We start from the raw sequence: 144,179 nt of genomic DNA, 5'->3' as shown, positions 1-144,179 counted from the left end.
AAGCCCATGTGACAGCTAGCGCCTCACGTTCTGTTTGCGAGCAACTTTGCTCTGTTGGGATAAGTGATCGACTTGCAAACTGAATGACTGTTGGTGATTCATTTGCACATATTTGTGTGAGTACAGCACACAGTCCAACTAGACTAACGTCCACATACAATGCTATATCCAACTTTGGTTCAAAGTATGATAATGCTGTTGACTAAGAGCAGCATCTTGTTTGTCTGTCCACTCCCACTGTGTGCCTTTCTTTGTAAGCAGTCTAAGTTCATGAGTTAGTGTTGCATAGTTTGGCACATGTCAAGCACCACAGAAATTTGTTATCCCAAGTAGACTTCGGAATTCCAATGCATTCTTAGGTGGTGGCATGTCCAAGATAGAGGACAGCTTCTCTGGACTAGACTTCGTGCCTTCAGCACTGAACACATGACCTAGAAATTCAAGTGACGTTTTATTGAACACACACTTTTCTCGGTTAAGTGTTAGCCCCTCTTCCCGCAGACGTTCGAACACTGCTCTAAGATTTGAGACGTGATCTTTTTGGTCACGCCCAAAGACAAGAATGTCATCACTCCAGTTCGTCACACCGTTTAGACCATGTAGACCTTGACGAATTGCTTCTTGAAACACTTCAGCTGCACTGTTGATTCCATAGTTTAAACGTTTATACCGATACAAGCCAAGATGAGTCGAAAACGTTGTAATGTACTGCGAATCTTCTGTTAACTCCAGCTGGCTGTAACCTTGATTAAGGTCTAGTTTGCTCAACACTGTAGTATTTGATAAGAGTGTAGATAACTCAAAGAGTTGGAACTGCATGTCTCTCTCTTTCTGTGGATGGCTACATTTGGAGATCGCATGTCAACACATACACGTACATTGCCTGGAGAATTTTGTTTAAGAACTACATCTAGAAGTGATACCCATGGAGTAGGTCCTGTTGCTTTTACTATGACATCACGTTCCAAATCAATTTCAGTTAGTTTTTTAATGTCTTCCTGCGCATGAAACGGAACACGTCTATGTTGGTGAGCTACTGATGGCACATGTTTATCAATGTGTAATTGGACTTGAAAATCCTTCAATTTACCAACACCCGTGAACAGATAAGAATATTCTTCCATGATCTTCTTTGGTATTTGCTTTACATGCGGTACGGCTTTCAGTAAGTTTAGTTTTTGTGCGGTTTCCCAACTTAGCAAGCATTCTTCTTCATCTGTAATCACACATATCAGAATTGAACAGGAGCTGGTTTCCGATATGACTGTAGCATTGAACTTACACATACATTCAACTCGTCCACACTTACAGGTAATATATTTCAAGGTATGTGATTGCTGCTAGTCAGACGCTAGTCTGACAATCTGCCACCATGTTTGTTTAGCCATTGAACCTTTTGTTAATGTATAATGATTTCTTACCTTCAGCCTTTTGCGTGTCGTGCCTTAGTTAAATGGGTAACATAATGCGGTGAAAAGCAATCAAAGATAAATTACCTTTTCAAAAAGTGTGTAATAGAATGAGTTTCAACAAAACGTATTACATTGATGCTTTAAATAACATTTTTATGTAGTAAAGAGTTTGTCTCTCTCTCTCCATCCCCCTCTCCACCCTCCTCTCTCTCTCTCTCTCTCTCTCTCTCTCTCTCTCTCTCTCTCTCTCTCTCTCTCTCTCTCTCTCTCTCTCTCTCTCTCTCTCTCTCTCTCTCTGTCTCATTACATATTTTATAATGGCTGCTGATACTTTATACATTTCAGTTTAGTAGAGGGGTTTTTATAGTAAATTATTTTATCATATAAGTATGTGATATTTTTAAGATCACATATTTTAAGAATTTGATAACTTTGCACATTACATCAAGGTCACGGCACAAGGTTTATTGACATTTAAGCAAGCGTACTTGTGTGACACTCCATAATTGATGTATGTATTCATAGTCATCGAATAAAAACATTTCAATGGCAATTTGACACTGAAAGCTGTCCAACGTTCAGACCCCCCAAAAAAACAACAACAACAACAACAAAAACAAAAAAAACAACAAAAAACAACAACAAAAAAACAAGTTTTGATGTGAGGACATCCAAAATGACATCATTCGAGTTTGACGTCATTTCCATTCAAAAATACACCGCTCCACATATTCTTAAGTCATTTGAATATCTAGTAATGGCGGACTGGAATTAAAGTTGTATTAAGCTTGAGATTATATGATAAAGAGATTATTACCCTCGTGTATTTCGGTATCGTCAATATCATATATTAGGAATAAAAATAATGTATTATGCTCACCAGAGGCTCGCATAATACAATTTTTATTCCTAATATATGATATTGACGATACCGAAAAACACGAGGGTAATAAACCTCTCTTTATATGTGTTTTCCTTTATCTGTATATAACAGCCACCTGTCCATAACGGCCACTTTTGCCAGGTCCCTTGAGTGAACGTTATATTCAGGTTCGACTGGGAATAACGTGTCATGTGGTCGACTGTCTTAATGATTATGTCTAGCGGCATAATTCCAGATCATCGTCTGGAAACAACATCACACTTACATCAAAATAAACTAGTGCATAACGGTTTTTTTGTTGTTGTTGTTTGTTTTCTGAACGCTGGACATATTTCAGTGTAAAATTGCTATTGAAATGTTTTTATGTGATGACTATGAATGCACACCTCAATTATGGAGTGTCACCCTGGTACGTTTGCTTAAATGTCAATAAACCTAGTGCCGTGACCTCGATTAATTTACATCTAATTTGCAAACTTATAAAATTCTTAAAATGTGTGATCTGAAAAATATCATATACTTTGATTGCACTGAAAATGTAAGATATTATATCGTGTGTATGTATGTCTGTCTGTCTGTGTGTGTGTGTGTGTGTGTGTGTGTGTGTGTGTGTGTGTGTGTGTGTGTGTGTGTGTGTGTGTGTGTGTGTGTGTGATAATATAATATCTTACATTTTCAGTGCAATCAAAGTATTTTATAACTTTGCAAATTAAATGTAAATTAAGCTAGGTCACGGCACTAGGTTTATTGACATCTAAGCAAACGTACTAGAGTGACACTCCATAATTGACGTATGCATTCATAGTCATCAAATAAAAACATTTCAACAGCAATTTTTACACTGAAAGCAGTCAAGCGTTCAGAAAGCAAAAAAAGTTGTGCACTAGTTTATTTTGATGTAAGGACATCCAAAATGACACCATTCGTGTATGACGTCATTTCCATTCACAAAGATACCGCACCAAATATTCTTACGTCATTTGAATATCTAGTAATGGCGGACTGAAATTAAAGTTGCGTGTACAGTTTACAAAAACACGTTGTATTAAGCTTGAGATTATATGATAAAAAGATTATTACCGTCGTGTGTTTCGGTATCGTTAATATCACATATTAGGATTAAAAATAATGTATTATGCTCGCATAATACAATTTTTATTCCTAATATATATTATTGACGATACCGGAAAACACTCTTGTAATAACCTCTGTATATGTTTGTGTGCGTGTGTGCGTGTGTGCGTGTATGTGTGTGTGTGCGTGTGTGTAGGTATCTATGTATGTATGTATGTATGCATGTATTAATGTATTATGTATGTATTATGTATGTATGCATGTATGTATGTGTGTTTGTGTGAGGGGGGGGGGGTGTTACCAAAGTGTTTTTCGATATCGTCAATATCATATATTATGAATAAAAATTGTATTATGCGGGCCTCTTGCGATTTTTTTCATAATATATGATATTGACGAATACGAAACACACGAGGGTAATATTTTTATCATATAATCTCAAACTTCATACAACGCGTTTTTGTAAACTGTATAACCAACTTTAATTCCAGTCAGCCATTACGCGATATTCAAATGACGTACGAATATGTGACGGGGTGTCTTTTTTAATGGAAATGACGTCAAACCTGAATGACTGCATTATGGATATCCGTACATCGAAAATAAACTAGTGTTTTACATTATTTGTTTTCAGAACGCTCGACGAATTTCTGTGTAAACTTGCTATTGCTATTTGTTTGATGATTATGAATGCATACGCCAATTATAGAGTGTCACCTAAGTACGGTTGCTTAAATGTCAATAAACGTAGTGCTGTGACCTCGAATAATTTCAGTGGCGGATCCAGAAAATCCATTTTGGGAGCCACAATGACATGAGGCGGAATGCCAATGGAACTTTGGGGGAGGTGTGGAGGGGATCGTAAAGAAATGAAAATTAATATATAATAAAATTATAACTGTCGCAAAATTTAGGGCCCCATATCCGCATCTAAATTTACATCTAATTTGCAAAGTTATCAAATTCTCAAAGTATGTGATTTGAAAAATATCATATACTTTGATTACACTGGATATGCTAGCTAATATATGATAAATAAATAATTATATATAGAGAGACAGATATATATATATTTTCATGTTCTGAGTTTTGAGAATGCCATGTAATCGCAATCGTAATGGATTACATTGCTAATGTAATCGTAATTGCCGATTACTAATAATTCAAGATTCATGATTATTCATAATTTACCAAACCCATTATGTGTGTTTAGCATCAGCTGAAGCACTGGTCAATCAGTGTAGATAATAGAACTGATCTTCCACTGTCTTCTACTCTTATAGGTGACCTGTCCGTATATACTGATTAACCCAATTGAAATTTATCATCAGTATTGCATTTTAGAATAAACACATAATAAGTTATGTTTAACCTATAAGTTAGCACAACGTTCTTTTAAATATTTTAAAATTTCAAATGTTTGGAGTGTCTCGTGGGCTGTTTGGCCGGATGCTATACTTTTTAACCTTTGTATATATACATATATTTATATTCAATGATTTATGTACAACATGTGACACAACAATAAAATAACTAGACTTTTCCTTCTTCTACTACTATCATTTACCTTAGAAACAGGGGATCATCATGATTGGATTATCGAAATAATGAAACCCAGGGGATGAAGCCACACATTGAGATAATGGCATACATCTTGTTCACTTTTGCTATAAAGGCACCTGAATGAATGCATTGTTTTATTTAACGACACACTCAACACATTTTGTTTACGGTTATATGACGTCAGACATATGGTTACCAAGATCTTTCTGAGCTTAATATTTACCATGTTTGATATAATAATCTACAAAAGAAACGCTTTGCATTTTCACATATCCAGCAATATATCAGATGTTATCCCCTTTCTTGACCACCACTATGTTTAGAAAGGTATACTCAATGATAATATACTATAAAACATATGAAAGAACTGCTGATAAAATTAACGCCATGTATAATTTATTTTGTTACTATGGTAAATAAACAAGCATTAATACTACAGTGCATCTAACGGGTACATTTTACAATTGTAATGATTACAGGTGCTGTTATCGGCCATACAGGTGGGTAGCGAGATACCACTACGAAGCCTACTGCTGTCCTGGGTGGACCTATCTGTCCTATTATAGGAAAGACTGCGTCAAAGGTGAGAGGGAATGAATGAGTGGATGAATTAATGTTTAACGTCATCCTAGCATAAAAATATATAGGTGAGCTATCACGCATTCGTTTTTATCATATTAATGAATGAATGAATGCATAACGACACCCCAGCACAAAAATAGAGATGTCAAACATAGGTAAGTACATCAATATGATTATTTCCATCAAAATATAAATTGTATAATTATGTAAAACACAATGTAAAGAGCTGTGAGAAACTTACAGTAGAATACAATACAAATATCAAAGTAAGTATATTTTAAAATGTTGTAGAATACAAAAATCAGGTAAGTATATTTTAAAACTTAATAAAATTAAATGTTTTAAAAACTTTAAAATTTCTGGGTGGAATTTTGAAAGATTCCAAAACATTTCTATTGCCAAATATATTGGTTTTCGTCGGCTTTAGACGATTGCACTCAACAAATTATGGCACACAGTCAGTGTTCACTGCTAAAACGTTTCAATGAGTCATGAAACATTGGAACTGTTCCTACCACGTAGAAGAAAGGAAAAGATAAGAAGAACCCGAACAACTACAGACCTATAAGCCTTCTGAGTTGCCTGAGAAAACTACTGGAGAAAGTGATCAACAGAAGACTGTTGTCCTTCCTGGAAGACAGCAAAGCTCTGTCACAAACACAGACTGGATATAGAAGGCACGGAAGATCAATATGCTCTCATTGCCCAAGAGATAGAGAACGCATTTCAAGAAAAGAAGAATGTTGTCACCGTTTTCTTCGACCTGACAAAAGCTTTCGACAAGGTATGGTGAGAGGGCCTGCTACTGAAGGTGCTCCAGAGTCGCGTATCAGGGAGAATGTACAGATGGATCCGTTGCTTCCTGCATGACAGATCAGCAAGGGTCAAATTAGATGGATACGTCAGTGAGAGATGAAAATGCGAGGAGTTCCACAAGGAGGCGTCCTTTCACCCACACTCTTTCTCCTGTACATCAACAACATCACGGCCATACTCCCAAGACATGTGTCTAACACCCTGCACGCAGATGATCTTGCTGTATGGAGTGCAGCGGACCACACTGCACATGCTGCTTATAGGATTCAAGAAGCTGTCAGAAGTATACACCAGTGGACACATGATTGGGGTCTTCAGATTAGCGAAATGAAGACACAGGCGACAGTCTTCTCTCTCGCAATCGCCAAGGAAAAGATCACCCTCAAGCTAGGAGACAGAACACTACCCCAAGTAGAAACACCCATTTTTCTTGGAGTGAAACTTGACAGACGTCTATCATGGAAACCACAAATCGAACAAATGGTAGCAAAAGGAATCAGGAAGTTATGCCTGATGAAAAAAAACCTCCCAGGAACACACTGGGGAGCTAACTCTAAGATACTCAACATTGTGTACACAGGAGCAGTCAGACCAACATTGGAATATGGAGCCAGCGCACGTGCAACCACAGCCAAGACACACACCAACAAACTGGACCGTGTCCAAAATGTTGGTTTAAGAACAATCCTTGGAGCCATGAAAAGTACTCCCATAACCACGATGGAAAACACAACCGGAGTTGAGCCTCTTGAGAGCAGAAGACAGGCAAAGCTTGTCACCCATATCGAAAAGATGAAGAGGCAGCCAGGCCATCCTTTGCACAACAGGCTTCAGAACCTCACCAAAGCAGGCTCAAACAAAAAAGCCTGCACCACCTGGTCAAAGAGTACCAACGTAGACAAGCTGACATTTTGACAGTCAATCCAAAGCTATGCGAAGGACGGAACCAAAGCACCTGGCCCTAAAAAAACTCTGCTAGGAGAGGTCCGGATCACCATCCCTGGCATCACTGAAAAAAGACCAGAGTGACATTGTGCTGAAGGCTCTGACCATGGAGGAGATAGATGCTACCCTGCAACAATCCTGGACCCACATCTTCACTGATGGATCTGCAGAAAATGCCACACGAAATGGAGGATGTGATGTTTACATCAAGAGACCAGGATTGCCTCCCGTTTCTCTGTCAAAACCAGGTGGAAGTCTGTGCTCAAACTATAAAGCTGAACTCCTGGCACTCTACAACGCTACATAGATTCAGAAACTGTGGGGAAAATAAAACCCAAGAAAGTAATCATCTTCTCAGACTCCCTTTCAGCATTGCAGACCCTAACCTCTGAAAAAAACTGACGACTCACAGAAGAGACTAGTGGACAACATCAATGAACTGGCACAGGCATAACAGGCAATGAAATCGCCGATCTGCTGGCAAAGGAGGGAAGCAAAAAAGATCAGCCCCTGTCAGATCTATCTTAAATAGAAACCAAACCTCTGATCCGCAACAGGCAAAAATCCACCTTCCTTGTTTCAAATGGCGGATACAATCTACATCAAGATCCTCTCCACCAACTGTCTCGCCACGAGCAAACAACAATTTTTTGCCTGAGGACAGGTCACTGCGGACTGAAAGGACATCTTAAAAAGATTGGTATTCAGCCCTCGGATCTCTGTTATTGTGAAAAAGATGACCAAACACCACAACACTTCCTGCAGTCCTGTCCACTCTATAACAGAGAGTAAAGTAAATTTTGTTTTATTTAACGACGCCACTAGAGCACATTGATTTTTTTTTAATCTTATCATCGGCTGCTGGACGTCAAACATATGGTCATTCTGACACTGGTTTTTTTTTTTTTAGAGGAAACCCGCTGTCGCCACATATGTTACTGCTTTATGACAGGCAGCAAGGGATCTTTTATTTGCACTTCCCACAGGCAGGATAGCACAAACCATGGCCTTTGTTTAACCAGTTATGGATCACTGGTCGGTGCAAGTGGTTTACACCTACCCATTGAGCCTTGCAGAGCACCCACTCAGGGTTTGGAGTCGGTATCTGGATTTTAAAATCCCATGCCTCGACTGGGATCCGAACCCAGGTACCTACCAGCCTGTAGACCGATGGCCTAACCACGACGCCACCGAGGCCGGTCTATAACAGAGAGAGGCAACAAATCTGGCCTGTGAGTATTACGATGGATGCCAAGCTGTGGGGCTCTGCAAAAGATCTACGCGTGACAGTCCTTTTTGCAACTTTCACGGGACAAAGGATATAGTACAACCAATCGAACGCTGAAGAAAAAGAACTGACGAGAAATATCCTTCCTTACAATAAACAAATACGTCAAATGTGAGTGGTGGATGCGAGCACGGCTCAAGACTACGTCACCTTTCCTTCGCCGCATGTAGGATGACTGCCACCCATCTTGCCAAATATAAAGGATATAATGGTTAATATGATATTAAACATTACTGTAGGGAACACCAACACTGGCATAGGGGCAAATTCAAAGTAGACTTGGCAGTATAATCTTTCTTTTCATTGCCCATAATGCCAAACATGGCTGGGTATCCAATAAAAAATAGCATCTTTATTGACAATGGATGAAAATACACACTTTCGTATCACCATACGAAACAAGAGATGCTCCAACGTAATGTTCTTTAAAGCCCGGAGACACGAAAGTGAGTCTGTAAAGATAATATAGTTGGATGCATATGAACCCGTAATCTGTTCCAGGAGTTTTAATGATTGACCAAATTTGAGCAGTAAAGGTCGATGCTAAATCATGCAATTCCATTGTGTCTGATGGAAAGATTGTAGCAGAAGCCACATAATTCTCATCCCGTGATCAGTCGATGTAAACAGGAATGTAATCACGGTACCTGTCTTGGGTTTCCATGAAATGTTGTTTATAAATATCTGCATCTGTGCGATGTTTCTTCAGAGCCATAAGATCAAATACAATGTTGGGTGGTTTGATACACGTGATATATGTGGCAAAACGAAATATGGAAATGTTTCCAAAATGTCTGTTAAATCAATGTTGGAAACTGATAAAAAATGCTTAATGCGAAGAGCAAATGTTCGGATGGCACTCGGCCTCGCATCGAACAATTTCACATACTTGTTATTAAAAAACCCGCATTATGTGCAGGATGTTTTGGCAAAAACTTAATCTGGGTAGCATACTGCGGAGATAGCTTTGCACGTCAAGCACCCAAATTACGTTCGTGTGCATCAACGTACAAGCTCTCCATAGATGTTCTAAAAGCACCAAGATAGGGTAGAATCTAGCATCTGCAAGTAAGACATGCGTGCTGACCCATAAGCAATGCATTATTTGTCAGTTTATGATCTCACACGAGTTCTGTACAGGCAGAGCATAACCGTCTGGTCTACTCCCCATTCAGTCTTTCAAAGTATTGAGGACCTTTAATCCCTTCTTTCTAACATATTTTAAATGGGACACAAAAGGTAGCCTCCTGTCAAATATAACCCCCAGAAATGTGGTCTCCTCCACAACAAGAATCGGCTTTTTGTCCAGAAACAACTGTGGAAGACCTCTTTTCTGTCAGATATGGATACAGACTGTCTTTGAGTTTACGAATCTAAAGCCATTGTCAGTTGTCCACTGATGTTCAATGATAATCATATTGGATGATCTATAGGTAAATAGGGATCATACTAAAATGTTAACAGAACGAACGTCATGAAGAATGGTTCAAAACAATGAATCCAGATTGAAAGGGAAAGTCCGCACCTATCAGGAACCACGATAAGGAAGCTGGATGATGAATGTAATTTTACTTTCTGCTATATTGATAATCTTATATAATTCAATGACAACAGGATGACAGATTACCTTCTATTCGATCTGTGCATAGAGATTGTCACGGGGATCCTATAATACCCGTAACTGAATGAAACACACGATTATCCAAATATCTCTCCTAACTGTATATATATTAGATCTCTCTGTATCGGGCAGTATATACCCGCGTGGCTCGTCTCTAGGTATGAACAGAGATAAGATCTTATATAAAGTATATATAATATAGCACGTTTAGTTCACTAGAAAACACAACAAAAACACAATACACTTGGAATCTGTATTAATACTACGCTGACCAATGTACTGCCGCAGTAGTTAATTAACAACAACAAATTATAACAACCCAGAACTGATCACTTAATTAGTTAATCTCTAGGTGTCTAGTTTACACAATATTCTAATCACTTCACCGTGACACAACACTCACACGTGTGATAATTGAGAAACGCTTCCAGGGGAACTTAATTAATAAAGGAATTACAACTCTATTCCAAACTGGTTAATTTTTAATTAACCCTTAACTACTCATTCAGTAACCTTGTAATACAGAATTAATACTGGTACCTATCACAATAAAGACAATAACCTACAGTGTACCTTGGTCTTCTAGGATGACTGGTTAAGCTTTATATATATAGAACAGTGAGCCTACAGTTTACTGCGTCTGATTACCGGCAGCACCGTCTAAATAATATTGGTATAATACAGTATTAAAATATTTAAAGTCACATCAATCACATCAAGGTTATACAACAGAGCAGAAATAATATTTACCAAGTCCAAACGGACGTGTTCCCTGGAAGCCTTCCAATATGTTTCTCCCTGATATCTCTAAAACCCTAGCTATTTATTATAAAAACCGAATATCGCCTGGGGTTACAACGCGGTCCTCCCCCTATCAAGCGATATTTCCACAGAGACCAAGCCGGCATATTTCCTTAGATGGCCAGACTTGCTGATGCCTAGTCGCCAAAATCACGGTCGTAAAAACCGCACTCGCGGAGGTATTACGTAACTACTGGCCACATGGCCTCCGCACCTGGGCTGGGTGTGTATTAGGCACAGCTCGACCACGGTCGCGCGGAGGTATTACGTAACAAAGTGCCCACCTGGGCTTAAGTGCATATTGGAACTGCACACGGCCCTCTAAAACAATTAATATCGCCACAGGCGAAAAGAAATAAGAGCATGTTCCATCACAGAGATTCAAAACTGTATTCATGAAAAAAGCGATGACTTCAGATTTCATAAAGTGAATTGTCCATTTATACTAATCAGTATTCCTCGGAATCCAGCTATTGGTGTCTATAGTGTACATTGATGTTCATTGCATACTACTTTCAAACAATGTCGTATGATTCCGGCACAGAAGTTGACCCATTAGGGTTATGATATTCAAGGATTCCTGGACGCTTTCGAGAACGTTTTATGATAGACATGTAGAGTCCATTTACCGATATGACGCATTATTGATCCTGTTTATACTGAACATACTTTTTTATAATTTTGGTTAAAATAGTCTACATATTTTTATTGTTAAGATGACTTGACAACTATAGGCTGTACTCGTGATGGGTGCCACCTTTCTCGCACATCTGATGAAATCACTGTTTTCACATTGATTTGAATTAATTAATATTTATCGATATTCCAGCACATCGGCTAATGGGTGTCAAGCAAAGATAAGTATGAATATGAGTATTTACATTAAAAATTATATAAAAACGCAATGTAAATAGATGTGGGAAAAGTACATATAGTACACAATTTAGGTAAGTATATTTTAAAATATTCCATTTTGGGATCCTTAAAAATCTAAATGTTTTATAATCTTTAAAATTAATTTTTATGGAATTAAAGATTCCAACACACTTCTGTTTCTCGTCGGTTTCAAATGCTTACACTCCATAAAAATGTGGCGTACAGTCGGTGTGCACTGGTAATTTTCATACTGAGTAGGAGGGTCCTTTTTGAAATAATAAAATTAATTAAATGTGTATGATCGATGCCAGCACAAATGATTTTAGAAATTCAAATGTTTTTAAAATTTTAAAATAAAGTTTTGGTGAAATTTAAGATTCCACCAACTTTTTGTTACCAAATATATATATTTTCTCCCCGGCTTCAGATGATTACTCTCCACCAAAATGTGGCGCACAGTCAGTGTGCACAGGTAATGTCCGCACTGGTGAGAAGGATCCTTTCTAAAATAATATGACTTAAATCTGTGTGGCCGATGCCAGCACAAAGTAATACCAATCCACCTTTCCAGCAGCGATAGTGATTTATGCCCGAATGCCATCTCAATCATCTAATTGTCCAACGAGGTCTGTCTTGTGCAGGTTTCGTCAAAACAGACTTCAAGTCTTCCTATAGAATGTATTCTCCTGTAGACAACAATGACCTTGTCAAATCGATCCATTGAGTCGTTTTTGTACGGAGATACGAATTTTGATTATAGTAACGGTTTTGTCGTTCAAATAAGCTATATAAACAATTATATCTTTTCACCACAGCCATCTGTCGTCCAAACTGCAAAAACGGAGGACACTGTGACAGACCCGGTCACTGTAACTGCCGCTCTGGTTATGACGGATACAGATGTGATGGACGTAAGTATCTACACTAGAATGCAGTGAGACACAGAGGATAATAAATTAGTTGCCAGTTATAAACAAAGAATGTCCCGAATGAAAAAAAGAGGACAAATTATTTGCAAGAAAGCTAGAATCGTCACAATAATATTCTGTTGTTTTTGGAGTAGAATTTGCAAGCGAATTGAGATGGGTTGCAGTATCTATAAGCCTTGATGCACTCAATTTTTATGAGTTATTACCAGCCTTTGTGGTATAGTGGTTAAATCATCGGTCTTTAGACTGGCAAGTACTAGGTTCGCATCCTGGTGCCGTCTTCGACCGGAGCGAGTTTAACGACTACATGGGTAAGGCTTCTCTTTCACAAATTACTAACATCTAATCACTAACACAGACAGAAAGCTCAGGTAGCTTATAGGTTATTGTTGAATAAAGGAAATTAATATTTATGTAATGACACCTCAGCATCTTAGCGACAGCACACACTCTTACAAATGATGCATAAAATACACTAATGCATTTCATTTTCATTTTATTTTGTTTCAGGAGAGTCTACACTTGTCGTTAAACAGAACAAGAACACCAAGTTAATACGAATACGAGTATTGATCAAAATACTCCAGACATACCAGTCATTTCCATTTTGGTATTATGTGCAGTGGCGGATCCAGAAAATGCATTTGTGTGTGTGTGTGGGGGGGGGGGGCAGAGACATACGGTGGAATGCCAAGGGTACTTTGGGGGAGGTTTGGAGGGGGTCGTAAAAAATAAAAATTAATATATAATAAAATTATAACTATCGCAAAATATAGGGGGGGGGGGGGGCGGGCCCCTGCCCCCTCCTAAATCCGCCTCTGATATGTTTCTGGAACATAGCAGATAAATACCTAATTATGAAAGATATCTGTACTACAATAACAAAGCTATCTGAACTCATCTTTTTATGTCCACTAGTCGAACTTTTAATCACAATAGCCTTGATGCCGTCACGTTAATTCTGTTTCAGTGCAATGTTCACACCGGACAGCGTGTTACCCTGGCATGTGTGAACGGAATCCGGACAGAACCACCACTACCTGTACCTGTGAGGATGGATTCGGCGGACCTAAGTGTATCAACAGTGAGTTGTAACAAGCTTATTTAGTTTTTAATAATTATGCATGTTCAGTTGTCATTTTTCATTATTATTATTTCTGTTAACATTGTTGGTATTCTTATTTTAAGAGTTCTAACTATTATAATTATTACGAAATGAGAAACACAAGTACGGCCATTCCAGGAAAGTATTACAATTACTATGAAGGAAATGCGATAATGTCAAGACTATGATATGGCTAAGAAAACACAAACTTTTTAATTTTTATAAAGCTCATCAATCTAGAACTTAAATCGTAAAAATTACCCACCTAATTATCTTGGTTTACAAAAATACTATTTTGATAGCGTCACACACGTGACGTTAAACAAACCCTTATTAACAGAAATTTAGGTACTAAAATATAGAAAAACAAGTATTATACTTCAGAAAAGATTAAAAGGTGATAATTTAAAAGTAAGAATGTTCAACTGAACAGCGAGAAGCTACGTATGAATATGCATATTGACATGCATATTGAATTAAAGAACTGAACATATAATGATTTCATTCAATACATTTAATACATGTGTATACTCTGTCAAAAAAGAAACACATAGGCGAAATAATCATGTAATTGTCTCTTTAATACAAAGTGGCATAATTTCGTTATTTATGATTGTATCACAGTCAAATTTGTCATGAGTATGTGACAATGTTCGTGCTATGGACTAACGGCAGTGGAGGCGTTTTCGTCACCAAACAGCGTCGCACGAGGGCCCTGAAATCAGTACCTTGTGTGGCCACCAGCAGCAGCAATCACTGCGCGACATCTCCTTGGCATAGACTGAATGAGTCTCTGAATCCGGGCACTTGCAATCCTAGCCCATTATTCCTGCAGTGCATGTGACAGTTGCGGAAGCGTCTGAGTCTCTGGGTCACGCTGGCATACACGTCTGTCCAGTTCGTCCCATAGATATTCAATGGGGTTGAAATCTGGCGATCTTGATGGCCATGGCAGCACATTAATGTTCTCATTCTGTAGGAAATCCATTGTTACACGTGCCGTATGCTGCCTGGCATTGTCGTGCTGAAAGGGTTCTCTCTGTCGATCCAAAATGGGAAGCATGTGACGACGAAGAATTTCATCCCGGTAGCGTACAGCTGTCTTGTACGAACACAAGTTCACTTCTGCCGGTGTATGAGATGGCTCCCCACATCATGACACTCCCTCCACGGAATCTGTCAACTTGGGCGACGCAGTTGTTGGCAAAACATTCATTGCGGCGTCTGTAAACACGTTGTCGTCCATCACATCGCGGTAGAAGGAAACGTGACTCGTCGCTGAACCATACTCGCCACCAGTTTCCCAAGTTCCACCCCTGTACATTCGTGGAACACGTAATTATCGATGTTGACGTCGCAGGACGGGGCCAACATACGGTCTCCTAGCCCGTAAAGCAGCTTATCGAAGTCGGTTCCGGATGATTTGTGCAGACACCATTCTCAAACCAGGTATGCGCCCAGCAGTGTTCGTTGCTGTGCAGAACCCGGATGTAGCGATCTTGTGCTGCAGTTGTTATGCGAGGTCTTCCACTTCTGGGCCAGTCTTCATCTGATTGAAACTGCTGGTACCTGTCCCAGAGACGTGAAATGGTGCTTTGATGGACGTTCATGTGACGTGCAACTCCTGACTGCGATACACCTAACTGGAGGCGGCTTATTGAAATGTTTCGATTCGGCAGGCTTAGTCTTGGCATCTTGTAACTCGTCTACGTCGAAATGGAAATGAGGCATCATTGCGAGCATTGCAGCTTTAAATACCCATCACTACCCCAAACGTTTGCCCCAGTTTCACGTGCATTCGCCAAAATCTGACCATTTCACGCCGATTTCCTACAATTGTCGCACAACGTGCCCCAACGTGCGATAAATTTGTTTAGGGTGCATTTGAGCATGCTGTCCCATTCCAGGAACATTAACAAACATGGTGATTCAGCAAAATTGTAAAAAAAGCTATATATTATGTAAACTCAAACACTTTTCTTCTTTCCCTATCACCTATGCGTTTCGTTTTTGACAGAGTATATATATGTATATATACACACACACACACACACATATATATCATTTTGGTGGTATAATAAATTCAGTCCCAATCGATGCAAAACGCATACGTAATACCAATACTATTAATATAACAATCACACAATGATAACATTGTTTCTGATTTAAGGTAAACACTTTAACATTTCGATTGAGTACAATGTTGTTGTTTTTTTCACTAAAATTAAATTTGTTATAGAGTAATAAAATCCCAAATATGCAAAGTTAACAACAAAACAAACAAAGATTATTCAGTTCCAGTGGATTAAACTTAATTCACAATCATTAAAATACATTTGTATAAAGAAAAGAAAATCAGTGACAAAACTTCACCTTCAATTAAAGCTAACCCACTACAAAGGTAATCAGACTGGAAACCATTAACTGAAGCACATGCTTTAACATTCTAAATTTACCCAGTCTTGTGTAAATATATAAAAGTGTAAAAGTGGCGAACGTGCGTACATGTATAGTATATATTTTGGGATAGATGTTGATTTAAGCCATATTATTTACAACTTTATAAGATTAGGTGTATCTCGGCCATCTTGGAATTAAATATGGCGGTCATTTTGAATTTTCAAATATAACTTTTTAATCTTTGAAAATAATTTTATCTGGATGTATCAATTCGACAAGAACAAAACTTGATGCACCTGATCGTTTGGCTGGGCATAAAAAACCCCACAAACAAACAAATAAACAAATCTGCCCACTAGTGTTTCGCTGTCATCTAAGACTTGGGTAAATGTCAATTAAACAAGCTTATCCGGAAAAGCAACTAGCCAATTTTCTGAAAAATTCGAAACAAATGATAAGGCACGGATATACGTTAATATTAATTCCTGCCAATTTCGCATCCTTATTAGCAGCAAAACTATGGCCTGAAGTAATCAGGAAAGTGATTTTTTTTTATAGTTCTTTGGCGTGATGGATTCAAGTTATAACGTTCAATATTATTCTTTCGATAGCAACACATATGATGTTCGTTGCATTGATGCAGTTATGATAAACAGATACCTTTACAAAATCTCTTTATAGATTATTACATTTTCTTGATTGAAAATGCAAACGAAGATAGTCAAATTGTTTTTTGGCAATAAATTTGAGATGGTCAGATTGTATCTTGGCAATATATTTGGTGTTAGTAGTTTTATTTAAGCCAATAAATTATTATTATTATTATTATTATTATTATTATAGTGCCAGCAAAATCAGCACCTGATATCAACACCATTCAGGCTAGAATGTCATTTTGGATGAGAGGAATAACCAATCCGATGGAAAAATACTCCCTCTTGGTGGATTCGACCAATAAGAAGGAGACTGATTTCTTATGGACCAATCGAGCTCAGTTTAACTGGATCAACATCACAGCTGTCAGTCAGTACATGGGAGATGATCTCCCGCCAAAACCAGCTTGGATAAAAGAAGCCAAATTCGGCATAATAGACGCTGAAGTGAACATCCGGTTAACTAAACTGTCCTATCAAGGTATTCTTACATAACTTCCATTCAGTGTTAGATTAATTCTGATCGATATTTAATCTTAACGGCCAGTAAGATTTGTAACCTCTGTCAGTGGATGCAGTACATTATTATCGCCTGTCCAAATGAACTCTCAGTTGACCAATTAAAACACAACTGGCATACCTTCGACTGTAGCCTTAAATACCCCGTTTACAATTTACAAAGATACTTTTAAACAGACTAATTACTCATGACATTTTTACACCGGACAGTTTTGGGTTACAATAGGCATTCAGGCTCCTTTTTGGGGAGGGGGGGGGGGGGGGGGGGGGGGGGGCAGGCTGATTTTTATTGCCCGAATGAAACGAAAATATCCGAATCTGGAACACAACGTATATTTATATTCGCATTACTACCACGATGCTACATAGGATTCCAAACAAATCAGTTTGCATTTTTACATGGATTACAACTAATATTGTGAGTCGAATGACGGAAATACATGGTGAAGATTTCAAGCTAGCTCATTTTGCCCCTCCCCCCTCCCCCAGCACTGGGGGAATGACCGCCCCCTCCCCCGATCCCCACCTCCACCCAGTCTCGAACGCTTATGATGTTCCTGACGGCCAGGTATAATAATACCGAGACCCTTTCCCCAACTCGTCTCTTATGCTTATTTTAGGGATTTTCACGAATCATATATATGTAATAAGCAAAATATCGGAAATAAATTCCAGAGGACTAGGAATATTAGGATTGAAAGTCCCGTGGACTAGGAGTACCAGGAATAAAAGTCCCACGGACTTACATTCCTCGGAATGCACGTCCCACAGACTTACATTCCTAGGAATACAAGTCCCACAGACTAGGATTCCGAGGAATGGAGGTCCGATCGGACAAAGATTAAGAAAATCACAAGTAATCAGATTGTGACTTACCGTCAAAATATAAACTTATAAAACATATTATTAAAAATTATGTTGGTGTATATAGAAGTTGTCTTTTGCTGTTCGCCAAATGTTAAGTTTTTTGGAGTTACCAGTTTTCATATATGTGTGGCTGCATGACAAAAGGTGCCACATGGTCAAAAAAAAGAAGAAGGTGTTTTTGAAGGAATAAGATAAAGCACATTCTACAGAGCAAAATTCTGTTTTAATTATAAAAATCGGATGAAAACTTTCCGAAATATTGAACTTTTTGTACAGACAATTATGATTTTTTTCCAAAGGACCATCTTTGAGAAAATGAAGTCCGAAGTTTTACACTAAAAAAACTGATTCATTATTGCTTGAAATCTTCATTAATAATAATAATATATGCCAACCAAGCTATTCTGTACTCTGTAACCACGTAATATTTGTTTTAACAGTATATGCCATCGACAAGAATTTATATTGAACCTCCATTATACATCCCCCCCCCCCCCCTTAAAAAAAAAAAAAAATGCACAATAGTATCCACCATCAATAAAATGAGAAACTATCAGTGCTCACACCAAATATGAATGCTATGACTAGACAGGAATATTTAGTCAAATATAAGTCAATAGTTCTCCAGCTTTGAACATACAGTAAGTTCTCACATACCAGGTTGTAACACGGCCAGAGTAATGAGCCCGATGACCACCTCGATTTCAGTAAATAGATTCGTTTGATTCGAAATCCGATTCTGACTCACTCTGATCCCTACTTACAAAGTAGTCCATAATAATGTCTTGTATTATATATATTTTTTAAAAACAAATTTGGTCTACATATGTTTCTTTTCTTTGTGTTGAACACATGGACATATAGCCTACTTTATATCCGTAGTTACATTATATACTTTTGAAAAAAAGCAAGATATTCGTCCAACTTCAATATGCTAATAAAAATGTAAGACGATTACAAAAATTCACTCACATATCTGATCCACAAGTCTATGACCTAATTTTTTATATTTTGACATAGAGATTTCAGACAACAATAATCTTAACAGACTCGTACACTTATCCATCACACTTTCTCGTGTCTTTCTGGCAGCTCGTGTAAATTGCAGAGTATAAAAAACGGACATCTAATTTGTCGGACTAGTATTTCTGTCGAAGGAATTTAAGTCCAGTAGGAATACAAGTCCTCGGATAAAAACAACTTAAAAATAAACCAGGTATAAAAGTCCGGGTAGGACTATGGTTCCTAAGCTATGGAGGTCTGATAGGACTACTGTTCCTCGGAACCGAGGTCCAACGGACCTTGGTTCCCATGGACCTGCGTTCCTTTTACATTGGCTCCCACCCAACGCGCGTTTAATGACTCAGTGGGTAGATGTAAGGCCACTAACCGACTTCTCTCTTAATAACAACTAACTCACTGTCCTGGATAGACAGACCAGCCAGCATGCTTGAACCGTAATCGGATATAAGCACGAACATAAATATTAAGGAATGAATAAAGGTATCGAGTAACATACCTTTTCAGTTTCACATACAGTGCGCTCGGATCTACTGGAGTTGACAAGAAGCCAAAAGCACATTGGGTTTGCAAAAAGTGATGACTTAAGCAAGAGGTTGCAAGCAATGTGTCTGCTCACGATGGAAAACTATTTCCCCCACTTTTTGTAAAGTGCATTCACTGCTAATATACAACTTCCATTTGAGTAGTTGCATGTAGACCCCCCTCCATGTAAAATGGTATGGATGGTGATTCATATTTGAAAACGTTATTCAACCATTTATTTGTCACCCAAAATTCCTTTATTCCTAATCTATCTCAGTATATCTTGCACCCATTGCTACATATTCATTTCTGGAAAAAAAGAGAAGGAACATAGTATTTGTGTAACGGCACTTCAGAATATTTTAAAGTAAAGCTATTTATTGTTCATCCATACTTTGCCTAGAGAGAGTGAAATCAAACCCACTACCGTCACATAAAAGCGAATGCTGTAGTCCCCCTACTCACCATGCAGGAGGGATGATGATGTAGTCCCCCTACACGCCATGCAGGAGGGATGACGCTGTAGTCCCGCTACACGTCATATGGAGGGATGATGATGTAGTCTCCTACACGCCATGCAGGAGGGATGATGCTGTAGTCCCGCTACACGTCATGCAGGAGGGATGATGATGTAGTCTCCTACACGCCATGCAGGAGGGATGATGCTGTAGTCCCGCTACACGTCATGCAGGAGGGATGATGATGTAGTCTCCTACACGCCATGCAGGAGGGATGATGCTGTAGTCCCGCTACACGTCATGCAGGAGGGATGATGATGTAGTCTCCTACACGCCATGAAGGAGGGATGATGCTGTAGTCCCGCTACACGTCATGCAGGAGGGATGATGATGTAGTCTCCTACACGCCATGCAGGAGGGATGATGCTGTAGTCCCGCTACACGTCATGCAGGAAGGATGATGCTGTAGTCCCCCTACACGCCATGCAGGAGGGATGATGCTGTAGTCCCCCTTCACACCATGCAGGAGAGATGATGTTGTAGTCCCCCTACACGCCATGCAAGAGGGATACTGCTGTAGTCCTCCTACACGCCATGTAGGAGGGATGACGCTGTAGTCCGCCTACAAGCCATGAAGCAGGGATGATGCTGTAGTCCTGCTACACGTCATGCAGGAGGGATGATGATGTAGTCCCCCTACACGTCATGCAGGAGGGATGATGCTGTAGTCCCCCTACTCGTCATGCAGGAGGGATGATGATGTAGTTCTGCTACACGTCATGCAGAAGGGAAGATGCTGTAGTCCCCCACACGCCATGTAGGAGGGATGATGCTGTAGTCCCGCTACTCGCTATGAAGCAGGGATGATGCTGTAGTCCCCCTACACGTCATGCAGGAGGGATGATGCTGTAGTCTCCCTACACGCCATGAAGCAGGGATGATGATATAGTCCCGCTACACGTCATGCAGGAGGGATGATGCTATAGTCCCCCTACACGCCATGAAGCAGGGATGATGCTGTAGTCCCGCTACACGTCGTACAGGAGGGATGATGCTGTAGTCCCCCTACACGTCATGCAGGATGGATGATGCTGTAGTCCCGCCACACGTCATGTAACAGGGATGATGCTGTAGTCCCGCCACACGTCATGAAGCAGGGATGACGCTGTAGTCCCGCCACACGTCATGAAGCAGGGATGATGCTGTAGTCCCGCCACACGTCATGAAACAGGGATGATGCTGTAGTCCCGCTACTCGTCATGCAGGAGGGATGAAACATCATTTTACGGATCTCCTGTGGGAGTGGCGGTCCTTCTAAGGACCATGAAAACATCCACGACTGTCTAAAGCATCCTTTCGACTCTGCCTTGAGCAAAGATACGATTTTCATTACGGAATACGGTTTGGTCATTCCGATTTATAGAAATGTCCCACAGATACAACACATACCACAGCCTTTTGTTAGTCACTCAGAATATCTCGATCTGTCGAAAAAGTTCGTTCGATTCCATTTCCAATTACACCTCTGTCGAGCACTTTACCATTGAAGTACATCCCACCCTCACTGCGGTTCTGACGTTATTCTTAATACATATAGGCGTACGGGCTCCCATTTGTGTAGGGGGCAGTCTGGGTTTTGCCCGAATCTATATACCCGAATCTGGGTAACAACATTTATTTATATCTGCATTACTACAGCTATATAGGGTTGCAAACAAATCGCTACGCATTTTACATGGATTACAACTAATTTTGAGGGTAAAACGATGAAAGGTTTGAGGTTAGCACGTTTTGCCCGAATATCGCTATAATTTTTGCCCGAATTTGAAGATTTGCCCTCTCTGTCGTACGCTTATTTTAATTAACATCTACGTGTACGATCATGGTCTTATTTCTACTTTATGTACTTCAGTTGAAAAGCTAGACTCGGTCGCTAATCATTCATATTTTAAATTACCTTGTTTGTTTAAATTTATTATTATTATGATTTTTAGATACTAGCAAATTTGTTAGCAAAGATGAAACTCTGAAGTGTAACCGGACCTTTACATCTTTGAATATTGGTACACGATCACCTGCCCCGGATGTCGTAAACTGCAGTATCAGTCTTCCAAACTTTGACAGGCAGCTGGAAAATGGCGACAGGTAAAAACGCGTGTTGTTTGTTTTGCACCTTGATGCATCATTATATCATAATTCTAACGCATTAGTGCAGATATGACTGGCATTTAATTAAGCTGTATGATCATGATCGGCAAAAAATTTATTAGAAAGTTCATTAGAACGCTGATTAGAAGTTAATGCACATGATTGAACACAGGGGCAAACGATTACACAGACAGAAAAAATGCACGCACACGCACGCACACGCACGCACACACACACAAACACACACACACACACGTTCCAGATATTGGACATTTGGTCTGAATATGAAGAAAAAGCCAGTAGCCAGGATTTTATATTGGGGGTGGGGTGGGGGGGGGTGGGGGGGGGGGGGGCGCTATTAGGAGCCATCTATGTATGTATATATGTATGCATGCACAATTTTATAAAATTTAATATATTTAAAAAAACCTTCATTTGCTTGTTGATAAAGAAACCGATGTAAGTTTAATCGTGAGAAAGTGAACACTCAGCAGCGACTGGTTGTATCAACATTCATTTCTATCTATACAACTTGCAATTGTGTTAATTGTTTCAACGAACATATTTATATTCTGTTCATTTGTTAATTTGAACTTTCTAAAGGAATATATCATACTATTTTTAGACTGACCGTGACCTTCACAACTAAAAGTGGCGGATATCGTAGACTGGTGGATACAAAACATCCTTACTGGACATATGAGACACACGATTTTAACGGACATGTTAAAGTTAAGGATGTTGAGTTCCGGTTTGATACAGCTAAACCAAAACACTGTAGACTTAAAAATCCGTCCTGTACAGATGAAATATTTAGTGTGGATAATGACATACATGTCACAAACGTAAGTTACCTGTCATCAAATGAAAGTTTGAAAAATGTTCTTGTATACAAAGCGATTTTTATATAACAAAAAGCAAGACATAACACACTACAACCCCTCCCCAAATCTACAAAACAAACAACCCCTCCAAAAAAGAAAAATCCCAACACAATCTCCAATAAAAAAAAAAACCCCAAAAAAAAACCAATAACCAAGAACAAAGACCCCACCCAAACAAACAAAACAAGACTTCATTGGGCAATAGTTTGTTCAGATTATGTAACAGAAACCATGGTGAAGTGAAAGAAAAATTCATGGCCGAATTTTCGAAGACCGAAAACTGTTTTTCTTAGATGCAGATGTTTAAGAATTTTACAACACCAGTCTATGTAAATTCAAACCCAGAGTCTAGTCTAACTGGATCCCTGCTTATAAAACTTAAAACCAGACTCAATCTCTAATGACGTCGCACACATACAATTTGTATGGCATTCTCATGACATTAGTGTCTCAGACTCTATTAGCGTCTCGAGTCTAGACTCTAAAAGTTGTATAAGCACCAGGCCAGGATACTTGTACATGTATTTTTCCATAATCAAAACCAGACACTCTACTATTAAAGTAGTTCCTAAGTTTGATCAGGATACTTGTACATGTATTTTTCTAGAATCAAAACCAGACACTCTGCTATTAAAGTAGTTCCTAAGTTTGATCAGGATACTTGTACATGTACTTCTATAATCAAAACCAGACACTCTGCTATTAAAGTAGTTCCTAAGTTTGATCAGGATACTTGTACATGTATTTTTCTATAATCGAAACCAGACACTCTGCTATTAAAGTAGTTCCTAAGTTTGATCAGGATACTTGCACATGTACTTCTATAATCAAAACCAGACACTCTACTGTTAAAGTAGTTCCTAAGTTTAATCAGGATACTTGTACATGTACTTCTATAATCAAAACCAGACACTCTGCTATTAAAGTAGTTCCTAAGTTTGATCAGGATACTTGTACATGTATTTTTCTATAATCGAAACCAGACACTCTGCTATTAAAGTAGTTCCTAAGTTTGATCAGGATACTTGTACATGTATTTTTCTATAATCAAAACCAGACACTCTGCTATTAAAGTAGTTCGTAAGTTTGATCAGGATACTTGTACATGTATTTTTCTATAATCGAAACCAGACACTATAATATTAAAGTAGTTCCTAAGTTTGATCAGGCTACTTGTACATGTATTTTTCTATAATCGAAACCAGACACCATACTATTAAAGTAGTTCCTAAGTTTGATCAGGATACTTGTACATGTATTTTTCTATAATCGAAACCAGACACTCTGCTATTAAAGTAGTTCCTAAGTTTGATCAGGATACTTGTACATGTATTTTTCTATAATCAAAACCAGACACTCTGCTATTAAAGTAGTTCGTAAGTTTGATCAGGATACTTGTACATGTATTTTTCTATAATCGAAACCAGACACTATAATATTAAAGTAGTTCCTAAGTTTGATCAGGATACTTGTACATGTACTTCTATAATCAAAACCAGACACTCTGCTATTAAAGTAGTTCCTAAGTTTGATCAGGATACTTGTACATGTATTTTTCTATAATCGAAACCAGACACTATAATATTAAAGTAGTTCCTAAGTTTGATCAGGATACTTGTACATGTATTTTTCTATAATCGAAACCAGACACTGCTATTAAAGTAGTTCCTAAGTTTGATCAGGCTACATGTAGATGTATTTTTCTATAATCGAAACCAGACACCATACTATTAAAGTAGTTCCTAAGTTTGATCAGGATACTTGTACATGTACTTCTATAATCAAAACCAGACACTCTGCTATTAAAGTAGTTCGTAAGTTTGATCAGGATACTTGTACATGTATTTTTCTATAATCGAAACCAGACACTATAATATTAAAGTAGTTCCTAAGTTTGATCAGGCTACTTGTACATGTATTTTTCTATAATCGAAACCAGACACCATACTATTAAAGTAGTTCCTAAGTTTGATCAGGATACTTGTACATGTATTTTTCTATAATCGAAACCAGACACTCTGCTATTAAAGTAGTTCCTAAGTTTGATCAGGATACTTGTACATGTATTTTTTCTATAATCAAAACCAGACACTCTGCTATTAAAGTAGTTCGTAAGTTTGATCAGGATACTTGTACATGTATTTTTCTATAATCGAAACCAGACACTATAATATTAAAGTAGTTCCTAAGTTTGATCAGGATACTTGTACATGTACTTCTATAATCAAAACCAGACACTCTGCTATTAAAGTAGTTCCTAAGTTTGATCAGGATACTTGTACATGTATTTTTCTATAATCGAAACCAGACACTATAATATTAAAGTAGTTCCTAAGTTTGATCAGGATACTTGTACATGTATTTTTCTATAATCGAAACCAGACACTGCTATTAAAGTAGTTCCTAAGTTTGATCAGGCTACATGTAGATGTATTTTTCTATAATCGAAACCAGATACCATACTATTAAAGTAGTTCCTAAGTTTGATCAGGATACTTGTACATGTACTTCTATAATCAAAACCAGACACTCTGCTATTAAAGTAGTTCGTAAGTCTGATCAACTACGTTGAATCTGGATCAGAGAGAAATTTGCCAGTTATTTAATGATATAATATATGGCATATATTTATTACAGTCCGCGTTTAATAGCCTGCACTACGGAGCAATTTGTCATGACATGTTACGTACGGTATATATTTGATACAATCAATCTTTTTTAACTGCATAAGGTCCAGACATTTTGCAAGTCAATTTACATTACGTATACATTTTACTTGCACCGTCATCCACAACACTAACTTCATATGATCACAATGACTAGACAGGTAGCAAGATACATCATAGTACCTCAGCGCGTTAAAGTTTGAGGTGCATCCAGCGTTTCTTTCCACAGATACCAGTCCTGCTGTTGGTGATAAAAGTAGTAGGCGGGATACTCTGGCCCCATTTAAGCTTATCTCTGACCTACTTAATTTGTCCTAATTACTGACATTGTGCTGACGTGGCCAGAAAATTGTGACCTAGATTTTATGTTCTGTTTTTTTTTTTACGGTCTACTTACACCAACGGCTTACCAGTAAAAGGCCCTCATTTGGGCATGAGCACAATTTCAGTAATTAGGGCAAATTAAGTAGGTCAGAGAGAGAGAGAGAGAGAGAGAGAGAGAGAGAGAGAGAGAGAGAGAGAGAGAGAGAGAGAGAGAGAGAGAGAGAGTGTGTGAGTGAGTGAGTGAGTGTCTGGGGTGCATGAGAGGTGTACCATCAGAAGGCCATATTTGTTCACGTGACCTAGCGCTCATTTGCATAAATGGGGTAAGAGTAGCCAGCCTACTACAGATAAATGTGTCAGGGTTTGCTATCATACAATGTTGTTTTATGTGGCCAGTTAGTAAATCCCTGTAATGTAAACTTAACTAGTTTCAGTGTCGTTCGGTTGCTACTGTTTGGAACTAGGGTAGTCAAAGACGCTTCCCATTATGGCTGAAACGAAAAGGTTAACATACATTTGTTTTCTAAATATAAAGTATAAATGCAAAGCCTAATTTTAAAGCGTATATTCTATTCTATATGTGTACGATTAACTTACATTTGAGTGCAAAGAAGTTATCAACATTATGTTGTATCTTATAACATTAATTTAAGATAGTGATACCAGGGCCCCGAACCCTGACATTACCGTATTTCTTTTCTGGGAGTAATAAACTTTGAAAAACTAAAAAACAAAACAAAGAGACAACAACAACCAAACAACAAAAAATCAACATTATGTTAATTACCGACTGAAAGCTTTTACAGAAAGACCAATTACATTCCATTTGGTCATGGTGTTAGTATGTGATACATGGTACAAAACATCTCACCTTCTGCTTGCCATAATATTTAAGCGTATTAAATACTGTTTTTACTTTCCTCTCTAGTTAACATATTTTATTAATACAAAAGAGGATTATAATTTTACTAAGTTCGTATTTTTAGACTAAATAGGGAAACGTTAGCTATCTTCAGACAACTTAAGAAGCAACTAAAGTCTGATTTTTCTTTCTTGCAGACTCCAATTATTTTGAATTGGAATGGCTGGACTGACACTCTGTCTGGAATGTTCCGCTACGCTTGGGAAGTCTTCAAATTGGTGCCAGACATTAGCGGTAAACTGCACGAGCAATATCCACTGAAACCCTTGAAGATAACGGAAGTGATGCACGCAAACCTTAGTAGCGTGACGCCGTCTTTTCATCCTTCTGAACCCGGGATGTATTCTTTCATCCTAGAAGCATCAGATATGGCAAACAACTCTGTCTTTATCAGACGCTTATGTCTGTATGACCCATCATCTGAAATCACCTTCAATTCCATTGCGCTAAAAATAGATTCCGCTAGAGGATTCGACAAAGATGTCTGGAGTTCTGACGTAACCAATCCACTGGTCGTTAACTGGAAAGATCATTTTGTTAACAAGATTCACGAAGACAACAAACTTCTTAACCTTGTGAAAGTGTATCCACAGCAACTGGAAGATGGCCTGAAGAAAATTACGGATGATGACAATTATGGAGCAAGAACAGTAGCAGCCATCGACAACAGCCGCGGCATTGTCAAGTTCGAGATTGCCCACGCAAAGGACAGTAAAGGAGGACAAGGACAACACGAGCCGACGACTGGATGGAGAACTTTAAGTTCTTCAACTCTGAGCACAACTGTCAGTCCCAATAATCCAAGTCGAGGAGACACCGTCAGTATCTGGGTTCGAGCAACGGACATCACAGATCGAAGTAAGACAGACGTGATCCGGGTTCATTATGATGATTCACCACCAAGCGCATTAAAAACAGTAAAGTTTAAAAGAAATGTTCCAGGCACTTACCCATTTGGATCGAAGTAAGTATATAATTTGCATCACAGCCTAAAGTTCAAGGCTGAGTTTCACGTTAGAGAAGGTACACTCCACGTATGTTAAATTGGAAAATATGTTAATAAATTTGTTTTTAAAAACTATCGACAAGCACTCGGAAAAAAACAAACAAAATAAACACACAAAAAGCAGCTATAGTTTGCAAAATTAATTTTAACTTTTGTCCATACTTTTTTTCAATTGTAATAAAATAGAATTTTAGTTAATGATACAAAAAACCCAAAACAAACATAAACTAATTTTCATCAATCTGAGTTAATTACTTGCTATTATAATTGTATCTTAAATGAAAACATTTATATAATAATAATAATAAAATTAATAAAATTAATAATAATAATAATAATAATAATAAGTAGTAGTAGTAGTATTTGCTGATTTCTGAATAGTAATGTTATACATGATGTATCAGCTTCTATTATTTACATAGATTAGACTGACTGCTTTAATATGTGTGAATATTTGTTTTCATGAATATAATTATACATAACAATCCATTACAGAGTTAATTTGACCATGTTTGACATGGACAGTGGGATTTATCAAGTTAACATGACAACCGTGCGACTGAAGTCAGCTACTAATATGATGTCTCATTCCTACAAAATTCCGACAATACCAGTAAGCGATTGGTTTATTCCAACACTCTTTTAAACATGCATCATACACGCGCACGCATGGAGTCACATACACACATACATGCTCGCTTGTGTATACTGTTGCTGACCTTGGACAGGAAGAAAGTTATTAAGGACATATACTAGTGTTTTAGTTGAGAGCTCTGTCTTGTTCAGGGTTACGTTTTCGATGGTCTAGATCTCGGATAAAGGTTTTGTCGTTCAGACTGCACATCTCTTTCTGCAAAATCCCTTTCTGCTAATGAAAATGTATTTTGAGATTTATTTATGTTCAAGTTTGTTGTTGTTTGACGACACCACTAGAGCACACTGATTAATTAATCATCGGCTATTGGATGTCAAACATTTGATATTTCTGACATGTAGTCATCAGAGGAAACCCGCTACAGTTTTCTTAATGTAGCAAAGGATCTTTTATATGCACTTTCCCACAGGCAGTAAAGCACATACCATGGCCTTTGACCAGTTGTGATGCACTGGTTGGAATGAGAAAACCCCAATCATTTGAATGATCCATCGAGGTAGTTCGATCCTGCGACACAAGCACCTCAAGCGAGCACTCAACCGACTATTTATGTCGAAGACAGTATCACAATGATCGATTATTTTATATCCAGTGGCCGATAATTAATGTGCTGCAGTGATGTTATTAAACAAAAACTATAACTATCATCACTGGGAATGGAAGTCCTCCAATAGATTAGATACGTCTTTTCTAAATACAGTTATTTTAGTTCATAACGTATCTCACATTATTAACTATGGCAGTCCTCCAGTAGATTAGATACGTCTTTTCTAAATACACAGTTATTTTAGTTCATAACGTATCTCTCATTATTACTTATGGCAGTCCTCCAGTAGATTAGATACGTCTTTTCTAAATACAGTTATTTTAGTTCATAACGTATCTCACATTATTACGTATGGCAGTCCTTCAGTAGATTAGATACGTCTTTTCTAAATACACAGCTATTTTAGTTCATAACGTATCTCTCATTATTACTTATGGCAGTCCTCCAGTAGATTAGATACGTCTTTTCTAAATACACAGTTATTTTAGTTCATAACGTATCTCTCATTATTACTTATGGCAGTCCTCCAGTAGATTAGATACGTCTTTTCTAAATACAGTTATTTTAGTTCATAACGTATCTCACATTATTACCTATGGCAGTCTTCCAGTAGATTAGATACGTCTTTTCTAAATACACAGCTGTTTTAGTTCATAACGTATCTCAAATTATTACCTGTGTTAAGAGAAAAAAGTTATGAATATCCTCCTCATCGACCAAAGTAAGCAAATATGTATTGAAAACAATGTCTAGACAAATGTGTGCAACAATTCAGACGGCTTGATATATATTGTGTTGGTGACGTAGGGTGTTAGATTAAATAACGCATTCATGCAGTATAATAATTTTATTTTTGTAGAAGTCAGAATGTCAAGATTTTTTAGAAGACAACTGTTTCTGCTCGAGTGACCAGCCAGACATGTGTCAAAGGAAAACTCAAGTTCTAGATATCGACAACTGCTGGCTGATGGTTGATAAAGATGGACTCAAATCCGAGACCGTTGAATTGCACTTTACGATATTTAATAATGCGCTTCTCTCGGTCACTCGCAAAGTCCAGGTAAGTAATGATTTTCAAAACAAATTTAAAATGGGAACTTCAAGTCAAGACGAGCTGTCTCTTTACATTTGAATATAATAAAAGAGTTAAAAAGTCATTTTGGTATTTTTCAGGTTTCAAATCTGTTGAGCCTGAATGGCACAGAATCTTGTAAGTATTTACAACACTATATAACATTTAATGAAGATAACAAATGAACAATTCACCTCTAAATACATTTAAAAAATAAAAAGGTGATATTTAAACAAATATCATTAATAATAATAATAATAATAATAATAATAATAAATTATTATTATAATTATTATAATTATTATTATTATTATTACAGAAAACTTGAAATAGTTAAAATATAGTTCACTAGAGCTGCTGTGATATTCACAACCCATGTCTATAGTCTCGAAGGATGTCTACACACATTACTTGATTATAGCTGTGATATTCACAACCCATGTCTATAGTTGCGGAGAATGTCTACACACATTACTTGATTATAGCTGTGATATTCATAACCCATGTCTATAGTTGCGGAGGATTCCTACACACATTACTTGATTATAGCTGTGATATTCATAACCCATGTCTATAGTTGCGGAGGATGTCTACACACATTACTTGATTATAGCCGTGATATTCACAACCCATGTCTATAGTTGCGGAGGATGTCTACACACATTACTTGATTATAGCTGTGATATTCACAACCCATGTCTATAGTTGCGGAGGATGTCTACACACATTACTTGATTATAGCTGTGATATTCATAACCCATGTCTATAGTTGCGGAGGATGTCTACACACATTACTTGATTATAGCTGTGATATTCATAACCCATGTCTATAGTTGCGGAGGATGTCTACACACATTACTTGATTATAGCTGTGATATTCACAACCCATGTCTATAGTTGCGGAGGATGTCTACACACATTACTTGATTATAGCTGTGATATTCACAACCCATGTCTATAGTTGCGGAGGATGTCTACACACATTACTTGATTATAGCTGTGATATTCACAACCCATGTCTATAGTTGCGGAGGATGTCTACACACATTACTTGATTATAGCTGTGATATTCACAACCCATGTCTATAGTCGCGGAGGATGTCTACACACATTACTTGATTATAGCTGTGATATTCACAACCCATGTCTATAGTCGCGGAGGATGTCTACACACATTACTTGATTATAGCTGTGATATTCATAACCCATGTCTATAGTCGCGGAGGATGTCTACACACATTACTTGATTATAGCTGTGATATTCACAACCCATGTCTATAGTCGCGGAGGATGTCTACACACATTACTTGATTATAGCTGTGATTTGACTATATATTTCAGTCCTGGGTCCTATGCGTATTCGTAATGAAAGTGTCACCCAGACTGGAGCTAGGATCAGGTGGGACCACGCCCCCGCATGTTACAAACGGACTGAAATGTGGATCAACTACAAGAACAAAGATGGAAAGCTCATAAAGAAGAGTTTACATAAAAACGCAGTGTATGAAGATATTATCGGACTCGAACCCGGTACCAACTACACCATACAGCTGATAACTCAGTATGCAGAGGTGATGAGTGAACCAGTGAACTTTTTACTTGTAACTCGTAAGTATTATCAGTATTGAAAATGTTAGCTGGAGTACTCCGGCTTTCGAGGGCTAGATCATACGGTCTTGATTACGGATAACGTCAATTGCTACGATTCTCTCCTGGGTTGTCATGCCACGACCTGAACAGATCAGGCCATTTTAAGGACTCCTATGGGCAACCTAGGGAGACGTGTCAACACCAAGTAGGTCCACTTAACGAGCTACTCTCGCTATACTAATGTTCCAAAACTATAGGTAGCTTCCTATTTTCCTTTTTGGCGGAGTGTTCAAAATTGTGCCTAATTTCCTTCACAAAAACTGCGCACCCTTTCTTTTTGGCTTAATCCTTACGGGACATTCCAAATTCCATAGCACCATACCACCCTCCGCCTGTTACCAGCCCCAGTTGGACTGCTGGTGCTCCCTTGCACTTGTCAGTGCAGGCGGTCCCCCTCCAACCCACCCTACCCCTTTCCAGTGCTGGACAGGCGTGCGTTACAACAGCTTGCTCTTAATGTGCATGTTAAACACTCTGACCTGATCTGATGGATAACGGTTTTGTCATTCAGATGTGGACGGTTATAATCGCTCTCAGCCGTTGGAAATTACACAGGGCTTTGCCTATCGGCGAGTAGGGTCAATAAGCAAAAATGCCCTGCTCTAATATAACAATAATCCTATGCTTGACGTTAAATACCGTTACACTGATCATTTTCGAGTTCACATAATTATACTACAAGAAGAAAACCCATAGGGTTTCTTCCTGTAGTATGTGTATTAGTGATTAGTTTGTAAACTATTTATTAACGAAGAACTCGAAAATCAATGTATATAGCGTCAAACATAGGATTATTGTTGTATTAGAATGTGAATCTTTGCCTACTATGTGGCAGACAAAAGTCCTGCATTTTAATTATAGAGTTACGTATAACGGCAGAAGAGCGATTACAACCGACCAAATGTTCGGCTAGCTCTCGAACGGCAGAGTCCTCGGACTAAGAAAATCTTCCATTGACGGCTTCATACAGTATTTACTGAACTTAGTAGATCTGTGGCAATTTTTCATTTCATTTCAACTGATTTTCATGCTTATATCCAATTAAGATTCAATCACACTGTTCTGGGCACACCTCAGCTATCTGGGCTGTCTGTGCAGGACAGTGGTTAGTGAGCAAAAAGAGGATGTAATGGTCTTACAATTACACATTAAGTGGTTAAAACTCGCTCTGTGTGGGAGCCTGTACAGGACTGCGAACCCAGTACCTAGCAGCCTTATGGCCGATGGCTTAACCACGACACCACCGAGATTGGTCTCTAGCAATTATAAATCTAGTGTCTTTTATAACCCAATTTGTTGACTGTTATATCACGGCATTGAAGAGTTAGCAACTGGTTACATATCTCGTGCCGATTGGTGATGGGGTAGGTGTTCTATTCAGGTGCTCCCGTCAAACAAAATCGTCGTAGGCTGGCATTCGGACTTGCAAAGGAAAATCCGCTAGGGAACGAATATCATGATTAGAATAATATGATAATGTATTTAATTAAATACCACGTCAGTAGTGTTACAACATCCTAAGTTACAGCTGGCTTGCAATGTGGAACCTATTGTAGTACTATGCTTATACATTTTTTCAAGCTAGTCTTAATAGTGACCACCCTGCTAAAGACAAAACTAGAAGGATATGTTACCCCTGAAGACAAAGCAGAACAGTGGAATGGCAGTCCTACAGCAGAAATGGCAGACGGTAGTCGAATAGGAAGAATGTGTCGCCTTCAGTGGCAATTCTCCTATAGGCGAAGTACTGAGTGACAGTCCTATAAGCGAGGTATATCCATGTAGTGGCAGTCCTCACAGAGACGAAATAATCTTGGAATGAGTCATCTTATAAACTAAACTAGTCATGCAGTGGCAGTCCTCATAAAGGCGAAGTAATCACGGAATGACAGTAATCTTATAAATGAAGTAGGCTTGTGTGATGAGAATCCTCTATAGACGAAGTAATCTCGGTGTGGCAATCCTCTTGTAAAGTGAAGTAGGTGTATGTGGTGGCAGTCTTCATATAGGCGAAACATGATTCATGGCAGCAAAATATTCTCTAGACTTAGTTGTATACAATAGTGCACACGTGCATGTATATGCTTGTGCATGTTTATCACAGTGCATACCTTTTTATTTACAGTCTTTATATAATTTAATATATTTCCAGAAGCTGCATAATTATATATACATGTGTATATTATATATATTCGGAGTCTATATATTTTTTTATAATTACAGTCTGTATTAATTTATATAATTCCAGAGTGTGCATAATTTTGTACACTTCCAGAGTGTTTATAATTTTGTATAATTAGTCTATAATTTTGAATACTTCTAGAGTGTTTATAATTTTGTATAATTACAGTATCTAACGTTGCATACATCCAGAGTGTTTATAATTTTGTATAATTACAGTATCTAATTTTGCATACTTCCAGAGTGTTTATAATTTTATATAATTCCAGAGTCTGACCCAGTATCCAGTGGTCTTAGTGGCGGCTCAGCTGCTGGGGTCTCTTTTGGTAAGTTGCTAGAAATGTCTGATATTTTATACTGCTAATAGACAGTTTACAGTTTTTACAGACTTGCTTGCCGTTTATCTTATTATCAACTAACAACCTAAGAGAAACTGCTGTTCCTAAACTAAAGTCTGAAATAAAGAAAATAAAGATTAAACAAACACACTATAATATTTTACACACGATAACAGAACATTATTTAATATTGTCTTATATTATATTTAATTTAAAAAATAATAATACATTACTAATAATATATAATTCCATGATAGCTAGATTGATTTTCATATTTAAGGTCTGTTAAAACAAGGTCATAACGAGTCAATTACTTTGTATACAAAATATTTTGTCCTATATAGTTTTAAGTAATTACTTGCAATCGATTCGCGAGTGCATGCCATCGCTGCTGTCATACGCGAAATTCGATTTGACCACCCAGTCTTGAGAGTGGCAGTTCTCCTACAGGCTGATAGGAAGCACGTATTGTCCCGGCCCCTGCGCGTGCTGTATCCGCACCGTAAGCAGGGGTGTAACATTCTCTTTGAGAATGGCCAATACAGCACAAATCCCCTTGTTTGTTTTCGAGATATGACTGAAATTTTGAGTAAAAGTCAGTATCTATCTGTGATATTTGTATTTTTGCAGTTCTTTACACTGTTTTTATTTAAATTTTGAATTTTTATATTGATGTTGATCATCACTTTATTTATTTGCATGACCATAGTTTGACACCCAATAGCCGATGTATTTTTCGTGCTGGGGTGCCGTTAAACATTCATTCATTCGTATTGTCCCGGAGAGTGGCAATCCTCCTATAGACGAAGCATATGATAGAGCTTCATGGCAGCAGTCGTGTCTTAGTCAAAACGTCCCTTTTTCTCTACTCTTTTAAACAGTAATTTGTATTAAGCTTTATTGACATTTTTGTTTCCGTAACACCCTTATAATAAGATTGAAGAAAAATATACGAAGTTCTTTCTCATTCCTAATATACTGTTCTTGGAATAACACTGACCTGTTTGTACGTTTAGACACATCGACGGGTTCTTGTTTTGGCAATTGCTTCTTTTATACAATTGTTTGGCTTGAAAACATTAAATATATTAGCCTTAGGTGTACTAATTAATCATTTTAATGAACCACTTTATAAACTATGACATTCTTACCATCATTACTATCATAATAGTGTTCACAAAACGGTTTTGTTCCAGGAGTATTACTCTTAATTGCCTTTGTCCTACTGATTGTCGGATTTCTAATGTGGCGACAAGGGCGAATCCAAACGGTGGGACAGGTCCTGCGGTTCGATAGGTTGGATCATTTGATACAGGTCGTGACACATAATGAAGGGGAGGCTTCTACTCCAGCAGCGGGCAGCAAGGTTAAGAGACAGCCAACAGTCTCCCTTGCTGTTGGTGTGAGTATTCTTATTTCATGTTTACCAAGGTCAATTAGAGACATTCTTTTAGTGCAATATATTGACCTGGTCCTTTATAAAACATACATGCTTGATGGATATTTTGTCTGACTTTTTCATGCCATCCATACGGAAGATAGATAATCTTAAATAATTATAATCAGAGTTTTTCATTTATTTGAATGAGTACTATTCTTAAGACAATAAAACCAACAACACAAAAAACCCACACAAAACCCCCACAAAAACAAACAAACTCAAGAGCAACAACAACAAAAGAAAACATGACAGACTTGCATGATTGTATCTAGAAGAGGGCAGGAAGGAGGCAGTTGCATCTCCAGATGAATACAACTAAGAACCATTTTTGTCAACCAGGAGAAGACTCTGTTAATGCGCCTTGATTTGTTTTGTACTGTAACCTAGTCTAGGTTCGATCCAGTCTTGGTACGGATGTGTATTTTCTAATACTAGATTCAGGATGTTTATACTTAAGGTTAAGGCGTGTAAGGTTAAAACAGATTTTAGCCTTTACCATCCATCCCCCAATCTCATATAGGTGACATATGTTGTCAGCAAAAATACTTGACCTATACATTATACATGATTTATGTTTTGCCACACAGAATAGCACATACTCTCCGGATGATGAAATCTATCTGTACGGAAGCATGGCCTTCGAAGCGAAACAGTCGTGGTATGTCTACCATGACGATCTGACGTTGGTAAAACTCATCCACACAGGACGATTTGCTAAAATATACACGGCCACGTGGAAGGGCGCTCCTAAAGACCACAATGAGGTCATTGCTAAGATGGTCAAAGGTTTGTCTTTCTTTACAACTTTTCGTTCCACCACAATTTTAGGATGCTTTTAAGCGTGTTTTGAAGATAGTTCATGAATAAATGTAATTATGCCATTGCACCATATATTCACAGTTAGATGATAATATTTTACAACATGAAATATTAAAGTGGTACCAGGATAAAACGTTAATTAGGTGACCGTCTCGTAAATCTTCAATACCTATTTCTGAGCTTGTAAATGTTTTAATAAGTATTGAAATAGTTGTTTGATAATAGAAACAGTAAGTGATATGAATGACAAAACCGCAATCCGTGATCAGGGCCGTATCTCTGTAAAATGCAGATTGTGATTCTTGGTGATTCTATAGTTACGAAAGAGTGTATAATCGTAGTTTATTAACTTACATTTATCATTACTGTGTTTCAGATGATCACACAGAAGAAGACGCTCTTATCATGATGGCAAAGATCAACTTTCAAGCCACCGAAGTTGGAGAGCATCCAAACATCTTGCGATTCTTCGGAGCTGTTGTGGACAATGATGAATGTAGGTAGGCGTCGCTATGACACTCTACTTCTAATTTATAATAAATATCAACACAGTAATTCATACACATTTGGCGGATCATTATACACCTTTCCTTTCAGATCTGTACTTCTATTTTTTGTTTAAAAGAGAGATATGAGGTTGATAATATTAATTGTTTATTTTTCTCAATTTGATTCACATGGTATGCAGTAAAACACGGATATTTTTATTTCCATTTCCTTCAGTTTATTTTATAAATCAAATTTGATCGATGCATACCCGGACCACCAACGCATACTGACACTTTAACAAATGAAAAACACGTAATTTTAGAGTTAATAAAAAAACCATGATTATTCCTGCTAACTGGGGGCAGCCATTTTGTTTCGTTTTTGTGACGTCCGGTGGTATAGCTTGGGGCGAAGTGACGTCAGCTCCGTCCATCTGCTCTATACACAGTGTAAACAAACGCTCTAATTTACGACAAGGCGCTTCGCTTTCATCAACCTGACTTGTAAAACAACATAAATGACTTGATTGCATAATAAACTATTTAACTAAATATATTTCAATTTGCATCAGTAGAACGAAATGAAGTTATAGTATTTTTTTTTTTTTTTTAATCCAAAGAAAAAATGCATATTATTAGGCCTATTGCTTAGCTCATTATTATATGGTATGTAGCTCATTATTATGTGGTATGTAGCTCATTATTATGTGGTATGTAGTTCATTATTATATGGTATCTAGCTCATTATATGGTATGTAGCTCATTATTATATGGTATGTAGCTCATTATTATATGGTATTTAGCTCATTATTATATGGTATGTAGCTCAATATTATATGGTATGTAGCTCATTATTATATGGTATGTAGCTCAATATTATATGGTATGTAGCTCATTATTATGTGGTATGTAGCTCATTATTATATGGTATATAGCTCTTTATTATGTGGTATGTAGCTCATTATTAAATGGTATCGAGTTCATTATTAAATGGTATGTAGCTCATTATTAAATGGTATGTAGTTCATTATTATATGGTATGTCGCTCATTATTATATGGTATATAGCTCATTATTAAATGGTATGTAGCTCATTATTATATGGTATGTAGCTCATTATTATATGGTATGTAGCTCATTATTATGTGGTATGTAGTTCATTATTATATGGTATCTAGCTCATTATATGGTATGTAGCTCATTATTATATGGTATGTAGCTCATTATTATATGGTATGTAGCTCATTATTATATGGTATGTAGCTCAATATTATATGGTATGTAGCTCATTATTATATGGTATGTAGCTCAATATTATCTGGTATGTAGCTCATTATTATGTGGTATGTAGCTCATTATTATATGGTATGTAGCTCGTTATTATGTGGTATGTAGCTCATTATTAAATGGTATCGAGTTCATTATTAAATGGTATGTAGCTCATTATTAAATGGTATGTAGTTCATTATTATACGGTATGTCGCTCATTATTAAATGGTATGTAGCTCATTATTATATGGTATGTAGCTCATTATTATATGGTATGTAGCTCATTATTATATGGTATGTAGCTCATTATTATATGGTATGTAGCTCATTAATATATGTAGCTCATATTATATGGTATGTAGCTCATTATATGGAATGTAGCTCAATATTATATGGTATGTAGCTCATTATTATATGGTATGTAGTTCATTATTATATGGTATGTAGCTCATTATTAAATGGTATGTAGCTCATTATTATATGGTATGTAGCTCATTATTATATGGTATGTAGCTCATTATTATATGGTATGTAGCTCATTATTATATGTAGCTCATATTATATGGTATGTAGCTCATTATATGGAATGTAGCTCAATATTATATGGTATGTAGCTCATTATTATATGGTATGTAGTTCATTATTATATGGTATGTAGCTCAATATTATATGGTATGTAGCTCAATATTATATGGTATGTAGCTCACTAGTATGTGGTATGTAGCTCATTATTATGTGGTATGTAGCTCAATATTATGTGGTATGTAGCTATGTGGTATGTAGCTCATTATTATGTGGTATGTAGCTCATTATTATGTGGTATGTAGCTCATTATTATATGGTATGTAGCTCATTATTATATGGTATGTAGTTCATTATTATATGGTATGTCGCTCATTATTATATGGTATATAGCTCATTATTAAATGGTATGTAGCTCATTATTATATGGTATGTAGCTCATTATTATATGGTATGTAGCTCATTATTATGTGGTATGTAGTTCATTATTATATGGTATCTAGCTCATTATATGGTATGTAGCTCATTATTATATGGTATGTAGCTCATTATTATATGGTATGTAGCTCATTATTATATGGTATGTAGCTCAATATTATATGGTATGTAGCTCATTATTATATGGTATGTAGCTCAATATTATCTGGTATGTAGCTCATTATTATGTGGTATGTAGCTCATTATTATATGGTATGTAGCTCGTTATTATGTGGTATGTAGCTCATTATTAAATGGTATCGAGTTCATTATTAAATGGTATGTAGCTCATTATTAAATGGTATGTAGTTCATTATTATACGGTATGTCGCTCATTATTAAATGGTATGTAGCTCATTATTATATGGTATGTAGCTCATTATTATATGGTATGTAGCTCATTATTATATGGTATGTAGCTCATTATTATATGGTATGTAGCTCATTAATATATGTAGCTCATATTATATGGTATGTAGCTCATTATATGGAATGTAGCTCAATATTATATGGTATGTAGCTCATTATTATATGGTATGTAGTTCATTATTATATGGTATGTAGCTCATTATTATATGGTATGTAGCTCATTATTAAATGGTATGTAGCTCATTATTATATGGTATGTAGCTCATTATTATATGGTATGTAGCTCATTATTATATGGTATGTAGCTCATTATTATATGTAGCTCATATTATATGGTATGTAGCTCATTATATGGAATGTAGCTCAATATTATATGGTATGTAGCTCATTATTATATGGTATGTAGTTCATTATTATATGGTATGTAGCTCAATATTATATGGTATGTAGCTCAATATTATATGGTATGTAGCTCACTAGTATGTGGTATGTAGCTCATTATTATGTGGTATGTAGCTCAATATTATGTGGTATGTAGCTATGTGGTATGTAGCTCATTATTATGTGGTATGTAGCTCATTATTATGTGGTATGTAGCTCATTATTATATGGTATGTAGCTCATTATTATATGGTATGTAGCTCAATATTATATGGTATGTAGCTCATTATTATATGGTATGTAGCTCATTATTATATGGTATGTAGCTCATTATATGGTATGCAGCTCAATATTATATGGTATGTAGCTCATTATTAAATGGTATCGAGCTCATTCGGTGGAGTGTTTGCCTTACATTATTGGGACGTAGGATCGAACCCCTAGTCGTATTTCTAATTGGGGTTTTCTCGTTCCAAACAATAGCCCAATAATGGTATATCAAAAGCCGAAGTTGAAAGTGCAGATAAAGTATCTTTGTTACTTACTGAGAAGTTCTAACGGTTTTCCTGTGATGGCTCTAGTCATCAATAATCAACTGATAGTATTGTATTTTGCATATCTTCAAGAAAGTAAGACATAGATACGTAGCATTTCCTTAATAATAGATTGTGGTGAGCTAGATCAGATGGTAAGTCAGACAAGACACATATATTTTTGTCATTTCATTATCAAGATTTAGAGAAAATAAGTGTTCCATTTACATTACAGTGGGTCCCATAATTATTTTGGAGTACTGCGAGACTGGACAGCTTGACCAATGGTTGACCAAACAGCAAGGCAAGACAACAGATGACACCATCGAGAAGATGCAGAGGATTGCCATGGAGATCGCGCAGGCCATGGAGTACCTTACGTCACGAGGGGTAAGACATCAGTTTAATACAAGATTAATACAAGATTAACAATGTATAGATACAGAGGATTGCCATAGAGATTTCCCAGGACATGGCGTATCTGACGTCACGAGGGGTAAGATATCACTTTAATACACGACTATAATGATGTATAGATACAAAGGATTGTCATATAAATTGCCCAGACCATGATGTACATGACGTCACAAGAGGTAAAACACATGTGTAATACAAGGGGGACTAATGACGCATGGATACAGAGGATTGCCACAGAGATAGCTCATACCATGGCGTATTTGATCTTACGAGGGGTGAAACATCATTTGAATAGAAAAACAGACTAATAATCTATAATTACAGAGGTTAGACAGGGATATCGCCCAGTTCATAGCGTTCCTGACGTCATGAGGTGTAACAAGATACTAACAGTGAGCGGAACCTTTATTGATAGAGTCCACTTCCAATTGCTTTTCGTTTTACTTTTAACAGATCGTACACAAGAAGCTTGCAGCAAGAAATGTGCTTCTAACCTTCATTCTTCAAGCGAAGGTCACAGGATTTGGGCCTCAACGAGGAGATGACGCGGAAGAAGATGAAAACTCGAAAGGGGTAGGCAGACATTTACATCGTGGCTTGAATGAAGGCTACACTACTCTTAAAGCTGATTGAATTTTTCCAATTAAACATAGGTGTGAATTTATACATAAACGTTAAAGATCACTAATAAATAGATTATACTTTCATATTTTTCCTATTGAAAATTACTATATTATATTTATTAAAATATATTCATCACATTTACATTTTATCCTGCTAAATAAATTCTACAGAAGTCCCTTGTACATTATGTGTTACTTTTCAACCGTTTTTGTTTTCAGAGTCGTATTCCTATCAAATGGACTCCCCCAGAATGCCTCAAGTCTTTGAAACACGCCGATGAAAAGAGTGACGTGTGGTCTTATGGTATCGTCCTGTGGGAAATATTCAGCTTGGGTGAGTTATTATTTGTCTTTGGTAGCGCAACAAATGAGTTCTGCTGATAATAGGGAATATCTTGATAACTTAGCGACCACTACCACCACCACCAACATCAACCTTCTTTAGTGATGTGAACGTACTTTCAGTTTCAATTTTCTCAATCATCTTGGTATTGTCGACTGTCTAGCCATTTGTGTTACAGCAATATCCTTATTAGGCAGCTGTGTCACCAGAGCCCTACAACCCAGGGTCAAAACAATACCCTTGATGGAGAGAGATTTTATTACAAACATACGTTTTAGTTTAGTGCTTATGGAACTTGAGTATAGAATTGTACGATGTGTATACTTTTAGTAAGTAAAACACGAGAGTATTGTATCATTAGTACCACTTCAAAATATGTTTTATAGGCATTCGGTTGAGCATGTATGCTGTCATGATTTGGTACCGACATCTGTATAATTAATTTTCATCGTTTTATTTATTTTAATTTTAAATAGAGCCGTTTTAGTATGTATTAATATGTTTTATTTATTAATATGATATTTGCGTATTGTATTATTATAAAATAGGCTAATTGTTTTATTTTTTCTACAACTTCACAGGACAAACTCCGTATCCGAACATTCGAAGTCGTGACATCGCCGGCAAACTTAAGGGTGGCTACAGACTTGGACGACCTGAGTTCTCTGAAGATCTGTAAGTGGTCACGTACATTTAAATTTCAGTTATAGTAGGGGAGTATCTAAGAATATTTATTTATTAAAATAACAGAAATCTGAAAGACAAGGAAGGAGAGTGTGAACCACCTACCTGGTAGTAATCATGATAGCATAAGATCACGACCATGTCAAAGTGTCTTTGTGTGAAGATGATACGAATTTCAATGTATTACTGGATTGTTGTGGTTTCCTTCAAGCTATGTGTTTCATGTAGCCAAGTCGCAGTTTTTGGGCCCGATTTACGAAGCCTATTTTTCTTAAACGCAGATGTGTAAGCATTGTAAATGTAGCATTTGGATACATAAACTGAATACTGTTCACCCCAATGGCTCAATGAGTACAGCCCTACTGGCTTTAACAACTAAGACTTTTTATTACTCCTTTGTTCTTTAATTTTATTGTTATTCTATTGGTCAGCTCCTGCCTTGTTACCTTTAACTTCCAAGCTGACATTCTCTATTTTATACCTTACTGGTTATATGCCCAGCACTTTGTTTGTTTATTCCCCTGAGGATGTTGGTTTTTAGACTAACGGAACGTCGAATATTTTAAATATTTTTATGTAATTTAAAATTTTAAGGTGGTTTCAGTGGAAACATATATTTTTATATGTACTTTTTAAATATAAATGTAGCTATACGCGTATAAGACTGAAAAGGGCTTTTTAAAATTTCATTTGGCCGTTTGTCTTTTCTCTTTCCCTTTCTTATAACATTTATATGTCAACAATAAGCAAAACTATATGATTATTAAGTCAGTAGGCTAAATCAATAGCTTTACAATGTTAGCTTCCTACTTGTCATTCGTTCCAGGAAAAGAGCGAATTTGTCCCCATTATTATTCACATTAGGATGTATGAAGTTTTATTAGAACGATCAGTTTAGATTCAGTCAGTTTTTACATAAAAGATGATATCATTAGGCATCAAAAGCTAAGGAATGAACCAAAGTTATAAGGATTTAATTTATGTTACCAAAAATATATGGATTTACCTCATGTTTTATTACTTACCGTTTAGACACTACAAAATGATGCAAGACTGCTGGACAGAGAAACCCAAGAACAGACCAACCTTCAAGAAGCTGGTGGAGAACATGGAATCCATGTTTGGAATGCAGGCTGCTGCAGATGATGTTTATATGTACCAGCGGCCTTAATCTTCAGATGATACCAGCGGCCTTAAACCTCGTCAGATGAAGTTTATTTGTATCAGTGGCTTTAATCTTCAGATGATGTTTATTTGTACCAGCGGCCTTAAACCTCTTCAGATGATGTGTATTTTATCAGCGGCTTTAATCATCAGATGGTGAATATTTATACCAGAGGCCTTAATCTTCAGATGATGTTTATTGTACCAGCGGCCTTAATCTTCAGATTATGTTTATTTGTACCAGCGGCCTTAATCTTCAGATGGTGTTTATTAGTTCCAGCGGCCTTAATTTCTAGCAGCAAATGTCAATGGAAACTTTTGGACCATGTATACATTGAGTTTGAATATACTTATGTTTACACATATTATGGAAATTTTACAAACAGAATAACAAGACTGTTGTTATTTATTAGTTCGTTTTAGGTGCTGAATCATAATCCAATTCTACTGTCAAATGTTTTCAACAGGATTACGTATGATGCAGTAACAATACAAAGACTTGATAGAAATGTGTCAATTTACATTTTAATAGTAATGATTCAAGACAGTGTGTATGTATATTTGAAATGCATTTTGCTTGATAGATTTCAAAACAAACGTATTTTCAGTAGCACATGTGTGTATATATGTATTCCATATATGTTTTTAGAATAAACAACAAAAATACATGTTCAAACGAATGTGTATATATAGTGGATAACTGGTTACTGTCTTCAGATATCGGCTTTATCCTGTGATGGATAGAATGACAAGTACCGTGAGACTTTACTGAATAGCATTCGACCCAAGCAGAATAAAGCCGATATTATAAGAAAGTAACCGGTAATTTATTTATTTTGCAATCCAACATAAGACGAACTCATTAATAAAACGAAACGTTGTATTTCTCAACTTCACCGTTTTGTAGAGAACTAGGTCTACACGTAATGAATGCCTTGTCGCCTATAATATCCAAACCCCAAAACAAAACGGTTCCTAAACAACAACAATAAAACAGCAATTCAACTGGAAATCAAATAATAAATAACTTTGAACACAACCACATTCCGTTGTTCATCTTAACTACTTTATAAGTTGTTCTCCTCCCCCACCCTCCAAAAACGAAAGAATCTATATTTTTTATTAGTGACAGAAAATATAGAAATTTAAATAGTGATCATATCTTGCCACAATATAAAGTGATTGCGGGATAAATACCCACACGTGTATTCAGCACATGACATGTACATTTCAATAATGTTTTGAAGTTTTAGAAATTTTCCTTTTATCTACTAATGCTATATGTATGCTCTATTTTTGTTTTACTATTTTTTTTATCTAAGAGGAAGTACTGCTCAGTTATTTTATATAACTTGCATGCGCGAAATGCTCGTGTGGTAATAACTTAATGTAAATGCAGATGTCCCAATATGTACTATATTGTATAACGTGTGTAAGCATTCACTTGGATGGTTTTTATTCATATTGTTCTAATGCCTCACAACACCAGAAAAATTGATGTATAAACAATATACTGCTTTTATTATATTTTACGTTTTTATAGGGTAAATATAAAATATCTCTTAGTCTGTCGGTCTGTTTGTTTTTCAAATGCACCAAGTATATGTCTGAGATGCAGTGACTCGTAAGATCGAACCCCACTGCGGTTTTCCCCTGTTCGATTCACAGTCCACTGCTGGTATGTCATTGACTATGATATGTATTATTCGGAACATTGAATATGAAATATCCCGTGTTACTATTCCATAAAGGTAGCCTAAAGGTTTGAACGTGATCCAGTGTAACGATGTGTATACTGGTTAGTGATGGAGAGCAACGTTTCACACGGGGAAATGCCCTTAAAAGCTACACTAGAGCTCGTCGCCATAGCGGTTACATCTCAGAGGTATGTCAGTTGTTTTTACTTTTAAAGCTGCATTTCGAGGTATTAGAAACACCAGGATGGCGAGAAACACAAACAATCTGAATAACGTCTGATTCAATTATCAAAAAAAAACTAAATTACAAAAAACCCCGACTCTAATAGTGCAAACTACGCTGTAGTGTGTAAAAACTAAGGTCTGTCGCTTTAAAGTGGGAGGCAGACAGATTGTTGCCTTGAGTCCCATTCAGAGTGATGCAACATGGCCTTACCTAGCGTAAAATAGGTGGGGTGACAGTACACACAAACATAGAATCGGGGCACAGTAATGTTAGGTCTTGTTTAGATTGGCATAAAGTGGGAGGCAGACAGATTGTTGCCTTGAGCCCCATTCAGAGTGATGCAACATGGCCTTACCTAGCGTAAAATAGGTGGGGTGACAGTACACACAAACATAGAATCGGGGCACAGTAATGTTAGGTCTTGTTTAGATTGGCATAAAGGCTCTTCTTAAAACAAAGGTTGGAAAGTGCTTAATACCTAAGACTATTATCATGCTGTGAAAGTTTAAAATTTCCTACAAGAGATGTTTCAAATGACCTGAAATATCGAGGGATGACAAACAGAACCAGTTGTATCCAATCATTGGCGATAAAGACAGCAGACCACTGGAAAAATACTTTTAAAAATACTTGTTTGTGGGTTTTGTTTCGTCTTCGTTTTCTGTGGGTTTATTTTTGTTTTTGGGCGGGGGAGATGGTCCAGGCCTATTTTTTTTACATTTTGTGCATATTTCACCATTAATTATCACAGCTGATATGTAATGTCGAAGGCGTCATTGCACGAGACAACGACCCCTTCGAAGCACCAGTGTTTCAAGAATTTGTCTCTTCTATTAGGCCGTTCTAATGCGGCAACATATTGTTTCGACCCTTGAATATACTAAATGTTTGCTACCGACCTCGTAATCGTGGTTTAGGCCATCGGTCTACAAGGCGGTAGGTACAAAAGTGCCACTTCATTATATAGCTTATTTCCCTCTAATAGTTTTCGTGTGGTCCAAATTACGCTTATTGCTTTACTCCAGAGAAAAATTCCCAAGTTCGACGTTATGTTTGATTCCAAAAATCATTGTGTATGGATTTAATCTGAATTTGTTGCCAAAACGTTTTTGAAAATAGGTTCAATTTGTTTAATAAAAAGGCGTGCAAGACTGAGTACACTCCGTCTCACACACGGCACATAGAAGTGGACTCAATTTTTCAATCATAAAGGTGTTTCTAACTGCAATTACATTTCTAATCATTTTATAAATTAAGTCAAAATCGTGATTTTTAATTAATCCAGAATTTAGTGTTTGCCAAAAACAAAATCCAGTTTATGTTTTCATTAAAAATGGTTTTCTGTTTGGACTTAAACGATGCGTCTTTATAAGTTCGTAATAGCAGAACTACATATATGTCCCTAGTTTTCGCGACTGTCACGCCTTTATTCCTATCACCTACGTTGATACGAAAGATGGCGTCTAAGTCACCATCGTAGGGGTCTTCGTGTTTTAATCTCCACAATAGAGGTCGCGGAAAGTTGTCCTGTAGGTCTTTTATTTGGCGATAAAATGCCGCGCTAGTCGAGCAACCAGCGAAGTCAATAAAGTCGTTCGTCCCTAAGTCCCATAATATGTCTCTGACTAAATTTAGTCGTTCGCTACGTATACTTTTGTATTGTGTGTTACTTATCGTCGGGTTGTCATGGAGAGGTTCATACAGAATCTGTTGATAGCTCTCCGTGTCGCGTGTAATGTCGAGTTCGTCCCAGATTAATAATATGCCTTTGTAAATGTTCGGCATTAGGTTACAATTGCCTTTTTTGTTTATAATTTTACATTTTAAAATGTGTCTTTCAGTGTTTAAGTTTTTGTATTGGCCTAAAAAGTAATCTGCTAAGGATTTCCAATTTCCCTCTCCATCTAAAATCAAAAGTCTACTTACAAATTTAATTCTTTGTGCTTTAATTTTTAGCCGAATATTTACAACCCCCAACCCACCTTAGGTAGTTGAATTTGCTCTTTTGATATAAAATGTTTTCTATAACTCCAAATAAAATCAAAGATCATTGTGTCAATTTGTTTAGCATATTTTTCCGGAAGTTCCAAAACGTTTGATAAATACCAAGAGCAACTAGTGGCGAGTGAATTTACAGCAACTATATACTTGCCATGCAATGTTAATTTTCTGTTACTCCATATATTTAGAATTGTTTTAATTTTTTTAATTTTGGGTTCCCAATTATCTGCTGAGACGTCAATGTTGCCAAAATAAAATCCTAATATTTTAATTTTTTCATTATTCCATCTTATATCAAGAGGAGTGTCTTTCTCATACCTAAGTTTCCCCATTAGGAAACCGTTGGTTTTCTGAAGATTTACTTTAGCTCCAGATGCACGTTCTGTAGAATTTTGAAAAGTTGTTTGACTGAGTCTAAGTCTGATAGAGTTGCGTTACCGTCGTCCGAGTACCCTACCCACTTACTAACGAAGCCATCTGGTAAAGTTATCCCATTAATTTTGGAATCTTCCCGAACAGCTTCAGCCAAAGTTTCAGCTATCAAAATATACAGAACAGTGCTGATCGGGCACCCTTGCCTAATACCCCGAGAAAGATTAAACAAGTTTGAAACATACCCATTTACCGTAACAGCTGATTGAATATCAGTGTAATCATTTTAATAAAGTTTGGCCCAAAATTAAAGTTTTGTAAAACTTTAAACAGAACGTCCCATTCTACTCTATCATAAGCTTTTGTTTGATCTAAAGAAAGTATTAACCCAGGTAGATTATTACGATTAACATATTCTATTAAGTCCCTTATTAATGATGCTCCGTCATGAATTGATCTGCCTTTAACTGAACATTTCTGATTTGGGTGGATGATGTTTGGTAAACATTATCTAATTCTACTCGCCAAAGCTTTAGTGATAACTTTATACTCACAATTTAATAAAGAGATGGGTCGCCAGTTTTTGAGAAGTTGTTTTTCATTTCATTTCCAAATTAAAACAATTACACCACGACGCATGGTAAAAGTTAATTTTTCCTAATTAAAAGCATCGTTAATTACTTCTACCAGATCACTACCAATTAAGCTGAAAAAAATCCGGTAGAATTCGGCAGTCAAGCCATCACAGCCTGGTGATTTATCATTGGCAAAAGATTTAATAGCAGATGAAACTTCGTCAAGAGTTATTTCCCCTTCACATGCGTCTCTGTCTTCATCACTTAACGTCTTTGTCATTTTATTTAATAAATAATTTTGTGCCGAAGCGTCCGTCTTTTCAGATGTGTATAATATTTTGTAAACATTTGTAGTTTCATTTAAAAGTTCGTGTTGTGTGTCAATTACATTTCCGTCTTCAATTATAAAAGAATTCATAAATTTATTATTGGCTTTTTGTTTTTCAAGATTAACGAAATACGCTGTGCATCTTTCACCTTGTTCAATTTCAGTAACCTTGACCCTAAATCTAGCCCCTTGTAATTGTAATTGTTCATAGTCTTTAATCTTATTTTGTATATTAATTAATTCTGAGTAATCGTCCAACTGTCCAATTTCGTCTAGCTGTGTTAGGAATATTTCGTCTTGTTTTAAATTATAAATGTAAGTCCTTTCAGTACTACGTTTTTGTTTACAATAGTCATCAGTGGTCAGTGTTTTGATTTTTGTTTTACCCAAATCCCACCAAAACAATAAATCATTATAATTCCCCTTTTTCGATTGCCATGTACGCCAAAAGTCATTAATTAAATTTACGTAATTTTTGTCTTTTGTTAAAAGCCCACAGTCCCGAAGGAAGGAAATGGTTTATTTAACAACGCACTCAAAACATTTTATTTACGGTTATATGGTGTCGGACATATGGTTAAGGACCACACAGATATTGAGGGAGGAAACCCGCTGTCGCCACTTCTTGAGCTACTCTTTTCGATTAGCAGGAAGGGATCTTTTATATGCACCATCCCATAGACAGGATAGCACATACCACGGCCTTTGATAAAATTTAGATGGAAACATAACCAATAAGATGTGTAGATTGGTGTTCATTAATTATAAGACCGATGACGAGTGTTATGTAGACCTCTGTGTTAACCAGTACCAAGTTTCCAAATGCACGTTGATATTGTTAAACCGGTGGCGAGATTATGTAGACCTCTGTGTTAACCTATACCAAGTTTCCAAATGCACATTGATATTGTTAAACCGGTGGCGAGGTTATGTAGACCTCTGTGTTAACCTATACCAAGTTTCCAAATGCACATTGATATTGTTAAACCGGTGGCGAGATTATGTAGACCTCTGTGTTAACCTATACCAAGTTTCCAAATGCACGTTGATATTGTTAAACCGGTAGCGAGATTATGTAGACCTCTGTGTTAACCTATACCAAGTTTCCAAATGCACATTGATATTGTTAAACCGGTGGCGAGATTATGTAGACCTCTGTGTTAACCTATACCAAGTTTCCAAATGCACATTGATATTGTTAAACCGGTGGCGAGGTTATGTAGACCTCTGTGTTAACCTATACCAAGTTTCCAAATGCACATTGATATTGTTAAACCGGTGGCGAGATTATGTAGACCTTTGTGTTAACCTACACCAAGTTTCCAAATGCACGTTGATATTGTTAAACCGGTGGCGAGATTATGTAGACCTTTGTGTTAACCTATACCAAGTTTCCAAATGCACGTTGATATTGTTAAACCGGTGGCGAGGTTGAGAGCTCGCCTGAGGTGCTTGCGTCGCATGATTGAACCACCTCGATGGGTACATTGCAATCAGTGCACCACAACTGGTCAAAGACTGTGGTATATGCTTTCTTGTCTGTGGAAAAATGCATATAAAAAATCTCCCGCTGATAATGAAACAATGTAGTGGGTTTCCTCTGATGACTACGAATCAGAATTACCAAATGTTTACATCCAATAGCCGATTATTAATTAATCAATGTGATCTAGTGGTGTCGTTAACAAAAACAAACTTTAAAAACAAACTTTGTTAAACCCGAAGTGTGTGTGTTGTCTTCCCTGACCCTCCCACCCCGACGTGTCTATTTACAAAAGTTGCTTCCATATGCCTTGCATCACAATCCTTGTGATCAGTAGAAAAAAGAGAAGATATTTAACTACACCTCAATCTATTTTAAACTACTGCAATTTGTGAACACCACATATAACATATGGCTGAGAGATGAAACCCGTTGTCGTCAAATAGGCTACCCCTACATATAAAGCAGAAGAGGGATTTTTATTTGATTAAATCATTTTCCCATAGGCAGGACAGTACATACCACGGGCTTTGATGTACCAGTCGTGGGGCACTGTATCGAGGGCGAAAATGTACGATTTAATTGTCCTACTCTATATCCATACATACAGATATCTCGCTTGTGCCCCCCCCCCCCCCACTCCCCTCCTACACACCAGCGATTGTGCACGCGCACTTGAAATATCGTTCTTACAGGCCTACAGATATACATAGATCGCTAAATAATTAATCTGAAGTACTACCTGGTGAGTGCAACACCACTGCCATTATATAATGTATTCCAACAGTTTTTCGTACATTAGTTGCGCGTAATAAAGTACGATTAGTTGGCAGCTATGTGCTAGTTATGCAATTATAGCTGAAATTTTACATAATTGCATTCCCTGACTGGAAACTAAACACCATTGTTGTATGGCAGACATTCCTCCTATATAAACGACGCTGCGACATTGTTAGCGTAATTCCAAACCTATACGTAGCTCCCTTATTTCATTTTTATAACGACCGTTCAAAAATGCGCAAAATGTCCTTCATCTAAAATGCGCACTCATTCCTTTTGGTACATTTTTGGCCATCATCCAAATTCCAAATTCCATAGCACCACCATACTTGCTACCAATCAACCGGGCGGCTGACGCTCCCTTGCGTCAGTCAGCACAGGCGATCCTTCCTCCTACCCCCCCCCCCCCCACCTTCCCCGTGCCCATGATAGGCGTGTACTACAACAGCTTGGTCTGAATATACACGTTAAACCATATTCTGTTCCTGTATTGTTAGCGTGTGTGTGTGTGTGTTAGCGCGCGCGTGTGTCTGTGTCTGTGTGTGTGTGTCCGTGTGTTTGTCTGTGTGTTAGCGTGTGTGTGTTAGAACGCGCGTGTGTCTGTGTCTGTGTGTGTGTGTCCGCGTGTTTGTGTCTGTATGTGTATGTGTGTATGCGTGTGTGAATATGAGTGTATGTGTATGTGTGTGTCTGTCAGTGTGTGTCTCTGTGTGTGTGTGTGTGTGTGTGTGTGTGTGTGTATCTGTGTATGTTTGTGTGTGTGTGCGTGTGTTCGTGTGTATGACTGTGTGTGTGTATGTCTGTGTCTGTCTGTGAGTGCGTGTGTCTCTGTGTGTGTGTATGTGTGTATATGGGTGTGTGTGTGTGTGTATGTGTGCGTGTGGTGAGGGTGTTTGCGTGTGTGTGCATCATCAAAATCGACCATATAGCTAGTGTAAAATGATAAAAAATACTCGGTTTAAAATATTTTTTTTAAGTTTTCAGATAATATTTACAAACACGAACAACTAATTTACACGGACCTCCCTCTCGCCCCCAACCGCGCACACACAAGAAATCCACCTCATACATGTGAAAGGTCTTTCAAGTGCGGAAATGTAAAATGTTCTATGACTTCACCCCAAGACGGCTACAGACTCATTTTACACAAAACACACTACATTTGCATGAGCGTGTTTGCAAACGCAATGCTGTTCTCCCCTGTCAACTTCAGTCAAAGTGTTGCCACTTCGAAGCTGTCTGCCATGAAATAATAAGTCAAACAGGTGACCACTTGTGCGGATATATTTCCGGATTTTGGTCAGCTAACTTGAACAATAACACCGTGTGCATGTAGAAACAGGTGTGGACAGCTAAGAAGACAAAGTCCGAGGACACGGACTAAACGGGGTCGAAACCGATTGGAATCGTAAGAGAAATTGAAATGTTTTTATTTTAGCGGGATTTGAGCTACTGTACCCAGCCTGACAATCCAGCAACCTGCTTACTACACTAATGGTTTGATATTGTATGTACATGGCATTGTATAACCAATGTCAAAATAAGCCTGTCTTTTATTCTATATAATTATAATAATACATATACGTATTAGTACTATTATAAACTTGCAGTATGTACATTGTATATCCATTTCATTGTAAAGTTTGTTTTGTTTAACGACACAACTAGAGCACATTGATTTATTAATCATTGGTTATTAGATGTCAAATATGTGGCAATTTTGACATATATTCTTGGAGAGAAACCCGTTAAATTTGTTTTCCATTAGTAGCAAGATATACTTTATATGCACCATCCACAGGCAGGATAGCACATACCAAGGCCATAGTTATACCAGTCGTGTTGCACTGGATGGAACGAGAAATAGCCCAATGGGCCCACCGACGGGGATCGATCCTAAACCGACCGCGCATCAAGCGAGCGCTATACAACTGGGCAACGTCCCGCCCCTCATTGTACAGATGATGCCGATCTGGCGTTATCCCTTCCGTTGACTCCGTGTTACCAATAGAGCTGTTTTTTCCTGGATTTTGTTTGTCGGAAAATTCACTTTCAGTAGCTACGGCAATATGTGTAAAGGGTGGGGTGGGGTTTTATGAAGAAAGAAAGAAAGAAATAATGAAAGAATGAAAGAAAGAAAGATAAAGGACCCCATCACCCCCCAAACCCCCCCCCCCCCCCCAAAAAAAAAAAAAAAAAAAACCCAAACAAACAAACAAGAAGCAAACAAAAAAAACTACAAAAAACCCCAACAACAAACAAACAAAAAAAACACCCGTATAATCAAGAATATTGCGTACACATTATGTTTCTTAGCACGTTATCTTACCCTTTCTTGAACCAGACCGATCTATAAATAGCACCGAGACGGATCTCTTGTTTGCTGGCTTTATCTCGGTTCCAGGGTGAACATGGGGATAATAACGTTACGAAATATAATTCATGATGCACATATAAAAAAGGACCGGCCTCGGTGGCGTTGTGGCAGGCCATCGGTCTACAGGCTGGCAGGTACTGGGTTCGGATCCCAGTCGAGGCATGGGATTTTTAATCCAGATACCGACTCCAAACCCTGAGTGAGTGCTCCGCAAGGCTCAATGGGTAGGTGTAAACCACTTGCACCGACCAGTGATCCATAACTGGTTCAACAAAGGCCATGGTTTGTGCTATCCTGCCTGTGGGAAGCGCAAATAAAAGATCCCTTGCTGCCAATCGGAAGAGTAGCCCATATAGTGGCGACAGCGGGTTTCCTCTCAAAATCTGTGTGGTCCTTAACCATATGTCTGATGCCATATAACCGTAAATAAAATGTGTTGAGTGCGTCGTTAAATAAAACACTTCTTTCTTTCTATATAAAAAAGTGCCGTTATAGGTTCACTTACTCTAAATCAGTCCCCTCTGTCAATACTGTTAACATTTTAAAATATAATTGATATGGAAATATAATTGATATAAGGATGTACACATTCTTGCGAGAAACCGAGTTGTCACCGATTGAGAGCCGAATTTACGAATCCTGTTTTATTTTAAAAAGTGTGTAGATGAATTCACGTACGAGAAAAAGCCGGCTTTGTAAATTCGGCCCATTGTGTTCAATCGGCAAGACAAGCATTGTGCGAATGAAGGTAGCTCTGATGCGGAGTACTCGGTCGATATGCGACGAGTCAAAGGATCGTTCGCCCAAACAAACAAAACAACAACAATCAAAGAAAGATGAGCAACGTACACTTAACATGATCGCATCTAGTGGCGGAACGTAGCCCAGGGGTAGAGCGCTCGCCTCATGTGCGGTTGGTCTGGTGCACACATTGGGCTATTTCTTGTTCCAACCACGACTGATATATCAAAGGCCGTGGTATGTGCTATCCTGTCTGTGTGACAGTGCATATAAAAGATCCCTTGTTACTAATGAAAAACTGCAGCGGATTTCCTCTCTACCAAATGTTTAACATCCAACAGCTGATGAGTAAAAAAAAACCCCAAAAATGTGCTCTAGTGGTGTCGTTAAAAAACGTTTACCTTTTGTTCGCATGTACTCCTACATAGCTATATAAAGTATGTTTTGTTTAACGACACCACTAGAACACATTGATTAATCATCGGCTACTGGATGTCAAACATTTGGTAATTCTGACACGATCATCAGAGGAAGCCCGCTACATTTCTTGTCCTAATTCAGCAAGGGTCCATATAGCTATAACAACTATTGTAATAATGTATGTAATACGCACCACCAGGGCCCATATTTCACACGAACCGTCGTTCTGTTCGCGGTTACGAATTTTAGTCGCTATGCTAATACAATTCGTTTAAAGTCGCAAACCCTAGTTTCAAGCCGTAAAAATGGACACTTAGTTTGGTTAATTTACAAACCTGTAACACATTTGGTTAACGTTACAACAGTGTGAAACAGGAGTCTGTTACGTTGACACGGTGAAATACACTTAAAAATGGACACTTAGTTTGGTTAATTTACAAACCTTCAGCACATTTGGTTAACGTTACAACAGTGTGAAACAGGAGTCTGTTACGTTGACACGGTGAAATACCCTTAAAAATAGATTAAAACTCGACTCCATAACCGTTACTTCCCAGACGCATTTACGTTTTTAAAAAGAAGTAAAATATTTCAGTGATCTTAAACGGCTCTGATGGTAAAACATTTGCTCTAGTGTTTAAAAACTAGGGTCTGTCACTGTAACCAGTCGATTACCTAGGTGAAGTTGACGAGACTCAAGTTCCGGTTACCTAAGATTTTGAAATATTGATCCCTGCATCACTCTGGGGATATATCCTAGATGTATATGCTTACATTTGAAGTCAATAGGTGTAGTATATCTTACACGTCAAGTCAGTGGGTGTTGTATTTTCAAACACATCAGTCAAGTTGGTTTTCATCTGTAGTGATTGGCATTTCCGACAACCAAGTACGGTGACGTCAGATTTCGGAAACGCTATGCATTTGATTGGGAAACTTAATATTTTTTAACAAGTGCGGCTCGCATATTAATATGGAGAACATTCCAGCTAAGTAACAGATAAGACGTGTTGGTGAGCTTCTAATTCATTAAGTTTTTTTAATTGGTTAAAAATCGATTTTGGTGGCCTTTGAGTGTCTTTAAATTGTGATTGTGTTCATGTTTATAATCTATTTTACTGTTTAACATTGCTCCAGCAATTGTTACTACATCGGAACACGAGACGTATCGTTATTACAATGTGTTATGATATATGCGCATTCCCAGTCAGAGTGGGAGACTACTCTCATCTATTTCGTGTGAGCTTCGCACGTGAGATTAACTAAACTTAGCCTGCCTTGCAATGTTGTCGCCGGAAACATTATAACAGACCACTTATTGAGTTGTTCAACTCGTCCCCCCTCCCCCTCCCACGATTGCAGATTGAATGGCATTGACTATATACTAGTCACAAAAATTAGAATTTACCTCTTTCCAAATGAGACTTTAGATTTGGATATCTCGAGGTATGGCATAGTGGTGTAACAACGCATGGAACTATCGATATGTTGCAATAGTCAGTGCCTCGATAGTTAATTCAACTGTCGACAATTATCGCAATTGTGCTCAACTATCGATAGTTTCGATAGTATATATAGTAAAACCACACAATGTGTGGTCTTTATCTTATAAATATTTTAAATATGATTTCACTACCTAGTGACATTATTACAAATAACTAAGTACAAACACAGACATACATACACACACACACACACACAAATATACGCACATACGCGCGAACAGATAAATACACATACATACAATATGTAGATATTCATACATCAATACATACATATTGGAAGACTGAGGTAAATAGTTTTGCGAAATAGCTATTCATATTACTGTTATCAAGCGATATAAGAATTCAGAATACTATTGCAATACTACTGCAATGGTATTACCATTATTGCAGTACTATTAGAATAGTATTTTAACTATTGCAAGACAATTGCAATAGTAAAACTGACCGCATTATTCACCCATAGTAAGGAATTACTTTTCCATTACCGATATCAGTATGCAAGACTTACTATTGGTAGTTTGTTTAGAGCTGCTATAGGTTACAGTCGTGAAATGTAGGGATCACTTGATCTCGTCATTGTAGTATTATCTAGGGGTGAAATTGACAAAAATGCCAGTGGTCTTTCATCGAATGAATTATCCAACTCACGAACTTGCAGACTGTTTATTTAATAAAGGTTGTAAATTGAACTTAAAGGTAAACAAATTGTGCTTGCAAAAATGAGTTACAATGATACCCTCGTTTATTTCATATTAATAATAATGTCATTTTAAAATAGAAAATTCGCCGCAGTGAAAATACAAAAACACTTCGTAAGGACGCCAATTAATGTAGCAAGTTATTACATGTAGCTTAGTGAAATTATTTATACCTGGCAGATAAACGCACCAAATTCTGGCAGCACCATAAATGCTGATTAAATGTTTCAAATATTGAGATATGTTTGCTTCAAAAATAGAGGTATCTTTTCATTTGTTTAAAAACTTTGTGTTCGTAATCTGCGAATAATCTCTTTTCCATGCTCCCGTGACCTCAAATAACACAATAAAAACAAATGTCTTTGTTTATATATATATATATATATATATATATATATATATATATATATATATATATATATATATATATATATATACTAAAAGGTGGTAAGTGCCCATGTGAATATGTGTCATATCTACAGCTGTGTATATTTGCCATTATGTATGTATCTATATCAAACAGGAATGTTCGACAAACGATAAGGGTCGGCAGTCCACACAGTCGACCACAGAGAAAAACTAAGTCAACAGAATGTCAAAGCTAACAAGTGGAAAAGGTAACCCGTGTACATACAGTACTGGCTGAGCTGCTAAAATACATTTTTATGACACACCAGTGTAAGATATATGTCATAACAATCACTCAATATAGAGTCAATATCTAACTAGTGTAATATTGGCTTCACATGAGCGTAACGTACGTCACTTGCTGACCAAATTCGTAGAATAAATAACGTGTAGTAGGTATCGACATCTGCTGACTTCTGCGTTGCGGCTTGTTTGCAGTTGGTTTGTAATAAATAAAACACTAAACTAGCTTGCCTGCCATACCAGTTTTATGAAATTCGCGGACAGTGTTGGTATCTTGACTCGTTTAGTATTCTCTATATGTACGAGACAATGATCCCAATCTATAACATACTCCGTCAACTAATATATCGTACTGCACTTCATTACACCTCTCTTTGTAGATCTTAGCACCATTTTAAGATAGAATGATCCTTTACATTTATTATTATTATATCGCCATATATACTTGTTTTGGTGTCAGATGGAAATAAAATGTCACAAATTGAATGAGTATAATTTTAATGAACACGTTATACCACACCTTGATATACATATTATTAAAGTACTTACTTTATCATTATACTTCAGTAGGAAATGAATGTCATGACTCTTAAAGGGACATTCCTGACTTTACAGACATTTTGACATGTTCCCGGTTAAGAAGGCTTTTGATGAATAACACTGGATATTAATAACATTTTCTTGTGTAGAATATTAATGTGTGTACACCATGTGTTTCTGGTATTCCTAATGTTTATAGTAGCTTAAACAGGTTTTGTTTTACATGTACGGAATTATTGAAGGCACAATCTAGTTTCAGCTGCTAATTTCAATTGTTGGGTCTGAAATATGATTCACGATACTGTTTGACGTTCATGTATGCATGAATCACAGAACTGACACTCTATGAACGGCGTAGCGCGAAACGGTGCATGCAACAGTGTGTAAAACAGTTATGTGGCTAATGGCACTTGCATGAACGTCAAAAATTCTCAAGTGCAAATTGGTATAATTCCAATTGTATAATTATTTCATTAATATAAACTCTGTGATGGGGTGGCGCCAGGCATGGTAGAAGGTGGTTGAACAGACTCCTATTTATTATTATTATTATTTCGTTTTGTTTTTGTGAGTTGGGTAAAAAGACAAGCCCCTCGGCGCCCCCCCCCCCCGTCTGATCTGCCCTGATATATACATATTCATTTACAACCCACTATATTATATGCTAATTCAAAATAATAAATGGAAAGAACTAAAAGCATTTTATTAAAATACCCCACCCCCAAAAAACAAAACACCCGCCAATCCCCCCCCCCCCAAAAAAAAAAAAAACCCCACACCCACCAACCCCTCGAAAACCAATAAGGGCAACAACAACCAAATACCCCACAAATATAAAACAATATGCTAATATTGCATTATAGTTAAGAGTATTTGTATAGTAATAAAACATAACATTATAATATTAAGAGAGAAAATTAAACAAAATGCATCTCAACAGTAGTGATGTGCAATGGAATAATAAACTTCGTTAATGGAAATTAGATATGCTGTTTTTGTTTTGAGGAATAATCTTGTAACTTGTCTTTTTATATGCTGTAAAATATCACATCTGGTTTGCGTTGACATGCAAAGTGTATCTTCATTTGAGAACTATGTTTACACTGTACCAGGGCTGCACAGTTTGAGCGAACGACCGTTTCGTTCGCGTGAGGGTCGCGCAAAACCGTCCTTGCGTTTTTATGCGCAGCAGTGCTGAACGATATTTTGCTCATCGTTGAAAATAAAACGCCACTCACTACATCAACAGTGTTGGGTATTGTGCTGGGGATGCGGACGATTGGTCATTCTTTCCTGTTCGGTATTGTTGCATTGACATCGAACAATACTGCAGATTTCCCTAACTCCGCCTGTCAGATTATCCTATAGTACACGTCACGACAATCGGCACATCAAAAGACCATGGTTTTGAATTGAATAATTCGACACAAAATCAGAATAACTGACTTTTAGTCTTTATGCACAGTGTACATAATATACAAAGGTATTTAACTTCATAACTTTTCTTGTAATATGGTGTTGCTACGGTAACGGAATGGCAAATGAAAAGTAGCAAAAATGACGAAAAACACCGTTAAAAATGTTTTGTTTGCTCATACAAAATTTATCAATTAATATTTTTGCCCGAAAATTGGTACAAAAAAGTAACCTGCTATCTATTTCCAAAACCGTTTACGTTTTTATCCTAACTCTTTAGAAGTAAAGTTATTGCTCAATCTAATTAAAATTAGCTCCACTATTACATGTGGATCTAACAGCAGCCAGTTGGAGCTCATGTCCACCAATCAAAACCTTACTTGCAGAATCATGCCAGTGATTTGAAAATAATTTGAAAATATTCCGAATTATCCTGAGGGTATACGATATATTTCATGTGAATTACGAATGCCACCAACAAACTGAAATACAGACAAAGAGAAACAAGAATTTGTGTTAACTAGAGTAAGTCAGGGTGAAGACACAATTGGTAAGAGAAATTCAAGAAGCCATAAACAGAATATTTGACAGCCTAAAGAAAAATAAAGTAATCAGATACATGACATTAGTGGATCATACTCGATTGGACCTCACTGATAAAAATATGGCATGAAAGAAATTGAAACACTGGCAGATCACTTCAGTAATCCACTGAAGACACATTCCTTCAAGCTAGAAGCAGCCAAAGAAGAATTCCTCAAACTGAAACCTTTACACATTAGGAGGTATCCATCCATATGAGACAAAATTCAGTTTTGGTCAAACATATTTACTTACCACGAGGATTCCTTTAAACATATCTTGCTGGTGGTGGAGTTATGTTTAGTTGTTGCATGGGCTCAAAGAACTGTAGAGAATGGTTTCAGTTGTTTACGTAAAATGATGCCAGAACAACGTTCCACTCTTTCCAATTCTGCATTGGAAGATCTTCTTTTGCTAAAACTGAATATACCAGTTTTCAGTCAGTTTTCCCCAGAAGCTGACTGTGAGGAATCTGTTGTTAAACAAGGTGTCGAAAAGTACTTGAACTCAGCAAAATGGAGATGGGCTTTGAAACCCCAGGATCAAGCATCCCCACATCCGCCAAAGAAGCGTAGAGTGGAACATGATGAAAGTGACTCAAGGTAGGACGAACTACATGTATGCATTGATGACAGTGATACAGATGATTTTGAAGATGATGCTGATGATGACGATGCTGAAAATGCTGCTGCTGATGATGATGATAAAAGCAAGACAATGTAAACCCAGTGAGTGACCATCCTAATTTGTAAGATGGATAGTTTCATATCAGTAATTATGATGCTGTTTGAAATCTTAAAGGAAGGGACAATCAAGGCATTTGAGCTGGTATGCATATTCAACAATATATAATGCACATTATTGCTTAATATCAACAAGTATAATCGTATAGTTAATTAATAAAACGGTTAAATGTGGCGGCTATTATATATAACGGGCGCAGCCATTTTGTAGCATCCTAGTAAATACGCACTCTGGCGAGCTGGTGGTTACGTAATACCTAACGTGTCACGCCAGGAATTAGTCTTCGAACTGAAGAAACAAAACATACCTGATTTTTGCGGATGCATCGAAATATTTTGTAATAATATTCATCCCAGTAAGCCAGCAACAATTATATATTATTTTTAATACAAAATAAACCACCATTGTCAAAGTGTTGAAATAACTGTATTATGGTTTGTTCATAAATTAACCCACGAACTCAAATCGGAGTGTTTTCTTAGTTAATTGGTCTTTTCTTTCCGTGGCCTGTACCTGTGGTTCCTGATTGACAGGTGTATATTTAGACGGTCCCCAGACACTGTGTCTAGACACACTAAAACGACGTGCCTCTTTTATTAAGATCACAAGGTATTGTCTGTTAGCCGCGCGAACGCCCCTCTAATCGTAATCGATCAACCGTCTTGCTTTATTATTGTAAGTAATTCTGTAAAACCCTTGATTAAGTAGACTTTCCCATCTAAAATTACAAAACTGACCTATTACGTAGTCCCAAAGAAAAGAAATGATCACTTGGGTATTGTGAGTGGTCGTTTTTGCTCGAACGTAGCATACCAACAGGCCTAATAATATCCATTTTTTTCTTTGGATTTTTAAAAAAAGAAAAATACTATAACTCCATTTCGTTCTATTGATGCAAACTGAAATATATTTAGTTAAATAGTTTATTATATTATCAAGTCATTTATGTTGTTTTACATGTCAGGTTGATGAAAGCGAAGCGCCTTGTCGTAAATTAGAGCGTTTGTTTACACTGTGCATAGAGCAGATGGACGGAGCTGACGTCACTTCGCCCCAAGCTATACCACCGGACGTCACAAAAACGAAACAAAATGGCTGCCCCAGTTAGCAGGAATAATCACGTTTTTTTATTAACTCTAAAATTACGCGTTTTTCATTTGTTAAAGTGTCAGTATGTGTTGGTGGTCCGGGTATGCATCTTTCCAACACATAAATCTCTTGTTTGAGTTTACTCTACCTTTAAGTTGTTTTAAATAATAAAGAAACTCTTCATAATGTTTTTAATTTCTTTATTTCAGTCATAATCCTTATTATATATGTATTATTACAAATATACAAAAATCGAAAATATAATTTCCTTATTTTAAAAAAAAAGGGTTATGCAAAAGAAAAGTGTAACGCACATATTTTTTGCGGAACCCATTAATGGGTTACGCAGAATTTCAATTTGTGGACCCTTGTGTACAAAATATCTTGTTTTTAATGTAGAAGTTTGAGAAGTGGTTGTACATTATACAAACATTGAGTGTTCTCGCTGGGTGAACATTAAAGGAGGGCGGCCGCGCGGCACCACACCCTTAAAAAAAAAATGGAGGGGGGGGGGGGAGAGCTTGGTTACCATATTGTTGTATGTTTGTAGACTTTGTGGAAAGACATACTCCTTATTTTGCCTACAAAAAAGTGCACAAAAGTTTATATGAAATACAAGCATGTTATCTGTCTGACATTCACGGGCAGTTCTGGTTTTGCTGAACCGATCAAAGTTTTAATATTATTTTTTAAATAAAGATTTCAAGATATACGAAAAACAATAAAGATGTTTGTAAAGTGATCCCCTAATGTCGGATACATTTTTTGTTATTTCTATCTTCATCGAATGAATCGATCGCTGTGATAAAATATTATCGCCAGCTGATAAAAAGTAGTTTCGGTTTTGTAAAGGCCTTTATATATTATTTGGCACCCAAGATAAATTATTTTTTATAATAAACACTACCACTTCCATTGTTTTTATAAGCGGTGATATACCCCCCAAAATGAAAAGTTTACAATATTTTATAAAGAACTGCTGAATAAACAGAATGACTGAAATGACAGGAAGTAAAAATCATCAATTACAACCAATTATATCAGCAATTGAGGACAAAATATCAGACGATAGTTTGTGGAAACAAAAGACAGAATGACCGTTCTGATCACGTGACAAATTTGGCGCCAAATAAGTGGGGTTTTTTTTTCAATCGGAGATTGCCGAATCCGTAAAAAATAAAAATATTTTCATTGTTCAAATAAAATATAACTTTTATTGTGCGTATTAACCATACAAATGGATACAGGTATGGGACAAAATAGAGGCTGTTAAAAATACTGTTAAATTAAGTTACAGTAATTGTCGTAAAATTTAATGTTTCGTCAATTGCTTTTTTTTGTATACACCGCGGCTTGTTTCCTTTGATGTCCAGTGTGCAGACTGATCGTGGTGGGCTTTTTTAATGCGTGGAAAAAAGTGTGCATTTGGAAATAGCGGAGACAGTTGCTGGAAAATAAAGAGGGGCGCAGAAAAATAAAGAGGGCGCAGAACGTGAAATGAAGGAGGCAAAATGCAATAGCGGGGCGGGTCGCCCCGCTTAAATGGAGCAGCGAGAACACTGAAACATGTACTGTTTTCCAGTGGTAGATTAAGGGTTGTGGCTATAGTACCGACGATACACTATTTTCCAATGTGGAAGAATGATACATATTATTCAATATATACTATTTTTCAGTGGCAGATTGGAACTGGATTAGCATTATACAATATATAGAAAATACCACCCGAGAGGCCATTAGATACTATTTATCGTACCGAACGAGTTGTTTTAAGACGAACCAAACACGTGAAAACGAGTTGGATACGTTTTTAATGGAGTTCTAAGATAAATTATATCGTACGGACACGAATGTAGTATTCTATTTGTTACGTATCCTCGAAAACCAGGTTTAAAATCAATTTAAACATCTTTTCCCTCTAAAAGCCAATGGTCCCACTGACGGGAATCGATCCTAATAATTTCGATCATGCTTTGTTCATTGGTTGATATGGCTATGGCAAATTATAAACAGCAAATTGCATGTTTTTAATTTGTATGTGTGTTATTAGTGTGTTATCATAAATAACAAAGTGTTCTCACCAACTGTTGTGTAAGAAATATTGTTTTCCAGTGGAAGATTGAGAAGTTGGTCTATAGCATACATTGTATGCTGTTTTCTAGTGGTTGAATGAGAAGTGGGTCTACGTCATACATTGTATGCTGTTTTCTAGTGGTTGAATGAGAAGTGGGTCTACGTCATACATTGTATGCTGTTTTCTAGTGGTTGATTGAGAAGTCGGTCTACGTCAAACATTGTGAGCTGTTTTCTAGTGGTTGATTGAGAAGTTGGTCTACATCATACATTGTAAGCTGTTTTCTTGTGGTAGGTTAAGAAGTGGGTCTACATCATACATTGTATGCTGTTTTCTAGTGGTGGATTGAGAAGTCGGTCTACGTCATACATTGTATGCTATTTTCCAGTCGTTGATTGAGAAGTGGGTCCACTGGAAAACACTATACAATGTATGATGTAGAACTGACGAGCCCACAAAATGGTTGAAAGGCCTATTTAGTTGTAAAAAAATACATATTTATATGTATGACAAGTAATAGATATCTTAGTTAAAAACTTGAAACCAGGGTTAAGTCTTGTAGACAGACTGAAATATCCATGATTATTAAACGACCCATCTGAATCAAATCCGAACCATCCTTTAGTATTATTACACTTCCAATTCTCTAACACTGCCAATATATATGATATACCTACACGTAACGCACATGTTTATATAAAAATAATAATCTGATTGCATATATAATCTGATTACATGTTGTATGTAAACAACTATGATCTATTTACAAACATATACAAAATAAAGTTCAATCTTCATAAGAATTCAAAAGCGCTGACCCTAGTTACCTGGCACTTTAAAATATTTCGACCATTACGATGAAGGTTAACAGTGGAGCTGGAAATAAAGACAGAAAACGAAGTTTAAGAGGGAAAAAGAAGGTAGAAAGGACGGATGGAAGGAAGGAAGGAAAGACAAAATAAATGTACAGATCAGATTTTAAAATAGAATAAATAAATAGTAAATAGTGTGATGTCACAAAAACCTCTAAACAAGTCTATATCGCCATGCCTAATTTCTAGGAGTATGGACCAAAATGTCCAATATTCATATTGTTGAAAGCGATCATTTTGTAAAACGTATATGTGTTTTTCCAATTGTTAATGTAGCTTTTATATTTAAAAGAACGTATATGTTAGGCCTCATTAATAATAACAAATACCACTATATTTTTCGTTGTTCATCAAATTGTATGTTAAGCTTTACCACGGCTCAACAACTGTTCGATTTCTTTCCATACTCTTGAAATTTAGAACAGTCACAGCAGAAATGCTCCAATGCGTCGGGCTGTGTATAGCAAAGCTCGCAGATATTTGATTGTTTATATTTTATTTTATAAAGAAACGTGTTTGTTTCTATTATTCGATGTGAGATTCCATAACGAAACCATAGTAAAGACAAGTCATATGAACATAGAAATGATAATTTATAGATACTGTTTCACTCCTGTAACGATAATTATATTACCCAAATTTAATTATTTACATTGCACCCGAATTGTTACAAGTAACTGATTCACATAGACATATACGTACAACTGCTTTACCTTGGTTCTGTTCTGTTCTGTTCTGTTCTGTTTTCTACTCCATAATATATTTTTGTGATTTATTTACCGATTGCATTGAAAGCTTAAATTTTTTAATATTTCAATGCTAAACTAACGTTCTTATTTCCAAAGTTACAAATGTTCTTATTACTGTTCGCTAAAATTAAGTTTTGTAGCACTGCGAAACCGTCAGTTATGTTCAACTTACCAATAACAACACCAGCAACCGCGCCGCCACGCAGACCACCAGATTTAGAAACGGATTCTGAAATGTGCAAGTAAATGTAGTGACCCAAGTAATAGCTGCTAATGATTTTAAGGAAAACCAAACAACAACCAAAAACAAGCAAACCAAAAACACAACGTATCACATAAAATACAGTATGCGAAATGGCGATCAACATATCAAAACAGTATAGATAAGAAAGTTTTAATCACACCGTTGAAGCTTAAGCTAACTCTAATAAGCTATCAGAAAATTGAAAAACCTAACTAGAACGCATACCCCAGCCACCATAAATCGATATTAATGGATATTTATGTGTGTGCCCACCCATAGGGGCAAATTAGAAGATAACCCTACTGTCTTTTCCGATTTACCGACATAGATCCGAGGTTTTACTGACGCAAATGCAGTTTTGTTGATGACGCTAATTACAGAAATATACGATTGTTGACAGACGCAGCATTGAAAAACAGGCACATAAGGAATATAACAGTTCAACAAAAACAAATAATAAAGTTGGAATCAGCGATGGGACTGTATCCTAGGATTGTTATTACGAAGCACACACCTTTTGGTGATGGGGATGCTGTTATACAGGAGACTACATGGCTTACTGAGTAGCAATGATGGGTGTTTGCATGGCTCATCAGAAATAAGATTGTAGAAAACAAACATCACGGTTGTAGTACAACGTAATAGTAAACAATACTAGTAAACATATACCTACATACATACAAACATACCTACATAGCTACGTGTTATTATTATTGTTATTATTATTATAATTACTATATAGCATTCATCTATTGAAATAGTAAAAGCTACCTTGATAAAGGAAAGAACACTATAGCAAAAATGAAAATGAGATGTGTGTTGTTTTCTACTATTTGGATAGTTATACGTACTAGTTACGAGAACAAAGTCAACTGGTTCACTCATGATATTTCCGTGTTGAGATATCAGTTGTATGGTGTAGGTGGTGCCGGGTTTGAGACCAGTCAAATCTTCATACACAGCGTCTTTGTGCAACTTCTTCTTGATCAGCTTGCCACCTTTGTTCCTGTAGTTGATCCACATTTCTGTCCGTTCGTAACATGCGGGGGCGTGGTCCCACCTGATCCTAGCTCCAGTCGTGGTAAGATTTTCATTACGAACATGCATAGGACCCAGAACTGAAAGCAAGACGAAAAGATAAATTTTTTTACTATCGAAGGAAGGACTGTTTTACTTAACGACGCTCTCAACACATTTTAATTACGGTTATATAGCGTCGGACATATTATGGTTAATGACCACATAGATAATGAGACCGGAAACCCACTGCCGCCACACAATTGTGTAACATTTCCGATTAACAGCAAGGGATGTTTTAGTTGCAGCATCCCATATACATGATAGTACCTACCACGGCCACATTTATTATGTGAGAAGTGTAGCACTGGCTAGAAGGAGAAATATTCCAATGATCCCACAAACAGGGATCGATCCTTGACCGACTGTGCATCAGGTGATCGCTTTACCACTAAGCTACATCCCGCCCCATGTACTACTATCGAACATCAGCATATATATATATATATATATATATATATATATATATATATATATATATATATATATATATATATATATATATATACTCCTTAATTAATAAATTCAGTTTTAATTATTCAATTATTAGTTTCCTTCTGTATTATTGTTCTGTTTTAAGTTTTAATGAACTCATTGCCATAAGTCGTTGTTTTTTTTTCTCTACTTTTTAAATACTCACAAACGTCTATGCCATTCAGCGAAGTTAAATTAGAAACCTGAAAAACAATATTGCAAACCATTGTTAAAACACTCATTTTCTTTGTATTTCCACGTAACCTTCATAAAATGTAAATATATCTTGTATATATTTTCTATATTAACTATAATTCCATGTTAAATTTTGTAATGATTAATTGAATATATGTATGGATGTTGGACAGCTAAGTATTACTATTTCTCATCCTCTCTTCCAAAAAACGAGAAGAATGCTCTGAACTAACAGTGACTATCAAATCTCATAAGTAGAACTGTCTGGAATGACGTGCTCTATTGACATTTATTGTTAAGGATTGCAAACCATGTAACATCAGCCTCTTTCTTGGTAACAGTATCAAGTTTGCAACGATTTTTACTCAGAACTCCGTACATTTTGGATTCTGCATAAAAGAACTAGGAACAAAGAAATAGGTATTCGGTAATGCCTCAGCCCTTCCAAAGTATGGCCTTAATTCTTCTGTAAGATGGCCTTATTCTAAGATGCTAAAGGCACTTCGGCTATACATTACGCGTTTATCTTCTGAACGACATTACAATCCAAATGGATTAAATAAGTTGTGATATGAAAATAAAAGTAAAAGTCACATTCCAGAATGATAATATTTTGGTTTTCTCCAGCAACTGAATGTGACTTCAAGTTGCATCCCCATCCTGTTTATTATATTATTTCCTAAGTGGACGGCTGGGTTAAAGATTTGGTTCGAACGTTAATGTCACAGCTACTGTTGGTATGTTTTTGAGGTTCAAAAAGCAAAATAACAACATTTTGTTACAATGTGATAAAAAAAAATTAAAACAGAGCTGTACAATTGGAATAGTAAGGGTACCATTTTCAAAATGTATGGTCAAAATGTTTACAAAATGACTGCTTCAATCCAGTGATAGTATCATGTTCATCACATTAATGAATGGCATGACCTTATTAAGTTAGAGAGGGGGCAGGGTTTAGCTCAGTCGGTTGAGTGCTCGATTGAGGTGCTTGCGTGACAGGATCGAACCACCTGGGTGAACCCATTCAGGTGATTGGGTTTTTCTCGTTACAACCAGTGCACCACAACTGGTCAAAGGCCGTGGTATATGCTTTCCTGTCTGTGGAAAAGTGCATATAAAAGATCCCTTTTTCCATTAGGAAAAAATAATCGGGTTTCCTCTAATGACTCCCGAGTCAGAATTACCAAATGTTTGACATCCCATAGTCGATGATTAATTAATCAATGTACTCCAGTGGTGTCTTTAAACAAAACAAACTTTGTTTATTAAGTTTAAGCCGCTCTGTCCACCCAGAAAACAATCTGTGATCATAATTGTATATGATTCATGAACTAGATATTTTGCTTCCATATTCACAACATTTGAAATTATCTTACATTTACTGCTCCAGCGACAGACAGAAGCGCGTTATTGAAAATCTGAAATCTCAATTCCACAGTCTCAGATTTGAGTCCATCTCTTGGAACCATCAGCCAGCAGTTGTTAATATCCAGAACTTGGGTTTTCTTCTGACACATGTCTGATTTGTCATTCAAGCAGAAACAGTTGTCTTCTTGAAAATCCTGACATTCTGATGTCTACAATTGCAAAATATCAAATATTTTGATATGTTAGCAAAATAACCGTAAATATGTACAATATACACACATGTACACACACACACACTCACACGCACGCACGCATAAACACAAACACTGAACTGAACTTTATTTACATTCTGGCCGTAATTCAACAGGATATGAGGTACACTGTAAAAATATAATTAAATAGATAAATGACAAGATGTCACATTCGTCATAATAATGTACATCAGATAAAACAAGTGTATATCTATGGGTTCATACTTGCATTTGAAGACACATTGCATATATACAAATAAAATGAAATTGTGAAAACATAGATTTCAGATATGGGACTTAAGTATATGCATAATTTGTTTACAGAAAACTGCTAGCTTTCTGAGAACACCAGTTTTTTTACTGTCAAATTCACATGTAGCATTCTAAATTTATAAACATTTGGTCTAGACTGGCAACACTATGGCAGAAGTCTTGTTCTTTCATCTTTAAAAAAGGACAACACATTATATAATGAAATTCATCACCAATTTTGCTATTTGTACACAGAAAGCATGTTCTATTTGTTAAAGTTTTTTTTTTCCCATCTGCCTTTTTCAATGGGAAGATTCGAGAGTCGAAAATGTAATAGTGGTAACCAATATTTTTTCTCTAAATTGGTTAAATATGTCTCGAACACAATATTTGATTTAAACAGTCTGTAACAAGATGCTTTAGATGAGTTAACAATGTCATTGTGCCATGTTTGTAAGAAATGATCCTGTAATCTTAAAACAATTCTTTGTTTTAATAGATTTACATCTTGTAGCTGGTTATACTGTGCAGTCCATACATTACTATATCCAACGTCATCCAAAACATATTTGATACACTTTAACCATTTATGGTCACATATTCCATTTTTATAATAATTCATATATCAAGAATGATAACTTTGTGTGTTTTTCACAGAGGGTGATTAACAGCAATTGCCACACCTTTTAAAGTCAACCAGCCTTAGAAGTATGCAACACACTGAACACAGAACACATGCATGATTCCAAATTTAAAGTAAAAAATATATACACCATTGGGACTAAAAACTACTCAATATCTAATGTACGTGCCAAACAATTACAGTCGATTGATATACCATTTTATTATATCATGGCCCATAGTATTTGTGTATATCAGTGTTTGTGCCTGTGCACAGAATCATGAATGTGCATATTTTTATTTGATCTTTTACGTAATGCGCGTTGTTACTTACAGATATAGTGGGGATACTGAATGAATGAGTCATTAAAATATCATTTGATTTTAGTTGTACAGCAGTCATGTTGATCTGATGAATGCCACTATCCATGTCAAACACGGTCACTGTAACCCTGTAAAAAAAAGTAATTGATGCCATTTCATTTGTTAATATATTAAGTAAATCAGATTTGCATCATAATTCAATTTGTTGAATATTTTATTTATCAAACAGCACAGTATTTAAAAAAAATTATTAAAACCTTTTTTTTACAGTTACCTGATGAGTTTTATCTTTCAATTTTTCCGAAGCTAAAGCTAACGTGTGAGTAAACGTGAACTGACACTAGATCTGGGAACATTGTCTTTCCTTGGAGTAACAACTCCTGATTTAAAGCCCATAATATCAACAGACCAATTTGTAGGTCAGAGTTAGAGTACTTTTAAACATGGATGCCATGAATTATAGTTTTAATTTATGTTAGAATTGTCCTCCATACCCTCCCAACGTTTTTTTGGTGTTTTTTTTGTTTTTGTTAAGAATATTTTTGTTTTTGTTATTATAATTAATGGCATTGGTTACACAGAACGTTGAACGAAGATATACATACATAAAGGCCGAAAGTTAATTCAGACTAAAGTATACCGTTATACTGCACTTTTTCACTGACAACATATATGTCACATTTGGGGATAGAACATAATATACACAGGAAATAGTAATCCTCTTGGTCACTAATTGTGCTCCACTACTCGTAGATTTGTTCCCTATGCATATCAATAAGAATTTCTGACTAATCTGGTTAAATCAAAACAAAGGAATCTGGTCTAAAACAAATCAACGTTAGTTTCCACTATATTGATGCTCTTATATCATTCAATAATAGCAGAATAACAAATTACCTTCCACTGATTTACTCAAAAATGTTAGAAATAAAACAAATATCTGAAGATATTAAATCAGTTTTATAACTCGAGCAATGCAACAATTCAAAGTGACACTGGCCTCCATACTAAGCTTTATGACAAAAGTGATGATTTCATCTTTCAGTACATTTTCCTGTTATCTCGGGCAATATACCTTCTGCTCTAGCTTTTGGTGTCTACATATCACAACTTTATTGTCTGCAGATTGCAAACAATGTCATATCATTCTGACCAATTGTTCCATCAGAGTTATGAAAGTTTGCTTTATTAATCATCGGCTATTGGATGTCAAACATTTGGTAATTTTGACTTATAGTATTAGAGAGGAAACCTGTTACATTTTTCCATTAACAGCAAGGGATCTGTGATATGCAACATCCCACAGACAGGATAACACATACCACGACCTTTGATATACCAGTCGTGGACCATTGGCTGGAACGAGAAATAACCCAATTGGCCAACCGATGGGGATCGATCCCAGACCGACCGCGCATGAAGCAAGCACTTTACCACTGGGCTACGTCCTGTCCCCAGGGTTATGACTTCCAGAGTCTCTCGAGGTTATTAGAAACGTGTATGGTAGACATTTGGTGGCTATATCTACCAAATCCGATATGTCACTGATCAAATGATGGCTGATTCTATTCCATATTTTTAAATAGTGCACACATTTTCATCACCGTTTTAGATGAAGTGACGGACTCCACAGCTGTGATGGCAGTACTCATGACAGGTCGCACCAGAGGGTAGAATATCCTCACCTTTTGCAAACACCTGTTATCACAACTGTTTTGGCAATGATTCCTGAGTGCATGTCATCGCAGCTATATTTATACCAATGAGCTATGTCATTTTGAGTTAGTATTAAGCTGGACTGGGAGTGGCAATCTTCTTTTGAGCGGCGCACGAAGGATCTATTCAGCTGAGCTGAATTCACCGACGGTGACCAATGGAAACAGGACAATTGCGTTAAAGTGTGAGAGTCATCAGCAAATATTAGCTACTCGCAGTTAGCTCATCATGTGCGGTGCAATTTTCGTCAAAGAATTAAATGTCTCGCCTACCTGGGACAGACACGAATGTCTCTGAATATATAAGTCAGGCATTCCTGCCATATCTTGCATCACAGATACAACAGGCTATGAGGATTGATGTTATCTGGGATAGTTACAACCTAACCAATCTGAAGTAAAGCACTTGAAACTGTGGAGAAAATGGCGTACAGAGACATATAGAGACACTGAGAAAAATGTCTGTATTATAGTTGTGAGAAATGGAGCTAATCGCGAAACTAACATTTTACTAAATGCAAAAGTTGAAGCTGTCACCGCCGCCATCGGAAAGGTAATACCTGTATATCGACTTTTTACTTCGTAAAGGCAAAACGAAATGTTAACGCCACGTAAACTTTGACGTCAAATTTATTTGAGATTGACGGTTAACATTGTCACCTACTATTTGGATATGCTATTGTATCGTGTACATCAAATATTTTATACGACTAGTGTTTAGCCTAATAAGTCAGCATCTGTTTACTGTGGTATGCTTCGTAGAAATGTCAATACTATTTTATTTCCATATTGATTATCAACATGTCTGAACATCCAGGAAAACGGCGTAGTGTACAGTTACCACTGGATGATAAAGTTAACATTGTTGAAATATTGAAAATGGTCAGTAAACCAAAAAACCTTGCTTTTTATACAGATGAACGGTTTTTATTATATGTCCAAAATATGGAATCTTTAACGTGGGCTACAATAGTTAAGCAAAGATGTCCACCTCAATTGAACACTGTGTTAAGCTTGACTGTTGAAACAAAAACACATTTAAAAAAATTTCCAAATGTTACATGTACATTCATGTAATATGTTCCAAATGTGTTTGTATTATGTGTTCATAAAAGCTCAACAACCTATTTAAAGGGTTTACACTTTAATTTGGTTATTGTTGGTTTTGAAATACAATTTGACACATGTTTTTACGTTGGTTATATTAATAGTAAAATGGTTGCAAAGGCTATTTCTTAAAACCTTGGGAAAAACCAAATACCCCTCTTAACCAAACAATTTATTCGGTCCCAAATGTGTTCGGTTTAGAGGAGTTTCACTGTTTATAAGTGTGTATATACATACACACATACATACACAATACACACGGACCCACGCGCACACACACACACACACACACACACACACACACACACACACACACACACACACACAAACACACACTTCTCGTTGGGTCAAACTTGGAAAAGTCGAATACACTGCAATTCTGGAAGGAAAAACGAGAGTCCCGAGTAACATTCACACGATGCTGACCAAATGGTTAGGTCGAACACTTTCTCGAGCACGGACAGGGTTCGAGCCAATGGGATTCAACTGTGTGTGTGTGTGTGTGTGTGTGTGTGTGTGTATGTGTGAGTGTGTGTGTGTGTGTGTGTGTGTGTGTGTGTGTGTGTGTGTGTGTACATACACACACACACACACATACATATATAAGCAAACAAACAAACAAACAAACAAACAAAACAAAACAAACAACATCAACAGCAATAACAAACATCTTTAAACTGTAAGAACTACGATGTTGTGTCATTTTTTTGTTTTAGAACATATTTGTTTCTCTATGAAGCAAATAAGATTATTATTGTATTACTTTTGGCAGTAAATGCAAATGCATACGAGTATATTAATACATTTTACAGTAATATATCTCTGAATGTACCACAGCAGAACAGACAACATAAGTAATTCGTTTCACTATTTCGTTCATGTTATTGTTGATTGTTGACATGCTAGCTATGATATAAACAGGTTTTAAAAATATATTATATACTGATTTACTTTTGGTATTTGTCAGGGAAGCCACATATATGCACTTACTTCGAGCCAAATGGGTAAATGGCTGGAACATTTTTGTCGAAGGTCACTTTGGTCAAAGCGTTTGGTGCTGTATCATCAAAATGAACATGAATGACGTCCGTCTTTGTTTTGCTTGTGATGTCTGTAGCTCGGACCCAGATAGTGACAGTGTCCCCTTTGCTTGGATTGCTGGGAGTGACACTTGTACTCACAGATGAAGGACTTAATGTTGTCCATCCAGTCGTCGGCTGTTGCTGATTGTGTCCGCCACCACCGTCCTTCGCATGGGCAATCTCGAACTTTACAATGCCACGACTGTTTTCGATGGCTCTCACTGTCCTTGTACCATCGTTGTCATCATTCGTAATTATCTTCAAGCCATCTTCCAGTTGTTGTTGATACGCTTTCACAGAGTTAAGAAGTTTGTTGTCTTCGTGAATCTTGTTAACGAAATGATTCTCCCAGCTAACGACCAGTGGACTGGTTATATCAGAAGTCCAGACATCTTTGCCGAATCTTGTACCTGAAGCAATTTTCATCGCCTCAGAATCGAATGTGATTTCTGATGATGGGTCATACAGACATAAGCGTCTGATAAAGACAGAGTTGTTTGCCAAATCTGATGCTTCTAGGATGAACGAATACATCCCAACATCTGTCGGTTGGTAAGACGGCGTCACGCTACTAAGATTTGCGTGCATCACTTCCTCTATCTTCAAAGGTTTCAGTGGATATTGCTCTTGCAGTCTACCGCTCATGTCCGGCACCAATCTGAAAACTTCCCATGTGTAACGGAACATTCCAGACAAAGAGTCAGTCCAGCCATTCCAATTCAAAACAATTGGAGTCTACAAGAAATAAATATGCACATTATCATAGCAGTGGTATAAGGGCAGTTTCACGGGAAAGGTTGCATAAAGAGTCTCACTGGGACCCAAAAATGAACCATGCAGCATTCTATATAAAAAAACCCCAATATTTTTAAAAAGCAATATGACTAGTGAAATGTTTTATAAAAAAAGTGGACCTACAGCTGTTACGGTTTATAAAATAATCAGTGATATGATTACATGTACAACATTAAAATATGACGACGCATAGGTACAGCATAATCATAAGCTTTTATGTGATACATTTCTAACGATAAACTGAGGTGTTTTTTTAAATAGGAAACTGTTAAGAGTAACTATTTTTTCATTAATAAGGCCAAGGATTTTAAGTTTTCTGATGATTTTTGGTAATATTTTAGCAATATTCTTCTATTCAAAAATGATTTATTTTAAACAGAAACCATTAAATACTAATCTTACAAACAGAATGTCTATAACTGAATTAGATTTTAAAATTCAATATGTTTTCTAGAAACCTAGTTAAAAATAATGTTGATTGCATTAGTATTAGCAGTGATATAAGGTTTCAAACAATGCAGTGTGAAAATGGCAATTTAGTTTAGGAGGGGACATTTTTTTTTAACATGTAGATTTCAGTTAAATAAACTGAGACTGCTCTTAATTGTAAAGTGTTTTTAATTCATAATTGTATTAGGAAATAATATTGGATATGAATCGGCATGTAATGGTGTAATTAGATAATTAACATTGAAAGATTACATGTCATTCATATGCACACTACAAGACACACAATCTACATAGCTTGCAATGTCCTTATTTGCCAGCTTTATTTTGTAATATTTGGATTTTACGTCTTGCAACTGTGGCAGAATAAAAGGCTCATGCCCTTCAACTGTTAAAGGTAGAGTAAACTCAAACAAGAGATTTGTGTTGGAAAGATGCATACCCGGACCACCAACACATACTGACACTTTAACAAATGAAAAACGCGTAATTTTAGAGTTAATAAAAAACCATGATTATTCCTGCTAACTGGGGGCAGCCATTTTGTTTCGTTTTTATGACGTCCGGTGGTATAGCTTGGGGCGAAGTGACGTCAGCTCCGTCCATCTGTACAGTGAAAACAAACGCTCTAATTTAAGACAATGCGCTTCGCTTTCATCAACCTGACTTGTAAAACAACATAAATGACTTGACAGTATAATAAACTATTTAACTAAATATCTTTCAATTTGCATCAATAGAACGAAATGGAGTTATAGTTTTAAAAAATCCAAAGAAAAAAATGCATATTATTAAGCCTATTGGTATGCTATGTTCGAGCAAAAACGACCACTCACGATACCCAAGTGATCATTTTCTTTTCTCTGGGACTACCTAATAGGTCAGTTTGGTGATTTTAGATGGGAAAGTCTACTTAATCAAGGGTTTTACAGAATTACTTACAATAATAAAGCAAGACGGTTGATCGATTACGATTAGAGGGGCGTTCGCGCGGCTAACAGACAATACCTTGTGATCTTAATAAAAGAGGCACGTCGTTTTAGTGTGTCTAGACACAGTGTCTGGGGACCGTCTAAATATACACCTGCCAATCGGGAACCACAGGTACAGGCCACGGAAAGAAATGACCAATTAACTAAGAAAACACTCCGATTATTATTTCAGTACGTGGGTTAATTTATGTAAAAACCATAATACAGTTATTTTAACACTTTGACAATGGTGGTTTATTTTGTATTAAATATAATATATATTTGTTGCTGGCTTACTGGGATGACTATTATTACTGAATATTGTGATGCATCCGCAAAAATCAGGTATGTTTTGTTTCTTCAGTTTGAAGACTAATTCCTGATGTGACACGTTAGGTATTACGTAACCACCAGCTCGCCAGAGGGCGTATTCACTGGGATGGTACAAAATGGCTGCGCCCGTTATATATAATAGCCGTCACATTTAACCGTTTTATTAACTATACGATTATACTTGTTGATATTAAGCAATACTGTGCATTATATATCGTTGAATACGCATACCAGGTCAAATGCCTTAATTGTCCCCTCCCTTAAAGGCCCCAAAAAGATGAAACGACTTTCTAAGCACTCCACTCCGACAGTTTAAGAGGACCTTGTCCGTGGCCATTTAAATGTTGATGTCACTTTACACTCATGAAGGAATTTCATACAAATATGATCACCTTCAAGCACTTTACACTTGCATTGTGTATTGGTTATTCGTCCAATGTAATAACCTTCGTCATAGTAAACAGCATAATATGAATCTTCTTTTAGTATAGGTTGCTGATGTTCTACTTGTGTGAATGTGATTGGTTTGGTTGATACTTCGATGTTTGGTTTGTTACTGTCAGAATAAGATGTGTTAATTGGGTGTACATGCAAAACAGCTTGTTTCCATTGCCCAACAATCTCCAAGTTGCAGCATTCACTTTCTGTTCTTTCTCTGGAAAAAGGAAAGCATGTAGGACAACAGCAAGATAGATCTCTCAACCTGACAATGTTTGGTGCCACTGCAGAAACACAATCAATCAGTGCCAGGTACTGTCGTGACCTTTGGACGCTTCCTGTTCACATCAGTCACTTTGATGAAGAAGAACACTCTAGCACTGTTATTATACTGATCCTTCACAGATTTAAAAATAGTCTGACCTGGCTGCTTTAATTTTCCTCAGAAAACTGATACAGTTCTTGGGCATTTCTGATTTAGTACTCCCTTCGGGTCACTGCTTTTGAGGCATTATATTTGACAAGTGCTTCAAGACCATCTGCACTGGATTGTTCATGACCAGATTCAAAACAGTTATGTGTTAAGGTAATATTATATGTTGAACTGTAATAAGTCATATCTGCTCAACTTTTTACACGTTTGTACTGACATGAAGCCCTATCAGAGAATTGTTCTACATGAGTCAAATATGGATATTTGCTTTTCAGTTAAGTATAAGCCTTTGAGAGAAAATGTGCAACACCATCGGCATCATGTTTCAGATCATCACTTATAATGATTATTGTTTCTTTCTTGGTGAATGGACCTGTTTCGTCTGTGTCATTAACAAAGGTCATTATGGGATGTATGGTCACTGTAGTGTTTGACCAATGTGCACTTTGCACTTCATCTTCAAAAGTACATGCATAATTCTCAGCATAATATAAAATCAAAAGTGCAGAATTTGGTGGCATTGTTTCTTTGCAACTTTTTACATGATTCTGTTGACAAGCAGCCATATATATATGCCAGGAAAAGCTGACATCTCTCAGTCAAACTCCACTGACAATTGTCAACAAATGTCTCAGACTTCCATGTCACATGTACATAGCAACACCCAAACATGTCAGTATCAAATCTGCTCAACTTTAACATGTTGTAAAATGTCCTTTCCGGAACTTGAAAATTGTGACTTAAAATTACCACTGCATCAGTGAATGGATAGTTAATTTTAAATGAATTTAAATCATACACATAAGCATGTTTTATTTTTTATTTTAGACATACAGTAATTCTCAATAATGCATCATATCTCACAACCCTTTTACAAAAAATATATCAAACAAACTTTATATATATTGGAAATTGGTATAGAATTGTATTTTGTATCCAATCGAGTAAATATATTGATAATGTAATAAAAGCACTTTGCAAAAAGATGTTTAAATATACATATTAAAATTGTGTTTAGGAGGGGATATTTTGTTTAACATGCAAAATCTTGTTTATTTGCAGAACTACAAATCACACAAACACAATAATTATACAAATGAGTTTTGCAGGCTATTATGCATGTACTATATGATTAAAGTTTTGTAACATGCCTGTATATATTTATTTGACCCATGTTTAGGAGGGGACATTTTTAACGGAAACCTTTAGGCTCCATCTTACAATAAATATCTCAAAGTAAATAACAAAGTTACATCGATTTTTTTCTTGACACAACTGTAGGTGTCTATTGTGATTATAGTAATACAAAAATAATTGTTGTAAAATGTTATTTTAATTATTTATAGGTCAGTGTTCATGGCAGGACATCTTCGAAAACAATTTAAACGGAAAACAGGGTTATAATAGTTCTTTAAAATACTGTAAATGTGTAACACAACATCCAGTTTTGATATGGTTGGTAAAAAAATGTTTACCAGTAGTCTGGTATTCAAGTAAATAAAAATAAAAATGTCTATTTCACATTGCATTATTATTAAAATAGTGATGGAATAATGCAAAAATGCAAATGAGACTCGAAAATGTGTTATTTTGATATATAAATATTCCCTACTTGATGAAAAATCAATTTATTTCAATAAAATTTGGTATGTAGGTTGCTAAACCATTCATACAGGTATCTATACAATTTCAGCAGAACAGAGCTTTCAATTTTAAAGTTATGAAAATTTTATTCCAATGAACGAGCAGCGCAACCTTTCCCGTGAAACTGCCCATAAAGGCTCCAAGGCTATGAGTAGTCAGAAATCAAGGATGTTTTTCTTATTATTATTTGTTATTTATGCTTCTTTATATAATGTCTTTCTCAGAAATATTTAGCATGCATCTACCAAACCTGCTATGTTCACAGGTGTCCACTATGCCAAAGCTAAGGCTTGAATCCATGTTTGAACATTATCATGTAGTATTTAGGAATGGCTTTGTATTTATGTAATGCCAAATCAATTCTAGTGATTTATCAATTTGTTACATGAATTCCATCTTTGGGGCCCGTATGTACTCTTGAAATAACACTTACTTTTGAAACATGGATGTCATTATCCACGCTAAATATGTTGTTTTCACAGGACGGATTTTGTAGTTTACAGTGTTGTGGCTTGGCCATATCAACGCGAAACTCAACTGCCTTCTCAGTCCATGGGGATTCTCCAAAAGTGTTTGTGGTGTATAGTACATTAGGACGATCAGCATACACCACATCACGATATCCACCACTCTTAGTTCTGTAGGTCACAGTCAGTCTGAAAACAGTGTACCCGGTATTTTAGTAAATGCACTAAGCTAAATAGAAACAGCTAGTTTTCTTAGAATTGATTTTAATTTTTTTTAGTACATGCATGTAAACCTTTATCAACATCATCACCATCACGCTTATTATATTATTATTATAATTATTATTATTATTATTATTATTATTATTATTATTATTGTCGACTCTGTTGTGTCATTTTGTAAAAAACCCAGTTCTGGGCCAATTTAGTTAAAATTTGGTAGGTAGTTGGGTTCTTCGGGGGGATTGATTGTATTTCACAAATGTGTGTATAGGTGATGTGTATTGGCCTTTATCGCGAATTATTTATAATTTCTGTTTGTACAGCAGTTTCTGTGAATCTGACAAGTGAAATATCTTAAAAATGTAGATTTAATTTTTGACTGCCTATTTACAAAAAAATATCAGAATTAATCTGATGTCTATTTTCAGAGGAATATGAATTTCTAATGTTGACCCCGGCCTTCTTTGGGCAATTTTTTTAATTTCTAAAACACAAAAATCAGTGTAACTCGAGAATATATTTGTAATACAACCAATCCCCCCGAAGTACCCAATTACCTACCAAATTTCAGCTGAATCATCCCAGAACCATTCTTACAGGATGACACAACAGAGGCAATTTTTTTTTTTTAAAAAGCAGCCAAGTCTATGCACTCGTCACACATCCCTCCCTCCCTCTCTCAAGTACATTGTACTGTATTCTGAATTTCGTATTGTATGTCAGTTCCTATGCCATTTACAGGTAAAAAGTCTTGAAAATCTAAATTTCATTCCTACTGCCTATCTACATATAAGTGACCGCCTATCTACATACAAGTGTGGAAATATTAAATTTATCCGCTGCTTGCATGTGGGGGAATTGGGATTTCTAATGTAAAGTGCAGTCCTTTTCAGGCACTTTTTATTTTTAAAACCCGAAAATAAGTGTAAGTCGATAAGTTTTGAAGTTACACCAGTTTTATTTTCACTGTTGTAATTTACTCTTTAGAGCGTAATAAACTGTAGATTTACATTTTTTAATTTTTGAAAGTTTGCATAGATTTTGCAAATGAAAAATGTACATATTTGTGCAGTATATATCTTTAAATCTTTAAAAGAAATTAAATTTATATGATACGACTGATAAGTTACTGCTTTATTATCATGTCAAATATGAAACAAGTCTATAATGAATTGTTCATATGAGAAGAGATTACAAAACAACATTAGAAACAGAAAGAGAATTTCGTTTCTTTAATGGCCAACAACTGGCGAGTGTAGATGTGTTTTACATGTAGGTAACGGTCAATAACCCTTCAAGACCGAAGTGACCATCCAATCCACATCATAATCCAGACATGGGAGAGAGAGATAGGTAGAGAGAGAGAGAGAGAGAGAGAGAGAGAGAGAGAGAGAGAGAGAGAGAGAGAGAGAGAGAGAGAGAGGGGGGTAGAGGGAGGGAGGGATGGAGGGAGAGGAGGTGCGACGTGTGAGTGCACAGACCTGACTGCTTTAAGTGCCATCCAATACACACATGGGAAAGAGAGAGGGGTAGAGGAAGGGAGACGGGCTTTGCCGGGGGGAGTAGAGGGAGGAAGGGAGGGGCTTGAGGGTGGCAGGGAGAGAGGGGGAGGTGTAACGTGTGAGAGAGGGGTAGAGGAAGGGAAAGAAGGGGTAGAGGGAGGGAGAGAAGGGCTTGAGGGTGGCAGGGAGAGAGGGGGAGGTGTTACGTGTGAGTGCCTAGACCTGACTGCTTTAAGTGCCATCCATTACACACACATGGGGACACCATAGCCCCCCCCCGCTCCTCCCCCATTCTCCCCCCCCCCACCCCTCCTCCCCCTCCCCAAAGAGAGAGAGGAGAGAGAGAGAGAGAGAGACAGAGAGAGAGAGAGAGAGAGAGAGAGAGAGAGAGAGAGAGAGAGAGAGAGAGAGAGAGAGAGAGATTTTTTCGCCTCTGTTGTGTCATCCTGTAAGAATGGTTCTGGGACGAGTTAGCTGAAATTTGGTAGGTAATTGGGTACTTCGGGAAGGGGGGGGGGGGGATTGGTTGTATTAAAAACAAAATATATATAGGTTATGTCTATTGGTTTCAATCAAGACTTTTGTTGTTTTTTCTAATAAAAGTATTTTTTGTGCCGTCTGTTTTGTAATTTTGTAAGAAATGTTCTGGGCCCATATAAATGAAATTTGGTAGATAGATTGGCTCACCCGGGGAATTGATTGTATTAAAACATGGTGTGTATAAGTTATGTGTATTGGCCTCTATCGTGAATTTCGGATTATATGCCAGTTTCTATTAAATGTACAGGTATTTCACTGTTGCAATCTACTCTTTAGAGTGTTATAAACTTTAGATTTATATTTTAAAACATTTTCAGATAGATTTTGTAAATGAGAACTACGCATATTTTTGCAGTTTGTATCTTTAAATCTATGGAGGTGACAGAAATAATAAAAAAATATGTATCTTACGATTAATCACTTACTGCTTTATTAACGTGTGAAATATGTGCAATGTTATTTGTTAATATGGCAAGACATTTAATGAAATAGCCTAACCACAATACATTCTGCATGCGTGATTCCTTCAGTCATATGGCCAAGGGCTGTTGAACTGTGGGCAATAATAAGATGTCATTCAGAGGTCAGCCATCAACAGCTGTAACTGGTCTTAGCTGGGGTTTTAAAAAGTATTATAGTTGTTTGTAAATAAAGTTCTGATTTAGCTGAAATTTGGTAGTTGGTTAGGTGATAGTATGTGCGTATATGTAGGTGGGTGTGTGGTAATTATTGCTATAATTAATTAACATATAAATGTGTCTGAGTAATGTACAGCTATTATAGTTTGGGAATCTCCGTCATTAGCGCTTGCAGTTATATTTATTATTATTATTATTACTATTATTATTATTATTATTATCATTATTATTATTAATTCGATATACAAAGAAATACATCGTCAACAAACTTATTAGTTTTCTCAACAAAACAATATCGGTTTATCAATATCAAGTTAGACATAACACTTGAAGAGGCAACAGAAAATTTCTATAATGATGAAGTGGACGGTAACACGAAAGCCACGAATTATGCAAGGAAATCTGAGTGGCATTCTCCCACAGAAATGTTTAGATGACCTGAAACGTGATTACCTAATACCGCGGTGGATGTGTGTGAACCTGGTAGCGGGTGTTGCGTACGCCAATACCTGGCGTGCTCCCTAATAACAGGTGACCCCTACACGTGCAGTGGATGTGTGTGAACCTGGTAGCGGGTGTTGCGTACGCCAATACCTGGCGTGCTCCCTAATATCAGGTGACCCCTACACGTGCAGTGGATGTGTGTGAACCTGGTAGCGGGTGTTGCGTACGCCAATACCTGGCGTGCTCCCTAATATCAGGTGACCCCTACACGTGCAGTGGATGTGTGTGAACCTGGTAGCGGGTGTTGCGTACGCCAATACCTGGCGTGCTCCCTAATATCAGGTGACCCCTACACGTGCAGTGGATGTGTGTGAACCTGGTAGCGGGTGTTGCGTACGGCAATACCTGGCGTGCTCCCTAATAACAGGTGACCCCTACATGTGCAGTGGATGTGTGTGAACCTGGTAGCGGGTGTTGCGTACGCCAATACCTGGCGTGCTCCCTAATATCAGGTGACCCCTACACGTGCAGTGCAACATGCTTCTATCAAACATGTATGCACGGAATGTGACACATTCTGGAAATGAATACGTTTTATTCTCCAGTCCAAATAAAGTTTGTTTTGTTTAACGACACCACTGAAGCACATTGGATGTCAAACTTTTGGTCATTCTGACTCGTAGTCATTAGAGGAAACCCGCTACATTTTTCCTAATGCAGCAAGGGATCTTTTATATGCACTTTCCCACAGACAGGAAGCACATACCACGGCTTTTGACCAGTTGTGATGCACTGGTTGGAACGAGAAAAAACCAAATCACCTGAATGGATCCACCGAGGTGGTTCGACCCTGTGACGCAAGATGTTTAGAAATATTTAATTTTCCTCTTACGAGTGTTACACACATAATGTGTATTGATGTAAACCTGTTACAATGTTTTGCTAAGTTTGATGACTAACTAGTACAAAATACATCAACTAAAGTAGTGTCGGAAATAGAATAAAAATGATTTTCGTCAATTATTTCTTTCATATTAAACTGACAATTTAGCATTTACTTCTTTGGGCTCTCATTGATGTACAAGGTGGTGTTTACTCTTGAAATTAAATCAGTAAATTAAATGTCAGTAAACAGGAGAGTAGTGACCTTTATTGGAACAGACTATAACACATTTTGATCCAAATGACAGTGTGTCAATTTCATTTACTCTCACACAAACTTTTAATTTAAAACTGAAAGTCAACTGATTATTTTGAATTGCAGCATAAATTATTAATTATGACCAGCATATTTAGTGAATATAAATTCACTATAAGTGAATTAGAAATTTACGCAAACTTGCAACCACTTAAATGTGCTATATCACAAGTTATATGTGAGCATCTATTTGTGATAAAAATTCTCCAATAAAAATGTATTTCTACTAATAAAATTATTTCCTATAATCATTTACGGGCATATAGTTAAAAGTGTAGTCTTTAAATGTTTAAGCAAAATTTAATAAAAACATGATTTGCATTAGCTGTCATTGTGCAACTTTGAGATAGCACCTTTAAAGGCACACTGTCACAGATTTAAGGATCTTATTTCCCTTTAATGAATAATAAATAAAAATTACATTAATTAATAAACTGTTGCATCACTTTAACTACATCATGATGGAGTACAATCCATGTCAACCCTCTCAGCAATGTTAGTTTTTGAATTATGGACCATTGCCATAATTCAATTATTTTTACAAAATATCATTAATAAGTGGAGTATGGTGGTTACGTAGATGGTTGAATAAAGTATGTTTAGGGACAAATCAAATGTATATATTTTTAAGTAATACTTTGTTAGGCCATGAAACAGGTCAATGGTCTGTGACAGTATGCCTTTAATACCGGTATAATATATTATAGTCTCAGAATGGTTCTTGACAGTTTTGCTCAGAAGCTACTTATAAATGTCTACAAATATTTTGTTTTGGAGAGAGATAGGGGTAAACACCGTCTTCAGAAACAGTCCCTCACATATTGTAACAGCAATGGAATTGACACATTTTGACCAAAATTTGTTATAGTCTGTTCCAATAAAGTGCACAAATCACCTGTTTACTAACATTTTTCTTTTAATTTCAAGAGTAAAGGCCACCTGGTACATAAATGAGAGCAAAAATAAGTAAATGCTAAATTAGGTAGACTAACATTAAATAGATATTTACAAAATATTTACTTGTTTGTTTAATATGTAAAAAATAATCAACGAAAATCATTTTTTATTCTATTTCCAACAGTACTTTAGTTGAATTGAAAAAGGCCATTTATTGGTGACATAATAAATGACGAGAACTGACAATATTAATTTCATACACATGTGTAACTAGTTACATAACAACAATATATGTAATGAATTAAATTTAACAATATTATCACTGACAAATTTGTCTTATTACCATGTCATTAATGATGTGGGCAACATTATACGCCGTAAGAATTAGTGTTATGTACTGTTGAATATTCAAATTATGCGGAATACTAAATCTCTACTAGTGAATACCACTATTGTACAACTTAGTGTACTGGGTGGGATGAAGGGTTGTTTAATTGAATCTTCGTTGATTAATAATAATTACCAATTTGTTTTACTTCACAGTGCCCTCTATTATATCTTTGATCAGGAACCATAACCGTGAGTTTCATGTGATAGGACGAGTTGTCTTTTCGTACTTAATTTCGATTATTCAACAGTTTACATAAATAGATTTAACTGCATTAAATAACATTATATAAACACATTGTTTGACAAATGTTTGACAAAGTCATTAGTCCTCACAGACATTTTGGCTAGTGCCCTATCTCTTACAGTAATACATTTGATAATACAATGTCTACTACCCTGGAACAAAAAATCACTAGCCAGGCCCAAGGGCTAGTGGATTTGTCAAACCATGATAGTAAATAACTGGCACCTTTTTATATTTACAGGTAGTACTGAGCCAAATAATTTCCGGTTGGGTCAAAGTTCGAGGTGCACCGAACTTTTGATAAAGAAGTTAACACCACAAGTTGGTGATAAATGTGAGTGTGTTCGTTGTAAAAAAAAAAGTTTCAGCTGGGCAAAAAATGTATGCAATTTTATTTCATCTAGTACCACTGTGTCAAGTAGCAGTATGCTTGAAACATTTTGTGCGGAACTAGGGTATAGTCATAGACGCTACCCGATATCTCTGAAATGAGCAGCTTGACCTCTATTTGTTCTGAATCACTTTAAGAGAGAGGGGTGGTAGTATTTATATCTGTGCTGTTTATGTCGATTGATACGCTGCAGATAGTTTAGCCACATATGTTACTATTGATTAATTGGCTGTCACTGGACCATGCAACTTCACAATGACCGTGACAATAATCACTGTACATGGTTCTGCATGAATGGAGTTTGAATCAAAGTAGCAGTGATAAAAAGTTGGTTCTGGCCTATAATTCATACTGTAAACATTTGAATAATTTCTTTGTACATGGTATTTGACTTGCCACATACAACTGCTCTTAGATATGGTAATACATCTAGGAAACCTGAACTTAAAAGTATATTAAATATAATGTGTTCCAATATTGGATTGTTGTCTTTAATTTCCATTAACATAAAGAAAGAAAGAAATGTTTTATTTAACGACGCATTCAACACATTTTATTTACGGTTATATGGCGTCAGACATATGGTTAAGGACCACACAGATTTTGAGATGAAACCCGCCCGCTGTCGCCACTACATAGGCTACTCTTTCCGATTAGCAGCAAGGTATCTTTTATTTGCGCTTCCCACAGCCAGGATAGCACAAACCATGGCTTTTGTTGAACAGTTATGGATCACTGGTCAGTGCAAGTGGTTTATACCTACCCATTGAGCCTTGCGGAACACTCACTCAGGGTTTGGAGTCTGTATTTGGATTAAAAATCCCATGCCTCGACTGGGAACCGAACCCATTACCTACCAGCCTGTAGACCGATTGCTTAACCACTACGCCACCGAGGCCAGTTCCATTAACATAGTCAATTTTTCATGTATGAAATTCTGAAAACTGAAATTTGTAAAGAACTTGATTTGTATTGTCATTTTGACAAATTTATAGGATGCTAAGTTATATTTTAGACACACATGTAGTTTTATGCAACATTTTATTTAAATTTGAAGAAAAAAACTTTACTAAAGCTTAATTAAATGTATTGTCACTAATTTAATTTGTTGTCACTTTTGTCCTGTTCTTTATACATAACAATAAGCTTGTTAAACATATATTTAGGTCTTCAGATCAAATTTGTTTTTAAATAATCACTTAGTTTGCTCTCAGGAAGTGCATTTTATGTTTATACTAGATTCAGAACCAGGTTTGATTGTAAATCTTAATATATTCGACATATTACTTGGGAATCCTTTAAAGAGTATCTTATTAAACCACATCACTGTCTTATGTAAACATATATATACACATGTAGTTGTAAATATGTCAATCGAAATACTAAATTTTCAGAAGGTATAAGTATAATAAAACATAATAGAAATATTGAAAAGTATATTTATGCAAACGATGACCATTTCACAAGCAAGTGGAATATATTGGCCATATAGATAGTTAGTACTTACGATCTTTCAAAAATATGGTGCTATAGTATGACAAAACCAACCAAATACATAGGTGAATGTATAGTACACTGTTGAGAAACCTATCAGCCGACAACAACGCTAGGGATTATTTATTTATTTATTTATTTATTTTCATGATCATATTTTTTTTTTTCTTTCATTTATTCATTTTTTATTATTATTAATTTTTTATTATTATTATTTTTGTTTTATTTATCTTTTCTGTTTGTTTATTATACTTCCTTCTATTATTTCTTCTTTCCTTTTTGTGGTAACATTTATTAATATCATAACATATTATTTGTATTATTGTAAAATGTGTATCCTATATCATTAATGTAAGGTAGTGATACCAGGTCCCTCCAACCCTGGCATTACCGTGTTTCTTTTCTGGGGACAATAAATTTTGAAAAAAATATTCATAACCAATTTTCCCAGATTTCATTATCTGCGTTGGAGTAAGTTGATAATTTATTTTATTGCTAAAGCTGTATTATTCAATGTTACTAGCTAAATAATATGCAGCTGGATTACAGATTGAAGGAATACATGCAGTATACATTTTGAATTCATCTGGATTAGAAAATATCGCATGAAAATAGATGCTCGGGTAAGTTATGTCATTTAAAAACAGGTTTTCAAGTAATAAATCAAAAATAAATAGTGAAAGCTGGATGATAATTCCAGATATCACAAATATTTAAAACCTCCATCTACAGTAGGCTATAAATAAAATATAGTCAGGAATATTGGTGGCTGGCAATGGTTTTGATGATTCATTATGGAAATCAGCATGGCCGTTGGATTTAAAAATCACACACCTGGTGACTTGAAGACACCCACACCCAGCATACAGGATTTTTCCAACAGTCTCCCAACAATGAAATTCAGGACATTAAGTCATTACTTCATACAGCCTTGAATTTTCCTTCCTCAGCCACTGCATTTTTTTAATAGTGATATTTCTTTGATGTACCTTCATAATCTAGGGGTCAGTCAAGTAAATGTGTTTTAATGGAATTCTTTAAAGGAGTCGAGGTACTCTAAATATCCTTGTTCTCTCTACGTATATAGCTGAGCACACACACCCAACTGACAGTAAATATATTCAGGTGTATTATAAACAAAACAAAAAATAATACCTATGACATAATGCATTTGTACAAAACTGTATACAATATATATGCCTTATGGAGTGTACATTATATTAGATTGTAGAAACAAGTTTCATTGGAGTTGTTAGTTGATAACAGAATACACCAGATCCTGGTGGTCATAAAAACACATAATTGGACACTTTAAAAAAAAAAGAGATATGTTATCAGTATAGGTAGTACTAAATCAAATAACATCGGGCTGGGTCAAAGTTCGAGGTGCACCAAACGTTTGAGAGAGAAGTTAACACCACAAGTCCTGTGATTGGTGATAAATGTGAATGTGTTGGCTCTTAAGAAAAATATTTTATCTGGACAAAAAAAATCAAAATAATAATAATAAAAAAAAAATCATCTAGTACCACTGTGTCAAGTAGCCTTGCGCTTGGAACATGTATCGAGTATCTGCAAAAAAAACCCTACTCCAATTTAGGGTAGTCATAGACGCTGCCCGTAATATCTGAAATGAGCATCTTAAATCCTATTTTTTTTGTGAATCACTTTTAAGAGTGAGGGGTGGTAGTATTTATATCCGTGGTGTTTTTGTCGATTGATACGCTGCAGGTAGGAGTTTTAGCCACATATGTTACTGTTGTCGTCTATGGGATTTGATTTGGTAGTATACACCCTACAAGCGAAACATTCTATTCAAGTTATACGAGTGACATATTTTATAAAAACTAAACCTCTTCTTACTCATAAAGTGCATTAAAACAACATTTGTTTAATGACACCACTAGAACACATTGATTAATTAATCATCGGCTATTGGATGTAAAACATTTCCTAATGCAGCAAGGGATCTTTTATATGCACTTTCCCACAGACAGGAAAGAACATACCACGACCTTTGACTAGTTGTGGTGCACTGGTTGGAACCAGAAAAACAACCCCAATCAGTTGACTAGATCCACTGGGATGGTTCGATCCTGCGACACAGGCACCTCAAGTGAGCACTCAACCGATTGAGCTAAATCCCGTTTCAAATGGATGACTTTAGCTTTTAAAAAGTCAATTTTCCCTCAATGTCGAGCAATATTCCTTCTGCTCCATCTTCTGAAAAATCGTAGAGCATGCTCATCTTATGTCGATTTTTAAGACAGACATATCGTTCTGGTAAAAAAAGGACTCCTAAAAGCCTTCAAAACGTTTCACGGTAGCCACTCAAAGGCCATTTCACAACATGGCGTATCACTGACTAAAGTGATGTCTGATGCAATACCGTCTTTTGATTTTGATTTCTGTATGATGTGTGAACTGCACGAACATGGGATGTAGTGGAAGTTGATCGGTTACCACCGGTTTCAAAGCAATACACGTCTGTCAAAGACATGCTTTTGTTTTTGACAAAGGAAAAAAAAGGCGAGATAGGCCTACAGGTTTGAACATTTTACAAAAAGTGATCTTGGTGCCATCATTTGAGCTCCCATTTGTGTAAGAGGCCAGGCTGCATTTTGCCCGAATTAAACCAAAATTCCCGATTCCAGATAACAACATTTATTCATATTAACATTACCGCCAAACAGCTATATGTGGGTGCAAACTACATGGATTTTTACATGGATTACAACAAATTTTGCGGGTAGAATGATGGAAATACATGTTAAAAAGTGTCAGGTTAACACATTCTGCCCGAACAACTCTATCGTTTTTGACCGAATTTGATGATTTACCCTATCTCGTACGCTTAGGGTTGTCCTGCCATTGAGAGAAATGTTTGCTTATTATTGTTTATTGTCCCCCAGCTCATTTTGACAGTTTCAGGGTTGGGGTGCCCTGATTTATCGCCATACAAAACATTAATTAGAATATACAAGTTAAATACACGAAGTGCGTAACTTGTACATATAGTAATATGGTAATAACAATGCTAATAATAGTAGTATTAATACTACTACTAACAATATGGATGATCATAATAGTCATAATACTACAAAGGCCAAGTAAGCAAACAAAATTTGGTTCCTGTTGCATACCCCCTCCCCAAAATAGAGTACTGTAGGAACGAAGGGAAAACGTTTTATTTTTAAAACATTTTATTATGCCATTTTCAAGCTAATACTTGCTGAATAGTATTTAACAGCTGCGTCTTTGTGTTACAAAACATACTCTAATCAGAATTATTAATAATTGTCTACACTAAAAAGTCAAAATATCGTTCAACCACAATCTATAATGTAAACACCACACAAGTATAATACTATACCGTAATAGTATTAACTATGATGACAGTAAAATAACATTATAATTTGTTCATTGAAAACAAAGAAGTCTAATATCAAATGTGACAAAGGCAGGGCTTGAAATTAGCAAGTAACATATGACTTGTTTTTTTAATAGAAATATGTCTTGCTAAGAAATACATATGGCCTACTGGAAATAGAAAGGTTGGCGTGTGAAAAGTTAGGACCGGTGAGATGTATTTTAGAACATTATGGAATTAACATATTTAATTTTCAAAATGTGGTTTTGTCAATGTAATAAGAAATATTTAAATTATTCCTTTGGAATCCTCAACTAGTAATAGTCACGTGATTATCTTAACACCATTGATTTTTTACGACTTAGTTTAAATGTTTTATCCCAAGTCATTTGATAAATGCCAAATTACGTTTTTGTCTTGGTAAGTTAAGTCAGTTTCAAAAATGTAAGCAAAAATTAAAATTGTTTGGTAAATACGGCACCTGGTACTTGACACCCTTATCGTTTACGTCGTACAAGCCTGAACATAATTATTTGGGTCATACTGGTCAAAATTTGTGCCGGTCATAGCTGAAGATATACCTGTCATCAAATGAAGATGACATTTGTAAATACAATTGTAAATATACGTGGCACAAAAAATAAAGGAACCCCAGATTTACTACTGGAAGTTAACTTTATTTGAGAGGCAAACAAAGAATCACTACGTAATGTTCTCAGTATCTTGTGTGTCCACCACGTGCAGCAACACATGCACGACATCTAGACGGCATGCTGGCTATCAAGCGACGGATTGTCGCCCTTGGAATGCGCCGCCATTCCTCCTGAAGTGCAACACTAAGATCGTCAACATTGACTGGTTGAGGCTGTCTAGCACGAACAGATCGGCCTAAAACATCCCACAAATGTTCAATAGGGGACATGTCAGGAGATTTGGCTGGCCAGGGAAGTGAAGCGATGCCTTGCTGTGTGAGGAAGTCGGTAGCAACACGTGCCCTGTGTGGACGTGCATTGTCATCTTGGAAGACAAAGTTCTGTCCAATCCTGTTTGCCATAGGAGCAACTACAGGTCGTAAGATCTCGTTAACGTATCGCTGCCCTGTCATGTTACCACGAATAACAATCAGATCAGTCCTCCTGTCGTAGGTGATGCCACCCCACACCATGACACTACCATCTCCGTAAGAATCGTGTTCCATGATGGTTGCTCTGACATAACGCTCACCACGCCGCCGCCAAACACGTTTACGTCCATCTGTGAACCTCAGACAAAACCTGGATTCGTCGGAAAACATGACATGACGCCAGTGACGCAAAGCTCGTGTCTGGTGGTGTTGAGCCCATCGGTAACGTTGACGTCGGTGATTCAAAGTCATGATCACGCCTTTGAATGGACGTCTTGCCTTCAGTCCAGCAGCACGAAGTCTGTTCCTCACAGTAGAGTAGGACAGTCGTATTCCCGTGGCAGTACGGAACTCCCTCTTATTCTCCGGTGCAGCGACGAACCTGTTCCTGAGAGCAACAGTCCGTATCAGCCGATCTTGTCTGACGGTTGTCATTTTGGGTCGTCGTCTTCCTCTCCTCATTGTAACGTTACCAGTCTGGTGGTGTAACGTTACAAGCCGGGAAATCACGCTTTTTGATTTTCGAAAGAATCGAGCCACCTGATTATGGGACTGTCCCGCCTGCACCATCCCAATTGCTTTGCCATTTTTGTTCCTCTGTCAGGTATTGTCGTGGAGGCATTTTTACTGCAATGAGGAGTGCCGGCTATCGTGTCCAATTTATACCCTACAACGCACGTGCAATGCATGATTCTGCTGAACCATGAAGGGTAAGGAACGCTGCATCTGTGTGGGACAACACTTATGGCCAATGGACCTGTGTTCGGATTTGGCTGGGTCAAGTGTAACATGGTCCTTTCAGATGCAAAATATACAGATATAGGGGTTCCTTTATTTTTTGTACCTAGTATATTTAGACGTTTTATGGTGTTAGTTATCTTTTATTAACAATGATATTAAATTACATCACATTATCATTTAGCATGAAGGTTATCGTTTCATTATGATGCTACAATTGTGACTAAACCTATTTCCCTCTTCAGTTGTGGAGAAACGTTTATAGAAGCTGTCCCACACGTTCACAATCCCACCCCTGACTACACAACCGATTAAAGTGAATTTTCTAACTTGCATTCAACTTTCCATTAAATCATATTACATTAAATTGGTAAAATTCACAAATTATCATACAAAATGTTCCAAACAGAACAGTAGCAAAACAACACTATATTGTCTCAAAAACGTGTCTCTAGACATCTACATTTCAAAATGTTCCGACGGGGTGGTGGTGGGTCATGTCCCCAGAACCCTTAGATATCTCGCTCCCTTTGGAACCTCGAATCGTTTGCCTTCTTTAAATAGCTCTTTTTAAAATCCTGGATCTGCCCCTGCAATTCTAACACAAATATACATTTCATATTAACAGGGAATATTTTTAACATTATGTTTAATATATACTCTTAAAAAAAAGGAACTTGACATTGATTATCAAAGTTTAATAAAAAACCCCACCCAACCCGGGTAGACATGATACAAGCAACCAAAGATCAAGACGCCATGGGAAGGGGATTACTCTGTACATGTCCGAAACCGTATCTATGGGAATCCACCTGAAACATGTACACAGGCATTATGTGTGACATATGGGTGGGCAAAATGTCAGTATCAGTTATGACCACCACGAGCCCTGATGAAAGCTTGACAACGTCGGCGATGCATGGAAGCAATCAAACGTTGCACAGCACGTTGCGAAGTTGCGGAAGTGTCTGGGGTGGGGATTCCTCTGGCGCACATGCTGATCCAATGCATCCAATATATGTTCTATTGGGTTTAAATCCGGCGAACGAGCAGGCCAAGGTAATGTCTGGACGTTGTGGCGTTGCAGAAACTCCTGACTAACATGTACAACATGTGGTCTTCCATTGTCATTATCACGGGGATCCTATAATACCCGTAACTGAAAGAAACACGATTATCCAAATATCTCTCCTAACTGTATATCTATTAGATCTCTCTGTATCGGGCAGTGTATACCCGAGTAGCTCGGCTCTAGGTATGATCAGAGATAAGATCTTATATAAAGTATATATATATAGCACGTTTAGTTCACTAGAAAAAACAACAAAACACAATACACTTTCGAATCTGTATTAACCGTAAGCTGACAAATATATTTGCCGCAGTTAATTAGTTAACAACAACAATAATAATAACAACCCAGAACTAATCACTTAATTAGTTAATCACTAGGTGTCTAGTTTACACACTATTCTAATCACTTCACCGTGATACAACACACACACACGTGTGATAATTGAGAAACGCTGCCAGGGGAACTTAATTAATAAAGGAATTACAACTCTATTCCTAACTGGTTAATTTTTAATTAACCCTTAACTACTCATTCAGTAACCTTGTAATACAGAATTAATACTGACACATATCACCATAATGACAATAACCTACAGTTTACCCAGGTCCTCTAGGATGACTGGTTAAGCTTTAATAATTTTTAGAACAATGAATCCTACAGTTTACTTCATCAGATTACCGGAAACACTTTCTAAATAATATTGGTATAATACAGTATTAAAATATTTAAAGTAACATCAGTCACATCAAGGTTATACAACAGAGCAGAACAATATATATTTACTAACGTTCCCTGGGAGCCTTCCTTTTGTTTCTCCCCGATATCTCTAAAATCCTATCTATTTATTACAAAAATCTGAATATCGCCTGGGGGCACATCGCGGTAACCCCCCCCCCCCCCCCCCCCCCCCTATCATGTGAGTTTTCCACAGCGACCAAGACGACATATTTTTCTTAGATGGCCAGACTAGCTGTCGCCAATCGCTAAAAATCCCCGGTCGTAAAACAGAACTCGCGGAGGTATTACGTAACTACTGGCCACATGGCCTCCGCACCTGGTCTGGGTGTGTATTAGAGGATACGGTCGCGCGGAGGTATTACGTAACAAAGTGCCCACCTAGTCTAAGTGCATATTGGGACTGCGCACGGCTCTCTAAAACAATTAATATCGCCACAGGCGAAAAGAAATTAAGAGTATGTTCCGTCACACACACCCACCTCAAAAAGGATATTTCCTCTACTCTAGGAATAGGGAAATATACTACATTTAAAACAAAATGTGCATTAACCGACGCATCCGGGCATTTATAACACATAGTAATAAGGTGACTACCAGTAATCACACTGAGTCTCTGAGTCCCTGGTATACAATAAAATATATAAAAACAAAACAGAAATCAAGAACGTCAACACATTATCACAATGTTCAACTTCGGGACAGGGCATCAGCGATTACATTGGAAGTGCCCTTGATATGTTCAATGGTAATTGGGAATTCCTGCAGAAGAAGACTCCACCTCAAAACTCTCTGGTTGGTGGCTTTCATTCTGTGAATGAAGGTAAGCGGATTATGATCAGTAAAGACCACCACTTGATGCACTGCCGATTTCACGTAGATCTGAAAATGCTTCAGAGCTTGTACCATGGCCAAAGCTTCCTTCTCTATAGTGGAATAGTTCACCTGGTGTTTGTCAAACTTTTTGGAGAAGAAACTTACAGGATGGTCCAGTCCATTTTCGTCTTCCTGGAACAGCACAGCTCCAGCTCCCACGTCACTGACATCCACAGCCAGCTTGAAAGGCATTCGGTAGTATGGTGCTGCCATCACGGGAGACGAGGAGAGCATCTGCTTGAGACAGTTGAATGACTTCTCGCATTCATCTGACCATTGGAACTTCGTTTCCTTCTTTAGCAGTGTCGCACGTTTTCCAGGTTTACTCCGATAGGCATGCTGTCGAATCGGTGTAGCGTTGGGTTCCAAGCGCACATCCTGGCTTAAGGTGTTGGTAACCGTTCGAAGGTCCTGACAAATGGAAACATTGCCTTGTATTAACGTAGTCAACTCTGCTCGCTGGGGGCTCAAGTCTGCTAGAATCTGGCTGTTGGTTAATTTGATCTCTGCAGTCTTGACGTCTTCACAGGAAATTGAGTGACTCTCAATCTGGACCGGTAACACTGGAACTATCGGCAGTCTGTCAAAATAATCTTTTAGCAAATTGATGTGACAATACCTACTTTTCCTAACCCTATCAGGAGTGTTTATCACATACCCTGTCTCATTAAACCGTTTGTGCACAACATAGGGTCCGAAATACCTGTTCTGTAATGAACCCCGTTTAATGGGAAGGTACAGCAGCACCTTATCCCCTGGTTTAAATTCCCGACTCCTAGCCTTCCTATCAAACACTGATTTTATTTTGCTCTGAGCATGGCTCAGTTGCTTCCTAGCTAGTTCGGTCGCCTGCCACCTCCTATCTCTAACTCTTTTATTCATTAATACTCCCTTGTCCATATAATAACCTGACCTCTGATCCTCCATCTCACCTTCAGTTAACAAAGTAGTGCGAGCTGCCAACAAATTTGGATCAGCCCCCTGCTCTAGGATTAACTCTTGTCTATTACGAGGTAAGTCCCCTCTATCAAACACAACTAGTTCATTTCCCCTCTGCGGGAGATCAACAGGTTCCACCACATTTAGTTCCTCAGTTGACTTATCTACCAATTTACTGATAACCTCATCCACTCCAATTTCATGGCTCACACACGTATCAGACAAATCACAAATATCCTCTGGGTCTCGTGTTACCCTTCTGGCCATAGCCCTAGTCTTTACACACGCAGGGTATCTAATCTCATCAACCTCACTCTCTTCTATTGGTAAAGGGCTGTCTTTAATTAACAATTGGTCACATTTCGGCTGACAACACTGACTAGTCAAATCATTACCCAACAAAACTCCTATGTTTTCAACAGGCAAGTCCTTTACAACACCCGTAATGACTGGTCCCGTCACAAACTTCGAACACAAGAAAACGTTATGTAACCGGACAACCATATTTTCTCCAGTAACCGAGGTTAAGGCCAAACTACGTCCTGTATCTGAATTTTCAATACCAGTTAAACACTTTGACGTTATAAGCGACAGACTACACCCTGTATCTCGATAGATTGATATTGCCTTAGGACTCAATTCTTGTTTCACATCACAAACCATACCAGTGGACACATACGGGTTTACTTTCTCTGCCATGGGACTAACCATTAACTCTCTCGCTAGTGGAGCTGACCTCACTAAACCGACCACTTGCGCATTATCGCGTTTCCCTTTAAAACAGTCCCCGACAAGATGGTTATCATTTTTACAGTAACTGCAATGTGGACGAAAAGTTCGTGCATTGGCTGATAATGCAGGCTTATCCTTACTTTGCCCGGCAGGTGCATTCCTTGCCTGACTAGCTGACCAACTAGATGACTCTCCCTGATAGTTACTTTCCCGGGAAAAACCTGGCTGAAATTTCTTCTTATCACCCTGTTGTATAGAGCTACCCTGTACTGCCTGAGCTTTGTGTATTAACACGTAGTCATCTGCCACTATGCCTGCCTCCTCTATCTTTTTCATATCACGATCCTCTAAATGAATACGTAAGCTAACTGGTAATCCATTCTTAATGTCCTGTAAGATCAACAACTCCCGTAACTCGGTATATGACTCTACCTGATGAGAAACCACCCATTTATCAAACATCCCTGCCTTCTTAGCTACAAACTCACTATAAGACTGACCCTGCGTTTTTCTCAACTCGCTATACGGTAACCGATAATCCTCAGGTCGTAATTCATAAGCCCTCAACACTGCAGCCATAACTAGGTCGTACTGACTTGCTCGCTCATCACTCATTGAATTATAAGCTACACTAGCCTTCCCCTTAAACTTAGACACAACTAACAATGTCCACTTAGACTGCGGCCAATTTAGCTGCTTAGCGGCCCGTTCGAAAAGTTGGAAGAACATATCTACCTCCTGGTCGTCTAACACAGGCACTGATCTATAAGCCTCCGAAATGTTAAACCCATTTCCTTCTTCCCGTCTAACTTATTCAGTATTCAACTTTAACTCATGTTCCACTTTTAATTTTGCTAACTGGAATTCTCTATCCCTCTCTTCTCTCTCAATCTCTCTCTCTCTCTCTCTCTCTCTCTCTCTCTCTCTCTCTCTCTCTCTCTCTCTCTCTCTCTCTCTCTCTCTCTCTCTCTCCCTATCTTCTCTTTCTCTCTCTCTATCCCTCTATCTTCTCTATCCCTATCTCTATCTTCTCTCTCCCTCTCTTCTCTTTTCTCTCTCTCTCTCTCTATCTCTATCTTCTCTCTCTCTCTCTCTCTCTCTCTCTCTCTCTCTCTCTCTCTCTCTCTCTCTCTCTCTCTCTCTCTCTATCCCTCTCTCTATCTCTCTCTTCTCTCTCTCTCTCTATCTAATGCACATTCTTCTCTTTCGAACTCAAGTTTTTTAAAAGCTAATTGTTGTTCCACACTTAACTCATTTATCTCTATCTCTGGAACAATCTCACTGTCTTCCATAACAGGCCTATCACCAAGAACTTCCTGGATAATAATTGTCTTTATATCACCTAAGGTTTTTGCTGATGTTAAATCAATTTCTCGCTCACCCGCGATTTCAACTAACTCGGCCTTACGTGCTTGCTTAATCTCCACTACACTGAGCGTAGGCCTATCCAGCAAATTCTTATCCATGTTTAGGTATGATGCACTTATTATTAATTAATTTTCTAGTGAACAACGTTGCTACTTCTAGTTATTTGTAAAAATAACTTATAAAGCCCCCATTTACAAACAATACTTTTTTAAATATGCATGTCCCGTTTCAGATCCGGGACGAGCGCCCCAATTTTCACTCCTGTCACGGGGATCCTATAATACCCGTAACTGAAAGAAACATGATTATCCAAATATCTCTCCTAACTGTATATCTATTAGATCTCTCTGTATCGGGCAATGTATACCCGAGTAGCTCGGCTCTAGGTATGATCAGAGATAAGATCTTATATAAAGTATATATATATAGCACGTTTAGTTCACTAGAAAACACAACAAAACACAATACACTTTGGAATCTGTATTAACCTTAAGCTGACAAATATATTTGCCGCAGTTAATTAGTTAACAACAACAATAATAATAACAACCCAGCACTGATCACTTAATTAGTTAATCACTAGGTGTCTAGTTTACACAATATTCTAATCACTTCACCGTGATACAACACACACACGTGTGATAATTGAGAAACGCTGCCAGGGGAACTTAATTAATAAAGGAATTACAACTCTATTCCTAACTGGTTAATTTTAAATTAACCCTTAACTACTCATTCAGTAACCTTGTAATACAGAATTAATACTGGTACATATCACCATAAAAACAATAACCTACAGTTTACCCAGGTCCTCTAGGATCACTGGTTAAGCTTTAATAATTTTTAGAACAATGAATCCTACAGTTTTCTTCGTCAGATTACCGGAAACACTGTCTAAATAATATTGGTATAATACAGTATTAATATATTTAAAGTCACATCAATCACATCAAGGTTATACAACAGAGCAGAAAAATAGATATTTACCAAAATCCAAATGGACTAACGTTCCCTGGGAGCCTTCCTTTTGTTTCCCCCCGATATCTCTAAAATCCTATCTATTTATTACAAAATCTGAATATCGCCTGGGGGCACATCGCGGTAACCCCCCACCCCGAGTACAACCCACCCCCCCACACCCCCCCCCCCCCCCCCCCTATCATGTGAGTTTTCCACAGCGACCATGACGACATATTTTTCTTAGATGGCAAGACTAGCTATCGCCAATCGCTAAAAATCCCCGGTCGTAAAACAGAACTCGCGGAGGCATTACGTAACTACTGGCCACATGGCCTCCGCAACTGGTCTGGGTGTGTATTGGAGGGTACGGTCGCGCGGAGGTATTACGTAACAAAGTGCCCACCTAGTCTAAGTGCATATTGGGACTGCACACGGCCCTCTAAAACAATTAATATCGCCACAGGCGAAACGAAATTAAGAGCATGTACCGTCACAGTCATGCTGAAACATTCCACCGTTGACGTTCATGTGCGGAATGACGTGATGGTGCAGGAACTCATCTCGATATCGGATGCCCATCGGTGCACCTGCCACATGCACAAGAGCCGTCCTATCACCATGATGGATTCCTGCCCACACCATGACACTGCCACCACCAAAACGGTCGACTTGTTGCACGCAGTTTGGAGCATAACGTTCCCCTCGACGTCTATAGACACGTGTGCGTCCATCAGTATGTGACAGGAGAAAACGAGAGTCATCTGAGAACAAAACAATCCTCCACCTGGCATGTGTCCATCTCACCTTCTACTGGCACCACTGCAGACGCTCCGCTAAGTAATGGGGTCAAAACGTTACGTTGCACTGGTCTTCTAAGGAAAATTTGTGCCTCCCTCAGCCGATTACGAACTGTCTTGTCAGAAATTCTACGTAGTCCAGGGATTTGTGTCGCTATGGTTGTTGCTGTTGTGTTTCGACTTTGAGGATGTATCGATCTTGAGAGGCGGTGGTTACTCTGGGACGACCTGAACTTGGCCCATCGTTAACACTTTGAGTGGTGTTGTACCGTGCCAATAAAGCAGAGATGGTCTGCCAAAGTGCCTTGCCACAGCTAGTTGAGTTGCCCCTGCTTGCAATCCCCCAATGGAATAATTGCGTTGAGCTGACGTCAATCTCGGCATTATTGCATTACCTACAATGTCGTTATGTGGTCGTTTTGAATCACTGGCCTTTTATGCCCCACCCTCAGCATGCAAAGTTACAGAACTTCATGATGCATGTGCTTCTCTGAGGGTTGCGTTTTTCCATTTCAGTACAAACGTTGACTAAAGCTACATTTATGTGAATCGAACATGATTTCTAGTGTTTGTGCATCACCATTCGCTCACTTACTTGATTGTCTTTTCGATGTCTTTGATTATGTAAAAATTATTTATTTTTACCAATGTCAAGTTTTTTGGGGTTTTTTAAAGTATATATATATATACATGTATGTATATATATATATATATACATGTGTGTGTATATATATATATATATATATATATATATATATATATATATATATATATATATATATATATATATATATATAGATATAGATATATATATATATATATATAGATATATAATTGAAATTTATAATGTACATAGGGGTCATCCCTAAAGTGCTTACCCCTACAGGGGAAGGGTTGTTCGGGCATACGTGGGGGAGATGGGTTTGCTAACAGCGTACATACGCCAGTATGTTATATAGACTTTTAAATCACAATCGCACGTCAAGTTTGTTTAAAACATATAAATCAATTTAACTTCTGTTATTTCTTGATTGACTCAAAATTATTGATGTAAAATATATGCAAGCCAAGCTCCTAAACATATCCAATGTACTTTTCTGCATGGAAGATCGATGTACGGCCGTACATGTGGGAGGTAGGGGATAAAAGATCCCAGATTTTGTGAGTACGTACTTTATGCATGTTCTGTTCAGCACCTTCATTATAGAATTGTATTAAGCTTATGATAAAATGGAAAACAAGAAGAATAGTGTTACTTGTCTCCATTTCCCAGCTGCCTGTCAAAGTTTGGAAGACTGATATTGCAGTTTACTAAATCCGGGGCAGGTGATCGTGGACCAATATTCAAAGATGTAAAGGTCCGGTTACACTTCAAAGTTTCATTCATGATGACAAATGCCTTGCTTTGGTCTGAAAATACATTGAACGATATGACATATTAATAAATCAATTCAAATATAATTCAAACAAAAACATGAAACAGATTCGTAAATTTAAATATGTATACACTACTTTTACTAATTCTTATCTTAAATGATACAAAATCAGATCTGAAATGTCAAATAATACAATGTCACGTTAACACAAGTTCAGCACTAATATTACAGTTAGTAATCCCTAAATCAATTTTGATGACAATTGTGTTGCCAGGGTCTGTATAGACTATGTACAATTTTGGTAATCAATTACCATACAGTTGTTGTCAAAATGGTGCAATATATTTGTAAAATATTCTTTCAAAAGACTCGGGTCCGCAATCCCATATTAAAGACCCACAGTTTAAACGTCTTCCCCACTGACCTGTTTAAATCTAGATACGTAATAGTCCAGTTAATTTAAGCATTGACATAGGACAAAAATTGCAAAATAATTTATTTTGGTTTTTAAAGACGTTCTCCCTGAAACTCGTCAAAAATGTAGAAAAATGTAAGTAGGGGAACATTGTTTATTTTGTGTGTAAAAGTTGGGATAAACACCTTTGTGAAACAAGTCTAGAACAGTGTGCCATACATGCAAAGGGAGCAAACTTATGATATTGACTGTCATCTGCCATGTCATATTTTGACAGCTGAGAATGATGACTGCCAGTAATATAAAAGAAGGAAGGAAATGTTTTATTTAACGACGCACTCAACACATTATATTTACGGTTATGGCGTCAAACTTATGGTTAAGGACCACACAGATATTGAGAGAGGAAACCCACTGTCGCCACTTCATGGGCTACTCTTTTCGATTAGCAGCAAGATATCTTTTATATGCACCATCCCACAGACAGGACAGTACATACCACGGCCTCTGTTACACCAGCTGTGGAGCACTGGCTGGAACGTGCCAGTAATATATGCAAAATATGGTGTATAATAATTACACAAAACACACTGTTATAATAGTCATATATGATTATAATATACAGAAATATGCAGAAAATAAATGTATGTATATAAATGGAAATGGAAATGGAAATCGTTTTCTACCATTGCTTACGTCATTGTGTATAAGGTACTTTCCTCAGAGGTTGTTTTTCGTGTTTATTTAATTTATAGGACTAGTATGTTTTTATAACATATGTTCATACCATGACAGAATAAGGTTAAGCTTTTGATATATATTACACACATTGTAAAAGAAAAATAATGTCAGTCCCAAGACCCCTACATAATGTAAGATTTTGAAAAATGGTTCCGATATTAAATTATATTCCGTCTCACCATCCTATGAAAATGTTGGGTTTTTTTTTTTGTAAATAATTTTAGTGTGGTTTGACGTACGAAGAAAAGTAAAAGTGTTTTGGAAATAACAAAAACATACTATGGTTGTGTGCAATTTGGAAAACAATTCGCTTAAAACTGAATAACTTGTAGTAAATTCTATAGTATGAACAAAGGAGTTCCATGTGGGAAGAACTATAGTTATTTCAGTTTTTTATGTGTTCTGTTCTTCAGGAATATGGCTAGTATTTTATAACTAAAATAAATTTGTAACGGGGAACATCATGACTGCTGTCTGAGTATATCGTCAAAAACGACCTTTATGATATTAATTGATCAACGTGGAAAGGCTCTAGCAAAAGCAGCTTGAAGCTTCTTTCTTGTTGACACAATGCTCAATGCCTTACTAATATCCAAAACATTCTATCTTGAAATGCCAATGGTAGCAGATTATCAGACAAAACTCCAGGAAAGCTTAGAGTCACAATTAGACCAGAGCAGTACAGATAGTTGGAACACTCGAATGAGCGATCTAAACTGTAATGAATCGTTACACACCAAATCAAGGAGTTTGCAAGGATAATACCAAATCAAAAAGGATTTGGACCCAGCCATAGACCTGTATGGCCAACTCATGTGTGGATAGATCTCAGCAGACGTGTTGTGATCAGACGGATGTTTTGAAAGACTGAAGAATAATCAACAGAAGTAAAAACCTATGACCTCTTCCCGCACTGCATGGCTATGGACATGGTTGATTTACTTCGTCGGTTCATTAAAGGAGAGAGAACAGGGGATTGGTTCCTTCACTTGAAGTCTGGCAGATATGTTACCATATCTAGTAGTTGCTGAACATAACCTGTATGCCAAATCTATGTATATCTACCTGCAGGAAATGTTTCAGCTGAATGTTTTTTTTGCTCAGTTCACATCAGAGTACCACGTCATGCGCGAAGTGACCGTTACTAGACTGTGTTATCCTCAGTTTTAGTTACTGGACATTGATGAGAAACATAAAGATAACTGGAGGACTAACATGAGGCTGAGGAATGGGTGAGACGCAGCGTACACAGTGGTTGCTGTTTATGCCTCCTTGTATTGATGTAAACAGTGTCATGCAGGAGTTTACTAATATAAATTGTGTCAAAAGTGATCAACACAAAGACATGACAACTTTGGGGTTCATACAAGATCGAACCTCATTTGGTCCTGATGTAACTCTTCCCAACATTGTCTCTGGTATTACTGCTGATAATACTGTGAATGCTGATGATGCCAAGGAAGTTGGAAATAAGATTCTGAAATCAATGGCTGGTTGTAATGCCCTGGAGTATACTTTCAGAAGAAAACATCAGGTCAAACGTTCTCTGCTAGAGGTAATGGCGAACCAATCCATGTGCATCCTAAGCTACTTTTCCAACATTTATTGACAGCTGCACATGGTGAACTTTGTACGCTCCCATGTTTTATGTATGAAGCATCTCGGCTTCTTAAGCTAATAAACCTGCTCTTGCTGAAGCAATCTGGACACTTGGAAATAATACTGACATGTTGGGCCAGCCAGTAGAAGAAACATTTTTCGTACTTGAAGGTGGTTTACTTCTTCACAGAATTCCATGACCAAGAAATGTAACATTCAATGGGGTCTGTGATATGTGGACTCTGTTCTGAGAAAATATTCAAGAACAACCATTGTTTTTGATGGATATGTGACAGATGCAAGCACAAAGGATGTTACACATCAAAGAGGTTCTGGTGGTGTAACTGGTACTCGAATTAACTGTGTTGGTCAAAGTCAAAGAAAGAGGTGTTTCTGGCTAACTCAACAAACAAGCAGAGATGTATTAATTTATTGAGTAAGAAATTGCAGGATAGTGGTTGTGTAACTCTTTACGCTGAAGGTGATGTGGATCTCCTCATTGTCCAAATAGCAGTCAACAGTGCTAGTAAATGTACACCTACTGTGCTGTCATGCCAAACCAACTATATTCTTCAAAAAAGAAACGCATAGGTGATAGGGAAAGAAGAAAAGTGTTTGATTTTAAAAAATATCGTTTTTTGGTACAATGTTGCTGAATGACCATGTTTGTTAATGTTCCTGGAATGGGACAGCATGCCCAAATGCACCCTAAATCAAACTTAACGCACGTTGTGGCACGTTGTGCGACAATTGCAGGAAATCGACAGAGGAGAGCCTATTTCTGGACCTAAAGCTTGTTGTAGCTTAGAGATATTCCAGTCTGTTATGTTGTTGTTTTCTTTGCTTCTCACTTGAGGAAAAGACAAAATATATGTATACTCTGTCAAAAAAGAAACGCATAGGCAAAAGTTTCATGAAATTAGCTTTAATACAAAGTGGCATAATTTCGTTATTTATGATCATATCACAGTCAACTTTGACATGCGTATGTGACGATGTTCTTGCTATGGCCTGACGGCAGTGGAGCCGTTTTCGTCACCAAACAGCGTCGCACGAGGGCGCTGAAATCAGTACCTTGTGTGGCCACCAGCAGCAGCAATCACAGTGCGACATCTCCTTGGCATAGACGCAATGAGTCTCTGAATCCGGGCATGTGGAATCCTAGCCTATTCTTCCTGCAGTGCATGTGACAGTTGCGGAAGCGTCTGAAGCTCTGGGTCACGCTGGCGTACACGTCTGTCCAGTTCGTCCCATAAATGTTCAGTGGGGTTGAGATCTGGCGATCTTGATGGCCATGGCAGCACGTTAATGGTCTCATTCTGTAGGAAATCCATTGTTGCACGTGCCGTATGCGGCCTGGCACTGCTGAAAGAGTTATCTTTGTCGATCCAAAATGGGAAGTATGTGACGGCGAACAATTTCATCCCGGTAGTGTACAGCTGTCAGGTTGCCTTGCACGAACACAAGTTCACTTCTGCCGGTGTATGAGATGGCTCCCCACATCATGACACTCCTTCTACCGAATCTGTCAACTTGGGCAACGCAGTTGTTGGCAAAACATTCATTGTGGTGTCTATAAACACGTTGTCGTCCATCACGTCGCTGTAGAATGACACGTGACTCGTCGCTGAAACATACTCGCCGCCAGTTTCCCAAGTTCCACCCCTATACATTGGTGCACCAGTGAACACGTAAATGTCGATGTTGACGTTGCAGGACGGGGCCAACATACGGTCTCCTAGCTCGGTTCTGAATGGTTTGTGCAGACACCCTTCTCAAACCAGGTATGCGTCTAGCAGTGTTCGTTGCTGTGGCAGTTCGGTGACGCAAGTGCAGTACCCGAATATAGCAATCTTGAGCTGCGCAGTTGTTATGCAAGGTCTTTCATTTCTGGGCCGGTCTTCAGCTGATTGAAATTGCTGGTACCTGTCCCAGAGACGTGAAATGGTGCTCTGATGGAGGCGGCCTATTGTAACTCGTCTATATCGAAATGGAAATGAGGCATCATTGCGAGCATCGCAGCTTTAAATACTCATCACTACCCCAATCTTTTCCCCGAGTTTCACGTGCATTCGCCAAAATCTAAGCCTTCAGGAAGGCCCAACCTGACCAGTCGGCTGATCATGCCAAGCTCGAGACAATACAACCTTTGACTTTGTTACATTTGCCAAGAACAAACATTGTTTGAATGATCAAATCTCGCCTCACAGGGTGTCTTGGTCAAATGGATAAATGTTTGTCGGAATAATGATCTTGTTCCAACGAATACTCTGATCTTGACTTTTAATGTACCAACTCTACCAAACTCTATAAAGGCAGGCTATTTAAACATCCCTATTGTACCTTTCATACCAAATCCCTTGAGATGCTTTAAGTGTGCCCGTTGTGGTCAGTGTGATCATGACAGCAAGGCATGTCAAAATGATATGGCATGTACCAACTGCAAAGGAAAACATTTTGCTTATTCACGTGAGTGTCCAAGGTGGAAAGTCGAAAGGCAGGTACAGCAGGTGGAAGTGGAAAAACACCTGTCTTTTTATGGGGCAAGAAAACTTGTAGAGACATCTACGACTGTGGTGGCAGGAAGATCGTATGCTGCTGCAGTTAAGGTTTCTACAACCAGTGTTGCAATTCAGACGAATTTAACGTGACCTAATAGTGACGATCGATTTAAGAAGATTTCTGACATGGAATGTTGTTCAACAGAAAGTTGTTAAATATATCCCGGTGTCTTTGGATTCTAGAAATCCACCAAAAGGTTTAACTGCGGAGCCAGGTCCCAGTAAGCCTAAGTCAGGAAATGACACTAAGACTCCAAATAAGGATTGTTTTTCAGGTCGACTGAAGAAGTATGAAAAGCAACTGATTCACTCAGACAATCCTTATGAATCTTTGACTGATCTGGATGATCAGATGGATATTTCATCACAAGATCATCCCCAGTCTAGAAAATCTCCAAAGAAAAAGATTATAGCCATACTTCCCCGAAATGACCAATTCAGTCATTCAGTGGAACTGTCGTGAGCTTAGGCCCAATTTTGATGAATTAAGTATTTTAATTAAAAAACATAATCCTCTTGTAGTGTGTCTTCAAGAAAGTTTCTTGAAAGACACTGATCGTATTACTATAAAAGGATTTAACATCTATCACAAATTTCAAGAAACTAAAAATAGAGCAGCTGGGGGTGTTTCCATTCTTGTTAATGAAAACATTCTTCAGAGTGTAGTGGCATTGAATACTACTTTACAAGCTGTGTTCAGTTTCCTTGCCACCTCGTAATAATTTTAATCCTAGGGACGTTCAAGGTCTTATTGACCAGCTCCCTACTCCCTTCATTGTTATGGGAGATTTTAATGGTCACCACACTTTGTGGGGATGTGAGGATATTAATATTAGAGGACAACAATTAGAAGACTTAATTCTAAATAATGCTTCGTTTGAATATTGTTAATAACATCTGGATTTCTGGTGACTTTCCTTCTGATTGGAGGAAAGCAATTATTATTCCTATTCCCGAACCTGGTAAGGATCCAACAAATCATACTAGTTATCGTCCTATCGATTTGACAAGTTGCATTTGTAAAACCAAGGAGTGAATGATCTATCATAGACTTGTCGGGTATCTTGACTCTCACAAATTGCTTACTAACGACGTTATGTACAGTGTGGGTTAAGATCTAGACGTAGGACGGTTGATCATCTTGTTAGATTTGAAACGTTTTGTAGGGAAGCTTTCATCCATAATCAGCACTTGGTTTCAGTGGGTGTTTTTATTTGAAGAAAGCCTACGATACCACGTGGAAGTATGGATTTTAAAAGACCTCCATAGCATGGGCCTTAGAGGTTGACTTCCAGTTTTTATATCTCAATTTTGAAAAAAAATTGATCTTTTAAAGTCCGGGTGGGGTCGACTTTGTCCGATATTCAAAGCCATTTTTAATAATGTTCCCCAAATTCGATCTTTCTACATTTTTGATTTGTTATTCTGCAATTACACCTGTATTCATTACAATAAAAATAATTTCTTTTGCAATTTTTTTCAAGTTTGCCTATTCAGAGTTCATACAAACTGAGGACGTTTAGTAATTATTAATATTGTTGAATTAATCCATGATATAAATTTATTTAAAAAATTAAATTGCTTTATAACTTTTACTTAAAAGCTGTGTGAAACTCTATCAAAAGCTTTTTTGGGGTCAATTTTAACAATAAAACCTTCATCCTTATTTAACTCAACTAAATTTATAATATCCCGCACTGATATAATATTATCTGCAATCTCCCTTCCTGGAACACAACAAGTTTGTTCAGGTGAAATAATCGATGACATAACTTGTTTAAACCGATTAGCTAAGACTCTTTAAATAATTTTATAATCAACATTCAAAAAACGTATTGGTCTAAAATTTTAAGATCTGTTTTATCTCCTTTTTTTTCTTATAAAAAAGACTAATTAGTACCTTTTTCATACTTCTTGATAACTGCTCATCATTTTCAACTGACATCACAACTTTATGAAATAAAAGTTTTAAAACATCCCAGAATTTAATATAAAATTCCACTATAAGACCACCCGTCCCAGAAGATTTATTTTTATTCATCCTTTTTAATGTATCACTGAATTCTTCTATCGAAATATCTTTGTCACAATTTTGATTTTGTATATGATTTAATTTATTATTTATTAAATTTAATAACTCAGCTTCTTTTTCTATATCTACATTTTCCTGAGTATACAGTTTGGAATAAAAATGTTACCCAAAGTTTAATATATCTTCTGTTTTTCTAGATAACCCATTGTCTTGTTTAATTTCTTTAATTGCATTAGATTCTTGTTATGATTTCTCCAAATTAAATTGTAAATTCCATTGTACTTTTGATCTTAAAATAGCTCCGTGGTTTCAATATTTTGTAATTCTTCTTCCGGAATTTTTAATTTTGTTATATCATAATCTTTATTGACATATAACAGAATGTAAAGCATTGCTAGATTTCAAACAAATTGTTTTTTTATGTACACCCATATCAAAAGAAGGATCCAAAATGTCATTAAAGTCGTCTGCAAAAATATTATTTTTACCCTTTATAAAATTAGCCAATTGTTCAAAGAAAACACTTCTTTCATCCGTTTTGTTTGGTGCATACACATTAATAAAATTGCAATCAACGTCTTCAATATTAGCATTAATATTTAAAACCCTACCTTCATTATCACAGCTATCAAAAGTAAATGTATATGGACAATATGTTGATATTAATATTGCCACACCCTTTCTTTTATTATTAGGACAATTATTATAAAATATTTTACCATCCCATAAATGATTATAACTCTCAATAAAATTATCAGCCCAAAAGGTTTCTTGTAGAAAAGTAATATAACTATGCTTACTTTTTATAGGTGCAAAAACTGCATTCATTCTGTCAATATCCCTCAGTCCATTCACATTTAAAAATACTAATAGCAGCATTAAGATAAAACATATTTTCACCTCATTCTTCTGTCCATCATTCACTCTTCTGTCATTCACATTACACTAATTCTTGTTTCTTTCATCCGACATTTTCATCCTTTCCCGCTTTTTCGTTTTTCCCTCAACACCGTCTCATCAGCTGGTCTTTTCACAAGTCTTGATCTCCGTGTCACTCTCTTTGTTTCACCGAGTTCATTTTCACCGTCTTTACAGTCATTCACTTTCGAATCATCCTCATCTGTATATACAACCTCGTCATCTATTTCAGCTTGGCTCTTTTGCGTAGATACGCGCTTGTCTTGATCACACATGCTTGACGATGTCTTGCCCTTCGTCACAGACGGCTGGTCACATTTGTCAGTGCTCGGTTTGGGTTGTTCGGTTTTCCCCCTTGACAGTTTCATCCATTTCACATTCTCGGCCACTCTTACGTTCACGGTCCGAATCTTCGTTACCATCACATGAACAATCCACGCCCAAACCACCACATTTCAATCAATTGACTAGCTTTCATCTTTGTTTCCAACATAACCTCCACGGTACACTCTTTCTTGAAAGATTTTCCAATAATGATCTTTTTTTCTTCCATCTTTTCCCTCTCTTCTTCCATACAAGGTAGGCTAATGCACAAAAGTTCCCAAGGGCAGATGCACGTCCGATAGCGACAAAACCAAAACCGGAAGTCTACTGCTTGAACAAATTTGTAACATAATAAATAAATAAATAAGCAAATAAATAAATAAAAACAAATAAATAAATAAACTATAAATAAATTAATTTAAAAAATAATAATAGAAAAATATTGATACGAACGGTGCACCTTCTACGCTTGAGTCACAGGCGCTACTGACTGAGCTATTTAACAGATGTCAACAAAGGCTGTCGTTTAAACCATATGCGCGACGAAGTAGGTCTATCTGGAAGCGGTCTCTTTGGCAGCCATTTTACAATCTTATACAAAATATGTACGTTAGTCGCTAAAGATTCACAGCTCCTGCGAAGCTACTCACGCTCATGACAACTGTCGATCATGCTCCCCCCCCCCCCAAGTTATATATAGACTCGATACCGTCTAATTCGGCAAGGGACATTACTCTTCGCGCACATGCGCAATGGGAATGGGAAAGAGGTCTATTCCTTTTTACACCTATTTAAATCATTTCGTATTTCTGTCACATTTTGAGAATGTAAATTCTAGAAGTTCCATAGAGTATTTTATTTAGTGACTGACAACCATATATGAACATGGAAATAAAGTTATTGTATTGTATTGTATTGTATTGTATTGATGTAAGCAGGATGTAAGCAGTTATAACCATTCAACATTCAGCACGGTAAAATTAAACACACCATACCTCGCTTCAGGCTGAGTCCTTAGAAGTGGTAGGTTTTGTTTAACGACACCACTAGAGCACCTTGATTTATTAATCATCGACTATTGGATGTCAAACATTTGGTAATTTTGACAGTTTTAGAGAAGAAACCCGCTACACTTTCCCATTAGTAGCAAGGGATCCTACACTTTTTTCACAGACAGGATAGCACGGGCGTTGCATAGTAGGACGGATCGGGGCCGGCCAAAGTAGGTCAGGACCGGCCTAAGTAGGTCGGGGCCAGTAGGACGGGGCTGGGTCACGTGAAAAGGCCGTGACGTCATCAAGGTCACAGGAAAGTATGTCAAGGTCACAGGAAAGTAGGTCAAGGCCACGGGGAAATAAGTCATGAGGTGATCCAGGCCTGAATATTACTGGTAATTTACATCTTTAGTAATTTAATGACGTTTTTTCTCCTTTTGTTTTCAACCCCTTGTACTTCGTCAAATACGACAAATACTAGCATACTTACCTTTCACACACCCGTCATTAGAATAGAAACTATTCGTTCCGCCTCTTTATCCTTACTCTTCTCCTTTTCTGTCCCACTGTTATAATTTTTCTTTCTTTTTTGCTCTCCATCATGAATTGTCCAATGTAGAACATCATTGAACTGTCTATGACTTAATGGTGTGTATATTAAATAAATATATACATATATGTTACATAATGTATATATGCATATGTCTTTTTTCATATGTATTATTATTATTGTAGTATGTCCATGTAATTATTAATAACGCTATATAGTCACGCCACATGTATATAGTGTGTGATCTGTAAATGTGGCAATACATGAAATAAACAATTTAAACAAAACGAAAAAAGAACTGGTACCTAGGAAGGACTCTTTAAACAGTAAAATGTTGACTTCTGCTTCAACGATGCCGAACTGTGCTTGTCTTATCCAAACTGGTTTAGGAGGTGGATCTTCACCCACGTACTGACTGACAGCTGTCACGTTGATCAAGTTGAACTTAGCCTGATTTGTCCAGATGAAATCAGTCTCTGTTTGATTGGTCGAGTCCACGAAGAGGGCATATTTCTCCAACGGATTAGCTATGCCTCTCATCCAGAATGACATCCTCGCCCTGATAGCGTTGATAGCAGGAGCTAATTCAGGCTTCACTGAAATGATGATTAACATGAGGATAATAATAATAATAATAATATGTGGGGTAGTCATTTTCCAAAATGTAATTAATAGGGCTTATTCATACGTACACCCAGATGGGGGATAGGGTTCGGGTATTAGATACGAAGAGTGTACAATTTCGAAAATACAATACAATATAATATAATATAATATAATATAATATCATGAGAGAGAGAGAGAGAGAGTGAGAGAGAGAGAGAGAGAGAGAGAGAGAGAGAGAGAGAGAGAGAGAGAGAGAGAGAGAGAGAGAGAGAGAGAGAGAGAGAGAGAGAGAGAGAGAGAGAGAGAGAGAGAGAGTGTGTGTGTGTGTGTGTGTGTGTTTGTCGGTATCGCCAATGTCAATAAACGTAGTGCCGCAACCTCGATTAATTTACATCTAATTTGCAAAGTTATCAAATTCTGAAAGTATATGATCTGAAAAATATCGCATACTTGTATAATAATAATAATAATAATAATAATAATAATAATAATAATAATAATAATGTACCAGTCGTGGTTGGTATGGAAAAGACCCAATCATAGAACTGGTTCACCTACGACTCAAGCACTCTACCAACTGAGCTAAATGCCGCCCTAAATACATGAAAATTAACAAATGATCGAACTCACTGTTGGTACACCTGCCTCCCCCAAATCCACCCTCACAGGTACAGGTGGTGGAGATTCCGCCCGGGTTTCGTTCACACATGCCAGGGTAACACGCAGTCAGATGTGAACAAGTCACTAAAAAATAAAGTTAAAAAGTTAACGGTTTGTTAAATGACACCACTAGAGCAGATTGATACTCCAAGAGGCAGATTACTTTAAACAGAATATTTGGTAAAGAGAAGCCTACTTTATGTAAAACGGGGTGCTGATTAAAAACAGAAGAAAACAAAAAGCAGTCTTACTAATCCACGTAAGACAAAATTGCCATTTTGACTAAATATGGTCAAATTCAGTTGGTTTTTTTTATAAGGACTGTCTGATCCTGTATCTAATATATGCTTGTGAATATTTTTCAATACTATTGTGTGACAAGAGCTAGCCAACGAATAACAATGTGGCCAACTTTTGTTAACATTTAGCCAAACTTTGGCCAAACCCAGTTATTTTCACTGGAATAGTAATGCAATTGTACTTGATATCAATAGCATGTAACATGTCATTAAAATCTAATTTATGAAGCCAAATGTAGACAGAAAATACAAAATAGCATTTCATGTTGAGCAAAATTCAGTTTTAGCCAAAATAATTCACAATGGGTACACAGAACAACACTAATAAAATACATATTAAAACGCAAGTGATTTTATTCGCACGCTATCATGGTCAGATTCAGTTAGTGATCTTTATTAGAAAAGACATCGGTGCATTGGTGCTACGTTCAAATCCGTGACAAACATTATTAGTAAACTTTGTGAAATAAATGTTGAATGTTTTATTTGTTCTTTCACAATACAATGGCTGGTGTAATGGTATTTTGTTATTAATATGATCTTCTAAATTCATATTTGTTAAAAACAATATTTTGCAGATTGTGTTAATTCCATCGTTGTTTGAATTCCACAATTTGCAGAAATTGAAATGGATTATTCAGTTTGTTCAGCACGTGCACAGTGGTACTATTGATAGGCTGATTGATCATCATCACCATCATGTGATTTGATATTTTACCATAAAATATAAGATTTGGTTATTTTGTAAGTTATTTTGTGTATTTATTGATCGCTGATAGCAATAACATGCCAATTTGTAATTTGGATTTGGATTTATTTAGACTTTCGGTTGTAATTTTTTTTTTTATTATTATTACTATTGCCAATCATTAGTGGGTTAAGTTACATTAGTTTTGATATAATAATAGATGTTAGTAATGCTGGCTGATATCACAGCATATCTCTTGACATACTTACTAATGTGTATTCACACATCTTGTCACTTGCAATATGAAATGGAAGTAATTATTATTGTGTTTACCTTTTCTCTCATTGTATTCTAGTGTAGATACTCACGTCCATCACATCTGTATCCGTCACGACCCGCAAGACATTTACAGTGACCAGGCCTATCGCAGACTCCTCCGTTTCTGCAGCCTTGACGACAGATGGCTGGAATATTAATAAAGATCATTCACTAATCAGTCGTATTCACGTTTGGCTCAAGTGAACCAAACACAAAAATGCACAAAAAGTCATGTCTAGTAATCTGAGCATTTCGCAAGTGAAAACCAATAAATGTAAATGACACTCTATATGCGTTAGGAGAGAAGTAAGACAACTTAACGTACAGGTCAGAGGATTGGTTTTGTTTTCGTAATTGGTTGCCTTCAGTTTAGACCTTCTATATATTCCTTTAGACGATTCACCGGTTCAAAGAAAACTTTGCTCTGTGGCAAAAGGATCGAAATTATATCGGAAGTGCCAATAACAGCTATATGAAAGTGGCAATATCATTTTCCTTCAGATCTCAGTCCGTCCAAAATAAAGCGATTTCAGACAACACGTGATATAAAATTAAAATGGTTTCAATATAGAATATTACACAGAACTCTGACTACCAATATACTTTTGTTTACAAATTGACAGCGAGTCGTGTACTTTATATCATGATAGCAAATAATCTATTATACACCTCTTGTTTTAATGTAATGGGGTTCAGAATGTTTGGAATAGTTTTGTTTTTAAGCTGGATACTAAAGTCTTGTACTCATATATTTAACCTACAGCTCTCCATCGATTGCAAAGAAAACATTAGCACAGATAGTATTTTTGATTTTAAAAATACTTTTAGCCAAATTTGTTATTTATAAATCCAAAATGCAAAGGAATGAAATACATATTACCTATTTCGAGATCGAAGTTAAACAAATATGCAAATAGAAAAAGAATATATTTTAGCAAAACATATTATTAACAAATTATTCAACAAGTGGTCATTGTACCGTTCTCTGTTTGAAGTTATTCTTTAATTTTATCGTCATGTTTCCGGTGGTCCATGTAGTTTATTAATTGATTATTAATACGCTTGTGACGCGGAGATAGACGAATGTTTTTAAAAAAAATATTTTTGTGTGCGATTTATTACTTGTAAATTAATATAAACACGTCTTACCTACAACGCAGTTTGTTGAATTTCCTGGTGTCCCATTCCAACCATTACAGCAGTACGGGACGTATCTATATCGTTTTACTCTTCTATAGGTCCAACCAGCACAACTGGTATAACAAAACATTTAATACCATGATCAATGAACTAATGTAATTATAAATATATAAACCACAGGCCTACATACACACCACACCGTACATATGTAGTTGACCCTCCTGACCCGTGGGTGACAATGGCTGGTAGCTGCATATTGATTATTAGTGCATAATAGTAACAGGTTTTTTTTTAAAGATTTGGATGGTACTGGGTTTTATGATATGTGCATATTTTGTTCTTGGAAAATTCACCTATAGAGGCTGTTTCAAGGTGGGGGTTTTCTGAATACGATTTTTATATCAACGAGTGATGTGTGAACTGCGAGCCATCTGAATGAGAGGTAACAATATCTTGAGATAAAAAATAGATTTAGTCCCTCACTAACACACAACTTACTAATAATGGTATCATAGTTAGTATATTTTTAAAGCTATAATAATATTAATTTATATTGAAGTATTATCATGCACTGGGGTAAAGGTACTCGGAGAGTAAACAAGGGCGAAATAACCAATATCGGCTTTCCCCAGTCGTAGTCGATCCTTTAGTCGATAGCCTTCTTCCCATACAAACACTGGTGTTATTACAAATATATTTTTTTAGATATGCAATGATGTATTTGGAACGTCCTTTTTTAGTACCACACTGAGAAAGTTTCAACGCAATTGTTTCGTCACAGTGGTGCTTGAATGCCGGCTGATAAAAATAAACTACTTTTTCAAATTGTAAAATTATGAATGAAACACGTATATATGCTTTAGAGAGGGCTCTCATACACTGTGCTATGAGTGAAAATATAGTTTTCAGACATCACGAGTTGACATATAATCTTATTCGAAAAAAACAACACCATGAAATGGTATATTTATTAATTATTATATACATATTTCTTAATTTTTGACAGTATATTTCACTTTTTGTTAATATCCTTCGCTTATCCTATCGAAAACACGTGAAGCCACAATATATTTGTGCCGGTGGAAATTTTGGTTTCTGTAGATCTATATATTTCCTTGCTATGTATATAATCAACATGTTTATTTAAGAAAACATACTAACGTTTAGTGGGAAGGTTTAAAAAAAAAACTTGTTTTTAATTCTAAAGCACGTTTTAGCTACATCATGCCTGGTTTATGACCTTTTTTCAGAAGTGACTATATACACGCTGGCTATGTGTGTATATATATGTATATATATGAATGTATGTATGTATGTATGTATGTATGTATATATGTATGTATGTATGTATGTATGTATGTATGTATGTATGTATGTATGTATGTGTGTGTGTGTATGTGTGTGTATGTATGTGTGTGTATGTATGTGTGTGTATGTATGTATGTATGTATGTATTGATGTATGAATATCTATATATTGTATGTATGTCGAGGTTGACTAGTACATACATAGATATTAACGCACTGGCGCAGGGGATAATTAAATCCTTTCTGGCCTCAAAAATTGTCCCATGCCGTTGCTGGGACTCGAACCTGTGGCACCGATTCGCCCGCAAATTGCAAGACTAACCACGATACACTCTGAGCTATCGAAGCTTCTTTAACTCAACCATATGCATGGGGCCTACAATCTATGCGGTCGATCCCGCTTACGTGCATGAAACAGTGGGCAGACCTGGCACTGGCTAGTATCTATTGATGTATGAATATCTATATATTGTATGTATGTCGAGGTTGACTAGTACATACATAGATATTAACGCACTGGCGCAGGGGATAATTAAATCCTTTCTGGCCTCAAAAATGTATGTATGTATGTATGTATGTATGTATGTATATATGTATGTGTATATATATGTTTTACATATGCATAGTTGCAATAAAAATAGGGAAATAATACACTAATACAAAATAAATCGTATATCGATAGACAAAATATAAACGTTGTTCCTTAACTTTATTAAATCACAATTAACATATTTTTACTCACATTTAAATCCTTAATTTAATCGATGTGTAAAATAACTAAATGTATTTATACCATGACGCAAGGGTGAGTATATTTATGTTTAGCATTGTTAATAGTACTTAGTATTAATAGTAATATCTAACCTGATGTAGAACGTAAACCAAACAAGTTTACCATTTCAAAGCGCTCATAAAGGTAAGTAACGACGGTTTGGCGTATTAGTACTCATAATACCTCATTGCTTTCAACTACTGAAGTATTTAATGGACAGCTTTCATGTTTAGTACCTTGCACATTTTAAAATTACATATCCAGAATAAGGTGGTGATAATCAGAACTGATTTAGAGGGCTTCTAGTTATGTTTTAAAGTAGATGTCATACCAATTCATCAAGTAATACTGTTGCAAATGCACACCTCTTAGCTAACTGAATTTGAATACAGAGTAACTTCATTGATATTTTGAATTTGGACAAGTTGTTGTACTTGATTATAAATGATGATTATCCTCAAGGATGACATTCATAACACAACATCCGAGCCTTTCAATGAATTCCCTTTATATCATGGCGACGAACATGATCCGAGTGTAAGGTTATTTTTAATGTTAACTTTATAATAAACACGTTGTAATCAAATATCACGAAATGACATTACGTATGTTTTCGTCTCCAATAAAGGCTATTTCAATTTTGTACAACTTATTGGAAATCTTGCATTAAAATTGCTTTTTGACTAAAAGGCAAATGGAACAAGTGATACTTCTCTTAAATAGTGACGTATTCCGTATGATTTTTCACATCCTCTGTATAGTGAACGTACTAAATGTAGAATGAGGTGTCCTTGTTTTCGTATAGAGAAAAAGTAGGAACAATGTCTTACTAGTTATTGGTAATACAAAGTAAGCAAAACCTAAATTTAAACCAGAGAACTCATAGTTCATAATTTTATTATAAAGTTAATCTTTAACCTTGTTCAAGTATTATAACTGTTGAATCTTTTAATGGACGGGTTGCATATTTTGTATATAGGTTTTCCTGGTGATAATCGTTAAACTGTACACCTCCAAGCCCATAAATGTGAAAAGGTAGCAAATAATTTAAGGTATTATTATTTTACAAACTTTTTGAAATACTTTGAAACACTTTGTCGTTAAGTATCTGTGTGATAATCATAGAGGAGATTGGGTTTCGAAATACTGTGGAAACTTTGCTCTTCACTATTTATATAATATGCATACAGGGAATGAGTATTTAGAAACATTGTGAAAGAAATGTAGTTTCTGTATTTATATAAGATACATTGTGGGGTTGTGGTCCCGAAATGCATTATAAAAAGTAGGTGGGTTTAGTTGTGGCTAATATTTCTTATCATACGTGTTTTTAATGTAGACTTCAAAACTGCAGAACTAAACAAATTACTTACCCCTCCCCTATGTTGTATTTACATACTCGTACTGTGACAAAATAAAGTACTCTCCGATAACACACATTCCTGAAAAAATGAAATGATACGAAACGTTTTAAATTCAGAATGAAACATCTCTTCGTATACTACTAAGTGAATTATATATACATAGATTCATACATACATACATACATACATACATATAGACATAACATCATATCATGCCATATCATATCCAGTGTAATTAAAGTAAGATATATATTTGAGATCACATACTTTCAGAATTTGATAACTTTACAAATGAGATGAAAATTAATCGCGGTTACAGCACTGTTATTGACATTTAAAGAAATGTACTACGGTGACACTACATAATAGACGTATGTATTCATAGTCATCATTCAAAAACATCTAAATAGTAACTGTGCAATGAAAGCTGGCCAGCGTTCAGAAAACAAAAAAAACGTTGAGCACTAGTTTGTTGTTATGTAAAGATATCCAAAATGACGACATTCAAGTTTGACGTCGTTTCCATTAAAAAACAACAACCCACAAACAACAACAACAAACACTGCGTAACATATTCTTATGCCATTTGAATATCTAGTAATGGCTGACTGAAATTAAACTTGCATGTACAGTTTAAAAAAAAAACACGTTGTATTAAGACTGAGCGTATATGATAAAGAGATTATTACCTTCGTGTGTTTCGGTATTACCAATTTCATATGTCTGAGGCTCGCATAATAGAATTTTCATTCCTAATATATGTTACTGATGATACTGAAAAACACTCTGGCAATAATCTTTATATATAGTATAGTATAGCATGGCATGGCATAGCTATATACTATGCTATGCTATGCTATAATAAGTAGCATATCCACTGTAATCAAAGTATGTTATGTTTTTCAGATCACAAACTTTCATAATTTGACAACTTTGCAAATTAGATGCAAAATACATGTAAATTAATTCGATCATGGTGACATTTATACAAACGTACTACGGTGGGATTCCATAATTAAAGTGTGCATTCATAGGCATCTAACAAAAACACTTCAATAGAATGTTTATATTGAAAGTTGTTCAGCGTTCTGAGAGAAAAAACCCACAAAAAACCCAACGTTATATACTAGTTTAGATATCCGAATTGACGTTGCTTAACTTTGACGTCATTTCCATTCAAAAAGAAAAATGTTTCGTTTTAGTATCAGTTTTTAGATCTATCCAGTCACAACTCTAGAAGAAGACATACTTTGAAACGTTCAATTTAAATTTTATATCCAATTTAATAAATTTAAAAAACAAATTAAGACAAGATTAATTGTTCAATTTTTCAATATTAAATATCTATTTAGAATTTCTACATTTAATAGAAATTCACAAAATCAACATGTCCAGTATTAGACAGTGAATACTGTCTCAGATATTAAGTATACATGTACTCGGTTTCAGAACTATCTACTCAAAACTGTAGGAGAAGATAAACTTTAAAATCGTCTATGTTAACAAAGTAACTATTTCTAAAATATCTATTTACTAGTTTGTAAAAATTCCCCGTGAGAATCATGATACAACATTTGAGAGCTATCCGTTCAAAACTCTAAAACTAGCAAAAGTTGACTACTACCAAAACTACTACTACTACTACTACTACTACTACTACTACTACTACTCAAATAATATTAATTCAAATTTATTAAATTCACAAAATACATTTCTGTTAGTTTGCAAAGTCTTACATTGAAAATAGTTATATTGTGTTTCAGAACAATCTTATCAAACCTCTAGAAGTTTCAATGGAAATTTATATTTACAATTTTAAAATTTAACAAAACTTCACAATAAATTTTAAATGTAACAAATAGATCACTGACGTTTATGACGACTGTCCCTGATAATCATTGTATTGAGTTCTTCAAATATCCAATCAAACCTCCAGGAGACAACATACTTTAAAATTCTTAAAGTTAATTTGCTATTTATATTTTTTAAATTAATAAAAATTCAAACGTTTCAAAATACAATTTATAAATACATATATTTTAAAATAAATATTAATTCACATGGAATTGTGAACTGAGGTTTTAAACTATCCAATCAAAACTCTAGGAGAAGACTTTTAAATTTCAAATGTTAAATTTCTAGTTATATTAAATTCAACAGAAATATTTCTCTATTGGTTGATAACGTGTGCTCCAGAGCAATCCAATCACTAACTCTAGGTGGAGTTTAATTTATTATTTTTATTTTTAGTTTAATCAAAATTTTAATTTTCTGAAAAATGTCTCTATTGTTGGTGGATGGTGCTGCATTACCAAACTGTGTAGTATGCGTCAAAATCAATGTGTCCTAGTGATGTTCTTAAAGAAAACAAATACACTTTTAGTATGCGATATATCACTTGACTACACTGAAACGCTTTCTTAATTACTGGAAAAAATATAACTTTCCGTAAAGACTGAGTTATTGTAATGTCATTCCACTGCATTCATCATTAACTAACATACGTATGTTTCTTAACATTGGCGAAGCTCGGTTTATTTACGTTTGGCAAACTCGATATATATTAAGTTGAAACACACACACATACACACACACACACACACACAAACGCGCGCGCGCAAACAAAACGAAAAGGCCATAGTAACAACAACACAAGGAAAAAACAAAACAAAACAATAGCAACAAAAGAATCATCCTCTGCTGTCGGCATGTTGACCTACTAACAGAACGCAGGATGCTACGTCACAGGTCTGATGTGGGTCAAATCGACTGAGCAGTGGGGGGGGGGGGGGGGGGGGGATTCCCACGCGTTTCACAAAAAGTCACTTTATTAATAACTGGGATGGTATTTTTATTTTTATATTTTTTTTAATACTGTACTGTTTATGTCTTTGTTTTACATACTGTGTATTAAATAATGTGACATAAACGTGGACCTTTAATAATAATAATAATAATACCAGTAGTTCTCTCCCCTTCTGATAACGAATATCATAAGACACAAAATGCTGCTCTTTATTCCACTCACGTACGGAAATAAAGGAATATTTCTGATCATCTCTTCAGCACACACACACACATACACACACACACACACACACACACACACACACACACACACACATATATATATATATATATATATATATATATGTATATTAAAAAGTCAGAAACATCCTTTAAAAGTCATATATCCCTCTTTAATTCAAATGTTCGCCTGTTCAGACTTCATCAGGGAAATTTTAAAACTAAGCTAAAAGAAGTCAAACCACGAAAACATGAATGGTATATATAAAGTTTTAAATCAAGTTATGGTTTGACTATATAGCTCACACAAATAGATGAGATATACCACATAAATAAATAAATCGCGCTTCGCTGAACTGAGGTATGCTGAGCTAAAATGTTTTAGTCGTATCTAATAGCCGTGTTTCGAATATACTACACGCCATTGCCTGTGTCTTGACTGGTTTCGTGAGAGACAAGTTGGCGAATGGTTTTACATCCCTGTGTCGTATCTATCTAGGACCGGGTTTAGTGAGAGACAAGTTGGCGAATGGTTTTACATCCCTCTGTCGTGTCCATCTAACACCGGGTTTAGTGAGAGACAAGTCATCGAGTGGTCTGTCTAAAACCCTGATATGTCTTGTCTGTCTAGGACGTGGTTTAGTAAGAGACAAGTCTGTGAGTGGTCTAGCACCCCTCTATATATTGTCTGTCTAGGATGGGGTTTAGTAAGAGAAAAGTCTGTGAGTGGTCTAAAACTATGTCTATGTCTTGTCTCTCTAGAACGGGGTTTAGTAAGAGACAAGTCAGCGAGTGGTCTAACACCCCGATATGTCTCGTCTGTCTAGGACGGGCTTTAGTAAGAGACAAGTCAGCGAGTGGTCTTACACCCCTCTATGTCTTGTCTGTCTAGGGCGGGGTTTAGTAAGAGACAAGTCAGCGAGTTGTATCAAATCCCTGTATGTGTTGTCTGTCTAGGACGGAGTTTAGTGAGACACAAGACAGCGAGTGGTCTTACATCCCTGTATGCCTCGGCTGCCTAGGACGGAGTTTAGTAAGAGACAAGTCAGCGAGTGGTCTAACACCCCTCTATGTCTTGTCTGTCTAGAACGGGGTTTAGTAAGAGACAAGTCAGCGAGTGGTCTAACACCCCTCTATGTCTTGTCTGTCTAGGGCGGAGTTTAGTAAGAGACAAGTCTGTGAGTGGTCTTACACCCCGATATGTTTTGTCTGTCTAGAATGGAGTTTAGTGAGAGACAAGTCAGCGAGTGGTATCAAATACCTGTATCTCTTGTCTATCTAAGACGGGGTTTAATAAGAGACAAGTCAGCGAGTGGTATCAAATCCCTGTATGTATTGTCTATCTAAGACGGGGTTTAGTGAGAGACAAGTCAGCGAGTGGTCTAACACCCCTCTATGCCGTGTCTGTCTAGAATGGAGTTTAGTGAGAGACAAGTCAGCGAGTGGTATCAAACCCCTGTATCTCTTGTCTATCTAAGACGGGGTTTAGTAAGAGACAAGTCAGCGACTGGTCTAACACCCCGATATCTCTTGTCTATCTAAGACGGGGTTTAGTGAGAGACAAGTCAGCGAGTGGTCTAACACCCCTCTATGCCGTGTCAGTCTAGAATGGAGTTTAGTGAGAGACAAGTCACCCAGTGGTATCAAACCCTCTATATCTTGTGTGTCTAGGACTGGGTTTAGCAAGAGACAAGTCAGCGAGTGGTCTAACACCCTTCTATGTCTTGTCTGTCTAGCACTGGGTTTAGCAAGAGACAAGTCAGCGAGTGGTCTAACACCCTTCTATGTCTTGTCTGTCTAGGACGGGGTTTAGTAAGAGACAAGTCAGCGAGTGGTCTAACAACCCTCTATGTCTTGTCTGTATAGGACGGGGTTTAGTAAGAGACAAGTCAGCGAGTGATCTAGCACCACGATATGTCTTGTCTGTCTAGGACGTGGTTTAGTAAGAGACAAGTCAGCGAGTGATCTAACACCCCAATATGTCTTGTCTGTCTAGGGCGGGGTTTAGTGAGAGACAGGTCTGTGAGTGGTCTGACACCCCGATATGTCTTGTCTGTCTAGGACGGGGTTTAGTAAGAGACAAGTCAGCGAGTGGTCTAACACCCCGATATGTCTTGTCTGTCTAGGGCGGGGTTTAGTGAGAGACAGGTCTGTGAGTGGTCTGACACCCCGATATGTCTTGTCTGTCTAGGACAGGGTTTAGTGAGAGACACATCAGCGAGTGGTCTTACATCCCTCTATGCCTTGTCTGTCTAGGACGGGGCTTAGTGAGAGACAAGTCAGCGAGTGGTATCAAACCCCTGTATGTCTTGTCTGTCTAGGATGGGGTTTAGTAAGAGACAAGTCAGCGAGTGGTCTTACACCCCTCTATGTCTTGTCTGTCTAGGACGGGGTTTAGTAACAGATATAAGTCTGTGAGTCGTCTAACACCCTCTATGTCTTGTCTGTCTAGGACGGGGTTTAGTAACAGACAAGTCAGCGAGTGGTCTTACACCCCTCTATGTCTTGTCTGTCTAGGACGGGGTTTAGTAACAGATATAAGTCTGTGAGTCGTCTAACACCCCTCTATGTCTTGTCTGTCTAGGACGGGGTTTGGTGAGAGACAAGTCTGTGAATGATCTAACACCCCTCTATGTCTTGTTTGTTTAGGACGGGGTTTAGTGAGAGACAAGTCAGCGAGTGGTCTTACATCGCTCTGTCGTGTCCATCTAGGACCTGGTTTAGTGAGAGACAAGTCAGCGAGTGGTCTTACATCGCTCTGTCGTGTCCATCTAGGACCTGGTTTAGTGAGAGACAAGTCAGCGAGTGGTCTCAAACCCCTGCATGTCTTCTCTGTCTAGGATGGGGTTTAGTAAGAGACAAGTCAGCGAGTGGTCTTATTTCCTTCTATGTCTTGTCTGTCTAGGACGGGGTTTAGTAAGAGACAAGTCAGCGAGTGGTCTTACATCGCTCTGTCGTGTCCATCTAGGACCTGGTTTAGTGAGAGACAAGTCAGCGAGTGGTCTTACATCGCTCTGTCGTGTCCATCTAGGACCTGGTTTAGTGAGAGACAAGTCAGCGAGTGGTCTCAAACCCCTGCATGTCTTCTCTGTCTAGGATGGGGTTTAGTAAGAGACAAGTCAGCGAGTGGTCTTATTTCCTTCTATGTCTTGTCTGTCTAGGACGGGGTTTAGGAAGAGAGAAGTCAGCGAGTGGTCTAACACCCCTGTATATCTTGTCTGTCTAGGACGGGGTTTAGTAAGAGACAAGTCAGCGAGTGGTCTTACATCGCTCTGTCGTGTCCATCTAGGACCTGGTTTAGTGAGAGACAAGTCAGCGAGTGGTCTCAAACCCCTGCATGTCTTCTTGTCTGTCTAGGACTCAGATATAAGTCTGTGAGTCGTCTCAAACCCCTGCATGTCTTCTCTGTCTAGGATGGGGTTTAGTACGAGACAAGTCAGCGAGTGGTGTTACACCCCTCTATATCTTGTCTGTCTAGGACGGGGTTTAGTAACAGATATAAGTCTGTGAGTCGTCTAACACCCCTCTATGTCTTGTCTGTCTAGAATGGAGTTTAGTGAGAGACAAGTCAGCGAGTGGTATCAAATACCTGTATCTCTTGTCTATCTAAGACGGGGTTTAATAAGAGACAAGTCAGCGAGTGGTATCAAATCCCTGTATGTATTGTCTATCTAAGACGGGGTTTAGTGAGAGACAAGTCAGCGAGTGGTCTAACACCCCTCTATGCCGTGTCTGTCTAGAATGGAGTTTAGTGAGAGACAAGTCAGCGAGTGGTATCAAACCCCTGTATCTCTTGTCTATCTAAGACGGGGTTTAGTAAGAGACAAGTCAGCGACTGGTCTAACACCCCGATATCTCTTGTCTATCTAAGACGGGGTTTAGTGAGAGACAAGTCAGCGAGTGGTCTAACACCCCTCTATGCCGTGTCAGTCTAGAATGGAGTTTAGTGAGAGACAAGTCACCCAGTGGTATCAAACCCTCTATATCTTGTGTGTCTAGGACTGGGTTTAGCAAGAGACAAGTCAGCGAGTGGTCTAACACCCTTCTATGTCTTGTCTGTCTAGCACTGGGTTTAGCAAGAGACAAGTCAGCGAGTGGTCTAACACCCTTCTATGTCTTGTCTGTCTAGGACGGGGTTTAGTAAGAGACAAGTCAGCGAGTGGTCTAACAACCCTCTATGTCTTGTCTGTATAGGACGGGGTTTAGTAAGAGACAAGTCAGCGAGTGATCTAGCACCACGATATGTCTTGTCTGTCTAGGACGTGGTTTAGTAAGAGACAAGTCAGCGAGTGATCTAACACCCCAATATGTCTTGTCTGTCTAGGGCGGGGTTTAGTGAGAGACAGGTCTGTGAGTGGTCTGACACCCCGATATGTCTTGTCTGTCTAGGACGGGGTTTAGTAAGAGACAAGTCAGCGAGTGGTCTAACACCCCGATATGTCTTGTCTGTCTAGGGCGGGGTTTAGTGAGAGACAGGTCTGTGAGTGGTCTGACACCCCGATATGTCTTGTCTGTCTAGGACAGGGTTTAGTGAGAGACACATCAGCGAGTGGTCTTACATCCCTCTATGCCTTGTCTGTCTAGGACGGGGCTTAGTGAGAGACAAGTCAGCGAGTGGTATCAAACCCCTGTATGTCTTGTCTGTCTAGGATGGGGTTTAGTAAGAGACAAGTCAGCGAGTGGTATCAAATCCCTCTATATCTTGTCTGTCTAGGACGGGGTTTAGTAACAGACAAGTCAGCGAGTGGTCTAACACCCCTCTATGTCTTGTCTGTCTAGGACGGGGTTTAGTAACAGACAAGTATGTGAGTGGTCTAACACCCCTCTATGTCTTGTGTGTCTAGGACGGGGTTTAGTCAGAGACAAGTCTGTGAGTGGTTTTACACCCCAAAATATATTGTCTGTCTAGGACGGGGTTTAGTAAGAGACAAGTCAGCGAGTGGTCTAACAGCCCTCTATGCCTTGTCTTTCTAGGACGGGGTTTAGTAACAGACAAGTCAGCGAGTGGTCTTACACCCCTATATGCGTTGTCTGTCTAAGACTGGGTTTAGTAAGAGACAAGTCAGCGAGAGATCTTACACCCCGATATGTGTTGTCTGTCTAGGATGGGGTTTAGTAAGAGACAAGTCTGTGAGTGGTCTTACAACCCGATATATCTTGTCTGTCTAGGATGGGGTTTAGTGAGAGACAAGTCAGCGAGTGGTATCAAATCCCTGTATGTCTTGTCTATCTTAGACGGGGTTTAGTAAGAGACAAGTCAGCGAGTTGTCATACACCCCGATATATCTTATCGGTCTAGGATGGGGATTAGTGAGAGACATGCCAGCGAGTGGTATCAAATCCCTGTATGTCTTGTCTATCTTAGACGGGGTTTAGTAAGAGACAAGTCAGCGAGTGGTCATACACCCCGATATGTCTTGTCTGTCTAGGATGGGGTTTAGTGAGAGACAGGTCAGCGAGTGGTATCAAATCCCTGTATGTCTTGTCTGTCTAAGATGGGGTTTAGTAAGAAACAAGCCACCGAGTGATCTTACAACCCGATATGTCTTGTCTGTCTAGGACTGGGTTTAGTGAGAGACAAGTCAGCAAGTGGTCTAACACCCCTCTATGACTTGTCTGTCTAGGACGGGGTTTAGTGAGAGAAAAGTCAGCGAGTGGTCTTACATCCCTCTATGCCTTGTCTGTCTAGGACGGGGTTTAGTGACAGACAACCTGTGAGTGGTCTAACACCCCGATATATCTTGTCTGTCTAGGACGGGGTTTAGTAAGAGACAAGTCAGCGAGTGGTCTTACATCCCTCTATGCTTTGTCTGTCTAGGACGGGGTTTAGTAACAGACAAGTATGTGAGTGGTCTAACACCCGTCTATGCCTTGTCTGTCTAGGACGGGGTTTAGTAACAGACAAGTATGTGAATGGTCTAACACCCGTCTATGTCTTGTGTATCTAGGACGGGGTTTAGTCAGAGACAAGTCTGTGAGTGGTTTTACACCCCAAAATATCTTGTCTGTCTAGGACGGGGTTTAGTGAGAGACAAGTCAGCGAGTGGTCTTACACCCCTCTATATCTTGTCTGTCTAGGACTGGGTTTAGTAAGAGACAAGTCAGAGAGTGGTCTAACACCCTTCTAGATCTTAGGTAGTACTAAACCAAATAACTTCCGGCTGGGTCAAAGTTCGAGGTGCACCCAACTTTTGATAGAGAAGTGAACATCACAAGTCCTGTGATTGGTTATAAATGTGAGTGTGTTGGTTGTAAAAAATAATAGTTTCATCTGGGTAAACAAAATGTGCAATTTTATTTCATCTAGTATGAATGTGTCAAGTAGCCTTGTGCTTGAAACATGTATGGGGTACCTGTAAAAAAAAGTACTCGAATTTTGTGCAAAACTAGGGTAGTCATAGACGCTACCCGTTATCTCAGAAACGAGCAGCTTGACCCCCATTTTTTTCTGATTCACTTTAAGTGTAAGGGGTGGTAGTATTTATATCCGTGGCGTTTATGTCGGTTGATACGTTGCAGGTAGGAGTTTTAGCCACATATGTTACTATTGTCGTCTATGGGATTTGATTTGGTAGTATACACCCTATAGCACATATTCAGTGCATAATAAAAAATATTATGATTTTGTCATTTTATTTAATTAAACTATACTGGTTGATTAATTAGCCATCACTCGATCATGCAAGTTCACAATGACCTTGACCTTGACAATAATCTCTGTACATGACTCTGAATGGAGTTTGAATCAAAGTTATCACTGAAGAAAAGTTGGTTTTGGCCTATAATTCATACTGTAAAGATTTCAATAATTTCTTTTTACATGGTATTTGACTTGCCATATACAACTGCTCTTAAATATGGTATTATATATATGCAACCTCAACTAAGATTTTAATAGTAATTTATTTTTATATTAAAAGTAGCATGTGCCAATAGTGGGTTAATTTCTTTAGTTTCCATTAACATTGTTAATGTTTTATGTATGAAATTCTGAAAACTCAAATTTGTAAAGAAGTTGATTTTTATTGTCATTTTGACATATTTATAGGGTGCTAAGTTATATTTTAGACAAATTTGTAGTTTTATGCAAAATGTAAAGTAAATTTGAAGAAAAACTTTACCAAAAACATAATTAAATTTGTTGTCACTATTGTGCCTTCTGTTCTTATTTGTACATAACAATAAGGTTGTTAAACATATACTTAGATCTCCAGATCATTTTTTTCTTTCTTAATAATCACTTAGTTAGCTCTCATGAAAAGCATTTTTAGTTTATACTAGATTCAGAACCAATTTTTTCAGATTTGATTATCTGCCTTGGATTAAGTTGATAATTTATTTTATTGTTAAAGCTGTATTACCTAATGCTACTAGCTAAATAAAATGCTGGATTACAGATTGTAGGAATACATCTAATGTACATATTGTATTCATCCGGATTAGAAAATAATGCAAGAAAATAGATGTTCGGGTAATTTTGTCATTTAAAAGTAGGTTTTTTCAGTAATTAATCAAAAATAAATATGTTAAAGCTGCATGATTGTTCCAGATATCACAACTATTAAAACCTCCAACTACAGTAGGCTATAAATAAAATATAGTCGGGAATATTGGTGGCTGCCAATAGTTTTGATGGTTCATTATGAAAATCAGCATGGCCGATGGATTTGAAATTCCCACACCCGGTAACTTGAAGACACCCACACCCAGCATACAGAATTTCCTCCCAACACTAATGTTCAGGACATTAAGTCATTACTTCATACAGGTACAGTCATGTTTGTGTTTCCGTCCTCAGACAGTGTATTTTTTTAATACTGATATTTCTTTGATGTGCCTCTTAAGGTCTTCATAATCTAGGGGTCAATCAAGTGCATGTGTTTTAATGGAATTCTTTAAAGGGGTAGAGGTACTCTGACTATCTTTGTTGTCTCTACATATATACCTGAGTACACACACCCAACTGAAAGTAAATATCTTCAGGAGTTTTATTTTAAAACATTTTGTTGTTTAATATGACATATTGCATTTGTACAAAACTATATGCAATATATATTCTTTTTTAGGTGTACATTATATTAGGTTGCACTGTAGAAACAACAGTTTCAGTGAGGTTGCCAGTTTATGTCAGAATACACCAAATCCTGGTTGTCATAAAGACACATAGCTGGACACTTTTTGAAAAATGTATGTTATCAGTATAGGTAGTACTAAACCAAATAACTTCCGGCTGGGTCAAAGTTCGAGGTGCACCCAACTTTTGATAGAGAAGTGAACACCACAAGTCCTGTGATTGGTTATAAATGTGAGTGTGTTGGTTGTAAAAAATAATAGTTTCATCTGGGTAAAAAAAAATGTGCAATTTTATTTCATCTAGTACCAATGTGTCAAGTAGCCTTGTGCTTGAAACATGTATGGGGTACCTGTAAAAAAAAGTACTCGAATTTTGTGCGAAACTAGGGTAGTCATAGACGCTACCCGTTATCTCAGAAACGAGCAGCTTGACCCCCATTTTTTCTGATTCACTTTAAGTGTAAGGGGTGGTAGTATTTATATCCGTGGCGTTTATGTCAGTTGATACGTTCCAGGTAGGAGTTTTAGCCACATATATTACTATTGTCGTCTATGGGATTTGATTTGGTAGTATACACCCTTTAGTAAGAGACAAGTCAGCGAGTGGTCTAACACCCCTCTATGTCTTTGTATGTCTAGGAAGGGGTTAAGTAAGAGACAAGTCAGCGAGTGGTCTAACACCACGATATGTCTTGTCTGTCTATGACTTGGTTTAGTAAGAGACAAGTCTGTGAGCGGTCTTACACCCCGATATGTCTTGTTTGTCTAGGATGGGGTTTAGTGAGAGACAAGTCAGAGAGTGGTCTTACACCCCTCTGTGCCGTGTCGGTCTAGGACAGGGTTTAGTGAGAGACAAGTCAGCGAGTGGTATCAAACCCCTGTAAATCTTGTCTATCTAGGACCGGGTTTAGTACGAGACAAGTCAGCGAGTGGTGTTACACCCCTCTATATCTTGTCTGTCTAGGACGGGGTTTAGTAACAGACAAGTCAGCGAGTGGTCTTACACCCCTCTATGTCTTGTCTGTCTAGGACGGGGTTTAGTAACAGATATAAGTCTGTGAGTCGTCTAACACCCTCTATGTCTTGTCTGTCTAGGACGGGGTTTAGTAACAGACAAGTCAGCGAGTGGTCTTACACCCCTCTATGTCTTGTCTGTCTAGGACGGGGTTTAGTAACAGATATAAGTCTGTGAGTCGTCTAACACCCCTCTATGTCTTGTCTGTCTAGGACGGGGTTTGGTGAGAGACAAGTCTGTGAGTGATCTAACACCCCTCTATGTCTTGTTTGTTTAGGACGGGGTTTAGTGAGAGACAAGTCAGCGAGTGGTCTTACATCGCTCTGTCGTGTCCATCTAGGACCTGGTTTAGTGAGAGACAAGTCAGCGAGTGGTCTTACATCGCTCTGTCGTGTCCATCTAGGACCTGGTTTAGTGAGAGACAAGTCAGCGAGTGGTCTCAAACCCCTGCATGTCTTCTCTGTCTAGGATGGGGTTTAGTAAGAGACAAGTCAGCGAGTGGTCTTATTTCCTTCTATGTCTTGTCTGTCTAGGACGTGGTTTAGGAAGAGAGAAGTCAGCGAGTGGTCTAACACCCCTGTATATCTTGTCTGTCTAGGACGGGGTTTAGTAAGAGACAAGTCAGCGAGTGGTCTTACATCGCTCTGTCGTGTCCATCTAGGACCTGGTTTAGTGAGAGACAAGTCAGCGAGTGGTCTCAAACCCCTGCATGTCTTCTCTGTCTAGGATGGGGTTTAGTACGAGACAAGTCAGCGAGTGGTGTTACACCCCTCTATATCTTGTCTGTCTAGGACGGGGTTTAGTAACAGACAAGTCAGCGAGTGGTCTTACACCCCTCTATGTCTTGTCTGTCTAGGACGGGGTTTAGTAACAGATATAAGTCTGTGAGTCGTCTAACACCCTCTATGTCTTGTCTGTCTCGGACGGGGTTTAGTAACGGACAAGTCAGCGAGTGGTCTTACACCCCTCTATGTCTTGTCTGTCTAGGACGGGGTTTAGTAACAGATATAAGTCTGTGAGTCGTCTAACACCCCTCTATGTCTTGTCTGTCTAGGACGGGGTTTGGTGAGAGACAAGTCTGTGAATGATCTAACACCCCTCTATGTCTTGTTTGTTTAGGACGGGGTTTAGTGAGAGACAAGTCAGCGAGTGGTCTTACATCGCTCTGTCGTGTCCATCTAGGACCTGGTTTAGTGAGAGACAAGTCAGCGAGTGGTCTTACATCGCTCTGTCGTGTCCATCTAGGACCTGGTTTAGTGAGAGACAAGTCAGCGAGTGGTCTCAAACCCCTGCATGTCTTCTCTGTCTAGGATGGGGTTTAGTAAGAGACAAGTCAGCGAGTGGTCTTATTTCCTTCTATGTCTTGTCTGTCTAGGACGGGGTTTAGTAAGAGACAAGTCAGCGAGTGGTCTTACATCGCTCTGTCGTGTCCATCTAGGACCTGGTTTAGTGAGAGACAAGTCAGCGAGTGGTCTTACATCGCTCTGTCGTGTCCATCTAGGACCTGGTTTAGTGAGAGACAAGTCAGCGAGTGGTCTCAAACCCCTGCATGTCTTCTCTGTCTAGGATGGGGTTTAGTAAGAGACAAGTCAGCGAGTGGTCTTATTTCCTTCTATGTCTTGTCTGTCTAGGACGGGGTTTAGGAAGACAGAAGTCAGCGAGTGGACTAACACCCCTGTATATCTTGTCTGTCTAGGACGGGGTTTAGTAAGAGACAAGTCAGCGAGTGGTGTTACACCCCTCTATATCTTGTCTGTCTAGGACGGGGTTTAGTAACAGACAAGTCAGCGAGTGGTCTTACACCCCTCTATGTCTTGTCTGTCTAGGACGGGGTTTAGTAACAGATATAAGTCTGTGAGTCGTCTAACATCCTCTATGTCTTGTCTGTCTAGGACGGGGTTTAGTAACAAACAAGTCAGCGAGTGGTCTTACACCCCTCTATGTCTTGTCTGTCTAGGACGGGGTTTAGTAACAGATATAAGTCTGTGAGTCGTCTAACACCCCTCTATGTCTTGTCTGTCTAGGACGGGGTTTGGTGAGAGACAAGTCTGTGAGTGATCTAACACCCCTCTATGTCTTGTTTGTTTAGGACGGGGTTTAGTGAGAGACAAGTCAGCGAGTGGTCTTACATCGCTCTGTCGTGTCCATCTAGGACCTGGTTTAGTGAGAGACAAGTCAGCGAGTGGTCTTACATCGCTCTGTCGTGTCCATCTAGGACCTGGTTTAGTGAGAGACAAGTCAGCGAGTGGTCTCAAACCCCTGCATGTCTTCTCTGTCTAGGATGGGGTTTAGTAAGAGACAAGTCAGCGAGTGGTCTTATTTCCTTCTATGTCTTGTCTGTCTAGGACGGGGTTTAGGAAGAGAGAAGTCAGCGAGTGGTCTAACACCCCTGTATATCTTGTCTGTCTAGGACGGGGTTTAGTAAGAGACAAGTCAGCGAGTGGTCTTACATCGCTCTGTCGTGTCCATCTAGGACCTGGTTTAGTGAGAGACAAGTCAGCGAGTGGTCTCAAACCCCTGCATGTCTTCTCTGTCTAGGATGGGGTTTAGTACGAGACAAGTCAGCGAGTGGTGTTACACCCCTCTATATCTTGTCTGTCTAGGACGGGGTTTAGTAACAGACAAGTCAGCGAGTGGTCTTACACCCCTCTATGTCTTGTCTGTCTAGGACGGGGTTTAGTAACAGATATAAGTCTGTGAGTCGTCTAACACCCTCTATGTCTTGTCTGTCTCGGACGGGGTTTAGTAACGGACAAGTCAGCGAGTGGTCTTACACCCCTCTATGTCTTGTCTGTCTAGGACGGGGTTTAGTAACAGATATAAGTCTGTGAGTCGTCTAACACCCCTCTATGTCTTGTCTGTCTAGGACGGGGTTTGGTGAGAGACAAGTCTGTGAATGATCTAACACCCCTCTATGTCTTGTTTGTTTAGGACGGGGTTTAGTGAGAGACAAGTCAGCGAGTGGTCTTACATCGCTCTGTCGTGTCCATCTAGGACCTGGTTTAGTGAGAGACAAGTCAGCGAGTGGTCTTACATCGCTCTGTCGTGTCCATCTAGGACCTGGTTTAGTGAGAGACAAGTCAGCGAGTGGTCTCAAACCCCTGCATGTCTTCTCTGTCTAGGATGGGGTTTAGTAAGAGACAAGTCAGCGAGTGGTCTTATTTCCTTCTATGTCTTGTCTGTCTAGGACGGGGTTTAGGAAGAGAGAAGTCAGCGAGTGGTCTAACACCCCTGTATATCTTGTCTGTCTAGGACGGGGTTTAGTAAGAGACAAGTCAGCGAGTGGTCTTACATCGCTCTGTCGTGTCCATCTAGGACCTGGTTTAGTGAGAGACAAGTCAGCGAGTGGTCTTACATCGCTCTGTCGTGTCCATCTAGGACCTGGTTTAGTGAGAGACAAGTCAGCGAGTGGTCTCAAACCCCTGCATGTCCTCTCTGTCTAGGATGGGGTTTAGTAAGAGACAAGTCAGCGAGTGGTCTTATTTCCTTCTATGTCTTGTCTGTCTAGGACGGGGTTTAGTAAGAGACAAGTCAGCGAGTGGTCTTACATCGCTCTGTCGTGTCCATCTAGGACCTGGTTTAGTGAGAGACAAGTCAGCGAGTGGTCTCAAACCCCTGCATATCTTCTCTGTCTAGGACGGGGTTTATGAAGAGAGAAGTCAGCGAGTGGTTTAACACCCCTGTATGTCTTGTCTGTTAGGACGGGGTTTAGTAACAGACACGTCTGTGAGTGGTATCAAACCCCTCTATGTCTTGTCTGTCTAGGACAGGGTTTAGTAACAGACAAGTCAGCGAGAGGTCTAACACCCCTCTAAGTCTTGTCTGTCTAGGACGGGGTTTAGTAACAGACAAGTCTTTAAGTGGTTTAACACCCCTCTATGTCTTGTCTGTCTAGGACGGGTTTAGTGAGAGACAAGTCAGCGAGTCGTCTTACACCCGTCTGCCGTGTCCATCTAGGACGGCGTTTAGTAACAGACAAGTCAGCGAGTGGTCTAACACCCTTCTATGTCTTGTCTGTCTAGGGCAGGGTTTAGTGAGAGACAAGTCAGCGAGTGGTCTTACACCCGTCTGCCGTGTCCATCTAGGTCCAGGTTTAGTGAGAGACAAGTCAGCGAGTGGTCTTACACCCCTCTGTCGTGTCCATCTAGGAGGGGGTTTAGTGAGAGACAAGTAAGCGAGTGGTCTTAAATCCGTCTGTCGTGTCCATCTAGGACCGGGTTTAGTGAGAGACAAGTCAGAGAGTGGTCTAACACCACTCTATTTCTGGTCTAAGACGGGGTTTAGTGAGAGACAAGTCAGCAAGTGGTCTTACATCCCTCTATTTCTTGTCTTTCTGGTTAGGCATTTAGGCATTTATATATACCTACAGCACGGGTGGCTAGTATTGAATACATAGTCTGATTGAAAATTTGATAAAAAGAGAATAAACAGACACTTGTTGAATTACTACTATGCAAACAATATATATATAAAAAAAAATCAATTATGTAAATAGACAGCCAAAATTAGCAAAAAACATTTACAACACAAAACCAAATTTAACAAACTCAAATATAGTGGGATTCAAACTGAATCATTTTCAATGAATTAAAGATAACTGAATTAACAGTCGTGTTTCTTTTGTTGTTCAGTGAACGTAAAATGAAAAATTGTATCAAAATTAATCATCGGCTTTCAGATGTCAAACAATTGGTAATTCTGACATATAGTATTAGAGAGGAAACCCGCTGCATGGATCTGAAATGCACCATCCCACATACAGGATATAACACACCACGGTCTTTCATATACCAATCGTGGTGCACTGACTGGGACGAGAAATAGCCCAAAGCCCGCCCCAAAGAGTATACGTGTATCACATACATCTATTCTCGGTATAGCTATTCCATGGTGTAGTGGAGCCAGCACCCCGGATACGTAACAGCAGACCTACCTGGGACTGTATTATACTGTATTCACTGTGGAAACAATGCTGGCAAGCTACGGGAAAACAACCTAACGCAACGGACTTGGTGCATTGAATAAATTAAACGAAACCTGTACCAGACGCCATCAATTCATGGACGTCTATAGTACACGTCAATAATGGGTACGAAATAATCACTTTAAAAATAACAATACAAGACATAAACCCGTTGTTAAACTACATTACTATAAGGCAACGGATCTTCTTTTATTGGGCAGATCTAGACGTCAATCAACCCCTAAGACGTTTGTACAGGACTTTTGAAACCATAGCATGAACCATGCATAACACACATAATCACCTACCAGCACTACCACAAACAAGAAAATGTTTGTTTAAAATATGGTTTGTTTAACGACACCACTAGAGAACACTGATTAATTAATCATCGGCTATTTGATTTCAAACATTTGGTAATTCTGACACCTAGTAATCAGAGGAAACACGCTACATTTGCAAGGGATATTTTATATGTACTTTCCCACAGACAGGAAAGCACATACTACGGCCTTTGGCTAGTTGTGGTGCACTGGCTCGAAACAACAATAATACCAACAACACGCACACGCACACACACATGCCATGTAGTTGGACAAATACATAAGAAACTATGTATGACTGAAGTAGAGTCTATCTATAACCTATGATATTTTCTAAAGTACTCGGACTTTATTGTAATTTCACTGAATCCTGACGATTTGTTCCATTCGAACAGTACGGTTAGAGCAGAGCTTAGTGTTGGTACCTTGTAATATTGGATATAGTATTCTGCAGAAAATACTTTCAGGCGATCTCAAAATATTATGACGTATCTCTAGCATCAGGACCCGTGCATATACAACTTTTAAAGTCCAGACTCAATCTCTAATGACGTCACACACATACAATATGTATGGCGTTGTTATGACATTAGTGTTTCAGACTCCATTAGCGTCTTGAGTCTAGATTATAAAAGTTGTATAAGCACCAGACCTGATGTCTTGTGATTATTAAATGGATAATATGATTACAACTTACTATGAATTACTTATAAAATATTTTGAACTAAAATGTATAAAAAAAACGTCCAACATACACCCCTCAAACAAAATTAAAATAAATACAAAAATATAAAATTAATCATTAAAAGATAAATTATAAAATAACAACGAAACAGGAAACCACAAACAAAACCAAACCAAAATAAGCTAAACAAAAAACAAGTTAGAATAAGAATAATGATGTCGGGTGAGCGATTTTGAAAGTGTATTTAATAAAATATTACCTGTTCTCCTGTTAAGTTGTGTTGGACTTACTCAATATTTGAAGTATATATTACGCACAAGAAAAATGCTCGTATTTACAATCAATCAATCAATCAATCAATCAATTAATTAGAAGGCACACCTGTTCTCCGGAAAAAAAGTTTTGGTAGTCCAAGAGAATATGCCCAGACAGGGATGTCTATAGCGTTTACTCAAGCCAACGACTTGAACTTACAGATGATACTTTAAAACGTGGAGTGTCAATAAAGCACAACTTACCCCGACCATCCATAGCACACGGTGACAAACGTAGCCAGAAAAAGAAGCGTCACAACGTTCGTGCCCATCTTGGTCTGATGTACACAGTCAAATGACTGTGGGTTGCACAAACCAGCAAGTAAATTAGCAAGGATCCGTCCTAGGGGTGGTAAGCGCACCGCTTTTGATTACAAAGGGCCAATAGAAAACATGTACGCGATTAAAGAAGTACATTGTGTATCTCGAAATAAAGTATACTATAAAAAATACAGGGTTCTGGAACTATTAGTTGACAAAATATCTCACGGTCATAGCATTAATGGATACTTTGTTAGCTTTAACTTACTCATAATATTCTTAATACCAGTATTTCTTAAAATAAACTTGTGTACATAGGTTATAGTTTGTATTTGTTCCATGGCTGTCTACACTTGTTTGTTTTGTTGTTTTTATTTTAAGAATACCTCAGTACACTGTTAAGTTAGTCATTTAGTATGTATTAAGCACGGCAGTTGTGGTGGTTGAGACCAGTCCCAACGAACAGCATCTAGAGGTCACCATGCGCATTCTCCCACCGACAGAATACCATACAGCATAGACTTTGATCTACCGCCCGTGGGGCACTGGTTGAAATGACTAGACACATCATAGTATGATAAACTCCTCTGATTAGCACCGAAGAGATTCATCACATGGCCGCATGTTACCCAAGCAGCAGACTTTGTATGCTTGGAAAAAAGTAATCTAATGCAAGTTTCCTGTCTGTATTGGAAAACCATCTCATCACACATGACACTCAATAATTGTAAACACTTATCAGCAATCGGCGACCTAGCACAATGGTGATTTAGCAGTCTCCTGGAAAGAATGATCATCCACCTCATTGTGAGCTCTATTATATAGGTGTGCTGTGACGGTTCCTCGCATTTTGATGGAATGCAATCATCTCAAACAAACTAGAAAAGATAAATTGTGTAGTGGAAATATGATAGAATTAGTCTTGGGAGTTATGTTAATTTTTTTCATGTTGCATTTTTAAATTTTTTTTTGCTCAAGTTAATACAATTTTGGTCATATGTTCCCATGACCTACCTGAACTAGAAATCCATTGGTAGCATTTTTTTCTGACCACTATCATGTCAACCATCTTGAAATTCAAAATGGCCGTCATTTTCATATAATTTCTTTATATATCTCCACTCCCAAATAACATAGAAACATATTTAAACATATGTTAGTGAATTAAAATTTAAAAAAAATGTATTATTCATCTCACATGGCAATCATCTTAAAATTCAAAATGGACATCATTCCATTATATTTTGTTCTCTATCTTTACTCCCATTAAACAGACAAATAATTCTGGTGTCAGTTTTCATCTATGAGCTCAGATGATTATTTTGTAAAATGATCTAGACCCATGGTTGGATCAAGGAGGATATATTTGTAAATGTGGTTGAAGGTGCAAGCTGCACCAGAGGTTGTGATATAACTGATTAGATGGTGATGGTTGCTGCAATACACATGCCATTACAAACGAAGTAGATGCCTAATCAGGAGTCACAATGGAAACTAATTAATTTTAGTCAATTTTCAGATACATGTATGAAGGATATTTTTTTTTAGAAATTGTTAAAGGGACATTCCTGAGTTTGCTGCATTGTAGGATGTTTCCGATTAATAAAATATTTCTACGATTAAACTTACATATTAAATATATTTTCTTGTTTAGAATATCAGTGTCTGTATATTCAATGTGTTTCTGGTCGTCTTAATATTTGTAAGAAGCTCAAACTGGATTTTGTCTTCAAATAATTTCGTACGTACGAAAAAACAATATTTTAGGAAATAAAATGAAATTTAACCTAGTACAAATATCAGAACCATCAAAAATACGTTTAATATTTTATGCAGAGAAATATAGTTGATATGTAATTACAATCGTTAAAAAAGAAAGAAATGTTTTATTTAACGACGCACTCAACACATTTTATTTACGGTTTTATGGCGTCAGACACTTCATGGGTTACTCGTTCCGATTAGCAGCAAGGGATCTTTTATTTGCGCTTCCCACAGGCAGGATAGCACAAACCATGGCCTTTGTTGAACCAGTTATGGATCACTGGTCGGTGCAAGTGGTTTACACCTACCCAGTGAGCCTTGCGGAGCACTCACTCAGGGTTTGGAGTCGGTATCTGGATTAAAAATGCCATGCCACGACTGGGATCCGAACCCAGTACCTACCATCCTGTTGACCGATGGCCTATAACGATAACAGCTTCAAAATTGCAGCAAACTCGGGAATGTCCCTTTAAACACAATAATACACGTAAAAAGCAAGACTTTTGTTTGATATAAAGCGATCGATAGTGACTGCATGCATAGGTGATTCGTAATGGGGATCTAGCTTTCATAATGTGATCCTCGTGCACCCATGACTCACTGTTTTTAAATACCTCAGCTATCTCATGTCTCAAAATGTGGAACGAATACCAGGCGAATCTGCTATAGATAGACACACTGTTGTTCCACACAGTAGTTCACATACACTATAGTTACTGTACACTGTCACTGGACAGTAAAGGAACTTTTTCCTGGGTAAACACACACACACACACACACACACACACACACACACACACACACACACACATACACACACACCGGCATCGGTGGTGTAGTGGTTAAGCAATCGGAAACAGGGTTGTTAAGCACTGGGTTCGTCTCCCGTTACCGGCTCCCACTCAGAGCGAGTTTAACGACTTAATGTGTAGGCGTAAGGCCACTACACTGATTTCTCTCACTAACCGCTTTTGTTTAACACTAACCCTCTGTCTTGGACAGACAGCTACGATAGCTGAAGTGTGGGCACGGGACAGCGTGCTTAAAACGTAAATTTAATTGGATATAAACTCAAAAATAACTACAAAGGAAGGAAGGTTTACTCGTCGGTGGGTACTGAGCTGTCCCGCTTAGTTATGCAATTTTTTAAATATATATTTCCTTGCTAAGAATATATCGAGGGGTTAGTGCCAAAACCCAATATATGGTGAATTATACAAACATGAGTTAATCACCTTGTCAGCATCATGGGAAGGTGTACTATCATTTCACAATGCCTCATTCATACCAATCATTTATTTATGCTTTTACGCATCACGATGACCGGTCCGTTTGTGATAATCTGAGATGGACTGCAGACAATGGGGATGGGTGTGTGTGTGTGTGTGGGGGGGGGGGGGGGGAGCTGGAAGTGTTTAGTTCTTAGACATCTGGAATGTGGTAAAATATGTGTGTTGTTAACTAGTTGCTGAATAAATGCCGGTTATGTAAATAGTTTAATCAGAAGTGATTGCAGAGTTCATTTAGTTCTACAGAAGAAACACGCAATTAAGAAAATATTAACTGAACAGAGACAGAGAAACTAGTTAAACAGGAAAGTTGTTTTCCCTTATTTTAGTCTGAATAGTTACTATGTGTGTTAGAGAAAAAAATAATATAATTAAATTAATTTGCCGGGGGCAGGACGTAGCCCAGTAGTAAAGTGCTAGCCTGGTGTACGGTCAGTCTAGAATCGATACCTGTTAGTGGAATCATTGGACTGTTTCACGTTCCAGCAGCCAGTGCTTCACAATTGGTGTTACAGACCATGATAGGGTACTATCCTGTCTGTGGAATGATGCATATATTAAAGATCCCTTGGTGCTAATAAAAAAATAGTTGCCCATAGTTTCCTCTCTAAAATATATTTCTGGTCATTAACCACATGTCTGACACCACATACCTGCAGTTATGTTGAGTGTGTCATTAAATACAAAATTCCTTTCTTTCTTTCTTTCTTTTTTTTAAATATGGCTCCCATATGCAACAACCTTAGTTAAAAATTATGATCTAGCTATGTCTGTATTTTGTAGACAATTTGAATATTATATAAAAAATAAATTTAAGTTGCAATTTAAAATGAAAATGCCTGGGAATTGTTTATTGTAAAACGGATGCCGGCCCAAAGATGATAAATAGTTTATGACCATACGCAATAAAATATTTTAATTTACTTAGCATAGAGGGAAATTAGTTTATATTATTTCAAAGGCATCATCACAGGATTGTAACTTTTATAGTCATTGTATATTTTATAGACATTATACAATATCTGACATATAGTTGAACATGACTTAGTAGATAAAGGTCAAGTATTTTTCTTTAAATCGTAGTCCGTTCATGGTAGTTCATATTATAACTAATTGGTTAGAAGAAGCGACCCCTTTATATAAATGGCATAAAATAAATATGCATACTAATAATAAATAGTGTTCATTGTAGGAGTTGAAATGTATGCACATTCATATTTTCTGGGCTAAACTATTTAGATATTACTACATTAACTGGAATAATTGTAACATTTCAGATGTTCCAATGATGAGGGATCTCTGGTCATTATAACAAAGTGGTTACTGCTATTGTGTGTTTAAATAAAATATGTGTGTGTACATGTATACTATTCTACGAGCGCATTAGACAAACATTATATTTAATCACGCACCAGATCAATGCTGATGACGAATGCATTAAACTGTATTTAGATATTTTTTACACCTGGTGTTATTGTATTTAAAGGGACATTCCTGAGTTTGCTGCACGTTTTAAGATGTTATCGACTAACAGAGACTTTATAACGATTGTAATTACATATCAAGTATATTTTTCTGCATAAAATATTAGTGGCTGTATATTAAACATGTTTCTGATCGTTTTAATATTTGTACTAGGTTAAATTTCATCTTATTTCCTATAATATTGTTTTTTCGTATGAACGAAATTATTTGAAGACAAAATCCAATAAAATTTGAATTTCTCATATAGTTCTGAACAAATGGAAACAACTTAGTTTTGGTCCCTTGAGTCTAAGGAAGCTCATTAGTGGACAACCCTTACAGCTGCCCTTGTCCAACTCTGCAATCGCAATAAAATAGTTGAAAACAACCCACCTGACAACAGTGAACCAATTCTTGTGTGGCTAGACATGGATGTGTACAAACGAGTGCGTAAGCTCTCATTTCTGGACCTGCAGTTTGATGTTAAAGTTATCCCTAGCCCTGGTCAATTTCACATAGTGCTGTGTGCCTTACGGTGTCTCGGAGCAACACTGGACAGCAGTGGTCTGGATGAGGCCTGGGTAACAGCTGGGTAACAGTAGCATTACTGTTATACAAATCTTAAATGGCAAGCACCACAACAGGGCCGTGAGTGCTCATCAAATAACGCTGCAAGTTTTGTTTGACTTGTGGATTGATGCATTCTTTGAACATAAGCCAATGCTTCATCAAAAAATGATTACAACAATAGAACAAGTGAGGAAAGCATGCGGAAACGGACTTGGCATAGCATGGGCTCATAGCGAACTTGTGAAAATGCTTGAGCATCTGAATCTAAAGGAACAATTGGAAGAGTTTGACAGGAACAATGAGAAATATCCTATGTACACATGGACACGAATGTATATGAAACAAGTCGTAAACCTCCTGGATGTCATTCGAGGTACACGGAATCGCAACTGGGTCTTGCATCTTGCTTCCTTGGAGAAGATGTGTATCTACTTCTTTGCCTTCAATAGGCATGACTATGCACAAAATGTTCCAGAATACATTGCCCACATGTATCAGCTTCAAACCAATCATCCACACATATGGCAGAAGTTTGAGAATGGTGAATTTGCATTTAACACAAATTGATTGATTAGGCGCAGGAAAATGCTAACAAAGTACACAAGGATGATGGTGCAATCTGTGGAATAATGACAGATCCTGAAGCTTTACTCAAGTATTGCCTGAGCTCACCAGA

The 144,179-nt window shown here is 37.3% G+C and overlaps 2 protein-coding genes and 1 long non-coding RNA gene across 5 annotated transcripts in view; 1 reads left to right on the top strand and 2 right to left on the bottom strand.

Annotated features, from left to right (window-relative positions):
• LOC121383106 overlaps window positions 1–45,827 on the top strand; it is a 48,724-nt gene extending 2,897 nt beyond the window's left edge. Inside the window, exons 3-22 of one of the 3 annotated variants that reach the window (XM_041512890.1) lie at window positions 5,412–5,515; window positions 12,677–12,772; window positions 13,761–13,874; window positions 17,139–17,429; window positions 22,332–22,482; window positions 23,111–23,330; window positions 27,419–28,245; window positions 28,783–28,900; window positions 30,349–30,549; window positions 30,663–30,699; window positions 31,903–32,169; window positions 34,662–34,718; window positions 35,927–36,132; window positions 36,759–36,957; window positions 37,367–37,486; window positions 41,264–41,418; window positions 41,899–42,018; window positions 42,288–42,402; window positions 42,993–43,086; window positions 44,128–45,827. In XM_041512890.1, coding sequence (XP_041368824.1) covers window positions 5,412–5,515; window positions 12,677–12,772; window positions 13,761–13,874; window positions 17,139–17,429; window positions 22,332–22,482; window positions 23,111–23,330; window positions 27,419–28,245; window positions 28,783–28,900; window positions 30,349–30,549; window positions 30,663–30,699; window positions 31,903–32,169; window positions 34,662–34,718; window positions 35,927–36,132; window positions 36,759–36,957; window positions 37,367–37,486; window positions 41,264–41,418; window positions 41,899–42,018; window positions 42,288–42,402; window positions 42,993–43,086; window positions 44,128–44,266 — 3,631 coding nt within the window. In that variant the 3' untranslated portion in view covers window positions 44,267–45,827. Of the gene's footprint in view, window positions 1–5,411; window positions 5,516–12,676; window positions 12,773–12,815; window positions 13,341–13,760; window positions 13,875–17,138; window positions 17,430–22,331; window positions 22,483–23,110; window positions 23,331–27,418; window positions 28,246–28,782; window positions 28,901–30,348; window positions 30,550–30,662; window positions 30,700–31,902; window positions 32,170–34,661; window positions 34,719–35,926; window positions 36,133–36,758; window positions 36,958–37,366; window positions 37,491–41,263; window positions 41,419–41,898; window positions 42,019–42,287; window positions 42,403–42,992; window positions 43,087–44,127 lie in introns of those variants that run through there. The other 2 variants (XM_041512891.1, XR_005959259.1) reach the window with 2 other exon arrangements.
• On the bottom strand, window positions 45,522–49,549 carry LOC121383107. Its single transcript, XR_005959260.1, has 2 exons — window positions 47,127–49,549; window positions 45,522–47,073 (listed from the first exon to the last, which is right to left on the bottom strand). It is a non-coding gene; the product is annotated as an uncharacterized LOC121383107 (long non-coding RNA).
• A 14,296-nt stretch (window positions 49,550–63,845) lies between these two features.
• Window positions 63,846–138,432, bottom strand: LOC121384744. Its single transcript, XM_041515279.1, has 15 exons — window positions 138,360–138,432; window positions 119,765–119,833; window positions 116,322–116,425; window positions 115,223–115,318; window positions 113,838–113,951; window positions 112,907–113,197; window positions 102,347–102,500; window positions 80,384–80,606; window positions 74,798–75,624; window positions 70,996–71,113; window positions 69,546–69,746; window positions 68,141–68,177; window positions 67,275–67,541; window positions 66,352–66,408; window positions 63,846–65,434 (listed from the first exon to the last, which is right to left on the bottom strand). The coding sequence occupies exons 1-15, from the start codon at window positions 138,425–138,427 to the stop codon at window positions 65,394–65,396; spliced, it is 2,667 nt and encodes an 888-aa protein (XP_041371213.1). The 5' UTR covers window positions 138,428–138,432; the 3' UTR covers window positions 63,846–65,393.
• Between the last annotated feature and the right edge of the window lie 5,747 nt (window positions 138,433–144,179).

The sequence above is a fragment of the Gigantopelta aegis genome, chromosome 10 (genome assembly GCF_016097555.1).
Source record: "Gigantopelta aegis isolate Gae_Host chromosome 10, Gae_host_genome, whole genome shotgun sequence".
NCBI classification, from domain to species: domain Eukaryota; kingdom Metazoa; phylum Mollusca; class Gastropoda; order Neomphalida; family Peltospiridae; genus Gigantopelta; species Gigantopelta aegis.
The sequence above is the reverse complement of the archived record's forward strand: the minus strand, read 5'-3'. Positions and strand labels throughout refer to the sequence as shown.

Excerpts from the sequence above, each read along its gene's own strand:
- LOC121384744 (XM_041515279.1), bottom strand. The coding sequence starts at position 138,427 with ATGGGCACGAACGTTGTGACGCTTCTTTTTCTGGCTACGTTTGTCACC. Across the intron at positions 75,625-80,383 it reads ATGACATCCATGTTTCAAAA|ACTCCAATTGTTTTGAATTG; the intron begins GTAAGTGTTATT and ends TATTTCTTGTAG. Across the intron at positions 68,178-69,545 it reads CTGTCGCTGGAGCAGTAAAT|GTTTCTAATTTAACTTCGCT; the intron begins GTAAGATAATTT and ends ATTGTTTTTCAG.